At 32.9% G+C, this 144,179-nt stretch overlaps 3 protein-coding genes across 3 annotated transcripts; 1 reads left to right on the plus strand and 2 right to left on the minus strand.

Moving 5' to 3' along the window:
* Positions 1-7,602: 7,602 nt before the first annotated feature.
* On the minus strand, positions 7,603-12,427 carry LOC125818001 (uncharacterized). Its single transcript, XM_049497502.1, is given in 7 exon segments — positions 7,603-8,139; positions 8,251-8,469; positions 9,380-9,568; positions 10,549-10,686; positions 10,688-10,828; positions 11,488-11,638; positions 12,076-12,427. Coding segments are annotated over 7 exon segments (1,719 nt in total). The 5' UTR covers positions 12,423-12,427; the 3' UTR covers positions 7,603-7,605.
* A 27,475-nt stretch (positions 12,428-39,902) lies between these two features.
* LOC125818388 (F-box/LRR-repeat protein At3g58900-like) lies at positions 39,903-106,445 on the plus strand. Its single transcript, XM_049497911.1, has 3 exons — positions 39,903-40,043; positions 99,735-100,526; positions 106,140-106,445. Exons 1-3 carry the CDS (start codon positions 39,903-39,905, stop codon positions 106,443-106,445), a joined length of 1,239 nt encoding a protein of 412 aa, XP_049353868.1.
* Positions 106,446-124,575: 18,130 nt separating this feature from the next.
* Positions 124,576-129,650, minus strand: LOC125817997 (sulfite reductase 1 [ferredoxin], chloroplastic). Its single transcript, XM_049497497.1, has 8 exons — positions 129,363-129,650; positions 127,887-128,666; positions 127,507-127,803; positions 127,148-127,345; positions 125,681-125,815; positions 125,487-125,603; positions 125,232-125,390; positions 124,576-125,084 (listed from the first exon to the last, which is right to left on the minus strand). The coding sequence occupies exons 1-8, from the start codon at positions 129,540-129,542 to the stop codon at positions 124,875-124,877; spliced, it is 2,076 nt and encodes a 691-aa protein (XP_049353454.1). The 5' UTR covers positions 129,543-129,650; the 3' UTR covers positions 124,576-124,874.
* Positions 129,651-144,179: the final 14,529 nt, after the last annotated feature.

A 144,179-nucleotide genomic window follows, 5' to 3' on the forward strand; every position in this document is an offset into this window, starting at 1 on the left:
TCTTTTTGTAAAAAATGTATTTTGATGTGATTCTTGTTTGTTTGCAACCTTAATAGATGTAGTTACATCTTTCATGAAGGTTATAAAGTCTAATTTTACCGTTTTCCTGTTCAAATCTAACTTGCGACTTGGGGTACCAGGCTGGACAGATTCACTGTTTTGGGAGCATAGTTGTATTTGTACATGCTAGACTTACTTGCAATGATGATCCTGTTTTACGTCAACATTACTGAGCTAATAGAAGTTAAATAAGTTATGTAATTATATTTTTAAGGTTATATATACTCGTGTACAAGCTGAGAACCTTGATACGTTGGTCGGGCTACGGTTTGAATTCTTGATGTTTTGTCGGACTGTTTCTATGCTAAAGCCCGAGGTTTGTGTATAAACTTGTACTTTTACTTTTGTTATTTTCTTGTATATTTGAAGGGTTATCTTGATACCATGGTTACTTTTGTCACTTGGCATTGTCATGTTGGTATCCTTTAAGGCATTAAAGATGCTTGTATAACTCGCCCATTTGTACGGATTGTTTGATCACCTAGCACTCTTGTTGAGACCTTGTCCTTCTTGTGGCTGTGACTTTGTCACGCTTGGCATGCCTCTTGATTCGGATCACTTGTCATCTTGACTATGGATTTTTAGTCCGTCTTATGAATGGAAGTTGTCCATTTCAAGTACGAACTAGAAAGCCATTTTTAATATGGTTCTTGGTTCTCTTGATTATTGGGCTTTGGCCCTTCTTGATACAGGGCGTCGACCCTTCTTGATACTTGCTTGTGCTTGGTGTGACGACATGATGTGTATATTGGGCGAACCTTGCTATTGAATCTCTTGGAAATTGGTGCTATAAGCATTCTTGACACTTGGATCTTTAAGTGTGGAACTTGATGCCCTTAATGTGCACTCTAGTTACTTGATAGGTTCTACGCCGTGTAGGTAGTAGTATGGGATGCTATCTATACATGGTGCGAGTAACCTTTGAAGGTGCTAAAGTGAGTTCTCTAAGTCTATATGACTAAAGTGTGAAGTCCCTTAAATGCATGAATGTGTCCTAAATGACTTTAAAGAAGAATGTTGACTTATTGTCTAAATGATTTGTTGAATGAGTAGCTTATATTAATGAAGTGAGTTACTTGGTATGTTACCTTGAAGCATGATGGTTCTTGTCTATAATAGCCTTGAGAAACACTTAGGTGTGTATGAAGAGGTTGTATGGGCGGCCATTTCATGTCTCATTCAAGTGTGTCTTAGGGTAACTTTAGATAAGGGTCCTTGGATGATGAAATGAGTTACGTGGTGAAAATGTTAAGTATGTCTATAATGTGGTTAATGTCTTATATGTTGGTTATGTTCTATAATATGTCTAATATGTATTGGTTCATGAAGTTTTACTAAAATGGCATAAGGCATGACTTTCAACCAAATGTCCTTTTTAGCATGTTTTTGCATGGTTTCCATACCTAGTACTTAATTGTGCTAACCCTTTTCTTTCCCTTTTGACTAAAGTGTAGGGATTTGGAGATGATGACATGTCATGGCTATTTGATAGGTTTCTAAGTGTTGAAGATGAAGACTTGGTGAGTCCTCATATATTCGAGGACAATACCTAATATGTTCTTTATGTCTTTTTAGTATTGTTTAAGTTGTGTATGGGATTAGTCCCGAATTTTGTACTCTAAAGTATTAGATGATTTTGAGACATCATGTATAAAGTCTAGAAAGTCTTCCGCTTTCTATTTTTTTTTATGAAATGTTTTCTTGGTAAAGAAATTTTTTAATTCCTTATGGTTTTAGTGTCTATGCGATGAATGAATGCTAAGAGGCTTGTATTAGACCTCATCGAGGTCGAGTACACCGGTTACGACTAGGGGGTGCTCCCGGGTCGTGACAAGCTCTTAGTGGAAGACTTACTCATGATAAAAATGCTTTAAAAAGTAAACTGAAATCTCAATAGATAACTTAGAATGTATAAAGAAACATTCACTAGCCAAAATGGCACTCAAGTCTCAAACATCAAAACAAGAATGGAAAAAGTCAAGAACTAACATCAACTAACTGTCTATGAAGTCTCTAACAACTGAGATGGACGCCGGGACAAGACCCACGACATCCTACTAAACTAAAATGACAAAGTAATGAAAAGGGGATCCTCCGAAAGCAAGGAGGCTCACCAACAACTCTGATGCTCAACTGGATCAACGATGCGCTGGGTGCTGATCTTAAATGATGCAGGCCAGCTGGCATCAGTACATTGAATGTACGAGCATGCGAGGAGAATTCTAAAATAAGACATAAAGCTTGAAAACGAAACTGAAAGAACAAACCTAGTCTCAACTCAACTCGACTGAACTGAACTCATTTCAATATAAAGCAGTATAAACCAATGCATTATAAAGAAAAGCTTTAAAACATGGATATCAACTCTATGTATTTAGAAATACAATAATAACTCTGTATGTATGCAAAGATACAATATAAACTCTGTAACTATATAAAAATACAAGTAACTATGTGTATATAATAATACAAAATACTTATGTGGGAGTTTCTCTAACCGACAATCATCACTTAAGAGCTATTGTGATGATACAACGTTTTGCCTCACGCTGCCAAGGTCGTCCTATACCTTGCTGAGGGTATAGAACCTGACTAAGTGGATCCACTAGTCTATGCTAAAAGGAACTAAGGAATCATCTAAAAAGTATGACCATTTTCTACCCATGGTGGCTATATGGTTTATGGGGGTTGGGAGTTTTCTAAACTCTCCCCTATATCGGTGCTCAATACTACTCCCAAAATATACTATCTCATATGTTTAAATATATAACTCTGTGGTTTGAGATAATTAATCAAAAACTAGCCCGAAGGCTCTCTTGGAAATTAGTGTTTCCTCTCTTGCTTAATTGTGAAAACATTTACTCTTTTACTGAAAACTAGCTCAAAGACTTTTTTGAAAATCTCAGTTTTCTTTCTTGTTTAAATGTTAAAACATTTTACTCTTTAATGAAAACTAGATCATAGGCTGTTTTGGAAATCTCAGTTTCCTTTAGGATTGGGCACAAACACCGAGAAACTGAAATATCGAGCTGAATTATTTCAGTTTCGGTATTTTGGTTTTCGGTTTGATATTTGATATATGTTTTCGTATTTTTTGGTATTTCAGTTCGGTTTTCGATATGTAATTTTATATTATTCGGTATTTCGGTTTATCGAAATATATTATATTATATTTGTAATATTATAATATTATATTAATTATTAATATTAAATACTCCCTCCGTCCCATTTTATGTGGCACTATTTCCTTTTTGGTCAGTCCCAAAAAGAATGTCTCATTTCCTTATATGGTAAGTATTTAAAGGTACAATTCCTCTTTTACCCTTGTTGGTCCCACTTAATCTTAAAATAATACTCCAATACATTTATGAGGAGAGAGAAAAGTGAGTCTACTTTTTAAAGGGCAATTTGGAAAACATTTCAAAGTCTTCATTTATTTCTTAAACTCTGTGCCCGGTCAAATGTTGCCACATAAAATGTGACGGAGGGAGTAATAAATTGGCAAAATTAGGTCAAACTTTTCACTTTTCAGCTTTTACTTTTCAAACTTTTCACTTTTCTTAGCAGCCACACATCCGTCGCTTCCCACGTTAGTTTTAACTTTTCAACTTCCAACTTTCCAGTTCGGCAGTTCCACTTCCCACGTCTTCCGGCTATTGGCCGATCTGCAACAAGTCAACGATCGGCCGACCAGCACGCAACACTGCAGCAGGCCAGCACACAGCACTGTAGCAGGCCAGCACGCAGCACTGCAGCATGCCAGCACGCAAGCAGCACGCAGGCAACACGCAGCACTGCAGCAGGCCAGCACGCAAGCAACACGTAGCAGGCCAGCACACATCACACAGGCAGCACGCAGTAGCAACCAGAATCACGCAACAGCCAACCGGCGACCACCAACAACCGATCGGTGACCCATAACGAAAAACCGAACTAACAAAAACCGAACCGAAATAACATAAATCGAATCAAAATAAAAAAAAATGAACTAGAATAATTCGATTCAGTGTTCGATACATGTGATACAAGAACCAAAAACAGAAAATAATCAGAAAAAAAAAAACAAAACTGAACCGAATTACCGAATGCCCAGCCCTAGTTTCCTTTCTTGTTTAATGTGAAAACATTTTAGTCTTTGGGAATACATAGTCCTGACATACTCTTTTGAAGAAATGAACTTCAATCTTTACTCTTTACTCAACTCAAAACCCAGGTCTTAAAACAAAGTTAAAATATTTATAAAAAACTTTTGAAAGACTCTATGAACTTCTCTTGACTTGACTCTTAACTTTCCTTGAATTTGAATTTATGGATTCAAGGATTGTGATTTGTCATAGGAAAAGATTTCATGATGTTTAGGAGTGTTTTAGATAGTTAAACATGAGAAATGATCAAGAAATCACTGTCTGGAAGCAAGTCCGTGATGCGGAGATGCATTTAAATATTTGGTCGCGAAATAAATTTTGAGGCAGAAAGGTCCGTGACCGCTCCGCGATGCGGAGAGAAAATTCCTATCTTTTCTTCGATTTCTAACCCCAATTTGCCTAAACTCGGTTCTTTTTCTCAAATACTCTTTAGATTCAGATACCCAGTATGTATGCACAAGAATCTAACTCAACCCACTCAAGGAAACAACATTATAACCTCGAGAAACTCCTCAATCTCAACCCAAATTCAAGAACACACATTAAGAACATTCAAACTTCTAATCTTTTTAAGACGACTTCACGCTGAAATAAACATGTTTGGCACGTGGTTGAACGAACCCAACGTTATGAAAGTCTCACATACCTCGTAGGATCAAATCCTTGACAAAATCTGCAATCAATTCCTCACGAAGACGACGAATCTTGACTTTCCTCTTCTCTTCTCTTTAAAACCCTAGCGTGAATTTTCAATTGTGCAAACTGAACCAATTCAGTTTTGACCCTAATTAATTCACTAAAAACGAATCAAATCAAGTGGGTATGGAAAAGACCATAATACCCTTCTAAAATCCGGTTTTGACTTTACTTAGCTAGACAGCCCGACTTCCAATGGGAATATCTCCCTCATACAAACTCAGTGGCGTTGGAAAGATAATTCAAAGGATCTTTCCTATGGTATCTTGTAGCATATCTAAATCATCCCAAGCTAGGATTTATGGTCGTTTGAAGTTGATCCAAAACTCATACTTAGCTTAACTTTGTCAAACTTTCCAAATTTGATTATTTCCAAAAACGATTTTCTTCTAATTCTAGTTCTTTCTAGTTCTTTCAAATAACGGGGTGTTACAAATTATTATTTTTTATTGTTATGTGCATGATATGTGCAAGTAATATTGTACACAATTTTACTAAGCAACCTATAATATAATAGTATAATGCTTATTATCGAAATCATTCTCTATTTTGAATTATGAGATATTAATTATAAATTTTATTCTACTAAATTAGTTAAGAGTAAGATTAAAAAAATTGTATTGTTATGTGCAAGTATTGTACACAATTTTATTAAGTAGCTAGCCTATAATATAATAGTATACCATCATTTCACACTCATGATACGACAACTCGATGAAACCACTAATCTCATCAATCGTTGGCACCAATTTGAAATCAACAAATTTGAAGACCATCCTCACAGGGTCCCAAAATTCCAGCAAGGCCCTAATCAAGCGACGGTCAGGTATGACACAAATGAGCTAGGTAAGACCGTCCAACAAATGACGAATCTCTCTTTCATGGTCTTTCTTGATATCATTCCACCAATCTCTTAGTTTGTAGTTTACCTCTACGACCATCTGCGGGTTAACGGACTTGAAGAGGTTCTATGCGAGAAGGCACATGGTTCCACGGTAGTAAAACTATCCGCATTTGTCATGCATATGTCGACTCTCTTTAATAGGGTGTTTGAAGAGAATTAGAGTATTTGTGAGAGGTGCAAAGGCACAACATCACAATAAACAACAAAGGAAAAAAAAGGAAGAGGGTCCCAATTGGAGGAAGTATGAGCAGAATGATAGTGGTTTCAACTTAGAATGTGGTTTTATAATTGCTTCTTCATATTCAAAAGCATTTATCAAGAAAAGGATTGTTTCTTCATTATATTTATGTTAGATTTATTATATAGGATAGGCTGAATAAATAATTAATTTTAAATATTAATAATCAAATATTTATCGAAATTGGTATGTATGTGCATGATATGTGCAAATTTTGTACACAAATTTTGGTAAGCAATCTACAATGTAATAATACAATGTTTTTTTTTTAAAAAAAAAAAGGTATTTTAAAATATATTATTAATTTTCTTTTGTTTAATTACCAGTCTTGAACTCTTGACCTAGTAGGTAGGAGAAAACTCTTCAACCAGTCAACCACTATAACCAAGAAGGCCGGTGTAATAGTACAATGTCTCATTATCGAAATCATTTTTTATTTTGAATTATGAGATATTAATTATATATTTTATTCTATAAGATAAGTTAGGAGTAAGATATTTTTAACGTATCCATGAGTCATTTCTTATGACTTCCGTCTCTGAATCTGAATCATTTTATATTTTGATCTTTTTGCGATGCATTCCTCTACCATTTCTTTTTGCTCCTCTATCAGTACCACTCTCACTTGGAGCAATTCAAGCATGTTCCCATTCAGTCATATCTGAAAGGGGAACAAGAAATCAAAAATATGATTAATATCATTTAATGTGACAATGTATGTCATAAATTTCTGGTATATAGCAAAAGAGTTTATTAAAAAAAAATTACACCTAAGAGAATTATTTCAAGATCAATCTTTTGAAACTATAATATATGTACACATATATATCTAAACATATGATTATTAATAAGAAAAAAAACCTATAAAAAAAGACATGTACTACACATGTTACACCCAAAAGAACTCTTCGCTTATTTCCACGTGTTCTCTATTCTGAAATAGAAAACATACCCTTAGGTAATGCTACGTGTCGGATATGTTTATCCAATACTGAATCAACGACGAATTTATGTATTCTTCCTTGCACTCACTTATACCATAGTGAGTGCATTTCAATTTAGAATGTGGTTTTATAATTGTTTCTTCATTATATTTGAATTCAAAAGCATTTATCAAGATTAGAATTGTTTCTTTCATTATATTTATGTTAGCTTTATTATATAGATAGGCTGAATAAATAATTAATTTTAGATATTAATAATCAAATATTTATCAAATTTGTTATGTATGTGCATGATATGTTGTACACAATTTTATCAAGAAATCTACGATGCAAAGAGAGCTCAATCTTCGTAATTCAACAAATATTTATGTTATTTTGTTTTTTCCTTAGATGATTAGAATTCTTGAATTATAAGAGCGTAACACGAGATATGTGTCAAACACACATGATGAGTCAAATCACCTATTGTTCACCGAGTTTTGAATTGTGCAGCAAAATTAGCAATGCAAATACTCTTATTATTACCAAAATTGTTTGCTCTACAAAAGGCTTGCACCAGTCAATACTAAGCAAATACTCACTTGAAGCAGAGACAAATAACATGACAAATACTTAGCTTTAAGGGCTGTGCAAAGGGTAAATTGCTTTACTATTTTGCCTTACCAATAATGGTGATGAATTCCCAACATCTCTAAATGGTGGCCTTTTTGGTACTCTTGATTCTTTGCTGCAAGAATAATGTTCTTTTCTTCTCTCGACAGGAGAAACTTCTCGTTTACAACTCATGTCATTGGCTCCACGATTTTCTTTCAGACGATGCATAAACATGCGTTTTTCCTTCTCTAGTTGTTTCCCTAGAGATACAGGAGGCAAATCTTTCGTTGAAATCACTTCAACACCTCTTTGTTTTTGCAACTTCTGATTGGCATTTTCTTCTTTCAACCGACAAACCAATACGCGTTTTTCCTTCTCAATTTGCTTGGCTAATGACAGCAGAGGTGAATTCGGGGTAGATGTTACCTCCCTCTGATCATGTGCTGTTGATTTCTTTGTTCTTGATTTTTCTAGCTCGTCTTTCGCTGCAGTTAACTCATACTGCATATCCTTTGCCTTGGTTTCAAATGCTTGTGCTTTGTCTTTCCATTCTTCCACCTACAAAAGCCAAGTAAATGAGATACTTTTCAAGAAATAATATAGTGAACTGTTTCAAATCAAGACTTTTTTCTTCAACATGTCATTGGAAATAAAGAACCAGATTCTTACGGAGGACTGTAAAGATTGGATTTCATGAGCAAAGTCTAGGGCTCGGTTTTCCCAAAAATCGCGAGAAGCCTGAAGTTCTTCCATCTCCCCTCTGACTTGCTGCAGCATTTCCTGCATTTGTGACCATTGCTCAGTTTCAGCTCTTACTTGTTCTACGATCCTTCGCACTATAACCTTGCAACGCCCTGAGCATTTGTTCTCCTCGAGTGGCATCATGTCCTGTTTGTATGAAACATGGGTGAAAAAACTGCTTCTTCAGTTCAAAACTAGCAATAAAACTCTATAACAAAATGAAGACAAGTATACCATATTGAAAATGCATGATTCTTGAGATGTTATGCAAAATACTCTCTTTTAGGATTGATTTCACATATGATCATCGAACTACAGGTCTATTGCAACAAAGCCATAAAACTAAGTTCAATAACTACGATAGAACACATCGTCTATCTCTATACTCAATAAAATGAAAGTCACTAGAAATATCAATCCAACCCTGACATTACAAGCAAGTTGCCGCGTAAGATAAAAATTGCCAAACTACAATTAGCAACATAACATTTACAGGTTCCTCTCTATTTTCTAATATAGGATTGATTGCTCAGATGGTCACTCAACTAATAGTTATTATCTCAAAAAGTCGCCTCTCTTCTTGATTTAAATTTTCTTCAACAAAGAAAAAGTGACTAGCTGAGATAATAACTATTACCAGTTGAGTAGCTACTACTCGTATTTTGATGATTTGTGGTGCTTGTTTGGTAATTTTATCTTTATGTTAAACAAATTTTGAAATAACTCTAGGGTCTTAATTAGTAGTATCAAAATCTTACTACAAGACACCACAAGAAATACTCTCTCCTTCCAGGCACCTCTTTAATATCAACTTTTCATGTAGCATGTTCAAGACCACAAGATTAAAGGGTATTTAGATACATTCAACACAAAGGATTCTTTACTTTCTTAAACTTCGTGTCAAGTCAAAACATGACAAACAATTTGAAATAGATGTAGTAAACACAATAAGTTCATTATTGTAAGTGTAGTACATGATTTTAAATTAATATAGAGGTACAGACAGAGAAGTACAATTATTATATGTATAAAAACATTTTATCTGTTCTGACTTTACCTGAGATGGTTGTTGTCTTGTAGAGAAAGATGATGTAGGGTCTGTAATAGAGTCAATTCTCTTGGAAGTTGAAGCTGAACTGGCAACTGAACTGTTTGCTGTGCTTGAAAGTATTGCCCCATATTCTTCCTCCATTCTATCTAACATACCCTTTGATAGTCCTTCCATTTTTTCCCTCAACAACTCCACCTGCAAAACATTTTTTACAAATTTTGTAAGCAGAGCCTTGACGTAACTGGTAAAATTATTGTCATGTGATCATGAGGTCGAGAGTCCAAGCTATAGAAACAGGCTCTTGCAAAAATGCATGATAAAACTACATACGATAGAATCTTGTGGTTGGACTCTTCTCTCGACCCTCGCATAACGAAAACTTAATGCATCAAACTGCCTTTTTTTCATTTTTCAAAATCAAAACTACAAGTAGTCAAGATTACTTGAATTTTGTGAATATAAATTGAAAATATGTATAAAGTACTAAAGTTGAATTATTTTTAAAAACACCACCACCCCTGTTGTCTTTTTTCAAATTTTTTATTACAGTATGTTTTTTAAATAGTCCACGTGGAGTTACCAGATACCTTATTCCAAGGTTAAATTTTCAAATGATAGCAGGTTCTCAAATAGTTCATTCTCAATCATAATTAACTAATGCACACCAATTATCTTATTCTTTTCTCAACAAAAAGTCTATACAGTATTAAATAAGCCTATAGTAATTACTTAGTTGATAAACATGCATAAATGGCTTACTTTATATAGCCTCTATCAAGATTACAACTTCTTTTTTTCGAATCGTGGAAGTAGATACTAGTGCTTACATTAGGTATGCCGTATGCCTACATCACACCCCTTGAGTGCAACCCTTCCCCGAACTCTGTGAATGCGAGATGTTTTGTGCACCATACTGTCCTTTTTCTGACAACTATATATAATAACATATCTAGTGAAATTCTATAAGTGAGGTCTGAGTAGGGTGAATGTATGCAACCTACCCCTAACTTATAAGGATACAGAGATTGTTTTCGATAGACTATCAGCTCAAGTAAGGAATACCAATAGCAAAATAAGCAATATGAAAATCGAAGGAAAGGAAACAACAGGTAATAGTAATATGTTTGGCAACTATATAAAAGATCAATAGAGAAAGTGAAAAAGGCAAAACTTACATCAGTAGAAGTATTATTCTTGGTTTCTTTGTCAATTTCATTTGTTGATTGAGCTAGCTGTTGTAATTCCTTGAGAGCTTTTTCATCTGTTAAACCTCCAAGCTTCTCTAGCCTTTTCTGTAAATGACATGCTTTTTTTATCAAAGTTACTACAATGTCTCACTTCGACATCTTTATTTTTACAACTTTTCTTTAACTCTTCAAGTTTTTCTGCTAAATCTTCAATCTCTTCTTCCAATACTGCATTCACATTCTTCCCTTCAAAAATCTTCTTTTTCCCCTGCAAAATCAAGTAACAAAAAGTTTTAACATTGAACTTTCACCAAAGTAAGAAAAAATTACAAAAAAAAATAAAAAATCAAGGACTTCTAAATTTCACTTTTAATATTCTAAGGCACCTCCATTTTTAATAATTCTACTATTTTTCAAGTTAAAAAATAGAGTAAAAAAACAAAGAACATTAAGAAAAAAAATACTATTTTCATATGTATAAAAAAGAAAATTTGAACAGTGGTGGCATTTATTGGACAGTGGGATTGCATGAAAAAACTGAAAACCTGTTTTTCTGTTCTTTCTACATTTGATAATTAAGTTTAATACATTAATAGTATAAACAGAATTATTACAAATAATTATAGATAAATATTCATAATAAGTGAATTCAGTTTGGTATTTTCAATAACAAGGTATAATCTCACAAAACTTATTCGTACCTCGTACAAATAGAGAGGATAAATCCCCGGCTTAAAATAAAGCATCTCCAAACATTTTGAAAATATAGAAATGAGAGCAGTAACAATAACTGAAGAGCAATACACAACATACAGAGGAAAGAACAGTAATGACAGTAAAATATTGTGATAATCGAAGCACAAAAAACACAGATGATAATCGAAATCGAAGAACAAGAAACTACGAGAAGAGTGTTGATATACTCACAGCAATGAGAGTGTGAACAGCTGATCTAAGAGTCTTCTCCATCTGAAGTCTATTCCTTTCCAATTTCTTCAAAGCAAATTGTCTTTCCATCCTTAAGAAATTACACTCTGCCCTTAACATCTCTGCTTGAAACCTCCATTTCTCCTCCTCCCTGCCACCACAAAATATAAACAACAATATTTCTATATCAAGAATCAATTTTTCACATTTAAAAGGATACTTTCCTTCATAAAAAAGAAAAAAACAAATTTGCATTTATTCAAGAAAGATTTGTCAGCCCCACTTTTTAGAAAACTGTAAAAATCCCAACTTTATGTTAAAATATCAAACTTGGTTCATAAAAATTGTAATATAATTTCCATGAGAATAAAGGGTTTTCTTGAAAAACAAATTTAACATTAATTCAAGCAAAAATAATCAGTCCTACTTTTTAGGAAACTGTAAAAATCATAACTTTAAGCTACATTATTTCTTCTTCTTAAAATTGGGGACAGAGGAAATTACAAAGTGGAAAATCAAACCCTTACCAATACAGGTGGTCGATCAACTGAGCTACTAAGATTTATTAAAAAAACTGATTTAACAAACCTGTCTACGGCATCACCACCGCCATTGACAGCACCTTCTTGTTCTTGTTCTTCGACTCTTTCTCTCCTCTGAGCCGTAGAAGAAGACGAAGAAGAAGTTGACGTATTGAGAAGAACAATGGGATTAATAGAGGAAGAACTTCCATGAAAGTATCTTTCTTGATCAAATAAACTTTCTAATCTCCCTTTGTAATAGTCACATTTCTTCTCCATTGGGTAAAGTTGTTTCTTTTTCGTATTTCTGGGGGTTTTCCGGCGAGTTCTCCGGGGAAAATGAAGGATTTTTGGGCTCGGTGGTGGTGGTGGTGTTGGGTGCCATTTGGGTTTTCTTGTTATTGTTGATGACATTTTCTCTATTTTGATTTTGATTGTGTGTGATTTTCTCTATCTCTATCTTTTTGCAGTATTTGTTTTGGTGCAACAAATTTGAATTTAACGGGTAGACTATAATCACTAGAGCGCCTACAAGAAGTGAATATATTTAAAATTTATATATAGAGTGTGAGTGGTGTTGGAAAATGACATTATTACCCTTATGTTTCATGAACTCATACTTATCCGTATTTTTATACTTACCTTTGTTGACTTTAAAACAAATTAAGGATATAATTTAAATCATTTTTTATTATTATTATGATGAAATCATAAATATAACTTTACAAGTAATACAATTTATTTCTAGAAAATTTCAAACTTCATTAACGGAAAGGGTAAATATAAAAAAATTCAAATATTCATCTTGAACTTTGAATAATGAAAAAAATCTTAATAATTCAGTTAATATGAAATACAGGAAGTACTTAATATGGATCTAATTTACTAAGTAAATTATTTTTATTAAATATATTTTTGAAAGTTTAAATTTGAATATTATTAATATTTTATGCAGTTATTTAATAATAAGAATAATAATGAAAGAAAATAATAAATTTCTCTTAATTTATTAAAATAGATAAGTAAAAATGACAAATTTGTTAATATTAGTATGACAATCAAGTAAGAAGGAACAGAGGAAGTAATTTATTTCATACTAGGATAAATAAATTATTTTTATATTATCAATTTAATTTTACCCATTATAGCAGGTAGCTTGGCTTATGTGTGATTCTTGTAGTTATTATTCACTTATTTCATTTTACGTGAAAGTGAACAGTTTTTTCTTTAACTGTATTTTTTTTTCTAATATTACTTAAATATTTTTAATTATTATGTATATTGTCTTATAGTTTTTGCATAGTATTTAAATAAATAACTTTTTTGTTCTAAAATCTTTGAAGAATTTATATCTTAATTTACAATCAAAATCAAATGTTTTAATCCTCGTACTTCAAACTTTTTTTTTCATAAATTGAAATATAGTGAGCAAATGATATTGAAGTACAAAAGTAGTTGTCATTAACAACGTATAAACATAACGAATAATTTTAAGTTACTAATTTCATTTATTACAAAGGATAATATGTAATTTTATTTTAGTTTATCCAACAATATAAAATCAATTTACATAGTGATTTTGCAAAGAATCTAACACATTTATATTGTTTACCTTCAAATTATCAAAGGCGTGCAACCTTGTGAAGGTGAGAACAAAAAGAAATACTATAAGATAAAATAATTTTGAAATGGAAGTGAGGATTTTAGTTTAAATTCCAATTGGTACCTCTACATGTTTTTTGGGAAATTCAAGAATCTTGAAATTTAGTGAGTTAATGTACTTTTACTTTAAGTTACCCTTCACAGACTGTTCTTTCGCTATATGACCAAACCAGATGCCACTGATCTTGTGTCTCAATTGGTCCCCTTAACCAACCTATGAGGTTCTATTCATCACTTATAATGAATTCTTTGGATTAATGAAACCTAAATCTATAATGATTAGCAAATGACAAACATATATGAAGTTGCCAACATGCCATATACATAAACTTCCAATTTATCCCGTTGTTTTCATATTACTTGACATTTGTTGACTTGACAAATATTTTATTACTTTAAAACTCTAACTTTGATTGTTAGTACTTTATGGTGTAATCTAATATTATGGGTAATATGAGAGAAAAAACCAAGAATCTCTGTGAAAATTCTATAACTGACATAAATAGGACTAGTAATTATAAGTTGTGACATTATTCTTTATCTTTCAAGTTATAACAATAAAAAAATTGCATGTTTTAACATTTTAGTAAAATAAAAAAAAGATTTAAAATAATAGTAAAAATTAATTAGTGTGAAAAACAAATAAGGTAAAAACGAATATATTAGTAGTAAATAATTTGAATTCATTAATGATAATTAATATGTGGCATTAAAATAGGAGATTCATAAAAAAGAAGAAGGAATATTTGTTTTTCTTGTTTAACTCAAAGCAGTTAAAATTCGTTCAAAACATATTTCTTTTCTTTTCTTTTCGAACGTTTCTCTCTCTTCTCAATTTTTTCTCTAGTTAGTCGTCACTCTCATCTAATTCATATTCGTTTTTATTCAATAATCATCATTTTCTTGTAATGGACGGCTTCTTATCAGTATTAATAAAGCATGGTGGTAGATGAGATCCTTCAGGTTAGTATTCTTTGCGATATTTTATTTGTATTGGTATACTAACCAAACGTAAAAAATAAAATAAAATTAAGAACAATTATACTGGAATATATTCAGATTTTTTTCTGTGTATAATAATAAAGTATGGCGTTTTTGGAATGAACATTTATTTTTTGAAATTACATCAAATTTGTTTGAAAATGGTATAGATTTTGGTATGAACATTTTTATTTTATTTTGTATGTTTTTGGTTTAAAAAAATTGCATAAAATTTATTTGAAAATGGTATGCTAGTTATACCATGTTGGTACGATTTTGACATTATATTGGAATGAATTTTGTGTACTCATTATCTAATAAATGACAATTAATAGTTAAAATTAGTATTAATTGGATATTATATTGACATGATTCTTAAGTGAAAAAGTGACAACTTATGTGATGAAATATTTATAATTTTAGCATGAAATGTGTATGAAAATTGTGCATAAAATTTTTATACTGATTTCATATTTTTTGTTGTGTATAATAATTTTAATTATGACGTTTTTTTTAATGTATAATGTTTTATTTTGGTATGAACATTGAATTTGTTCATTATTTGTCTGATCCATTTTTTATTTGATGTGTGACAGTAAAAAGGGAACATGAATCAAGGTAAAATTCCTAAAAATGGGTAAGAGATAATTATGATTGATTCTTTATTTATATCATCTAATAATAAAAATATAATCATAAAATTTTAATTATTTAATAAAGTGGAATTAAATTAATTTATAAATAAAAAGTGATATGTTATAATCCGTAATTAAAATGTTATAAGGAATAATATTTTAAAAGTAGATTTAAAATCTATAATATTGCCCTTTAAATATATATGTGGGGTGATTTTTCCTAACTGAAATACTTTGATGGAAAAAATGGATAATATGATAACATTATATATATATCTTTAATTTGAAATAATAAAATTTAAATTTCTTCTTTAAATTCTTAAATTTTATATCTGATCAAATTAAAACACATTATGATAAAAATATACTTAGTATAATGTATATTGTCTAGCACAAACTGATAATGAAAATTGTTGGTGTATTTGAAATGACAATATATTTATTATTATTACTATGTTGAGTTGTTGACTTGTAGTATTTATTATGTTGGTTTTAAATATGTCAAAAATATTAAAAAATAAATTGAATATGATTAAAACTTTTAGTTAAAATTAAGTGTTTTGATCCTCAATTTTTTTTGTTTCCTTTGTGTTGATGGTTAAATGAATTGGCCTCTTGCCTAACCATATGATTATTTATTTCAACCAGAATTAAACTGTTCAATAACTGATTTAATTTATGGAAGGTTCTTTTTTGTGAAAAAACAAATCAAAGTTGCAATTGGCAGATCTTCACCGCAGTTGACATATAAAAAAAGAGTTTCTTTTTCAATAATAAAATAATAATAATAATAATAATAATAATAATAATAATAATAATAATAATAATAATAAAGAAAATAATAATAAAAAGACATTGATGCCTCACGAAGGAAATTAAATACAAGTAGTTAATTTATTTTTATTTTTTTAAAAAAGGAGCCAAAGTCCAAGAAAAAGCAGAACAAAATCACACGTTTCAAGATGTTGTGTCCTCTGCTTCTCAGCGTGACTCTAATTATTTATTACTCTATACTTTCATTTTTGCTTTATTTTACATTTTTCAAACAAAGTCTAATACGTATATTGAGATTTGATTAAATTCAAATTCGTATATGGTTAAAATTTATTCAACATATAGTTTTTCAAATGCTTAACCTGAAACATCTAATTCCGAACAACCCATGATAATTTAGGTGGATCTTTCATTTTACTTTATTTTATATTTCTCAAACAATATCTAAGATTTGACTAAATTTGAATTAGTGCATTATTGTATTGTTAAAACCTATTTCTAGATGCACTTTCAACCGAATTTTTTTCATTTTCTATTGCTCGAACATAAAACATTTGATTAAAGTTGGAGAGATTTCAATCATTCCACAACAATTTATGTTGATCTTTTCATTTTGCTTATATTAATATATGAGACTACAATATTTGATACGTGCATTGAAATTTGATTAAATTTGAATTCATGCATTATTAAAATTGATTTCTGGAGGCACTTTCAACATAATTTTTTTCATTTCTAAATATTCGAACCTAAAATATTTAATTAAAGCTGAAGAGATTCCGATTATTCCACGATTATCCAGGTTGATCTTTAAGAAGCAAATTGAAATTTTGAAATGGAGTAATATGAGACTACGACCTTTAAGAAATTTTAAAAATAAATTAATTAATTTGGTCCGTGCCGTTTAAGCTGTGTATATATGTTATGGTAGTCAATGGGTAAATTAAATGCGCTAGGTTATTGTGTCTCCATTTGTTTTCCTTTAAAAAATTTATAATTCTCTAATTATTTTTGGAATAATGCATAAATATGACAATATAATATATATTTTTTTCAAATATAACTTATATCCTTGGATATAGTATTTATATTGCATAAATGTGAACACGTGTTATTAATTGGTTTCACGTAATAATTACTTATAATTATTTTAAAGGACAGATAATGCAAATAATATTTTTGATGTATTACACTACATCAAAAATGATTTTTAATGACAATAGTTTAAGTGTCATTAAATATATTTTTAGTGACAATTATCACTTTATGTAAATGTCTCTAATTAAAGTCTATAACGACATTAGATTCAATAATAATTATGTGATATCAGTAAGAGTTTTAGCATTCTTAGCATTGAGATAATATCTTTTTGCTATATAATCTGTGAACCATTACTTTTAAAATTACTTATATGTCTATAATAATTATATTTTGAAATATTACATATACACATACATATGTTAATAAAAATATATGTATTGACTGATATTAGGAATTCAAAATTAATATAGTCAAAATATTAGGTTGAATTGTTTGACATAAAAAGGAGATTGAACAAAAAATAAATATAGTATTTTTTTTTTGTCACTTTGTCATTTATTGCGTATTTGTTAAGAAATGCAAGTGCATGAAAACAGCACAAAAAAAGGCTCAACCATTTAATTCTTTATTACTTTACACTATGCATGCATGCATTTATATGTGCTGTGATTCTCTTGTTTTTCACATTTATTTTGGTAAAACCCAACATTTTCTAGAAAATTGAAATAAAAAATTCTTTGTAGGGACTATATGTTTAATATATTGGTTTCTTTATATTGTCACCAAAGACTAATATTTTTTTATTATCGAGGATATGACTATAGATATGAGAATATGAAGGTTGAGAATTTTTACTTTTTTAGAGTAGAGTGGGGTTCTAATATGTAACACTTATTTATCCTTTTATCAGTACTATTGTTATGTCAATATTATTTTATTTTGTAATTTTATTAATTGTTAATTATTAACGTTGTTTGTTTACTTTGGGTATCTTTATATTTTACTAGTAGCACTTTTTAAAAAATATTTTTATCATGACTTTTTTGTTTGTATTTACTTGAAAAAATTATTTTTAAAATTATTTTTTAAGTAGAAGATTTATTGAAAATAACTTTTTTATCTCACAAAAAGTACACCTCCATCCTTCCGAAACCTCAATTATATGATTATATTGTTATATTTCTTACTTTTGTTGCTTTTGCATTAAATTAAACATAAGGAAGCATGATGAGCAACTTGTAGATCTTGATAAACAGTAATTAATTTGACTATTTTCAAATATGTAAACTTTTTTTTTTTAAAATTTAAATTTTTTATTCCACAGATATTCTACAAGCTATAAACTATTAATGTCACGTGGATAAAATAAAATATTGAATGAACTAAAAAAAATATCATGTAATATTTTGTTGATTGAAATTTAATAGGGTGATTATTGGAGTGATATAGTCAAAATTGAGCGACTTTTTTTATTATAAATAAACGACTTTAATAAATAATTCTCAACAATTGAGTGACCACGTGAGCAATGAACTCAAGCTTTTTATAAGTAAATAAAATAATAATAAGTAAATTTATAGTCCCCTTTAAAATAGCGTTACCGTCTATTTTCATCTTTCAAATTTGAAATTAAATTTCTTAATGTACAACATGACAGTATAATTTTCCTACTGTATTTTTTGTCAAATCCAAATGGAAAACATTGAGTGCAATCCAATGTTGGAATCTTACGTACAAGTTTAATATATAGTTTATACATAAATTAGCACATTAAAAATGTACCTTACAATATGAAATTAAATTAATTAGTACCCTGTATTCGAGAATTTGAATTTAAATACTGTTAATTAATCCAAGTTAATTTTAAGTTATTGACTTATTCACGATTTTACCGTTATGAGGATTTTTACATTATAATTATAACAATTAGGAAAAATCTACATTTGATTTGGTGATGAACCACAAGTTCCAATAATTACGTAATCTAAACAATGTTAATTTAATTACTCTCAAATTGACCGTTTGAAGTACTTAATTAATTTTCTAATCTTCTGAATTTTTAATCTTTAAAACTTTAATAGTTGAATATTCATAAACAAACTATTAAAAGTCAATGTTGATGTTAAAAGAGAGTACAAATACAAATGATTAGCTAGAAATAAAGAACTTGTTTTGTCCTATACACTGGACATTATAATTCGTTTGTATTTTGAAATTCCAAAAATAATTCTCAAAAGTTCAAAATCTTCACCTAATACTGGAAGTTTTCTATTTAAACTCTAGTACACATTTTAATTTGCTACTTTTCATATTACAAATTTTATAAATGATCAAAGTCAGCTATAATTAAATGGCACTTCTTTGTTTTTTTTAATTAATAAATATTTTTTCCAAATTATAAAAAAGCAGAGACAATTTTTTAAAGGAAAACTTATCAAATTAGTCAAAATTCCTAACATAATTAGTAAAAACATATACGCTTTAACTAATTATTAAAAATGACATTATGTCATTATTTTAGCAAATATAATGTATTCTAATATAATTAATTTACTATTCTTTTATTTCTCAAATCATGCCCACATTTACCTAGTTTGACTTCACTACCCGGTTAAAAGTTAAAAAAAAACATTTTTTCTCTCTTGGTTTTTACCCCAGATCTCTCTTCTCTATCTCTCTATTGTTTCCACCATTGTCATCTCCTATACTTTGTTTAAGATATTTCTTCGAAATTAATCTACTTTTTAAAGAAATTTCACAAGTCATTGGTGATATTCGTGAAAGATTTTAGCCCACTGATACATGTAAATACATTGCCATCAAATATCTTTTGAGATTTCGCTTTATTATTTTTATTTTTTATTTTTCGCGATAGTTAGTTTTTTGTGATTTTTTTCATCATATTGGAGATATAGTAGTAATCTACATTAACATTCATAAATCATATAATTTTTTATTTTATATATGTTCATATATCATAATTTCGAAATTTGGCTTTTAGGATTTTAGGTTTGGTTGAAATTGGAACTAACCAAAATAAGAATTTCTCTTAATTAAACCCAGATCCAACTAAATTCCACCCGACTCACTTAAAATTCTATTGACCCATATCTTAAATAATCAAACTTCAATCAACAACTTGCTCCAGTTATTTTTAATCCCAATAAAAAAAGAGGTACATTAGACCATAAACAACATGAAACTTCCGAAAATTCCCTGGAAACATTCCAAGAAGGAAGAAGTGAAATACAAGATCAAGTGCCACTATAATCATATACCAATATACACCATATTTTGAAACACTATGAAAAGTCCAGCAAATCTCCAATCTCTGGGAAACATAAACTCAAAGCGGTAAAATTTCTCAAAATCCGAAACCCTAGAGTTCAAAAATTATTTCACTTCTTTCTTTTTTGCGATTCATATAAAGGGTATTTTTGAGCCCAAAGGTGGATGGAGGGTATTTTTGTTCCATTCCCTATACTTGAAGGGTATTTTAGGCCCTTCTCCGTATTTACTTTGATATAATTTTTAAATATTTCTTATACTTTTTCATAGTTTTTATCTCTTAATATATTATTTCAAGTTTGAAACTTAGAATTCTGAATGGTTCAATAAAGATTATAGTCCACAGATGTTGGTAATTGTAATAAAACTTAAATCAAAATCAAATTAATACTAATGCAAAAAGAAAATCAATCCAACACTAAGAATGACAATAATATTGAATATTTATTCTTGGGTTTTACATTGGTTTAGACAATTCAAATACATAATCTTATTTTAATTTCCTTTAATATTTAGTCATGTAATAATACTTATTAAACTTATTTTAGCATGATTTAGTACTTTTAAATTACGATCATTTTCATTATGACTTGTTTATTTGCAATATTTGTTTTACGTGATTTCATTATTATTATTATTATTTTATTGGATATTTTAGTGTCATTACTCATATCATATTTTGTGTTATTTTCTTAAGAAATACCTTAGATAGTTGTACTTTGGTAGGACTAAAGAAATATTGAAGTACAAGTAAATTATATGTTTGTATGAATACTTTACCGGAAAAAATCCGAAAAAGCCCAAAAATCTGAAAAACCCGAAAAAACTCGAGGTTTATTGGTTTGGTTTGATTTATAGATTTAAAAATCCGACACAAATGGTTTGATTTGATATTTGAAAAACCCGAACCAACCCGGTCATGTACACCCCTAATCAGAAGTATAGCCTCAAGATGATACAATTAAGTCATGATTTCATGGTAACCATTATTCATCTATCTCATTTACAACAAGTGTGATCAATAATGCAACATTCATATACATACATGTATCATAATGAAGCAAGAACAAATATACATCACACAATTATAGAATCACAACCATCACCTATCACGAAACAAGCTTGAAACCCTAAGAATCTTGATCGTTCCCTTTATGAATTCGTTCCGCTTGTTCTTGATCTACAAACAATCAATACAATACGGAAATCAATAAACAATCACTAATTACCCGAATTGCTAACAATTCTATGAACCCTAAATCATACCATGATCCCAAGCACCCAAAATAGGGATGTTTCCACTATAGAATCTAGATCAAAACCCTCCCCATTGATAATTACCCATTCTATTGCGTTCTACGAATCGAAAAACAGTTTCGGAGAGTGAAAAACTTACCTTTAGCCTCAAGAATGGTGGAAAATTGTCAAAAGTCTCCCGGGGTTCGTTCCTTAGCTCTAAAATAGAAAGTGCAGAATAAAGTCGCTTAGGAGTTTATTTACGACTTTAAGTAGTGTCTGGCCCGCCACAACGACCCTCACCCTGCTTTAGCGGCACCGCCAGAGCGACCAAAACCACCGCCAAAGCGGCTTGCACGAAACAATGAGCTATTTTAATAATTCCAAAACCCCATTCTCAACACCCCTTTAATCAACGATGCTCAGAAAATACCGTTCACGCTAAGATCAATTTCGGAAGTTTTACTCGCCCGAATTCAATTCCGTAAAGTCATATAGATTCCTTAACGACTTATTTAACTACTCATGTAATCAAAATCATAAATAATTCACCCGATTGTTACCAGATTTCCCTACACCTTAATGACTCTGATTTCATCCAAATCTGGACTAAGTTGGGAAATCTCAAGTTACTACAAAAAAGTTTTCCGATCCAAAATTTTCCCCGTTGGATTTTCTATAAAGACGGAATCCGTCGTTACAATAGATACCAATTTACCCATCACTCGTCCCCGAGTGACAACCTTAGGAAAAATTGGCTAAAGAAGGAATGAAGTAGTACCTGAATCGACGAACAATTAGGGATACTTGTCTCGCATGTCCCTCTCTGTCTCTCAAGTAGCTTCCTCAACTGGACGATGCTTCCATTGAACTTTCACGGACTTAATAATCATTTTGGTCCTCAGCTTATGCACATCACGATCAAGAATCGCAATCAGTTCCTCCTCATATTGGAGGTCTTTGTCTAACACAATTGAGTTCCATTTAATAATGTAATCCCGTCACCATGATATATCTTCAACATGGACACATGAAATACTGGATGAACACCCGATAGATTAGGAGGTAAAACCAATCTATACGCTACCGATCCCACACACTCGAAAACCTCAAAGGGACCAATGTATCGTGGACTTAGCTTACCTTTCTTGCCAAATCTCATCACCCCTTTCATGGGTGATACCTTAAGAAGAACATTCTCACCGGTTTGAAACGCCATGTCTATAACACCCTGTAACTAGAAAGAAGTTAAAAAGTGGAAATAGTCATTTTTTGGAAAGAATATAAAAATCTGGAAAATTTGTTAAGTATGTTAAGTTGGATTTTTGATCAACTTCAAATGACCATAACTCATAGCTCAGGATGAGTTAGGTGTGTTTCTAGATATAAAAGGAAATATCTTGGAATAATCTTTGCAACGTCGCCAAGTTTGCTCTATTCCGAGTTCGTATGAGTGAGATATGCCCATTGGAAGTTGGGTTGTTCAAATAAGGAAAGTCTAATCCAGATTTTGGAAGGGTATTTTAGTCTTTTCCTTTCCCAATTATTTTAATTTGTTTTTAGGAGTTTAATTTAGGTCTAAACGGAACTTGGTCAGTTTACGTTTTTCCAAAAAGAGTTAGGATTTTGAGAGAAGAGAAAAGAAGAGGAGAAAAAAGGAGAAGAAGTAAGATTTGTCAAGATCGTTCAAGTTTGATCGTGGATTTCGTCAAGGGGTGATCCCTACGAGATATGTGAGTTCACATAGCATTGGGTTCGTTCACCCACGCGCCAAACATGTTTATTTCAGTATGATTTTTGTCCTAAAAGATTGAGACTTTGATGTTCTTGAGTTGTATTCTTGAATTGCTTCCGTTCTTGAATTTGGGATGAGATTGAGGAGTTCTTGAGAGTTCAAGGTCGATTTTAGAGTTGTTTTGAGTTAGGTTCTTAGGTACATTTGCTGGGTATCAGAATCTAAATAGAATTTGAGAAAAAGAACCGAGTTTAGGCAATTGGGGTCAGAAAACGAAGAAGGAAAAAGTCGGTAGAATTTGGGTACTAGGTCCGCGGCGCGAACCTATTCCTCAGATTTAGAAAATCCTCCCTCGCATTGCGGAGCGGTCACGGACCATTCTGCCTCAAAATTATTTTAGCGACCAAAAATTTAAATACATCTCCGTGTCATGGACCAGTTTTTCAGATAGTGATTTCTTAATCTTTTCTCGTGTTTAACTATCTAAAAACACTCCTAAACATCATGAGATCTTTCCTATCACAAATCTCAATCCTTGAATCCATAATTCAATTCAAGGATCAGTTAAAGAGTCAAGTTAATAGAAGTTAAGAGTCAAGTCAAGAGAAGTTCATAGAGTCTTCCAAGAGTCTTTTACAAATGTTTTAACTTTGTTTTAAGACTTGAGTTTTGAGTTGAGTAAAGAGTAAAATTTGAAGTTCATTTCCTCAAAAGAGTATATCGGGACAATGTATTCCCAAAGAGTAAATTTTTTTCACATTTAAAGAAGAAAGGAAACCTTGATTTCCAAATGAGCCTTTGAGCTAGTTTTTCAGTAAAGAGCCTTTGAGATAGTTTTTCAATTAAAGAGTAAATGCTTTCACAATTAAGCAAGAGAGAAAACTTTGATTTCCAAGAAGAGCCTTTGAGCTAAGTTTTTGAGAAATTATCTCAAATCATAGAAAGAAGTATATTTTTTTAAAACATAAGAGCTAGTATCATATTTTTGGAGTAGTATTGAGCACCGATATGGGGGAGAGTTCAGACAACTCACAGCCCCCATAAACCATGTAGCCACCATGGGTAGAAAAGGGTCATACTTTTTAGATGATTCCTTAGTACTTTTTAGCATAAACTAATGGATCCACTTAGTAGTTCAGGTTCTATACCCCCGACAAGGTATAAGACGGCTCTGGCAACGTGAGGCAAAACGTTGTATCATCACGATAGCTCTTAAGTGATGATTGTCGGTTAGAGAAACTCTCACATCAGTATTTTGAATTTTTATATACATCAGAACTATTTGTATTTTCATATACAAATAGAGTTCATATTGTATCTTTGCATATATACATAGTTATTACTGTATTTCTAAATACATAGAGTTGAAAACCATGTTTTAAAGCTTTTCTTTATACTGCATTTATTTACACTGCTTTATATTGAAATTAGTTCAGTTGAGTTGAGTTGAGTTGAGCCAGGTAAGTTCTTCAGTTCCTTTCAAGCTTATGTCTTGTTTTAGAACTCCCCTCGCATACTCGTACATTTAATGTATTGATGCTATTTGACCTGCATCTTCTTATGATGCAGACACAAGTAACCAGGATCAGTATCCAGCGCATCATTGATTTTAGTGAGCTCCAGAGTTTGTTGGTGAGCCTTCTTGCTTTCAGAGAATCTCTTTTATTGCTTTCAGTATTTTAGTTAATTAGGATGTCGTGGGTCTTCTCCTGACATCCATATTAGTTGTTTAGAGGCTTCATAAATAGTCAGATGTTAGTTCTTTAGTATTTTCATTGTCATTATCTTATGTTGAGACTTAAGTTTGCCGTAATGTCTAGTTGAATGTTCCTTTATAACATTCCAGTTTATTTCATAGATGTATCTTTGTTGAGTTAAGTCTTCTGCTGAGTAAGTAAGCCAGACCAAGGTTTCGCTTGGGGCCAGCAATGGTTCTTGAGTGCCAGTCTCACCCAGGGTGTAGCCTTGGGGTGTGACAATGTCTCTCACCTTATGATCCGCATACTTCTTCTGTCAACTCTGGGATGCTAGAAGCTTAGCTTGAATACTCCTCACCTTATCTTGAACATCCTTCACTAAATCAATCCCCAATGGTTTCACATCTCCAGCCTTAAACCATCCTATGGGTAATCTACATCCCCTCCTATAGGGTGTCTCAAATGGTGTCATATCTATGCTGGAGTGATAACTATTATTATAGGAGAACTCACACAAAGGTAGGAACTTATCATAATGCCCTCCAAAGTCAATCACACATGCCCTCAACATGTCTTCTAACACTTGAATAACCCTCTCCAACTGTCTGTCTGTCTGTGGATGGAAAGTTGTACTATAAGTGAGTTGTGTGCTCAATTCATCATGTAATTTCCTTCAAAACTTGGATATGAATTGGGTGCCACGGTCTGAGATGATAGAGAGGGGCACCCCATGCAACCTCACTATCTCTTTCACATAAACTTTAGCCAATTGTTCGGCATTATAATCTATTCTTACCAGAATAAAATGGGCTGACTTAGTCAATATATCCACCACTACCTAAATAGAATCAAACTTTCCCAAAGTCTTTGGAAGACCAACCACAAAATCCATGGCTATCATTTCCCAGTTCCATTCCGGAATTGGCATTCTTTGAAGAAAATTTGCAGGCCTTTGATGTTTCATATTTCACTTGTTGGCAATTTTGACACTTAGCCACAAACTTCGCTATATCCTTCTTCATGCCCGATCACCAATAAATTCACTTCAAATTTAGGTACATCTTGGTCACACCCGGATGAATAGAATATCGCGAACCATGAGACTCCATCAACAACTTCTGAATCAAATCATCAACTCGAGGAACACAAATTCTTCCTTTAAAACTGAGCACGCCTTCCACATCAAGAGTGGTCTTTTGTGCTTTACCAATCGCAGTCTTCTTTCTAAGCTCCTCCAAATTTTCATCTTGAAATTGCTTGGCCTTGATCTCCTCAATGAATGTGACCCTTACCACAATACTAGCTAACACCCCACCTCTTTCTGAGATGCCCAACTGCATGAACTTAGACTCTAAGGTCTGAATTTCCTTAGCCAAAGGTCGCTTGGATACACTCAAGCAAGATAAACTATCCATACTCACCGCTTTTCGACTCAAAGTGTCTGCCACCACATTATCCTTGCCCGGATGGTATTGAATGGTCACATCACAATCCTTGAGTAACTCTATCCTTCTTCTCTGTCTCAAATTCAGATCCCTTTGAGTAAACACATGCTGCAAACTACGATGATAAGTAAATACCTCACACTTAACACCATACAGATAATGTTGCCACATCTTAAGAGCAAACACTACTGCTGCCAACTCCAAATCATGTGTTGGATAATTCCTCTCACGCACCTTCAATTGACGCGAGGCATAAGCTATAACATTCTTATCTTACATCAACACAACACCCAAACCAGAATGTGAAGCATCATAATAAACAATAAAATATTTACCTCCAACCGGTAATACTAGGATAGACGTGGTGGTCAAGAGAGTCTTGAGCTTTTGAAAACTCTCCTCACATTTTTCAGTCTATTCAAATGGTATATCCTTTTTGGTCAAATTAGTCAAGTGAGTGGCAATAGAAGCAAAATTTTTCACAAATCGACGATAATAGCTAGCGAGCCCCACAAAACTCCTAACTTCAGTCACATAACTTGGTCAAATCCAATTCTTAAACGCCTCAATCTTTTGAGGATCTACCATTACCCCTTCATTTGAAACTATATGTCCCAAAAATGCCACAGAAGTCAACCAAAATTTACACTTAGAAAATTTCACATATAACTTTTGCTTCCCAAGAACACCCAAAACAATACGAAGATGGTCGGCATACTCTTCTTCACTTTTCGAATAGACCAAAATATCATCAATAAAGACTATGACGAAAGAATCAAGAAATGTCTTGAACACCACATTCATTAAACTCATAAAAGATGCAGGCGCATTAGTTAAACCAAAAGACATAACGAAAAACTCATAGTGTCCATAGCGGGTTCTAAACGCCGTCTTGGGCACATCCTTAGGCCTAATTTTCAATTGATGGTAGCCAGACCTTAGATCAACCTTAGAACAAACTAATGCACCTTGCAATTGGTCAAAAAGATCATCTATTCGAGGCAAATGGTACTTGTTTCGAATAGTGACCCTATTCAATTGTCGGTAATCTATACACATTCTCATACTACCATTTTTTTCTTAACAAACAAAACTGGGGCACCTCATGGGGAAGCACTAGGACGAATAAATCCCTTATCAAGAAGCTCTTGGATTTGAGCCTTAAGCTCTCTCAATTCTGCTGGAGCCATGCGATATAGAAGGATAGAAATGGGGCGCATACCAGGCTCTAAATCAATGCAGAAATCTATATCTCTATCTAGAGGCATACCAGGCAAGTCATTATGAAACACTTCTCTAAATTTTGACACCACATGAATAGACTCAATAGATGGAGTCTCAACCTCAACATCCCTAACATGAGCCAAATAAGCTAAACAACCCTGCTTTACCAATTTTCTAGCTCGAATGGAGGATATGATCTTAGCTTGCTTAGGTTTGTACACCCCTTCCCACTCTAATTTTTCCCTTCCCAGAATTTCTAGAGTTATAGACTTAGTATTACAATTAAGCACAACATAATAGGGGGACAACCAAGTCATGCCTAATATTATATCAAAATCAGTCATATCCAAAATCACCAAATCAACCCAAGTCTGAAAACCTATAAACAAAATAGGACAAGCACGATAGACATAAGTGACTATGATTGACTCTCCTACTGGGGTAGAAACATGGATATGGGGCATCAAGTATATCACAAATCATATCAAACTTAAGCATGACTTGGTTGTACCTGTGATCAGCGTGTCAGATGCCTCTGTCTCATTCTTGCTTGGAAAAGCATAACACTGAGCCCTATCATCTTGATGAGCCATTTCTCTGTCTGGTTGCACGTTACCTCTGCATGTATTACCATTTCCTCTACCTCAACAGCTTTGTTGATTACCTCATCGCCCACCTTGTGGACGTCCTCTACCATTATTACCATTCCCCGCGGGTACCACTGCTCTAGACTGCTATTGCGCGGAATCTAACACACGTGGGTAGGGATAATATCTTTTTATATGCCCAGGTTTACCACAGTTGTAGCATGTATGATCAAAAGATAGCCTGCTGCCCGCTTAAGGTGCTACTCCCTGGCTATCTTGAATTAAATTATGAGGTGGAGTTCTCGAGTAATTACCTGTAGAAGTGGGCATAGCGGACTGAATTGGCTTGGCTACAAGCGTTGGCCTCCTTGAACCTCTGGAATAAGAACCTTGAAAGTTGCCAGAATTCTTGGCCCTTTTTGCCAATGCCTTAGCCTGACCGTTTCGCCTCACCCCCTCCACTTTCTTAACATAGTATGTTACCTCATTGAAGCTCCTCCCTGCAGAAGTCATATGAACAAATAATACTTGTAACTCAAAATTTAGTCCCCTAATAAATAACCAGATTGTCTTTTCCTCAGTAGTCACCAATTGAGTAGCATATTTAGACAAAACATGGAACTTGTCCTTATAAGCAGCCACAGTCATACCACTTTGCTTCAAAGTCATTCATTCATCCTTCTTGCGACCCCTCAAAGTCCTACGCACATATTTCTCCAAAAACAGAACATGATATTGAGTCCAAGTAGAAGATCTGCATTCCATAGAAGCTCTCCACCACCACTTAGCCTCACTTGAAGTTGAAAGGACACAAACTCAATCCCATGCTAATGGACAATTCCCAACTTATGAAGTCTCTCATAGCAATCTAAGATGAATTCATAAGCATCCTCATTCTCAGAACTAAGAAACACATGAGGCTTTAGTTTCAAGAACTTAGTCAATATTTCATGCTCATTACCAGTCATAACAGAACCCAACAAAGGACGAAAGAAAGCATCGTTACCTCTCATTCCACTCATCTTCGATGCAGTGCTAGCAACAAGGGGATTAACGGGAGCTTAGGTTGCTTGAACAGAAGAAAGCACTCCAGGACTAACCAACCCTTTCAAGAATGACATGATCTGTCGAGCTAACACTAGGTCTATGGGAGGAACATCAGTTGTCTCAGCCTGCACCTCTTCCTCTTGTCCCACATCCTCAACATTCTCCTCTATCTCTTCATGATGCACAAGAGGGTTCTCATTCATAGGAGCATTCTCAACAGGAGCTCTATTCCCACCAGGTGCTACTCTTCCACGACCTCTACCTCTAGCTCTTCCTCTACCCCTGCCTCGACCGCAACCTCTCACTGCAGATTCCTCAGCTAGAGCACTGACGGGAGCTACGAGCCTAACGCCGTTGAATCTAATGTTAACCATCTGCGGACATAAGAGTGAAGGAGGTTAGATACCAATTTGAATCAAGTCATAGCACGAAAGGAGATAAAGAGAAAACATAGAGATTTCCTAAAGTCCTATAGCCTCTCGAAGAAAAGTAAAGACGTCCTCGTACCGTTCCACAAGACTATACTAGACTCATTTTGGTACATCGAGATCAACGAACCTAGGCTCTGATACCAACTTTGTCACGATCCAGACCATCGTGATAGGCACCCACACTAACCCTCCAGTGGGAGAACCACTACTACAACCCAAACCTAGCAACTAAACCAAAACTAAGCATTTAAGAATACAAAACAAGTTAAATACGAAAGAACAAAATAGGGAGTTCCCATAAACTCCAACCAAAAGTCTATCATCTAAACAAATGTGGAAGTAACACCTAGAGCCTGAAAGTCAATGAACCAAAATATCTAAAGTTCAAAAAGTCTAAACAAGTTGGGATACAACCCCAAACTAATGCACTAATAACTAACTAGAAAGTCTAAGTACGAAATGGTGGACATAGACAAAAGAGAACTCATGGCAGTCCGGAAGAATTGGCTCACCCTTGAATTCAAATAATCAATGATCTTCTAAGCGAGGTCTGTCAATAGCCGCCGGAAGATGCCTTGTACTCAACATAAATAAGAGCAAGTGCAGTATCAATACACAACCACAATGTACTGGTAGGATCACACAACTATCCCACTAAGTGTAACATAAGTAAGTCAATACAACATTATAATCACATGCATATATCGAACATATACAATATAATCAACATTTACGAACAACGAACAACTTCACATTTCTCAAAATACACAATTATGACAAGTCATTGGTCCTCTCATAGAATCCAAACCCAAACAGTTAGCATACCGAAACATGGTACCTGATCCAATGATTATGGCAGAACGTGGCAATCGATCCCATAATTATGCTGGAACTGTCACGCCCCAGCCTACACCCTGGGTGGGACTGGCACTCGACGACCATTTCTGGCCCCAAGCGAAACCTTGGCCTGGCTTACTTAACTCAGCGGAAGACTTAACTCAATGAAACAGTCTCAAATAATAACTTAAGAATAATAAGTTGGCCAAAATGACACTTAAGTCTTAAACAACATCTAAAAGATAAAGAAAGACATCTGAACTAATAACTATCTGACTGTCTATGAAGCCTCTAAAATACTGAGATGGATGTTAGGACAAACCCCACAACATCCTAATAAATAAAAGACTGGAAGCGAATAAAAAAGTCTTTTGGAATGCAAGGAGGCTCACCACTGACTCTGAGATGCTCAACTGGATCAACGAGGTGCTGGATGATGATCCTAGTTACCCTGTGTTTGTATCATAATAAGATGCAGGCCAACTGGTATCAGTACATTGAATGTACGAGTATGCGAGTTGGAATGCTAAACCACACATAGGCTAGAAGAAATCTGAAAGAAACTGAATAACTTACCTGGCTCACTCAACTCAACTTGACTGACTCATTTCAATATAAAGCAATTTAAAGCAAGTGCAATATAAAGAAAAGCCGTTTAAAATATGCTATAAACTCTGTGTGTATGCAAAGATACAATAAATCTGAGATGTATGTAGAAATACAAATGAATTGATGTATATAGAAATACAATAACTGTTGTGGGAGTTTCTCTAACCGACAACCATCACATAAGAGCTATAGTGATGATACAATGATCAACTTCACGCTACCAGAACATTCTATACCCGGCCAAAGGTACAGAATCTGAACTGCCTAATGGATCCACTAGTCTAATTTGAAAAGGATTCATTTAAAAAGTATGAACCTCTTCTACCCATGATGGCTACATGGTTCTATGGGGGCTGTGGGTTCTTTGAACGCTCCCCAATTCGGTGCTCAATACTACTGCTAAAAATGTACTGGCTCTTATGTTTTTAAAACATATTTCCTCCGTGATTTGAGATTAGTGCTCAAAAACTTAGCTCAAAGGCTATCTTGGAAATCAAAGTTTCCCTTCTTGTTTCATTTAGAAAGCGATTTCTCTTTTCTGAAAACTACCTCGAAGACTCTTTGGAAATCTCAATTTCTAATCTTGTTTAAATGTGAAAACATTTCTTTTAAACTGCTTTGAGAATACATAGTCCCCATATACCTCTTTGAAGAAAAGAACTTCAAACCATAGCTTTACTTTTGCTTAAGTTCAAAACTTAAGTCTTAAAAATGACGTTAAAACATTATTAAAGACCCTTAAGAACTTTGAGAAACTTTGCTTTGATTTACTTCTTAACTTCTAGACTTGACTCTTAACTTCTTTGACTTTGAACTTAACTTTCCTTGAATTGAATTATGGATTCAAGGTTCATGATCTCATGTTTATGGATGATTTCATGATGTTTACTTTAGAGTGTTGGAATCGACTAGGAAACATAGGTACATCACTTAGGAACACGTACGAGAAAGTGGGGAACGAATGAGGAGAACTGGCGTCCCTGGCGCTCTGAGAGGCGTGGGGTGCCAAGCCCCAAACCTCAGAGAGCTGGGTGGGGCGCTTTGGCTGGGGCGACGCGCCAGAGGCCAAACCTCAGAGAACATTTTGGGGCGCGCTGAGAGGCGCGACGCCCCAACCCCTGTACCCAGGTGTTCTCGACTTTTCTCCTCCGTTTTTCATCTCTAAACCCTCCAAACTTCCATGATACTTTCCCCAAACCCCTAGGATCAATTGTACCCTCAATATACAACCAATCTAACTCGCAAAACAACCCGGAAACATGAATCAATTCAACACTAGGCATTCAACAATCAACTACCTTTTTGCTAAGTAGTGTCCATGCTTTCCTCAAACTCCAAATACCTAAAACTTAAGGGTTTTCATCGAGACAAAACATGCATTTGAGGACACTAATTCTATCAAAACATAGCCCTAAATGAGTCCAATTTGTGGGCTCATCAGTCATCACATTCATTTTTGGGTCATGACATGTCGTCGGGACGCAAACCCCAAGAAAAAAAGTCATAAGCTGTAAATAGATAGAGCTGAGGCACTAGCCTCCACGAACAATGTGAAGGCTTACCTCAGTAACCGAATCCACGCAAATGAACTCGTCAGCCATTAGTCTCACCCTCTACAATGATATCTGCATAGACATGCATGTAAGGAGTGAGCTATTTATAAATATAACCTAGTAAGATCCTCGACTTGCTACTTTAATACCCCTGGAATAAGTGTTAGAAAATATATCTTCACAACAAACACATAATGATATGCACAAGAATTAGTTCTGTAATACAATGATCAGTAAGTGCAAACAAATGTGCAAAAAGGACACTAAATGTCTCAAACTCAATCCACACTCAAAGCTTTTCATACACAGCAGTAAAGGAGATTAGCCTAGCACCCTGACAAGTCCACGGTAGCATATATAATTCCCCAAATTATATTGTGGCAGCATGTACAAGAACCCTAATATATTACGGCAGCATAAGTATGCCCCCAACATATTACGACAGCTATGTATGCCCCTAATTTAGCCTAGCACCGTGACAAGTCTACGGTAGCATATATAATTCCCCAAAGTATATTGCGGCAGCATGTACAAGAATCCTAACATATTACGGCAGCATAAGTATGCCCCCAACAGATTACGGCAGCTAAGTATGCCCCTAATAACTATATCACGAAAATGAAGATAGGATATCCAACGTCACACCACATATCACTTATAAAATATTTAGTGTACTTTAAAAAAAATAGCATTTCTGCTGCCAATCAAAGACCACAATATTCTGCCAAGCACATACTTGTCCCAACATATGGACCAGACAAATAAAATATATTTTAAAAGTAGGTTAGAAAAGTAAGCATTGAAGCTTAAAGTCTCACTTACCTCATAAATTACAAGTTCTACAATCTTACACACGTAGAACACCAACCAAAACAACCCCCACTTGCCTCAATCTATGCAAAATATTGATTAACAATATCAATAATGCTAGTCGGGTCGAGTCTAAATATCTCAAACTTATAAGCTTAGGGCTAAACCTTAATATCTTACACTTCAAGCCATGACTTAAAAGTAAAATATCTCAGTCAAACTGTCTAAATTTAATTAATGAATCATCTATCCAAAAGTACACACTTCATTCCCAAAATGATGGTCAATCTGTTAATTAATACTTCGGATGAAATCTGGAAAAAAAATTTGGTACCAACTAATTTATCGTAACATTGGATTTGAGTGTAATCCAATGTTGGAATATTACGTACAACTACAAGAGCAATATATAGTTTACATAAATTAGCACATTAAAAATGTACGTAACAATATGAAATTCAAATTAATTAGTATCCTGTATTCGAGAATTTGAATTGAAATACGGTTAATTAATCCAAGTTAATTTTTAATACGATGATTAGTTTAACTTATTGGCTTATTCACGATTTTACTGTTATGAGGATGTTTACAATATTATAACAATTAGGAAAAATATACATTTGATTGAGTGACGAGAGGGAGTTGCTCGGATGGTAAGCACCCCTCACTTCCAACCCGAAGATTGCGAGTTCGAGTCACCAAGGGAGCAAAAAGGGTGGGAGGGATAAAAAAAAAATAAAAATACATTTGATTGAGTGAAGAACCACAAGTTCCAATAATGACGTAATCTAAACAATGTTACCTTAATTTAATTACTCCCAAATTGACCGTTTGAAGTACTTAATTAATTTTCTAATCTTCTGAATTTTTAATCTTTAATAGTTGAATCAGTGGCGTACGCAAAACTTTTTATAAGGGGTGTCACCTTTTAAGATGAAAAACAATAAATAAAATAATGTGATGTCATGTTTTTTTGAAAAAAAAAAGAACAAAATATGAATAAAATACAATTCGCGTTCACTACTATACCTTTTCTAAAAAAGAAATATTTTTTAAAATTATATTAAAAAATTCATGAGTTTTTTTTTTAAAATGTATTCAAAATACTTTTTAAAATTAATAATATTAAATGTTTCATGAATTGTTCTTAATTAATTTCATTGGTGAGAAAGAAGATGAAAAGAAAAAAAAACATAAAAATAAGCCTATAAAAAGGGTGAATGGAGAACTTTCAAATCTATATATCTATATAATGCTGAATATAGAGAAGGTGATGTGACACCTCTCTATGACCAGCTTCCTATTTATCATTTATCTCCTTTTTTTGTATCTTATTTTTGTTTTTTATTTATTTTATTTATACTTTAAGAAGAACTGAAAAACTGAAAGTATTAACCATATACATTAAGATCTATATGCAGTCAATTACGAAATGGAAGATAAAAGGCCAAAAAACTTAAACTACTAATAATATACATTAAGATCTATACACATTCAATTACTAAATAGAAGATGAAAAGGCGAAACTGCTTATTTTAGCACAGAACATAAAAGGGTTAGGGAATATGCAACAAAGTGCTCCTTCGATTTGCTTCTTTTCCTTCTGAGATGTACATATTTCTTTAGAAGAGAAAGATATACAATCTCAAAATCCTCCGAAATGACATGTTTCATGGGCTTAATTATCAATGCTATAACTACTTGAATGAGCTTTTCCTCATTTCTTGGTATGATTTCAATAGTAGTTTCTCCACTAAGGAGATACATACTAAGATTTTTTTTTTCATTTTGTTAGAGAAATTTATATGAAAAGTAATGAAAGTGTCAAAAGGCAAGAATAATTATTTGTAGAAAGTATCAATCTATTTGTGGAACTTATATCAAATTAGGAGGAGATAATATTTCATATTGAAGGGAAGAATTTAAGGGAGGGGAAAAGGAAAAACAATGAGAGCAGAAAAGAAAAGAAAATGAAAGAAACAAGGAAAAAGTTTGACAGAATAGCAAATCTGGCGTTTATGGAATCGAAATTAGTCGCGACGTTATTAATTTCTTTTAATTTCTTTGTTCTGCTAATTTCTTTAGTCCTTTATTTTTCTCTTTTATTTTCCTTCTATATTTTTAATTAAAGTTGATGTTCTGAATTATAAGATATGATATTAAAATTATGCAAAAAGGAGTAATGTATATTATATATATATATATATATATATATATATATATATATACACTAGTAAAATTATTCGTGCTCGCGCGGAAATTTAATATCACAAAATTTATAAAATAATACTTAAAACCTATTAGTCATTAAAACCAAAACACTATGTTATCTTACATACAATATTATGTAGTAACAAACATTAATAATGTAAAGGAAAATGAAAATTATTACATCTTATCATTTATCATTAATAACATAAGCATAAATTAATGACTGTAAAAATACATACCAAGATCTTTAACATAAGCAATTGTGTCAGTGAGCCACTCAACAGGAGCAAAATAAACAAATATTTAATTGTGAAGAAGAAGAAGAGATTAAGAATTTTCATTGTTTTAAAATAAGAGGAAATCCCTCTATTTATAGACAACAAAGGGTAATGTGAACAAATGTTTATTGTGCCTTATCGAAAATGTTACAACTATTTGAAAAAGTTTCAACCCTTCGGAAAGGTCACAACCTTTCATAAACGTCATAACTTTTCATAAAAGTCACAATTTTCATTAAAGTCACACTTTTTCATAAAAATCACAATTTTTCATAAAAGTCGCAATTCTTCATTAAAGTTGCAATTTTTCATAAAAGTCAGAAATTTTCATAAATGTCACAACTTTTCATGAAAGGGGAAGGATAATTTTGGAAATAAATAAATTAAAAGAGAATTTTGGTTTGTGATAGCGCCACGTAGGCGGGCCTAAGGTTCTCTTTTATATATATATGATATATAATTGTAATCAATATTTCTAGGTGAAAAAAATAAAAGAAAAGGTTTTAAATTTAGGTGAAAGATGTTACATAATTTATTTATAATTGACATGTCTCTATAATCAAGAATGGCATTTATTTCTTTTTTCAATTTTAAAAAAAATATTTTTCTAATTATTTTAATTTATGTATAACAATTGTAAAATTATTTCTTAATTATTTATCTCTTTTTCAGTTTAGTCAGATAATTATTGTCATTAATTTAGTGGTTTAATGATAATTATTATGCAATAAATAATATTATTATTGAACAATTTCTATCAATATATAAAGCAAGCATAAATTAGGCGACGTGACAATTCTCTTTGAACATTTTTTTCCTTTCTTTTTGCTTATTTTTTATCCATTTTTTAATTTATTGTTTGCAATTTAGAAAAGCAACGAAAAATCTATATCTATCTATATATATATATATATATATATATATATATATATATAAAGCTAGATAAAAAGGAAGTGATGTGGCACCTCTCATTGGCCAAGAATCATATTTATCTTTTTTGTGGTTTTTTCTATTTTTTAAAATTATTTTATTTTATAAAATCGTCTCTTTAATTCATACCTCTTCAATTACATAATTATACAATTCTATAACTCTTTAAAATCACACTTATAAAAACCTATTTATCAAATTCCCAATAACAATACAAATTCCCAACTTTCCTCCAATTATTTATCAAAATCTTGACACTTATCTTTACACAAACATTTAACAAATTCAAAAAATTAATTCATTATTTAAACAATTAAATGGAAAGCACAACCAACAAATGAAAAAAGTGGTATAAATACCACAAACAAAATTAAAAACATCAAGATACACCATTTATCTTCATAGTCACCATCTGCTCATAGTGGTTAATTGAGGTTAGTTTTTCAAATGTTCAATATTATTATATTTAAATTATATTTTATTGCAACACTTTATTCTTAGTTTGACTTTGACAAATATTTATACAGAAATACTACAATTGATAAGAAAATTATGGATCATCCCCAACAAATTAGTTCGGAGAATTGTCAAGGTAAAATATTAATGTAAATATTCATAATTATATTAAGTTGTACTTCTATACAATTAACAAAACATTTATTTTTGCATGCAGATGCAGCTGAAAAATCAAGCAAAACGTTAAAGTGATGTATGAAAATATTATGCAATAGCGAATTGCATATGACGTTTTTCATGTATTGATTTCAATGTAATAGGGAGATGAAATAGTTTTTTATTAGAGAATATATTCTCTAAAAATTAATCTAATAACAAATAATAGGATGTTGTTGATGTATTTCTTTATATTTTTTACTGTTATTTTACATTGAAAATCATTTAAAAAACATTCACAAAAGTATCCATAATAGATATTACAATATAAAAGTTCAATCTCCTTGGTATCTTAATAAAAAGCAAGGAGGACCATCAAAACATACTAACAATTCCCCCATTTAGTGCAATGAAAATAAAATAATTTTTAATCAAGCATGTATCATTTCAAACGAAGAGATAATGATATAGTTGGATAATATAATGATATGATTAATCCACAAAGAAAAATTATTCTAACACATATTTTTAACCCTCGACCGAAGCGCGACCATGTTCTCTAGTGTATAAAAAAATGACAATATCTAGATTTAAATACACAACCTTGCCCTTAGAATTAAGGCACCTAAACCAACTAAGCTGAATGTCCATTTGTGTTAAAAAGTGTCATTGTATATAATATATTCACTCTTCTTCTTTTGCTTTTACTTATATAGGTATATTTAATAAAAAAAATCGATGCAGCAGTGTCATGTAATACCCTTAACCTACGTATATCTGCAACTGAGTTGAATATTCATAAACAAGCTGCTAAAAGCCAATGTTGATGTTAAAAGAAAGTACAAAATACAAATGATTAGCTAAAAATAAAGGACTTGTTTTGTCCTATACACTGGACATTATAATTTGTTTGTGTTATAAAATTCCAAAATTAATTCTCAAAAGTTCATAATCTTCACCTAATACTGGAAGTTTTCTATTTAAACTCTAGTACACATTTTAATATGCTACTTTTCATATTACATTACAAATTTTATAAATGACCAAAGTCAGCTATAGTTAAAGGGCACTTCTTTGTTTTTTTTTTTTAAAAATAAATAAATAAATATTTTTTATTTCCAATTTTAAAATAACTGAGACAATTTTATTTTTTTAATTGAAGAGGCCCATGAGGCATGAATTAATAAAAGGAAAAATGACCTAACTACACATCATTTATTATCATATTTTCTTATTTTCTCTATCATTTCAAAAAAATATCAAAAATCACTTTTTTTGTTCCCATCATTCCTTTTTTCAGATACATTAATTTGAAATCTCCTACCCATGATTTTCCTTTCTTTTTTTCACTCCACAAATCTCTCTACAGTTACTTTCATTAATCTATTTCTAAATTTCAAATCTTTTCTCTTTCCAATTAATGATTTCAAGTTATTCAAAAGGTAGATTTCTTTCAATCACTTCAATTTTCAATTCCTTTTATTTTTTTTTAAAAAATTCATCTTAAAAAATTACTAAATCTTTTACTCCCAGTCTCTTTATGTAAGAGAGGTGGAAAAACCTTGCTAATGCACAAAGTTCATCTTGGAGTGCATTTGGAATGGTTCCAGGAATTTCTAATGGTGGTCTTGATACATTTCATTCCGTTGGTTTGATCTTTCAATTTTTTGGGCTTACCTAGTTAGTCCGAGAAGGATACATCTGACGTATAAAACAACTGTGGAAAAAATGCTTAAAAAGGGAGAAATGTCGAGATAGTGGTGGCTATGGTAAGGGCTTTGGATCAAGATCCATAGGTGACGTCATTTGTTGACAATGGAAAGAAAGATACGAGAATTGATCCAGAGCAAAGGAGGATTTCTTCGTCAGCTTTTTTTTCTTTGCTTTCCGCTGATTAGATTGTTGATTATTTTTTTTAATTATTTGGTTGTTCATCTTTTCTGATACATATGGGTTCACATTTTTAATATATCTAGTTGATTTTGTTTCTTAAACTAATGTATAATGTCTCCATTTCAACATTATGATACATTACAATTTTATCATGCACAATGTATTGTGTTCAAATATTAATTTTGATACATAACCTTAATTAGTATTGATACTTGATACATAAATTCTACCAAATGTATCATTTATCATGTATCAACCTTTTCATCTACAAATTTCTGATACATATGAATTCATCTCCCTCTTTTAGTATTGGGCTTACCCAATTTGATTATGAGGATGTAAACTTTTATGAAAATCAATCGAAACAACTCATTAATCATGACGAATTTGAGAGCAGAGAAGTTGAAGAAGGATGCATGCTCGAGTTGTAAATCTACTATTCAAAAACGCCCAAAAAGAAAGAAAAAAGTTGGATCTGCCATTGCACGACCATCACTACCAAAGATACAGATTTTCAATGTATCTAGTTTATTTTGATTCTTAAATTAATCTTTTTTAGTGTTATCACTGATCCGACACATCACTGCTACAATAGCCTTTGTTTTATGCAATGTATCATGTTCATATTTAAAGTATTGATACACAACTCTAATGTTGTTGAATCTTCGATTAGTGTTTATCATGTTCAATATAAATGTACTTGATACGTAAACTGTAATGACCCGGAAAATCATTTTTGGGAAATCCTGAACTATTCGTTTAACTTTAGTTAATTAGTTGATGGGTAATTATAGATAATTGACTTAATTGATAGTTAGTGGGCTAAAGTGATAATTTATTTAAGACCTTATACTATTTGACCCATATGTAAAACATAATTAATAAAAATTAAGGTTCCTAGGTTGAGTCATAAACTCAAAAACGACCGCGACACTATTAGCAGAGAAAGTTGACGGCAGCTTCAGGTGAATGTTTCTCAATTTCGTTTCAGTAACTTTAATTATATGTAGAAGTTTGAATTAATGAATCATTAGATGTGGTGGGTAGTGTCCTTGTTATCATTATTATATTATAATTGAAATTGACAGAGAATTAAAAAGTGAGAAAGTTGTCATTGTAGACATGAAAAATATTCTTTTTTTAGAAAGGGAGGAAGGTCATGAAATTGTAATGATGGGGAGTGATTATGTATATATATAAATTGAGGCTAACATCAAAAGCAATTATGTAAAAATAAAAATATATAAATAATTAGAAGGTATGTTAGATGACAGTTTTGGATTTGTTTAAGAGCTAGAAACTATAGGATTTTGTGGTGGTTACTTTAATATTTAATTGTATTATAAAGATTTCTGTATACTAAGGGAGTAGATATTTTATAATTTTAAGACAGATTCGTTCATTTTACTTGTGATCTTTTTCTAATAAATTATAGTACACTGCTTATTTAATGGGTTAAAGCTAGGATCTGGAAATCTCCATGCTTAATGTCCGTATGTTTTCAAGGCAATGGTCCAACAATTTTTCTCCTATAATTTTTTTACGTGTTATAAATTTGGGGTCTACGATATGAGTAATATAGTTTTAATAAAATTTCAGTTATGTCCTTGTGGGCATAGATTCAACTTTGAAGTGAATTTTGGGATCATAGTAATGGGTGTTGTTAGTTTCGAAATCTTATAGTGATTATTAATGTGAATAGATTGCTTTGAGTTGGAAGTACAACGAAAGGGAAGACTCAGGTCTCAGAGTGATTGTTCGACTATTTGAGGCAAGTGGATTTCTAAACACTTGTTAAGTGTATGGAATTCATGTATTTCCTTGTAATATGTGATTAGGGTAATGAGGCTTGGTGATGGATTGACTTGTCCACATTGATTAATTCTAATGATGAGAAAGGGATAATAAACGGCAATGTGATCAATTTTTTGTGTGATGTGTTGAGAATTGTTTGCAAGGCTTGTTGAATCACTGTTGATGTTGTATCCTGATTGTGTTGTTGTGAATTGTGCAATGTTATGAAAATGGTCATATCTTCATTATTTGTGTGAATATGTCAATTGCATTGTTCTAAGACATGGTTGTGACAAGTGTTATGTGCATTGAGAAAGAATAAGAAAATAAAGAAGATGTACCATTTTGAGGGACGTATCGCGCGCTGCGATGGATACTATATTTCGAGGGACGTGTCGTGCGCCGCGACAGATACTATATTTCGAGAGACGTATCACGCACCGTGATGGTTACTATTATCGAGGGTCGTATCACGCGCCGCGATGGATGCATGGACAGTTATGTCCCCCATGGGTCCCGGACTGAGAGACAGCGGGTGTGTATCATTAGGTCAGACATGCATCACTATACTTGACATTGCATTTCATTGCATTGCACTTCTTTATTATTGGTGAACTTGATCTTGTGTGTTGTTGATTTTGTGAGTGCATTTCTATGAAACTTGTGACTGATGAATATTGGGCTTATTGTTGAAGATATGCAATTGTTAGAGTGTTGTTGTTGAGGATATGAAACTATTGTTGTTGTTGAGGATATGAAATTGTTAGAGTGTTGTGTTGAGCTATGTGCTTTGTAAACTGTGAACTGTTATGTTGGGTTGGTACTAAGCAGGTTGTAGTTGTGGAGGTGGTAATTGATAAATATTGAGCTTGTTGTTGAGAATATATGATTGTTAGAATGTTGTTGTTGAGATATGTGCTTGTAAATTGTGAACTGTTAGATTGGGCTGGTTTTATACAGATTGTAGTTGTGAAAGTTCGGTTGGGGTGTAAAGAGTACTTGTATTCTATCCCCTTAGCTTGTGTTTAGAAGTTTACTTGCTGAGTACCGTGTGGTTTGGTACTCACCCCTTGCTTCTACAAATTTTTGTAGGTTACGAGCCTGGATTTTTGTAGTACTTGTCATTCTCTTCTTTTCCAAGGCTTCTGGGAGATTTATGAGGTAGTTGTTTGTCTTCTCAGCGATCTTTCTTACTCCTGTTTATGATCTTGTTCTACTCTAGAAACAATGTCATATGAGACTTGTATTTTTCTTTTGAGTCAATTGTAATACTTTAGAGGCTTGTACACATGACAACCAGATTTTGGGGGTATATTTGAGTTTATTATAAAAAAATCCGCATTTTATTGTAATGGTTGAGTTTTAGGCTGACTTGTCTTGGTGGGTTAAGACAAGTGCCATCACGTCCATTTTTGGGTCGTGACATAAACTTTGTGTTATGTATAACACACCAAAAAATATGTTATTTGAAACAATTACATGTATAATGTTTTTAATATTTATATATATATATAGTATTTCTCAAACAAAATAAGATACATAAATAATAATGTATCATGCACTAACTTTTTAGGCATGATATGAAAATTCGAATTCATACTAAATGTATCTGATACATAACAATTACCAAACAATAATGTATCGATCTCAAACCTAAAATCTTATGGGCAACACTTTCTTATTTAATGTATCTAGTAGACATACAACACTTATCAATTTAAATTGAAAGGACCTTCATGATGTATCTTCTCAAAAATTTTGATAATTTTGAATCTAAATTGAAAGGACCTTCAATGAACTAGGACAATAATTTTGAAACTAAAATTTTCAACAATTTTGAATCAAAATTGAAAGGATCTTTAATGAACTGGAGAAGAATTTTGAATCTCAAATTTTTTGACAATCTTGAATCAAAATTGAAAGGATCTTCGATAAACTTGAAGATTCACAAAAGAAATCATTTGTCCAACAAAAAATCCATCACTTTTGTATCCTTCACAACTCACCTCGCTTACCCAAAATTTTGACAACACTTTTTGAATCAAATAGGAAAGGTTTCTTCGCTGAATAGGAAGGGCCAAAGCAATTTGAAAATTTGAATTTCTTCGTTCTGTTAGGATTTATATCTGTATGATTGAAAGTAAGAAGAAACGTAAGAAGATCAAGATATTCATTATGTATCGTATGAAATTTTTGGCTAGTGGATGAAACAGAGAGAACGATGAACAAGAAGAAGAAATTTAATTTTTAATTTTTTTGGTTTATTACACTATATGATTAAATTAATGACAATAATTTGGAATGGAATAGCGCAATTTATGGGATCTTCATTTGATTTTCAGTTTTTCCCCTTAATTAGTGCAACAAATGGATACTATGAGATCCTAATTTGATTTTTCAGCTTTTCCCCCCCTTAATAAGTGTCACAACCTGAGCCTACACCTTAGACGTCGCTGGCACTCGAGAACCATTGTTGGTCCCCAAGAGAACCCTCATCCTGGCTGACTACAAGCGGAAGACTAACTTAAGCATACATAAGCTTAAAAACTGAATAAAATTCATTGAAACTCAAATTATGAACTCAGAATATAATCATATATTCAATTATCCAAAACTAGGCAACTCAAGTCTTTAAAATATTAACAAGATAAATGAAACAGCCTTCTGAAACTCTACTGTCTACAAAGATGGAAGTCGGAACAAGACCCACGACATCCTGACAAAATTGAAAAGTAAATGAAATCTTCCCGATGCAAGGAGGCTCACCATAGCTGACTAGAACTCCATGTGGTATCAACGAAGCTCCTGTTGATGATCCTGAATACATGTATCTGCATCATGAAACGATGCAGGCCAAATGGTTCAGTGCGTGGCATGTACGAGAATGTAAGGGGAATTCTAAAGCATAAACATAGGCTTGAACTTGATAAAAAGGAAACATACTTACCTTTTCTCAACTCACTCAACTAACTCAACTCAAAGATAAAATATTCAACTTAGTGAAATAAGGCTCAACTCAATAATATGCTATTCAACTCAGAGGTACTCAACTCATGATACTCAAGGATAAAACAACAGTAAAAGATGCAATATATATGGAAAGCTTTTAAAACAGTAATAACAACTCAATATATTGAAGAATACAATAATAACTCGGTTTGTATATATAAAAATACGATATAACTCTGTGAGAGTTTCTCTAACCGACAACCATCACTATGAGCTATGTGATGATAAGTCTCGCCCACGCTGCAAGAGCTATCCTATATTTTACCGGGGTATAGAACCTCTCAACTAAGTGGATCCACTAGTCTATGCTATAAGGCATTAAGGAATCATCTAAAAAGTATGATCCTTTCTACTCACGTTGGCTACATGATTTATGTAACACCCCGAAAAAATGGTAGGTTGAACTAGAGCCTAAACATGAGGGTTAACGTAAAGGGTTAAGGGGTTTAGTGGTTAAACATCAAGGTACGTGCTAGACCACGTAGTTTATAAGACCTTTTAAGGTTTGGTAGAGGATTGAAAGGTCAAGTGTCAAGCTAAAAATGGGTAAGCCTAAGCTAAAGGCTAAGGCTGCCCCAAGCTTGGCCAAATACTGCCCAAGGACCACGACCACCTTCACGACCAGTGGTCTTGACCACGGTCCGTGAAGGGGCTCATGAAGGTCCCTTAGGCATGTGGGAAGCAAGGCCTTAAGGCCTAGCCACTTCCTAGGAACCACGACCTTCACTACGACTCGTGGTCCTGACCACGAATCGTGGGAGGTCTCGTGGTCTTGCCTTGGCATTGTGGAGGCCAAGTCCCCAACCTTGGCTACTGCCTAGGGACCACGACCATCACCACGACTCGTGGTCTTGACCACGGATCGTGGGAGGTCTCGTGGTCTTGCCTTAGGCTCTTGAAGGCTTGGTACAATGAGGGAGATACTGGTCAAGGGACCACGGGCACTACCACGAGCCGTGGTGCCCTTGACGGGCCGTCTAGGTGGCCGTAGTCCCTGGACAGGGCTGCCTAGTCGAGGGTCATTTGGTAATTTCTTATTTAATTAGTTAATTAATAGGGTCATTTTTAATTGTTTTATATCACATATATAAATGGTTTTAAGTCTTTAAACACCTATTTACTCCATTATTTCCAAATACCCAAATCAAAACCCCAAAGTTCTTCCCCTTCCAAATATTTCTCTCTAGAAACCTCCATGGAAGAACAAGATCAAGGTAAAGTCTAGGGGTCAAGGATCAGCCTTTATTATTCAAATTTCATGTGGAAATCTTCAAAAGGTATGGTAGTCTTCATTCTTGCTTAAGTTTCATTCAAAGAGCCCTTTCAAAAGATGATTTCAAGTTTCCAAAATCCCCCAAATAGCTAGGGTTTCAACTCAACCCCATGGATTCCTTTCAAAGTTGCTTTTAAAGGTTGAATCAAGTTTGTTTATGAAAGTATTACAGATTTTATATGATTTCAACTTGAATTCCTCAAGAATCCATGAGTTCTCCAATCCTAGATATGGTTCTTCTTTACATTATGAATGTTGTTGCAAGTTGGTCCAAATTGATTGGGTGTAAGTATATTATGATGTGATTGCATGATTGTAGTATGATTCTACATGTATACTTGATTAACCTAAGATTCTAGGGTGAAATTGATGTGGCCTAGGGTTATGTCATGAAAGAGGCAAATTGAGGGTTTAGATGTGACCTTCTAAAATTGATGAACTTCTTGATAAATTGCCTTAGATTAGATCACCTAGACATGAATTTCTTATAAGTAAAGCTTGTAAATATGAACTAACTTGATTAGGGCTTACATGATGAATCATGGCTAACGTAGTATTGAGATTTAGTTTACTTGATGCTATATGACTATAATTGAGTAAGAATGAAGCATGTGGTTAGTTTACCTTGAGAGTTAGGTTTACATGATGACCATGTGAGGTATTGCTTGAGAGTAATGCTTGTATTATGAAGATGAATCTTAAGGGCTTTAATAGTAAAAGCTAATATGAATAAGTTAAGGATGTTAAAGCTTAAAGAAGGAAGCTATTATGTATGTTGAATTGTATATGACATTATTGTGAAAGGACTTCATCAACATGATCTATAATATGAGTATATGAGTGTATACATGGAATGAATATTGTAATTGAGTTATGACTATATCTATGTCTCATGTGGTGAATGCTAGAGGTGTTGACTTAACATGATCCTTGAATGCAAGATATGAAGAGTATGTATGATTATGATATTATGTGCATGCTTAATGACTATGATGTGACTATGGTGTTGCTTGTGGTTCATGGCCCTTGAAGGGCGAAGTTATGAGGGTTTGTACATCTTTATGAGAATTGTGTATAAGCTTATGATTCACTTAGAAAGTGAAGATCTTATGATTATTGTGTAATTGTGGTATTGTTGAAAGGTAATTCTCCCCTATACCCTTACACTCTATTATGCATGAACTATTATGACTATGATGATCTTGTTGTGTTAAATGAAAGGCTATTCTCATGAACACACTATGAATATGATGTGGAAGGTTTACTCACATATTAATGATTCGGTTGAAAGGACATTCTCACCTAATGAATCTATGAGCTATTATGATATTATGTTGGTTTGAGTGCCTAGTGCATTCTCTCATGAACATGAACTTAAGTAAAGACTTTATGAATTTAAAGGGAATTATGCTTAGCACCGAGTGGATATGAGTATGAGATGAGTTCCTTCACACTAGTAGTTGGGTTCCCAATACGGTTATCTCATGAGATGGAAACCTCCACGTTAGTAGTTAAGGTTTCTAGAAGCAATCTACATATCCCATAACCATGTGCCCACATAGGTCTTTAGCTAGTGGATCCACCTAAAAGCTAAAATGAACGTTCTACCTTAGGCAAGTAGGACACCTCTTTTCGGTGTGGGGGTAGAACACCGGATTTCATGTAGCTCATATGGTCTATGTCGGTTAAGGCTATTTCCATATATGATAAGAATATGAATTATGATAAGAACATAAGTTATGTATTATAGTTCCTCAAAAGGTTCTACTTAGTATGAGTGGGGGTATGGGACTTCATTCATGCATTGCACAAGTAGACTTTGAGAGTGGGCATGGTATGTCTCTCTTATGATATGATGATTATGAGTTAATGTAGCTTTATATGAATTATGAACATGAACTATACTTATGACTTCTTAATGAGTTTTACTTAGTGTGAGTGAGGGTATGAGACTTCACTTATACATTGCACAAGTAGACTTATTGTGACATCTTGCAAGTTGGTGACTAGGAAGAAGCTTAAAACTTGGAAATAGTCTTTTTGGAAAGAATTAAAAATCTGGAAAAAATTTGGTTAAGTATGGGAAAAAGTGAGTTTTTGGCCAAATTTAAACAGATATAACTCATAGATCAGGATGATTTAGGTGTAGTTCCAGTTATGTTTGCAAAGTTCGTGGAATGATCTTTCCAGCGCCACCGAGTTTGCTCGATTCCGAGTTCGTATAAGGGAGTTATGCCCTTTGGAAGTTGGGCAGTTGGCAGGGAAATCCGTCCGGAAATTTGTTAGGGTATTTTGGTCTTTTCCCTAGCCTTTTCTTTTGGATATATACTAGTGTGTTAGACTGATTTTGATCAGTTTATTTCTCATTTTAAAGAGTGAGAGTAAGGGTTTGAGAGTGAAGAGGAGAAGAAGAGGAGAAAGAGAAGATCAAGCAAGGATTCGTCAAAGATCGTCGTGGATATAGTCGGGGGTGATCCCTACTAGGTATGTGAGTCCATAGTGTTGGGTTGGTTCTTTCCCCCACACACCAAGCTCGTCTAATTTCGAGAAAAGATTGATTATGTTTGTTGAAGTTGTTGGTTGTGATTGTGTTGAAGTCTTGTTCATTTGGGACATGTTTCCGGTGGTGTTTGTGAGTTGAACTCTATCGTATGTTGAGGGTTTTGATGATTCTAAGTGTTTGGGGGAAGAATCTTAGTTGTGGAGAGGCTTTAGAGTTGGAGAAACTAATGAGAAAAGTCGGTTTTCGGGGAAAAAGGGTGAGGCGTCGCGCCTGTCAGCGCGCCCCAAGAGGGGCTCTGAACTTTCCCCCTTAGGGCGGTACGCCTATCAGTGCGCCAGCAGGTCCCCTCTAAAGTTTTTGGTCTGGCGCTCCGCGCCTCTCAGAGCGCCAAGTTTTCCCATTCCTTCCCTACTTTTCCATACATGTTCCTTGGTAATGTACCAATGTTTTATAGTTGTTTTTGACACTCCAAGGTATATCTAAACATCAAGAACTCATTCATATCATGTGATCAAACACCTTGAATCCATAAATCCAATTCAAGGAGAGTTAGTTTCCAAGTCAAGTGAAGTTAAAAAGTTAAGCTTGGAAGTTAAGAAGCAAGTCAAGCAAGTCTTTAAAGTTTTTCAAGAGTCTTAACTGAATGTTTTAACTTCATTTTAAGGCTCAAGTTCCAAGTCAAGTAAAATGGTATAGAGTTTCAAGTCAACAAAATAGTCTCAAGTTCACGTAAGTCAAAAGTATAAGTTGAGTTCATTTCTCAAAAGTTATTAGGGAACTATGTATTCCCAAAGAAGTTTCTAAATGTTTTTACATTTGAGTAAGAAAGGAACTATGATTCCAAACGAGCCTTTGGGCTAGTTTTCAAGAAAAAGGAACATCGTTTCCAAGTGAGCCTTTGGGCTAAGTTTTGAGTAATTATCTCAACTAAAGAAAGATGTGTTTAAAACACTTATGAGCTAAAGTATTTTTGGGAGTAGTCTTGAGCACCGAATTGGGGACACGAGTTCATATTAACTCAACTCTCCATAAGAACCATGTAGCCAACATGGGATTTAACGGGTCATACTTTTTAGATGATCACGTAAAGATTAAGCTAGTGGATCCACTTAGTAAAGTTAACTTCCTATATCACGGCAAGGTATAGGATGGTCCTTGGGCAACGTGTGGTAAAACGTTGTATCACCACTTAGTTTCATAGTTGTGGTTGTCGGTTAGAGAAACTCCCACAGTAGAAAGTGCATGGTTCCTCGAGGAGTTCTGCTTAGTGTGGATGGGGGTATGGGACTTCATTCATGCATTGCACAAGTAGGCTTTGAGAGGAAGCATGGTATTTTATGATATTATAAATATGATTTTTACGTCATGTTTTAATAGTTTTACAAGCTTTATATGTTGCATGTGTCTTATTGCTTTATATATTGAGTTCAGTTATTCATGAGTTGAACAGAGCCAAGGTAAGAGTTCCTTTGTACTCCTTTCAAGGTTAAGTTGTGGTTTAGCTTTCCAACTCGCATACTCGTACATTCAATGTACTGATGCCAGTTGGCCTGCATCTTATGATGATGCAGACACAGGTACCCAGGGCCAACATCCGGTACGCCGTTGATCCAGCTGAGTACTCCAGAGTCAGTGGTGAGCCTCTTTGCAATCCGGAGGACTCGGTTATTTTGGTCTCATAGTTTTGTTTTATTAGGATGTTGTGGGGTCTGTCCCAACATCTATTTTAGTATTTTAGAGGCTTCATAGACAGTCAGTCAGTTAGTAGTGAGTCTATCATCTATATATATATGTAAATATTCTATTTTGAGACTCGAGTTGCTTTTTTAGCCAGATTTTATTTCAGTCAGGTTATTTTAAAACCTTGCATTGCATTGAGTTTTTCGTTGAGTTAAGAAAGCCAGGCCAAGGGTTTGCTTGGGGGCCAGCAATGGTCTTCGAGTGCCGGCCACGTCCAGGGTGTAGGCTCGGGGCGTGACACTTATAAGGGGTTATGGTGTAGTTTCCTTATGTTATGAAGATATATGAATTTATGTATGCATGATATGGATTGTTACTATGAGTGTTGGCTATGGATAAGGTTAAGGTATGTTATGCATGATTATGATGGCCTAGAAATGAGACTTAGTGTAGATAGATTATCCTATCTATGCATTGCACAAGTGTAGCTTAGGGTTGCTTATGTGATAGTTCTATTATGATGATATGATCTTGGTATGTAATTAAGAATGTGAACTATGTCTTGTGAAGATTGGAGTATGCATTATGTTGTGTTAGAGACTATGCTTGTGATTATGATGATATCTTTTTATGTTATGATGATTTATGCATGGTTTGTCTTATGAGCTACATTCTCCAACTATTTCAAAAATGATGTTCGAAAGTGGCATATAGAGGTTTCAAATAAAATGTCCCTTTTATGCATATTTTAAGGATTTTCTATGCATGGCTTCCATACTCAGTACATTTTGTGTTAACTTAACCCATATTTCTACATTTGCTATTAGTGTAGGGTTTGGTGATATCAGATTCTGCCCTAATGGCTAGGACTATAGTAGATCAAGAAGAAGAAGATTGGTAAGTCCTCATAGTATTCGAGGGCTTGACCATATGTCATTTATGTATTTCTTTTATGTTTTAGACTTATGTAAGGGCTATGTCCCTAAAATTGTATTCAAGAGTTTTAATCCAAGTATTATAGATGGTTTGAAACATAGTGTCATAGACTCTCTCTTATTACATGAAAGACTTCGATTGTAAAGAAAAATCTTAAATTTTCTGCATTTTTTCCTATGTTCCTATGTCATGATATGCTATGGGTTTGTATGAGACCCCTTCGGGGTCAAGTACGCCGTGTTACGTCTAGGAAGTACCCCTTGGTTGTGATAGTTTATAGAGGTTGTGAGTTATCTAAACTCTCCCCCATATCGGTGCTCAATACTACTAAAAAAATATACTAGCTCATATGTATAAAAACATAACTCTTTCTTGTTGGTCTTGAGGTTATTACTCAAAAATATTTCTCTTAAAAGAGATGGTACTCAAACTACTCAAAATTCTTTTGGAAAGATCAGTTTCCTCACATCTTAAATGTGAAAACATTTCCTATTTAGAAAACTTAGTTCCCATATATCATTTTAAAGAAAATGAACTTAACTCTGTTCTTGCTCAAAAACATTTCAAAATCATATTATAATATGATCATTGATGACTCGGGAAGTCAACTGCATAAATATTGATGGTATATCTAGATATCATACTGCTCATACATTGATTGCATACTCGATTGTCATACTAATCATGTTTTAGAAAACTCTTTTCTCAAAAATTTATCTTTAGTTTCTCAAAACTCAGTTTAAGAACTCAAGTGTTGGCTTTAAAAACCTTTTTAAAATTTATAACTCAAATCATAGGGTTCATGTGGAATTATTAACATGAGCAACTCAACTCTGGGATCTTAATAACCATAAAGAAACTCAGAACTCAGAACTCAAGACTCAATGATACTACTCATCTCTAGACTGCCCGACTCGTAGGGTTCGTGCGGAATTATGGGCATGAACAATTCAACTCAAGGGCTTCATGGGTAACATGTAGTATTCCCATAAGTAGGAATATAATATCAAAAGATTAGGAACTCAATACTCATGACTTAGAACTTGAAGATACTACTCCTCTCAAAGATACTCAACTTATTCATGTGGAATTTATGGGCATGAACGATTCAACTCGAGGGTCTCCATAGCAACATGGAATGAGTATACGAATCTTCTCATTCTCATACTTACTTCCTCAAAACTTAGCTCAAATCGACAGTTCATCTCAAAAGATTCACAATTGAACTCAAAGACTTTCTTGAACTCTACTCTTAACTCTTTCTTGAATTTGAATTATGAATTCAAGAGTTATGATTCATGATATGGAGGATCTCAATAACAATATAGCAATTCAATAATCAGGAATAGAACTTTTTAAAGAAACATGAACTCAATAACTCAAAATCAACCTATCTCAAGAATACTCAAATCTAGGGAAAGTATCATAGATTACTCTTTTACTGATCTGAAAGTTGATGTAGGGCGTGAGGACGAACTAGTTTAACACTATGATAGTCTTACATACCTGAAAGAACAAGGTTCTTGAAGAATCTTGAAGAAGAACTTTATTAAAAGCCTTGAAACCCTAGCTTGAAGGTAAAAGATCAAGAAAACCTTTCTTGAGATTCTTGAATTAGTTTCTTGAAATCTCTATGGCCAAAAATTATGATTTTCATTAGTGATTCATAATTGTATGAAGGATTTTGAGTTGAAAAAAATGGAATTCTTGGAGAAAGACTTACCTTGAAGAAGAATCCTGAAAAGGATTCAAAGAATCTTGAATGGAGTCTTTTACTTTGATTTTTCCTTAGGGTTTTGCCCTAGGATTTGAGAGAGAAGAGAATGATGGATTAAAAGAGGAAAATCTGATTGTTTTGAGCCTTTTATTTGTCAAGAAATTCGTTTAGGATTTTCTTGGAGGTAAAAAACAAAAACAACCCTTTTTAATGTTTACCCGTCGGCTAAATTCGTAACAGCGTTGTATTGGTTACTAAAATAGTCATAACTTGTTACTCAGAAATTGGATTGACGCTAAATTGGTGGCGTTCGAAAGTAGATTCAAATATCTTTAATTTAATAGGTTATGGCTCATGTAATCTTTGTATTCTAAGAGATATGATCATTTGAATTTGACCCAAGTAGAATCTTACATCAAAACTTAATCAATAAGGAATCTTCAAGAACTCATCAAGAAATTAAATTGCTCAATATTTATGGATAGATTCGCAAAAGAAACTCATGATTGGCATGTGGGTGAATGAACCCAACACTATGGAAGCTTAAATACCTCAAAGAACTAGGTTCTAGGAGAAATCTTGAATTTCTTGAACAAACGCTTCAAACTTTGAACTTTTTCTCCTCTTGAATCTTCTCTCTAAAATACTAAACACTTTTGGAGATGAATGAAACTAATTATAATCAGTTTAGACTCCTAAAACCTTATTAAAAACGCTTAAATCCGATTGGATAAGGAAAAGACCAAAATACCCCTCATATTTTCGTGTAACTTTCGTTAACTGGACATCTTAACTTCAAAAGGGCATATCTCACTCATCCGAATTCGAAACTTAGGAAACTTGGTGGCATTGGAAAGATAATTCAAAGAAATTTCATTATCTATCTTGTAGCCCACCTAACTCATCCTGTACTGAGAGTTATGGTCGTTTGAAGTTGACCCAAAACTCATAACTTAAGCATAACTTGCAAAATTTCAGATTTTGCTATTTCCAATTTTAGTTCTTTTTGGAACTCAAGGTGCTACATCTAGTGACCTGACCTTAATACTCAAAATATTTTAAATTCCTTGGTAAAATCTCTCTCACTACAAAGAACGGTTCGAGTCTTAGCTCGAAAATTTTTCTGGGGTGGTGTTACAGTATCTCCCCTTTCGGATTATTCGTCCTCGAATAATGGCTAGACTGGGTATGGAATGGGGTTACTTTTACTAATGTATGAGTCTAATGGTATGCTCTTACTGTATTCAAGCTTAACCCAAATCCTTAAGTTCGGGTTCTATACCTCTCTATAGGGAATGTCATCCCAAGACTATTAATCCTTACCACCACATTTAAGCTTAGTACTCTAACAACTCCATGGACTCCTACTAACCAACTCCTTCGGAACCAACTAAGGGCTCTCATTTAACTATTCTTGAGAGTAAAACTCCATCCTTCTCTTCCTCCTCATTTATAACCTTAGATGGAATTATCACAACATCACTACTACGATAAGAACATCAACCTCCTCTTTCTAACATCACTCCAATACAAAAAGGACCTCTACAAAGATACCCCCCAAACTCTTTAGAACTCATTACTATCTTATTCTCAAACTCTTGACTTGATTTCTCATCTTGTCATCTCCCCCTTAGGTCTAAAGCTGACACTTGAAAGCTATGGACCTATTCCATCATCTCTAACTGGTCTACATTCGCTTTACTCTAATACTCAGAAACGACTTATCTCATGGCTACTGAACTCTCCATAAGCAGGTACTAAGACCTCTTTCTAAGGTGTTTCTCTTAACCTCTTCTGATTACATACCCTTTCGGTACACCTCGTAATGCTCTTGTTACTCTTGTGACTTAGCCACACTTCACTGCCCTTATTTAAAGGTGAGGATCTCTCACTGGTACTACTCATATTTATTACAGCTAACATCCTAATTCCTCACCTACTCTATGTCAAGTCTACCAGATCAAATCTCAAGACTAATATCATCACCCTCATGTTTCCATTCTTTGGATGATGACACTCATCTCAAATTCAAGCTTAATGTTCATTGCTAAACCCGAATATCAATACGATTGCTCGCCTACTATGCTATACCCCATTACTTGATCAGTTCTATAACCTTTTGAACATCATGACCCTCTCAAACAAATCATAAGCCTAGCTTAGATCTATCAATTTATGAATAGTTCTTCTCTTCTATTCAACATTTACACTTGGTCATTTTCTATACAATGGCACTTCATCACCAACTCCTTTCTAGCTACAACACACTACCTCCTATGATGGAATCTTCACAGCTCATCATTTCTTAGTCTACCCATAAGGGAAAACTCTTCATTAGTAACTTATTATGTGCATGACTATAGTAACATAGCTTGTCAAAACACCATTTCCCATACTTAGATTACTAAGCCTCTACATACTTTCCTCTAACTCTGGGCTCTTTCACTACTACTACTTGTGATCTCGTAAGTCATGCTACCTTTTGGGGTGAAAATACTACCCAAGATCTAAACATACTTCCTCATAAGGATCTCAGATGAAACAGGGCTTAAAGAAGAGAGTACAACTCATTTTTATCTCAAATGCACGATTCATATAATATGAGTGCATTCTTTCTGAAACTCAACACTTAACTCACTCATGGGCTTTTCTCAAGCCCCTCTAGGATCTCATGACTTCCTCAAGACTCTTGCTAAGAACAAATCATTGACAAAGAAATGACTCTGATTTTCAACCACCTCTAGTATGATAGGTAGTCAAAGGGATAGGAGAACACACAAGTTAGAATAAGTCTTTATGACATAGCTCTATTGTACGATTAAGAGTATGAAAGAATGGAGACTTTTCCTAAATGTTTGTAGTCACTTATTTATAGAAGAGGGGGGTTCACAACCACAAATAATATCCTACTTGACATGACTTCATAGACACCCTAGGACACTTGAACTTTGTTCAATGATACCAAGTTTTTCACAACCCGAGCCTACACCCTGGGCGTGGCCAGCACTCAAGAACCATTGTCGGTCCCCAAGAGAACCCTCATCCAGGATGACTACAAGTGGAAGACTAACTTAAGCATACAAAAGCATAAAAACTGAATAAAATTCATTAAAACTCAAATTATGAACTCATAATATAATTGTATATTCAACTAGCCAAAACTAGACAACTCAAGTTTTTAAAATATTAACAATATAAATCAAACAAACTTCTGGCACTCTACTGTCTATCTATGAAGCCTCTAACTGAAAAAGACGAAAGTCGGGACAAGACTCACAACATCCTGACAAAACTAAAACGTTAATGAAATCATCCCGATGCAAGGAAGCTCACCATAGCTAACCAGAACTCCATGTGGTATCAACGAAGCTCATGTTGATGACCCTGAATACCTGTATCTACATCATGAAATGATGCAGGCCAAATGGCTCAGTACGTGGAATGTACGAAAATATAAGGGGAATTCAAAAGCATAAACATAGGCTTGAACTTGATAAAAAGGAAACATACTTACCTCTTCTCAACTCACTCAACTAACTCAACTCAGGAATAAGATACTCAACTCAAAGATAAAATATTCAACTTAGTGAAATAAGGCTCAACTCAATAATATGATATTCAACTCAAAGGTACTCACCTCATGATACTCAAGGATAAGGCAACAGTAAAAGATGTAATATATATGGAAAGCTTTAAAATAGTAGATAGCAACTCAATGTATTAAAGAATACAATAATAACTCAGTTTGTATATATAAAAATACGATATAACTCTGTGGGAGTTTCTCTAACCGACAACCATCACTATGAGCTATGTGATGATACAACGTCTCGCCCACACTGCCAGAATTGTCCTATACTTTGTCGGGGTATAGAAACTCTCAACTAAGTGGATCCACTAGTCTATGCTAAAAAGCATTAACGAATCATCTAAAAAGTATGATCCTTTCTACCCACGTTGGCTACATGGTTTATAGGGGTTGTGAGTTCTCTGAACTCTTGTAACATCTGACAATTTGAAATAACTTTGAAGAAGCTTGAAATTGGAAATAGTCATTTTTGGAAAAATGTGAAAACAATTTTAAAAATCTGGAAATTTGGCCAAGTATGGAAAATAATGAGTTTTTGGCCAACTTTGAACAGTTATAACTCCTAGATCAGGATGATCTAAGTGTTGTTCCAGTTATGTTTGCAAAGTTCGTGGAATGATCTTTCCAACGTCATCGAGTTTACTCGTTTTCGAGTTTGTATGAGCGAGTTATGGCCTTTGAAAGTTGGGCAGTTGTCAGGAAATCCGTCTGGGAAATTTGTAAGGGTATTTTGGTCTTTTCCCTAGCCTTGTATTTGGATATATATTAAGTTGTAAGACTGATTTGTGATGAGTTTTTCTCATTTTTAAAGAGTGAAAGTAAGGGTTGAGAGTGAAGAAGAGAAGAAGAGGAGAGAAAGGAGAAGAAGAAGCAAGTTTCGTCGAAGATCGTCGTGGATATCGTCGGGGGTGATCCCTCTTAGGTATGTCAGTCTTTAGTGTTGGGTTGATCCTTTGCCCCACACACCAAACTCTTTTTTTTTATTAGTGAGAAAAGATTGGTTGTGTTGTTGAAGTTGTTGGTTGGAATTATTGAAGTTGTAGTTGTGTTGTGTTGTAGTTCATGTTGGTTTGGTGCATGTTTCCGGGGGTGTTTTTGAGTTGAAACTAGTGTATGTAAAGGGTTTTGATGATCCTAAGTGCTTGGGATTTGAAGCTTTGAATATTGGAAGGTTTAGAGTTGGAGAAAAGGAGGAGAAAAGTCAAGTTTTCGAGGAAAAGGGCTGGGGCGTCTCGCCAGCCAGCGCGCCCCAAGAGGGACTCTGAGGTCCAGCCCCTGGGGCGCCACCCCTACTAGAGCCCCAACCAGACCTCTCTGAAGTTTGAGGTCTGGCGCTCCGCGCCTCTCAGAGCGCCAAGAGTGCCAAGTCTTCCCATTCTTCCCCCACTTTCTCATACATGTTCCTAGGTGTTGTACCTATGTTCCCTAATTGTTTCCAACACTCCAAGGTATGTTTAAACGTGAAGAACTCGTCCATAACACGTGAGCAAATACCTTGAATCCATGATTCCAATTCAAGGAGAATAAGTTTCCAAATCAAGGAAAGTTAAGAGTTGAGTCTAGAAGTTCAAGAAGGAAGTCAAAGCAAGTCTTTAAAGCTTTCCAAGAGTCTTTGTTGAATGTTTTAACTTCATATTAAGGCTCAAGTTTCAAGTTAAGTCAAGTTTCAAGTTAAGTTAAGAGTTTCAAGTTGAGTTCATTTCTCAAAAGTTATTAGGGAACTATGTATTCCCAAAGAAGTTTCCAAATGTTTTTACATTTGAGTAAGAAAGGAACTATGATTCCAAAAGAGCCTTTGGGGCAAGTTTTCAAGAAAAGGAACATTGTTCCCAAGTGATCCTTCGGGCACAGTTTTGAGTAATTATCTCAAATAAAGAAAGCTATGTTTAAAACACTTATGAGCTAAGTATTTTTGGGAGTAGTCTTGAGCACCGAATTGGAGACACGAGTTCCTATAAACTCAACTCTCCATAAGAGCCATGTAGCCAACATGGGATTTAACGGGTCATACTTATTAGATGAATCCGTAAAGTTAAGCTAGTGGATCCACTTGGTAAAGTTAGCTTCCTATATCGATGGCAAGGTATAGGATAATCCTCGGGCAACGTGAGGTAAAACGTTGTATCATTAGCTTCTTATATTGATGGCAAGGTATAGGATGGTCCTCGGGCAACGTGAGGTAAACGTTATATCATTAGCTTCCAGATTTTATTTCAGTCAGGTTGTTTTAAAACTTTGCATTGCATTGAGTTATGATGTTGAATTAAGTTTCCGCTGAGTTAAGAAAGTCAAGCCAAGGGTTCGCTTGGGGCCCAGCAATGGTCTTCGAGTGCCAGCCATGTCCAGGGTGTAGGCTCGGGCATGACAACTCTCCCCCATATCGGTGCTCAATACTACTCAAAAAATATACTAGCTCATATGTATAAAAACATAACTTTTTCTCTGTGGTTTTGAGGTTATTACTCAAAAATATTTCTCTTAAAAGAGATGGTACTCAAACTACTCAAAATCTTTTGGAAATCTAAGTTTCCTCCCATCTTAAATGTGAAAACATTTACTATTTAGAATACTTAGTTCTCATATATATCATTTTAAAGAAAATGAACTCAACTCTGTTCTTGCTAAAAAACATTTCAAAATCATATTATAATATGATCATTGATGACTCGGGAAGTCATACTGCATAAATATTGATGGTATATCTAGATATCATACTGCTCATACATTGATGGCATACTCGATTGTCATACTAATCATGTCTTAGAAAACTTTTTTCTCAAAACTCATCTTTACTTTCTCAAAATTCAGTTTAAGAACTCAAGTGTTGGTTTTAAAAAGCTTTTTAAAATTTATAACTCAAATCATAGGGTTCATGTGGAATTATTAACATGAACGACTCAACTCTGGGATCTTAATAACCATAAAGAACCTCAGTACTCAGAACTCAAGACTCAATGATACTACTCATCTCTAGACTGCTCGACTCATAGGGTTCATGCAGAATTATGGGCATGAACAACTCAACTCAAGGGCTTCATGGGTAACATGTAGTATTCCCATAAGTAGGAATATAATTCAAAAGATTAGGAACTCAATACTCAAGACTTAGAACTTGAAGATACTACTCCTCTCAAAGATACTCAACTTATGGATTTCATGTGGAATTTATGGGCATGAACGATTCAACTCGAGGGTCTCCATAGCAACATGGAATGAGTATACGAATCTTCTCATTCTCATACTTACTTCCTCAAAACTTAGCTCAAATCGACAGTTCATCTCAAAAGATTCACAATTGAACTCAAAGACTTTCTTGAACTCTACTCTTAACTCTTTCTTGAATTTGAATTATGAATTCAAGAGTTATGATTCATGATATGGAGGATCTCAATAACAATATAGCAATTCAATAATCAGGAATAGAACTTTTTAAAGAAACATGAACTCAATAACTCAAAATCAACCTATCTCAAGAATACTCAAATCTAGGGAAAGTATCATAGATTACTCTTTTACTGATCTGAAAGTTGATGTAGGGCGTGAGGACGAACTAGTTTAACACTATGATAGTCTTACATACCTGAAAGAACAAGGTTCTTGAAGAATCTTGAAGAAGAACTTTATTAAAAGCCTTGAAACCCTAGCTTGAAGGTAAAAGATCAAGAAAACCTTTCTTGAGATTCTTGAATTAGTTTCTTGAAATCTCTATGGCCAAAAATTATGATTTTCATTAGTGATTCATAATTGTATGAAGGATTTTGAGTTGAAAAAAATGGAATTCTTGGAGAAAGACTTACCTTGAAGAAGAATCCTGAAAAGGATTCAAAGAATCTTGAATGGAGTCTTTTACTTTGATTTTTCCTTAGGGTTTTGCCCTAGGATTTGAGAGAGAAGAGAATGATGGATTAAAAGAGAAAAATCTGATTGTTTTGAGCCTTTTATTTGTCAAGAAATTCGTTTAGGATTTTCTTGGAGGTAAAAAACAAAAACAACCCTTTTTAATGTTTTCCCGTCAGCTAAATTCGTAACAGCATTGTATATGTTACTAAAATAGTCATAACTTGTTACTCAGAAATTGGATTGATGCGAAATTGGTGGCGTTGGAAAGTAGATTCAAATACTTTTAATTTAATAGGTTATGGATCACGTAAATCTTTATATTCTAAGAGATATGATTGTTTGAAGTTGACCCAAGTAGAATCTTACATCAAAACTTAATCGATAAAGAAACTTCAAGAACACTTATCAAGAACTCATTAAGAAATTAAATTGCTCAATATTTATGGATAGATTCGCAAAAGAAACTCATGATTGACGTGTGGGTGAACGAACCCAACACTATGGAAGCTTACATAGCTCAAAGAACTAGGTTCTTGGCGAAATCTTGAATTTATTGAACGAACGCTTGAAACTTTGAACTTTTTCTCCTCTTGAATCTTCTCTCTAATACACTAAACGCTTTTGGGGATGAATGAAACTAATTATACTCAGTTTAGACTCCTAAAACCCTATTTAAAATGCTTAAATCCGATTGGGTAAGGAAAAGATCAAAATACCCCTCATATTTTCGGGTAACTTTCCTTAACTGGACAGCTTAACTTCAAAAGGGCATATCTCACTCATTCGAACTCAAAACTTAGCAAACTCAATGGAGTTCGAAAGATAATTCAAAGAACTTTCATTAGCTATCTTGTATCCCACCTAAGTTGGCTTGTACTGAGAGTTATGGTCATTTGAAGTTGATCCAAAACTCACAACTTAAGCATAACTTGCAAAATTTCAGATTTTGTTATTTCCAATTTAGTTCTTTTTGGAACTCAAGGCGCTACATCTAGTGACCTGACATTAATACCTAAGAAATTTTAAATTCCTTGGTAAAATCTCACTCACTACGAAGAACGGTTCGAGTCTTAGTTCGAAATTTTTTCTGGGGTGTTACAATAAGTGCAACATATTGATACATAATGTATCAACAATAATGTATTCGGATCCTTAATTATGTATCCGAAATGCCTAAAACACATGAGATTTGTGTAATTGGAAAAAGAAAATGGATAGAAGATAATTTAGGTTTTACACTATGAAATTTATGTAAGTTATACAAAATAAAATGGAGTATTTACAAAAAGTTCAGGCCTAAAGTGGCCCATACCCGGAAAATGAAACAAAATAGAAAAAGCAAATAAAGACCCAAAGTACACAAAACAAAAAGGGAAAGAAAATTCATTAGAAATTGATTGGTCTCGAAGATGTCGCCCCAACGTCTCCTTCTCTTCAAATCGCCATTGATGAGCTCAATCAGATTGAGCTTAAGGAAGACAACCTTCTTTAACAAAAGAGATTAGAAATGAGGTGTAACGAGCTTGGATAGATTACATCCAGGACGCTCAAAGTTGTCAAAAGTGTCATGTAATCTTGTCCGATGAAAACTTCTTCAACTCAATGTAGCTCAAATCAGCTCTTTTGTGTTAAAGGTGAACTCTATAATCTCAGTCTTATAGGAAAATAAAATGATTAACTGCATAGCAGCAAATGAAAGCCCAGGTCTTAGTGTTTCAATTGTGTTTTCTCAGAACATAGAAAGCAGAGGCCTAGCAGCGATCTCAACTCAATCTATATCTTCTATTCAATCGAGTCTCAGGTATGCATCCACTTCTGTGAGTTTTTTTGTTTCTGTCTATAAAGTCGATTTGTTGTTTATGTTGTTCCAGTTATAGATCTTCTTGTTTGAGTTATAGTTGCTGATGTTTTTATTAGAAAGATTCAATGTATAGTTGCTGGTCATTTGCATCAGCACTTTTTTGTATATAGCTGCTTGAGTTATCGCTGCTGATCATTTTTGTTGGACGGATTCAGTTTTATAGTTGCTGGTCATTTGCATCTGCTCTTTTTTTTTTGTAATATCTGCTTGAGTTATAACTGCTGATCGTTTTTTTTTTGCAAAGATTCAGTTTTATAGTTGCTGGTCATTTGCATCAGCTCTTTTTTGTAATAGCTGCTTGAGTTATAGATGCTGATCATTTTTTTAGAAAGATTCAGTTTTATAGTTGGTGGTCATTTGCGTCATCTTTTTTTTTAAATAGTTGGTGGTCATTTGCATCAGTTCATTCACTTGGAAAGAGGCACTAACAACTCAATCAGGTAAAACAATATTCAAAGATAATATAAAGACAAGTGGCGTTCAAGTTGAGAAATCCATTATGAATTATATGTGAACTATTCTACATCTTTTAAGACTAAAAGAACCTGAGAGAAAAGTGAATACAGTATGTTAGAGCTTGAAAAGTGAAAAAGTTATATATTCATTTGGTTTTGAAACTGATACAAGATGTCAAACGAAATAGAATTGATGCAAATGACCTCATGTGGTGCTGCACATTGAAGGTTCAAAAAGTGATAGTTTTGTTTGGGTCTTAAACCTTGATAACTTGATATCTTTCGAGAAGATAAATTCTAACAGATGCTTAACCGTTCATCTGTTTTTTTCTAACTGGTTCTCTAATTTTTGTCTACTGGTATCTATGTTATTCCTCCTCTTTAATGAGTTACTTTTTTCTTCTTTAAATTTGATTTGTTGATTGTTTTCTTCTTATATCATAGTATATAGTGTGTGCCTAAAGAATCGGTCATATTTTCTTGATGAAATTTACTCGAGCTCATGAAAGATAAAAGAAGTAATAGAACTGATGCAAATTACCTCTTATATATGTTGTAAATAGTAGGAAGAAACAGTGATAGTGTCATTTAGAATTCAAGACTTTGTAAACGTGAGATTTTTCAAGAAGATACGTTCTAATAATTGAGCCATATATTCTTCCACTCTCGTGAGACTGAATCACTATTTTGTTTGTTCGAAACTGATCAGGACAACCTCCTCTTTCAAGAGATGATTTTTTCCTATTCTGTTTATTTGATTTGTTCGAGTTACACTATTTGTTTGAACAATACTTCTTCTCTCAGATTATCTGATCAATTTTTTTAGAAGTGTATGGAAGTTTTTAGTGTGATAAGATCCCAAAACTGTAGGGGATCAGTCCCAAGAGAGGTGTTTGTTACTAAAAAAACAGAATTATGATTTACCCTTGAACAGAGGCAGTCACACCTCATGAATAATTAAGACAGTGATCTAACAGAATATAGAGGTAGTTGTATTCAACTCAAGAAATCTATTTTGAATTACAAGTGAACTATTGTTTACCTTTTAAGGTTGATATAGCCAGCGAGAAAATGGTTGTAGTTATTAAAACTAATCCAAATGCAGAGTCACGTGCGACTAATTCCTTAAAGTTACAAAATCACATGTTGTGCACATCTTATATTTTTTCTTATTATATATATTTTCTTAATTCTTTTTATGTATTCTCTAAGGTTATGGCACCTAGCAAGCAATGGATGAACTTTCTCTTGGTAATCGGGTCAACCAAGCCTATTTAGATGGGGTGAAACTGTTTTTGGATTATTCTTTTCGGGGATCCGGATAAGAAGATAAAATATGATGTCCATGTTACAAATGTTGTAATACAACATTAGGAACTTGTGAGACAATTGATACACATTTGAAAGTATATGGAATAATTCAAAATTATAATTTTTGGTATCACCATGGAGAACAATTAGGTGAGCCGGTGTCAAACTTTGCAGATGAAATACAAGAATTGTTGAAAGACTTGTATCCTTATGTTGATGGAGGAGATACCCAAACTGGTTACGGTGATGTAGTTTAGGAAGAACCAAATGATGAAGCTAAAAGATTTTACAGCCTATTTGTGGATAGTCGTTTAAGCATTTACTGCATGGCTGAACTCTTATATTACCGTCATGCTTACAAGAATAAGATGATTGATCGTGTTTAAAGGAATTTCTTCACTTTTGGGGTTCTTTGTTGGGTGATTTTTTTTCTCTTAGTCGATGGTAGTTTGATCACCTATGTATAGGTGATGCTCAATATAACTAGTAATGATCATTAATGGAATTAACAGTTTATAAACTCTGGCCCTCAGTTACTTGACAAACGCTTTATCGCTTGAGGTTTTTGTGTTATGATTCATTATACAGATTGGAAATTTTTTTGTTTTGTTGTATTGATAATGGAAAATGATGTAGATATTGGACATCTCCACGGTGTTCATATATAGATGACACATTCAATAATGCTATGTCGCTTATGAATCTTTATACAAATGTTGGGATAGAGCTGATTTCATTGATAAAACAGGAAAAAATTCTAGCAAACTGAATTATGTTATAGATATTGTCGAGAAATGTGTAACAATAACAACTATAACAGTAGTAATAGCTACCACATCTGAAATGCTTCAGTTGTTCCAAGTTATTTTACTGTTTGTGTTGTTTCTTCTCCAGTTAGAAATTGAAAAACTGATACGCATTCAGTTTTAGCCTTTAGGTGAATTATAACAGTTAGATTGGAGCTAATTCTGATGTGCAGGCTAGTATTTTCCTTGTTTAACTATGTTTTGACTACCTAAACTAGTTTCTTGATTTGTAATTTTAGCTTACTAGACAATAGGGCTATTAGCTCTTGATAGCCAATGTAGATATTTTAACAGTTATGTTATTAGACTCATCTTGTCCATGTAGAGTTTCTACAAAAGCACCAAGTTTTAAAACTAAATTCCTTAATAGTCAAGAACAAAACATGTATCATTAGAATTGTTTAAAAGATTATTGCCTTCTTTATCTCTGTTTTTTCATTTTCTACACGTACAATTGCAGGCATACAGTTTGAGATTATTTGGCTCCTACAAGGATTAATGATAAAAAGAAAACAGTGATAACTTGTTTGTTTCCCCTGCTACAATAATAACCTGCTCGTGTCTTCCTGAAACAGTGATATCATACTTGTTTAGTTCCTCCGCAACAACTTGTTTCCCCTAAAACAGAATATAAATCTTTTGGTGGAGAGTTTCTCCATTTGTACTAGCTTATGTCACTAAATTTGTGCTTCTGATATAGATTTGGATTCCTTGTGAATGCATCTCAAAGTTTTCTTAATCAATTTTTCTTATGCTATTGCAACTTGTTGATATTTTTGGATAGCCCTTGGTGTACTTTAGAGTTCTTTTTTGAAGATTCAAGCTACAACTCAAGATGCCAGTTTAGAAGACGCACACAACCATTATTATTTTGCTAGGAAAGTTGTGCGAAACATTTGATCATAGTCTTGCTCGGGATATTGTTAATTTGCTAAGTTTTATTTTGTTAATCAAATATTGAAACTTACACCATGGGATGTTTACCTATTTTTATATTAATATCAGCCTTTTTTATGGAGATTTAACATAGCAATCTTATATTTATTAGTAGAACATATAATGCATTTGTGAAATGAAGATTCAGAATCATTGGTGGTCAATTAAAGACCAAAAACTTTGCTCGTCTCTGAAAGTTCATCTAAGGAGAGATAGTTTCTTGTCTCTAAAAGTTTAATCTAGGATGAGACAACTTCTTGTCCCTAAAGGTTCAACTAGGGCGAGGTGTTGATTGTCGCGAAAAACAGTCTAGGACAACGTGGTTGCACGTCAAGAAAAAGTAATCTAGGACGAGGTAGTTCCTCGTCCCTAAAGAGTAATCTAGGACGAGTTCGTTGCTAGTCACTAAGGGATTTAATGACCAAAATGACTAGTTTTCAAAGACGAAAATTATCTATTTGGCATGAGATATCTAGTCTCTAAAAATGTTTTGGCGACCTGCCTTGATTCCGTCCTTAAAAACATTTAGTGACTAGTTAAAGCGACCCGTCCCAATTGACCTTTAGCGAAGATGCATTATAGGACAGGTGGAGACCAGCCTTTTCCCATATCAAAAGACTATTTGGGACTAGAATTGGACTTTCTGGGACCATATATCCCTTCCTTAGAGGTTGTTTTTCTTGTAGTGTGGATCAATGAGGCGCTGGATGCTGATCATGGTTATCTATATCTGCATCATAAAAATGATGCAGGACAAATGACATCAATACATTGAATGTACGAGGATGCGAGGGAAAAACTAAACACGACATAAGCTTGAAATGAATTATGAATGAGCACTTACCTCACCTTTACTCAACTCATGGATACTCAACTCAAATGCAGATTTAAACAACCATAAATATGCAGTTTATATAAAGCATTTAAACAGTAAATAGTAACTCAAATTTAATCACATAGTAAAGTAATATAATTCTGTAGGAGTTTCTCTAATCGACAACTATCACTATGAGCTAAGTGATGACACAATGTCTCGCCCACACTGCCAGGACTATCCTATAAATTGTCGGGATATAGAATGGTTCAACTAAGTGGATCCACTAGTCTTTGCTAAAAAGCATTAAGGAATCATTTAAAAAGTATTACCCTCTCTACCAACGTTGCCTACATGGTTTATGGAGACACTGAGTTGTTATGAACTCGCCCCACATTGGTTTTCAATACTACTCCCAAAATACTCAGCTCATATGCTTAAAAACAAAAACTCTTTCTGTGGTTTCAGATAATTACTCAAAAACTAGCTCAAAGTCTCGCTTGAAAATTGGTATTTCCTCTCTTGTTTAAATGTGAAAACATTTACTCTTTGGGAATACTTAGTTCCCATATACTCTTCTGAAGAAATGAACTTCATTTGTTTCTCTTACTTAACTTAAAACTCAAAACTTAAAACAAGTTTAAAGCATTTGCCAAAGACTTCTAAAAGGACTCTAAGAACTCTCTAGACTTGGCTCTTAACTTTCCTTGAATTTGAATTTATGGATTCAAAGATTGTGATTTGTGATAGGAAATATCTCGTTATGTTTAGGAGTGTATTTAGATAGTTAAACATGAGAAACATTCAAGAAATCATTTTCTGGAAGCAAGTCCGTGATGCGGAAATGCATTTTCATATTTGGTCGCGAAATAAGGTTTGAGACAGTGGAGTCCGCGTCCTTTCCACGGCACGAAGGGAAAATTTGTTCACTGGGGGAGCAAGTCCGCGAAGCGGACTTGCGTGCCAATTTCTACTCGACTTTTTCCTTCTTCATTTTCTAACCCCAATTCGCCTAAATTTGATTCTTTTTCTCAGTTCCACTTTAGATTCAAATACCCAATACATGAACACAAGAATCTAATCAAACACAACTCTAAAATCGAGACGATTCCATAAAGAACTCAACAATCCCATCAAATCTCAAGAACTAAAGCCAATTTCAACAACATAATTCAAGAACATCATTCTTTCAACTTTCTAGAAATGAATTTCGTTGAAACAACCATGATTGGTGCATGGGTGAACAAACCTAGCGCTATGAAAGTCTCACATACCTCTTTAGGGATCAACCTTTGGCAAAATGACTTCGATCCGCAAGAAATCTCCAAGAATACTTGACTTTTCTCCTCTTGAGTTCTCTCTCTACAACTCTAGCGTGAAATTTGAGTGCGTAAACTGAACTAACTCAGTTTAGACCCCAAATAATTTACTAAAAACGGAATTGATTAATTGGGTAGTGAAAAGACCATAATACCCTTTCAAAATCCGGTGTTGACTTTCCTTATCTAGATAGCCCGACTTCAAATGGGCATATCTCCAACATACAAACTCAAAAATGAGCAAACCCGACGGTGGTGGAAAGATAATTCAAAGAACTTTCATATGGTATCTTGTAGCTCACCTAAATCATGATGTGCTAAGAGTTATGGTCGTTTGAAGTTGACCCAAAACTCATACTTAGCTTAACTTGTCAAACTTTCCAAATTTGATTATTTCCAAAAAAAAATGGTTTTCTTTCAACTTCTAATTCTTTCAAAAATCGAGGTCTTATATCGGGATTCATTTAGGACTCGATAAAAAAAATCAAATATGCTACCCTACTAAATTTGACATTCAAACTCAATGGAATCGTTGGATTCTGAAATAGATTATTTTGACAAAATACCTTCATGGACCTCTCTTTAAGCCTTAAGCTCAACTTCTCACCTAGACACCCAATTCTCAACCTAAGACCTCAAAAACCTTACCAACCACTTGACTTGCTCAAACTTAACGTTCGGAACTAACGAAATTCCAGTCCAATGCTCAGAACTAAAAATGTTGACCAAAGTCAACCATGTCAAGAATTCTCAACTCAAGAAAGGTCAAATTATTAAAACCAAACTCGATCGTATTGGGGACTACACCAACCATCCTCGAAACACAAACTAAGCATGAAAATGCTACAGCAAAGGAAATAATGGTCATTTCACAATTAAAAACAAAATTACGAAAAATGGGACATTACAAGTTGATCTCCTATATATTTTGGATCCAATATAGTCTGCATTTGCAGAACACCCAACACAGGAATAATTGTGATTGTTATAAAATATGCCAAGTCCAAGGTCCCCTTTCAAAGTAACATAGAATTTTGCATCAAAGCTTCCCAATGTTTGATCTACGCTCAGAAATGAACTGGCTAAAACCACTTACCGCAAAAACAATATCCAGATGAGTCACATTAAGGTAGTTTAATTTTCCAACAAACCTTTTATATTTCTCAGGATCATTAAAAGGAACACCATCATCTTTCGTAAGATGCACGCTGGGAACCATTGGAGTACTGCAAGGTTTGGCCGCCAACTTTCAGATGTCTACAAGTAGGTCAAGAATAGAGATAGAAAAATTCCCCTCTTGCTTCCATTAACTTCTACTCCTAAAATATATCTTAGCTGACCTAAGTCTTTTCGTATAAAATTTAGCATACAGGAAAGACATCGTATAATCATGTAACACCTAATATTTGGAAAAGAAGGAAAAAAATTTTTGGGGTTGCATGTTATGTCTACGGTTTCCATCTAAGGACTATAGAAACTTCTATGGGCTGTAGATGGCCATCGTACGAAGGGGAAAATAAATTTTTGAAATCAATTCTCAGTACCCATTTTATGGTTCACCAGGACGGTCCTTTGTTACTTGTACGAGTAGTAGATAGGTCTCATATGTGAGTCCCTGACTTAGTTAAATTTTAAGGGTCAAATCGAGGTTCTACGGGTTGTTTCTATGGACCTTAGGAAGACCTATGAGACATAAAAATGTTCCGTTAAAAGAGATAGTGAAATATTGGTCCCAGCAATTGGTCTACGATTGACCTATATGGACCGTTGAAAGTCCTACGGTCCGTAGCTCTAAACAGTAGGCCAAAGTCTGGCAGTTATTCAAAGGATTTTTTCTCTAATTGTTTTAAATCAAAACTACTCCATTTTTTCCTTCTACCCTAATCCTTATAGAAATGTTTTAAGTCCCAAATCTCCAATTTAAACTCAATATCTCAAATTCCTTAAAGCTCACTGAAAATCCTCCTCTCAAATTCTCTTAAGACTAAGGAAGAATAAGAGCTAGGATTCCATCCAAGTTTTCGATCTTCCATTCTTCTTGGGCTTTTGGCATTAAGGTATGTGAGTATTCACCCCTCACCTTGGTCCGGCAAATAGAGAATTTCACCCCTCACATTAGTCCGGCTACAAGTGTATATATTACTAACCCTTACCTCATATTAGACATCACATCAATGTATGACTTAGTTTTCACCGTCGCACCAATTGACATTAGACTATTAGATAGTATCACACTAAATCTATGTTGATAATTATTTTCTTATTAACTACCTCCTTGGTCCGGCAAGTAGCAACATGAGAGTTCTAACGTTGCGCACCGTTAAAAAGACTTCTTGACAAAAGAATTATAAATGCATGCTTCAACACTATTCAACAATTACTAAGTTATTATTCATACTTTGTTAATCGTTTATGGTTCCCACAACCCTAGTTATGAAATTTAGCTACTCATTATCTTAAAAACACGATCAAATTTATTAAAATAAATATGCTTGTGTTAATCATAAAAAGTTAAGAACAATAGCTAAACTATCTTTTATTAATCACGAATACAAATAAATAATAAAGGAGAAGAAAGAATAAACCACAATTCTCCGGCCTCCACGGCGGCTCTTCCAAAGCTCCTAAGCTAGAAGAAAATTTATATTGTGTCTTGTTTCTTGGTTCTTGGGTCTCCTTAAATATTTATTTCTATGGATTATTTATAGATATAGAAAATTTTAAATAAAATAATTCAGTCCAAATTAAATTTGGAATCCAAGCTGTCCGCGTGAATTGTGCCGCCTCAATATTTGAGGGGCCTTCATTGGCTGCCAGGTGGCAATAATTGATTTGAGAATTGCTCAGCCACCATTTGCCATATATGAATATATTATTTTATTCCATTTAATCTATTAAGTTACTTGATAGATTTCCTTCTTCAACTTTCCATCTTTAATTCGTTTTACCTTCAAATTTCTTTATTTTTCCACCAACTTAATCCTACAAATAAAATATACCATTTAACATAATTCACAAAATTCATGATCAAAAAGTACAAATATAAATAATAAATGTGTGGCATATAATGATTTGTATTTTGGCCTCACATCAACACCCCACACTTAAACTTTTGTTCGTCCTCGAGCAAACATTAAAACTCATCCCAAAAAAATCTTACTAGCTATGTTATCACTTTGGTTAATACAAACAATTAGGCCATATACCAATTTCAAAACATCAAGTAGTCTTCTCAATCATTATGCAAGACATCCAAATAAACAACAAACTTCTAACCTCCTAACCTCAAGGAATGACTTTGAACTCATCAAATTTAAGTTTTCTCACCTACTCTAATTAAATAAAGTTAATAAAATCACATATCTATCATAAAACAAGTGTCCTCACAAGAAGGAATAGTCCACACATTCAAATCAAAAGATTGAATATAAATTAAGGACTTAGCATCAAAGAACGCTCTCACACTCACAATGAAAATTCGCATGCATGCACAAAGAACCATATGATTGCCCATTACGTACATCTCCACTAATTAAGCATGCTTGAATAGAATCAAATAGGACTTTAACGGGTTGTAATGTAGGCTAGAGGACGTGTAGGAAAACTATATAATAGTGACTTACACTTCCTTAAGCACTTTCAATTTTAGATTTCATCACCCATTATTTTCTTCTCTTTATTTTCAGCGCTCTCTTCAACAATTATTTCACAAGTAATTCTCATAATCTCAAGAATGTTTCAATCATCTTTTTAAAAAGTTTTCCTTCATAATAGCCACCCTCAACTTATGTATTTTACATGCGTTAAGGTGCACAATGTCCTTGAAAGGACCAGGGCCATCATCAAGGTAACTTTTTTTTTCATGTCACATTCTATTGTTTTTTTTATGTCACATTTTTTCAAAAAAGGCTTTTAAGAACTTTGTACCTCTCATTGATTACCTTTTTAATCAATCATCCTTTTTTCTCAGAATTGATAATTAGAATAAGTCTATGCTATAATGTTCAAGGAAGCAAGGTGCAAAAAACTAGGGTTCAACAAAATAGTCAAGGGCAAAATATGGCTACCAACAAAAGGCTAAAGGCTCAAAAGGGCCTAACTAGTGATAAAATATCTGAAAAAGCTAAAATTTACCAGACAAATCAAAGAAAACATATTATCATCTCCTAAACAAAGCAACACTTTTTATTTCACTTCAATAACATGCAGGACAAGTTCTAGACTAAGATACAAAACATGGAATAAACAAAATCTCACCAATGGCACAAGTATCAAATCAAGATGGATCAATTCCACTTCTAAGACAGACAGGATCATAACAAACTACAAAATAAAATAAGCTATATAAAAAGTCAAAACCATGAACCTAAATGTAAAAAAGTTTGCAATTTCACTAGCAATCAAGCATTCAAAAAAAAAGGACTAAGTCAAAATATATACTAAAGACAATTTTTTTTAAAAAAATACTAAAGACAATTTCTAAGCCACATTCCCCGGCAGCGGCGCCATTCTTGATAACGTCCAAATATACTTCTTGAAAAGAAATTTAAACGATCGTATGCATTATATTTACCCAACTATGAGTCGGGGTCGATCCCACAGAGAATATGGAAGATTATTGTCAATAACAAATATTTAACTCGATAGTCGTTATATAAAAATGGGGGAATTTAATTTGAAATAAAATAAAAATAATAAAAAATAGCTTTGAACTAAGTATTTATTTATATTCAGATTATTAGAAATAACTAGGAATGTGTTCCCCACAAGCTCATAACGCGGTAATCCTAATAATAGTAGTCCTATCCTAGTGTATCACATGCAAAATAGTAAGTTATGTATCTCTAAATCCTTGGTCCGGCAAATAGAGAATTTCAACCCGCACGGTCCGGCTACGTGTGTATAATTTACTAACCCTTACATTTACCTCATAGTAGACATCACATCAATGTTTGACTTAGTTTTCACCCTCGCACCAATTGACATTAAACTATTAGATAGAATCACACTAAATCTATGTTGATAATTCTTTTTTTATTAACTACCTCCTTAGTCCGTCAAGTAGCAACAAGGCAAGTTCTAACGTTGCGCATTGTTAAAAAGACTTCTAGACGAAAGAATTATCAATGCATGCTCCAACACTATTCAAGAATTACTTAGTTATTATTCATATTTTGTTAATCGCTTATGGTTCCCACAACCCTGGTTATGAAATTTAGCTACTCATTATCTCAAAAACACAATCAAAATTTATTAAAATAAATATGTTTGTGTTAATAATAAAAAGTTAAGAACAACAACTAAACTATCTTTTATTAATCACGAATACAAATAAATAATAAAGGAGAAGAAGGAATAAACAATAATTTTACGGCCTCCAAGGCGGCTCTTCCAAAGTTCCTAAGGTAGAAATTTTTTTTATATTGTGTCCTATTTCTTGGTTCTTGACTCTCCTTAAATATTTAGTTTTATAAACTATTTATAAATATATAAAACCCTAAATAAAATAATTGAGTCCAAATTAAATTAAGAATTCAAAACCAAAAGGAATTGAATTTCTTTTTTTGGTGAAGCTGTCTGCGTGAATTGTGCCGCCTTAATATTTGAGGGGCCTTCATTGGCTGCCACGTGGCAGTAAATTGATTTGAGAATTGCTCAGCCGCCATTTGCCATTGCTTGATTTCCTTTTTCAACATTTCATCTTTAATTCGTTTTAGCTCCAAATTTCTTTATTTTTCCACTAATTTAATCCTACAAATAAAATATATCATTTAACACAATTCATAAAATTCATGCTCATAAGGATAAATATAAATAATAAATGTGAGGCATATAATGATTAAAACTATATATTTTGACCTCACATCAACATCCCACATTTAAACTTTTGTTCGTCCTCGAGCAAACATTAAAACTCATCCCAAGAAAATCATACTAGCTATGTCATCACTTTGATTAATCCAAACAATTAGGCCATATACCAATTTTAAAACATCAAGTAGACTTCTCAATCATTATGCAAGACATCCAAATAAACAACAAACTTCTAACCTCCTAATCTCAAGGAATGACTTTGAACTCATCAAATTTAAGTTTGCTCACCTACTCTAATCAAATAAAGTAAATAAAATCACCTATCTATCATGAAACAAGTGCCCTCACAAGAAGAAATAGTCCACACACTCAAATCAAAAGATTGAATATAAATTAAGGACTTAGCATCAAAGAACGCTCTCACACTCACAATGAAAATTCACATGTATTCACAAAGAACCATATGTTTGTCCACTATGTACATCTCCACTAATTAAGCATGCTTGAATAGAATTGAATAGGACTTTAACGGGTTGTAATGTAGGCTAGGGGACGGGTAGGAAAACTATATAATGGTGATTTACAATTCCTTAAGCACTTTGCAATTTTAGACTTCATCACCCATTATTTTCTTTTCTTTATTTTCAGCCCTCTCTTCAACAATTATTTCACAAGTAATTCTCATAATCTCAAGAATGTTTCAATCATTTTTTAAAAAAAGTTTTCCTTCATAATAGTCACCCTCAACTTATGTATTTTACAGGAGTTAAGGTGCACAGTGTCCTTGGAAGGACCAGGGTCATCATCAATGTAACTTTTTTTGTTTTCATGTCACATTCTTTTGCTCTTTTTTTTTTCATGTCACATTTTTTCAAAGAGGGATTTTAAGAACTTTGTAGCTATCATTGATTATCTTTTTAATCAATCATCCCTTTTTCTCAGAATTGATAATTAGAATAAGTCTATGATATAATGCTCAAGGAAGCAAGGTGCAAAAATTAGGAATTCAACAAAATAGTCAAGGGCAAAATATGGCTACCAACAAAGGACTATAGGCTCAAAAGGGGTAACTAGTGATAAAATATCTGCAAAGGCTAAAATTTACGAGACAAATCAAAGAAAGATAATTATCATTTCCTAAACAAAGCAACACTTTTTATTTCGCTTCAATAACATGCATGACAAGTTCTAGACTAAGATACAAAACATGGAATAAACAAAATCTCACCACACAAGGCACAAGTATCAAATCAAGATGGATCAATTCCACTTCTAAGAGAGACAGGATCATAACAAACAACAAAATAAAATAAGCTATATACAAAGTCATAACCATGAACCTTGATGTCAAAAAAATTGCAATTTCACTAGCAATCAAGCATTCACAAGAAAGTACTATTCAAAATTAGGCCCAAATTGTAAATATCACATAACTCAAATGGGTCTTTTCTTTTCTCTCCAAAAAAAATAAAAATAAAAATAAGATTTAAAAATAAAATTTATTCCTAAAAAGAATAAAAGACACTCTGTTCAAACGGACTATCCTCAGGAAAAAAATCGAAAACAAAATTCAAGGAACCCATCCTAAAAAATAGACTCAATAAAATAGTAAGAACTAGAAATTTATTCCTCCATCCCACACTTAAAAAGATGCTATGTCCCCAAAGCATTAAATAAAAGTTAAAACAAGGGTTAGGAAAACTCCATAAGGCCTTTAGGTCTAGCTAGTAACATGTTCTCTTAATTTTCATCAAGGGTCGTCACCCCACACTTAAGGTCAAACATGCTCCTTTGCTTCAATTTTTTTTTTTGGATACTCAGACTTCCCCTAATCTGCAAAAACAAGAAAAGAGAAAAAAGTGATACTAATAAAATAAAAATAAAATAAAATAAGAAGTTACACTACTAATTGGGTTGCCTCCCAATAAACGCTTAATTTAACGTCGTGGCACGACACCATTAATTTTACTATTTTTCCTTCCTCTTTGAAGATATGCATTGCACCCCTAATTTTACATCAATTTTTCTATTACGCTCAAGGGGTGGTAGTACAAAAATAAATGTCCCAAGCAATAGATATCACATTATGTACTTTTTGGATCCTAAGTGAAGAATGTAATTCTTCGATGTTGGAACAATAATTCAAGAATATAGACACAATTTTCCTCCTCCATACACTCTTTTATAGGCTCAGATGACTCAATGCGAATTTCTCATCATCTAAACATAATGTGAAAAAATGATTGGAATGAGGTTCAATGCTCCCTAACTTATGAACTATTTTATTATTTACACCCTCATATTTACACATACTAGAGTTTTCAAAAACAAAATTTTCTACTTCATTACATAACTCTAGTGCACTCTTCTCAATAGTGACAACATCAATAAAAATATGATCAAACAATTGGCCCTCAACTTTTAGCTCTTCAAGTTGACTTATAAGTATTTTTTCTTCCTCACACATATTATTACTAAATTGTTGGGTTTCATATGATTCAATCTTTGCACTCAAGTCACAATCTAAATAATAGAGATCAAAACCAAAGATATCTTCAAGCATGCACTTACATATTGATTTATAGCAAGGTATTAATAAATCTTCCATTGTCTCCATACAACTTATCTTGTTGAGAAAAAAATAACCTATAAGAATCCATAATATCATAAGTACAAGAATTGCAAGAACACTTAACACTACATACTTTTTCAGATGACATTTCAAGAAGAGTAAAAGAAATATGATAAAAACAACACAAATTTAAAACTAATCCTAAGAAACAAAAAAAGGACTACAAGTCAAAATAAATACTAAAGACAGTTTCTAAGCCACATTCCCCGGTAGCGGCGCCATTCTTGATAACGTCCAAATAAACTTCTTGAAAATAAATATAAACGATCGTATGCAATATATTTACCCAACTATGAGTCGGGGTCGATCCCACAGAGAATATGAAAGAATATTGTCAATAGAAAATGTTTAACTCGATAGTCGTTATATAAAAATGGGGGAATTTAATTTGAAATAAAATAAAAATAATAAAAATTAGTTTTGAACTAAGTATTTATTTATATTTAGATTATTAGAAATAACTAGGAATGTGTTCTCTATAAGCTCATAACGCGGTAATCCTAATAATAGTAGTCCTATCCTAGTGTATCACATGCAAAGTGGTAAGTTATGTATCTCTAAATCCTTGGTCTGGTAAATAGAGAATTTCACCCCTCACCTTGGTCCGACTATGTGTGTATAATTTACTAACCCTTACCTTTACCTCATATTAGACATTACATCAATGTATGGCTTAGTTTTCACCCTCGCACCAATTGACATTAGACTATTAGATAGTATCACACTAAATCTATGTTGATAATTCTTTTCTTATTAACTACCTCCTTGGTCCGGCAAATAGCAACAAGGCGAGTTCTAACGTTGCGCACCATTAAAAAGACTTCTAGACGAAAGAATTATCAATGCATGCTCCAATACTATTCAAGAATTACTTAGTTATTATTCATACTTTGTTAATCGATTATGGTTTCCACAACCCTAGTTATGAAATTTAGCTACTCATTATCTCAAAAACACAATCAAACTTTATTAAAATAAATATGCTTGTGTTAATCATAAAAAGTTAAGAACAATAGCTAAACTATCTTTTATTAATCACGAATACAAATAAATAATAAAGAAGAGGAAAGAATAAACCATAATTCTCCAGCCTGCACGGCGGCTCTTTCAAAGTTCCTAAGGTAGAAGAAAATTTATATTGTGTCTTGTTTCTTGGTTCTTGGCTCTCCTTAAATATTTATTTTTATGGTCTATTTATAAATATAGAAAACCCTAAATAAAGTAATTTAGTCCAAATTAAATTGGAAATCCAAAACCAAAATTTTGAATTCTTTTTTATTTCGTGAAGCTGTCCGCGTGTATTGTGCCGCCTCAATATTTGAGGGGACTTCATTGGCTGCCACGTGGCAGTAATTGATTTGAGAATTGCTTAGCCGCCATTTGACATATATGAATATATTATTTTATTATATTTAATCGATTAAGCTGCCTGCTTGATTTCCTTCTTCAACTTTCATCTCCAATTCGTTTTAGCTCCAAACTTCTTCATTTTCTCACCAATTTAATCCTACAAACAAAATATACCATTTAACACAATTCATAAAATTCATGCTCAAAAGAGACAAATATAAATAATAAATGTGAGGCATATAGTGATTAAAAATATGTATTTTGGCCTCACATCAATACTGAGTTAACTGAATAAGACATGTACTATGCGGAAGCTTAAACAATGGATAACTGAAAGTGGGGAAAAGCCTAACTACTCTGAATATATAAAACATAGTAAGCATATAGTGATATATGAAAGATAAATTTAATAACTCAAGATGAATCTATTACCATGTTTGAAAAGCCTCTAACTGAGTTGAGTTGCTAGGACATGCCCCCGGCTAACTCGAACAAAACTGAAAACTGAAAGTAAAGACAAAATTGAAAGCATGTATATTGTCCTCGGAATATGAGGACTCACCACTGAAGCATCTGAATGCGAACTGAGAATCGATCCAAGCGTGATCTAGATGTTGAGTACCTCAACCTACATCATGAAAGGATGTAGCGCAGAGTATGTGTTAGTACTTGGAATGTACTAAGCATGCATGATATAGATACTAAGATGAACAAATATATATAAGCTAAACAAAGCATAACTGAGCAATGATGTAATCTGAGCAGAGATATAGATACTGAAATACAATTGAAAAGCTAAACTGAATGCAATGACCAAGTACTAATCATGAAAATAACATGTTGAACTGTATACTGATATAACTGTTGAAAACCTAGTCAAATGCACTAATAGTCTGACTATGGGAGTTACTATTAACAGACATAAACCACGTGAGCTAAACATGTAGTCCGATGTATACTCCCCACCGAGAGGACCCAATATACCTTGCAAGGGATATAAAGGAATGACTAGCGTTATCACTAAATCTGATAGCCCAAAAGAGGGGACATGTAATCCTATGGGGGCACGTAGTTCTGGGACTACGAAGGTACGCTGAAACCTAGTCCAACTCGATGCTAAGTCTACTCCCAACTGAATATGTATGACATATATGTAATTGAAATATTGAATGGCTAAAAATACTAACATGTAATCTGAGAATGCAACATTTATATACTAATAATGTGACATTCAAAATCTGGAGCATGATTATCTGTTTAGCTGATCTAGCAAGTATAATTCATGAACTAAGATAATTTATACAAACTAGGATTCTAAGTTTCATACAAGGAATTAAGCAGTGTTTCCAAGAAAACCTAATAATTAGACTATGGATTATATAGCAGCTGAAATCACAATAAATTCCTTAGATATTACAAACCCTAGGTCTAAACAAGATATGGAGAATCAAAGAAAATAGACTGAATTCTAGGGACCTAATGGATGAAAGGAACTCACTAGTGAAATCCCACATACTCGTGACATAATCTTCAAAGAAATCCTTTAGATGTCGGGGCTGATCCTTGAAGAACATTGCTACTTGTTCTTGGGAGGTTTGGTCGACCTTTTCCTCTTCTTTTTGCTCCATGTTTGGATGATTTTTGGAGAATGAGGGCTCTGGGTAAGTCTAACTAAGTTATTAGGTTTAAACTGAGTAAAAAAACGTAGTTTAGGATAAAAACGACGTAGTTTTAGGTCCCAACACATAGGAAAAAGAACTAAATTACCCTAACTTAAAAGCTGACAAAGGCCATCCACGGAGGGACCTACGGATCGATGTTTGGACTACCAATGGTCGACTCCGTTCGTGGTTCGTGGTCTGCCTGACAGGCCTTCACTATAATGAGCATAAATTTTTACTTCGAGATGAGATTTTAGCAAACTCGGTGGCATTGGAAAAAGGATTCAATTATCTTTAATTTGATAGGTCATGAACTACCTAATTCATTTTGTGCTAAAAGATACGATTGTTTTAAGTTGACCCAACAACCATTTCCCTCCAATTGGCTTATGACCCTTACCTACGGTCCGTAGGTCCAACCACGGATCCAATTGGTCAACCATGGGTGGGATAAGAGATCATCAACATTTGGGCCTTAACGATGGAACCCCACCTACGGTCTGTGGTTCTACCTATGGTCCATGGGTGGTTCCGTTGGTACTGGCACTTGTTTTTTTTCATGAAAATTAGGATTTTCTCCATTTTGAGATTCGAGGTTTACAATATTCCCCCCTTGAGAACATTTGTCCTCAAATGAAGTTTAAACAAGCTGAGTATGGAAGGGATGAGCTGCAGTCCCAACCACTAAGTACTAGAAACTAATATCTAACTGAACTGAGTTCCAAGAACATGCAAATATGCTGAAATGCAAGAATAAGTGAGGGAACAAGATGCTGAGACTGAATTACACAAGAGTAAACTGAGAGACTAGAGAGGAACTATTACCTCAAGCTGAAACAGAATCAGAAGGAAAGAGGTGAGGATACTTGGCCATCATGGTTGCTTCTGCTTCCCAATTATCTCCCTCAACAGACTGACTCATCCACAAAATATTTAGTGAAGCAACTTCGTTATTTCTCAACCTACGAACCTGACGGTCAAGAATTTCAACAGGCACTTCTTCATAAGTAAGAATATCCCTCACAGCTACACTATAATATTCGGTTGGGGACCTGCATCTACACCCATATAGTGCCTCATATGGTGCCATATGAATACTAGAATGAAAGTAGTTATTATAGGCAAACTCTATGAGAGGTAGGTGATTATCATAACTGCCCTTGAAATCAATCACACAAGCTCTCAACATGTCCTCTAAGATCTGAATGGTACATTCTGCCAGACCATCCGTATATGGATGAAATGTTGTATTGAGATTTACCCAAGTACCAAGACCTTTCTAAAAGGATTTCTAAAAATGAGAGGTAAAATGAGGACCTCTATCTAGATGATAGAAAAGGTAACCCCATGCAACTTGACTATCTCATTGATGTAAAACAATGTAAAATTAAATGCAATCTCTTTATTGTTGTTTTATGTGTTGTTATTGTAAATGAAAAAAAAACTTGAGAAAAATAGATAGTAATATTTGTTTTGAGTCATTTTATTGGATAAATGATTAGCTTACAAGAATCAAGAAAGTTCTCCTCACTTTGAGCTGGCTCCTCAGTTTGAGCTGGTTTTTGGGACACGAAGATTGAAGGCAGTTTGTTGATAAGATGTTAGATTGGGACGAAAGCTTTGGTGTTTTTATAAGACGTACTTGGACAATTTTCTTCACTTTGAAGATGACTTTTAGAATATGAGTTTAGATCGAAAGGACTTTCGAACAAAGTACATGAAATGATTTTTAATAAAAGGACCGCTACGAACTTTTTAAAATTTCTCCAGGATTTTTTATATAAGGCGATGCTTAGCGTATATAATATTTTTTTGAATTCTACTTTGACTTTCCCTTTTGTGAATTGATAATTAATTATTTTTTTATAATAGCACTGCAGGTGTTTTTTTTTTTTTTTTGGTGGTTTCTCTTCATTTATATTTTATCATTTTTTATGAATTTACACTTGGAAACTTATTAGGTATTTTATGTGGTTTAAACATTTGAATAAATTTTTGGAGAAACAATCAACTTGCAAATTATTTTTTTATAGTTTTTTAACTTAATTTTTTCTGTCTTACAAGTTATTATTACTGTGTTTTCTTAAGAAACTATTACTACTATAATATATAATATGTCAAAGAGTTAGGGAATGTATCATAATCCTTTTGGTATTTATCATATTCATTTCTTAAGATTGCCTCCAATAAATATTTTAAATGTTTTATGACCAAGAAAGAAAAATGAAATGGTGATAATGCATATTAAACTATCGATTTCTTATCTTGAAAGAGTAATTTATTATTTATGTGTTCTAATGCAAGCTTTATTATATTTATTAACTTGAAATAACATTAGCAAATATATATTACTTGTCGTTTTTCATGTGATTCTACAGGTATTATTCTATATATATATATATATATATATATATATATATTAAAATGGTAATAATCACCTAACTATACAGTATACATCATTGTTTACCCTATTTTCTATTATTCCCTACCATTTCAAAAATTACAAAAAAGATCTCTTTTCCATAATTTCTATTACTTTTCCGGATACATCACTATAAGCTATCACCCCAGGATTTTTTTTTCTTTTTTCACGCCTAAAATCACTCTATGGTATTACCAATAATCTCCATCACTCTATTTTGAATTTCAAATCTTTTCTAATTTTTTATTTATCAATTGCAAGTTATTGAAGAGGAGTTAGTTTTTCGTCTTCATCCATTTTTTCTTTCCGCTTCATCAGGTATTAAATTTTTAAAATTTTTTAGCTTTTTCATCTACATATTTAGTCGAAGAAGGATGCATCTTCAACTTCAAAATTGATTGTGGAAAAAACGCTCAAAAAAAAGGGAAAAAGATCAAGTTGTTGGTGGCTCATGTAAGGGTTTTGGGTCGAGATCCATGGGTGACGCCATTGTTGAAAGTGAAAAAAAAGCTACGGAAGTTGATACAGAGCAAAAGACAATGTAAAAGGATTTCTTCATCATTTTTTTTCTTTTAGCAGATCAGATTGTTGACTTTTTCCGATTTGTTTATTGTTCATCTTTTTTTGATACATTAGATTGTTTACTTTTTTTTGACTTTTCGTTGCTCATCTTTTTCTGATACATATGGTTCAGTTTTTTAATGTATCTAGTTGTTTTTCTTTCTTAAATTAATGTATGTATAATGCATTCATTTCAACATTATGATACATTACAATTTTATCAAGAAATGTTGGTGGCTCTGTAAGGGCTTTAGGTCGAGATTCATGTGTGACGTCATTGTTGAAAGTGAAAAAAAGCTACAAGCGTTGATACAGAGCAAATGAGAAAGTGTGGAAGGAATTCTTCATCATTTTTTTTTGCTTTTAGCAGATCAAATTGTTGATTTTTTGTTGCTTTCCGCAGATCGTTTGATGTATCTACTTGATTTTGATTCTTATATTGATGTATAATTCATTTCACATTTATGATACATTACAATTTTATTATGTACAAATATATCGTTCCCAAATATTAGTTTTGATACATAACCCTAATTTATTGAAACACAAATTGGTATGTATCATGATCATAGTTATGTATTGGATACAAAACTATTACAAATTTCATTATCTTTTACTCCCTCCGTCCCATTTTATGTGACACAATTTCCTTTTTGGTCAGTCCCAAAAAGAATGTCACATTTCCTTATATCGTAAGTATTTAAAGGTACAATTCCTCTTTTACCCTTGTTGGTCCCACTTAATCTTAAAATAATACTCCAATACATTTATGAGGAGAGAGAAAAGTGAGTTTACTTTTTAAAGGGCAATTTGGTAAACATTTCAAAGTCTTCATTTATTTCTTAAACCCTGTGTCCGGTCAAATGTTGCCACATAAAATGGGACGGAGGGAGTACTACTGATACATACACACAGCCTTATTCAACTAGTAGAAGGTTATGTATCTGTAGACACTATTAAATATTATTGTTGATACATAAACACTAATATTTTATAACAAAATATGTTTGTATCATATTCATAGTTATGTATATGACACATAACTTTGTTATGTATAAAACGTAGTTATGTATCATATGTTGCGACGTATCACATGTTGTTAAGTATCTACAACACTGTTTTATAAATAAATCAGTGTATATCATATTCATAATTTTTTTAAATGATATATAACTGTATTAAATTGTCGACTTTTTTTAATCTATCATGATTTGGATGAGTTTTGAGAGAAGAAAATTTAAAATTTGAATTGTTTGGAGTTGATATTTGGGAGAGATTGACATCAATTAGATTTGCATGATTTGGGGAACTGACATTTAATTTTATATTTAATTTTCTTTTTAATCTCAACAAACTAGTTGTATAATGTATCAAATGTGATGTATCGAGATGACATCAATTTTAGGAGACTTTTGTAAATTGGATAAGATAGAGATAAAAATGTAATTTACTCCTTACACTATGAGATTCCTAAAAAAAAATATACTAAAATATACTTCTAAAATGAAGGCTACAAATTATTTTTATTTTTAGATATGCATACATTTTCTTTAAATTTATTAAGATAATATGAAAAAATCAATATAATAAATGACAAACTCTTATTAACGGTTGTGTTTAATAATTGTCTATTGGAAAGACATTTATAAATTAATTTCTCTGTTAACTTTTACTTGTCACTTTTATCTAAAATAAATTTTCATTTTTACTTGTGACTTTTGACATTTCAAAAAAAGACAATTATATTTTTTTATGTTTACCCTCAGCATTAAATAATCTTTCTTCAAATCATTTTTCAAAACTTAATACTAAACATCATTTAATAAAGATAGTTTGGTAAAATACCTATATCAATAAGTATTTTCTTAATAGATGTGTCAAGTCAAAATATGACAAGTAAAAGTGAACGGAGAGGGTATTTTCTTAACTCTCTCTGTTTAATTTAAAATTCCAACCGCTTTTCACTTTCTTAATCTTATTATATTAACTATTTTTATTCTTTATTGGCACTCCATTTTTTATGAATTTAATATAGAGTAATTGCGATATTGTTGTCACATTATAATGATCATTTACGTGGATTTTTGTTATATACTTCGGTATTTATGTCTTTAAAATTAAAGAAATAATTACTCACAAAAAGTGAAATCGGTAAAAAAAAAAAGAAGTAAAAATAGAGAATCAAAATCAGATTTGGTGAAGAATAAAAGTAGAAAAATAAATATGAGAAAGGTCAACAAACTAGGGTGTCTAGGGTGTGCATTCGGTTTTTTCGGTTTGGTTTTGCACTATTCAATTTGAATTTTTCAGTTTTTGGTTTTGTAAAAGTATAATCCAATCCGATCCAAAATAAATTTGGTTTGATTTGGTTTTCCTCTATTCGGTTTGGCTTTTTCGATTTGTTTATTCGGTTATGTCAATAATTAATAACATAACCAAAGTAATAATATTTAATCTCTTAGCTTAAATATACTTTCTAATATAAATCATAACTAAAACTTAAAACACAATACTTATAATTATACCTATTATAGATGTTCAAATATAAAATATAAACGTAATCATGATGAAAGACAATAACCAAAAAGGGACAAAAGTGGTTAACTCCAACTTAATTCTAAACCTAAACATATATATATATATATATAATTCGTTTTTTTTTTTTTTTTTAAATCCGAAACCAAACAAAGTAATTTTTTAATCTAAAACCAATCCGAAAAACAAAAAAATCAATCCAAATAAAAATTCGATTTGATTTGGTTTGGATATTCGGTTTAATCCGAATAGTGCACACCCCTACAACAAACTGAGAGTTCAATTAAGAGATGAGATACCAAGAAGATATGATCAAACGAAGTTTTTGACAAGACCAACAACCAGTAAACAAATATAAAAAAGAGAACAAAGTGTCAGGACTCGAGCCTACACCCCGGACGTGGCCGACACTAGAAAATCATTTTTGGTCCCCAAGCAAATCCTCATCCTGGCTGACTATAAGCGGAAGACTAATTCAAGCATACATAAGCATCAAACTAACTCAAGCATACATAAGCTCTTAATGCTCTTGTTACTCTTATGACTTTGCCACACTTCATTGCCCTTATCTAAAAGTTAGGAGCTCTCACTTGTACCACTCATATTCATTGCAGCTAATATCTCAATTCCTCACCTACTCTATGTTGAGTCTATCAGATCGGATCTCAAAATTAACATCGTCACCCTCATGTTGTCATTCTTTTTTACTACGATTCTCATCTTAAATTCAAGCCTAGTGTTTATTACAAAACACATATATCAATATAATTGCTCGCATGCTATACTAACTCATTACTAATAGATAAAATTAAGAAACACTCGCCTCCAAAACCTCATGACAACTAAGTCAATCTTTATCTCTCAGTCTACCTATTTACGGATTACTGTCACAATCATTTTCAAAATTTTAGTACAACTTAATTACCTACTCACTACACATCATTGGTTAACTAGTTCTATAGCCTTTGAAAATCACGGGATCTCCCGAAAATCATAAGTCTGGCTTAGATCTATCACCTCATGAATACTCATTTTCTTTCATTCAACACCTACACTTGGCCGTTGCTAACACAATGAAACATCATCATAAACTCCTTTCTAGTTAAAGTATACTCTAACTCATCCTAACTCGTAACTATTCATTTATCATCTATCATGAAATGTACACAAACTCATCACTTCTCAGTCTACCCATAAGGAAAACCTCTTCATTAATGACTTACTGGTTGTATGACTACAATAACATAACTTTCCTCATTACTATTTCCCTTTATTAGATAACTGAATCTTTGCATGCATTCTTCTAACTTTGGGCACCTTTTCTACAACTGCTTATAATCTCATACTCATACTATATTTTTGGGTGGAAATACTACACAAGCTCTAAAACACACTTTCTCATGAGGGTCTCAATTGAAACAAGGTTTAGAGAAGAGAGTACATCTCACTTTTATCTTGAACGCACGATTTATATGAAAAGGAGTGCATCTTTTCGAAACTCAACACTTAAACTCACTCACGGGCTTCTCTCAAGCCCTTTTGCAGTCTCAAAATTTTCTCAAGATTTTTGTCAAGAGTAATTCATCGATAAAGATCTGGCTTTGCTTTTTCAACTATCTTGAGTATGAAGGGTAGTCAAATGGATATGAGAAATGCACGAGTTAGAATAAATTCCTTATGACACAAATCTACTGCATGATTTAGAGTATGAAAGAAGGAAAACTTTTCGTAAATTTCTATAGTCCCTCATTTATAGAAGTGGTCCCCTCACAACAAAAAATAAGATCCTATTGACACAACTTCATAGAAATCTTAGGACACTTGAACTCAGTGCTCTGATACCAAGTTTATAACTCGAGCTTACACCCTAGACGTGGCCGACACTCAAGAACCATTGTTGGTTCCCAAGCGAACCCTCATCCTGACTAACTACAAGCGGAAGACTAACTCAAGCATACATAAGCATCAAATTGAAATAAACGTTTAAAAATGGTTTACTAAATCTCAAAACTACGTTGAATATACTGAGTATTAAACATACATTTTATAGAAAACCTCTGAAACTGAAAGACTTTCCAAAACTGTCTATGAAGCCTCTACTATACAAAGATGAGTTTCGGGACAAGACACACGACTCCTCAAAGGAACTACTACTAACAACTCATGAAAATAGTGTCCTTTAGAAGCAAGGAGGTCTTACACAAAAGTTGACGAGCAGATGAAGTGATCTCAAGGGACTCTTGTTGAGGATCTTAAGAACATGTATATGCATCATTAAAAGATGCAGGTCGAATGACATCAGTACATTGAATGACAAGTATGTAATATAGCTAAATAACAAATAATTGAAAGAAAGGATTGTAATAGATAACAATGTACCCAAGCTGAATGTAAAGAAATAAAGGATTTAAATCATTTAAAACTTTACAAAATATTTTCTCATCTCCGAATAAGTGATATATAAAAATACACTTTTAACTCTATTGGGAGATTCACTAACCGACAACCATCACTATGAGCTACGTGATGATACATCGTCTCGCCCACGCTGCCAGAATTGTCTTATACCTTTTCGGAGTATAGAAGACCTCAACTAAGTGGATCTACTAAGCTCTGCCCGAAGGCACTTGTATGATTATGTACCCATGTTGGCATACATGGTTTATGAGGAATGTGAATTGTCTGATCTCATCCCCATATCGGTGCTTAATATTACTCTCAATAATATATGATCATGCTTAATGTTTAAAAAAACATATTCTTCCTATGTTTTGAGATAATTGCTCAAACTATCATCTTAAAAGAGGTAATTGCTATTGAAATATCCTTGAACTCATAACTCATTTAGAAATTAAAGTTTCTATTTTATCAATGTAAAAAATAATACATTTAGGAATACTTAGTTCCCTTATACTCTTACTCAATTCATATTTGAAAACTCTTTCTCAAAAATATATCAAAATCATATTGTGATATGATCATTGATGACTCTAGAAGTCATAGTACATAAACATTGATGGCATGACTAGATACCATACTGCTTAAACATTGATGGCATACTCGATTGTCATACTAATCATGTTTTAGAAACTCTTTCTCAAAAATATATCAAAATCATATTGTGATATGATCATTGATGACTCGAGAAGTCATACTACATAAATATTGATGTCATAACTAGATACCATATTGATTAAACATTGATGGCATATTCGATTGTCATACTAATCATGTTTTAGAGACTCTTTCTCAAAAGTATATCAAAATTATATTGTGATATGGTTATTGATGACTCGAAAAGTCATTCTGCATAAACATTTATGGCATAACAAGATACCATACTGCTTAAACATTGATGGCATACTCGATGTCATACTAATCATTTTTTAGAAACTCTTTCTCAAAACTCATCTTTACTTTCTCAAAAACTCAGTTTAAAACAAAAATGTTGGCTTTAAAAGATTCTCAAAATTTATAACTCAAAATAGGGTTCATGCTGAAATATAGACATGAACAACTCAACTCAAGAATCTTAATGCATAACATATAATAATCCAATAATTAGGAATAGAATTTCAAAAAAGAATCTGGAACTCAAGAACTCAAAATCAACTCATCTTAAGAATACTTCAAATCTAGGGATAGAATCCTAGATTTTTTTTTACTGATTTGAAAGTAGATGTATGACGTGAGGACGAACTAGTCCAACACTATGATAGCCTTGGAAGAACAAGGTTCTTGAAGAATCTTGAAAAAGAACTTGGTTAGATGCCTTGAAACCCTAGCTTGAAGGAGATCAATCAAGAAAACCTTTCTTGAGATTCTTGAATTACTTTCTTGAAATCTCTATGGCCAAGAATTATGATTTTCATTAGTCATTCATAACTGGATGGAGGAATTTGAGTTGGAAAGAATGAAATTCTTGGAGAAAGACTTACCTTGAAGAAGAATCTTGAAAAAGATTGAAAGAATCTTGAATGGAGTCTTCTACTTTGATTTTTCCTTAAGGTTTGAGAGAGAAGAGAATGATGGATTAAGAGATGAAAATCTGATTATTTTGGGTCTTTAATTAGTCAAGAAATTCGTTTAGGGTTTTCTTATAGGTAAAAAGATAAAAACGACCATTTTTAATGTTTACATGTCGGCTAATTTGTCACAGCACTGTATCAAGTTACTAAAATGGTTATAACTTTTTACTCAAACCATGGATTGTTGCAAAATGTGTGGCGTTGGAAAGAAGATTCAAATACCTTTAATTTTATAGATTATGAGCCACATAACTCTTTATATTATAAGAGATATGGTCGTTTGAACTTGACCCAAGTAAAATCTTACATCAAAACTTAATCAATAAGGAAACTTTCAACTCTACTTTGTGCTAGGAGTTTCTTGTGACCTTAATTGATATCCAAAATCATTCACACACTAAAGAATTTACTTTTATACATATGTACAATTTAATAATCACGCAATATGATCCTACAAGTAAATAAAGAATGGTTTGAGTCTTAACTTAGAAATTTTCGGGGTGTTACACAAAGTTCTTCATCCCTTATCAAAATCAACAAAATTACTTTCTAGATACATGTATCTGACGGTTTTAAAATTGAGATACATATTTTATTTATTTGAATTATGATTGTAACTGATTTTCTTAATTAAAGGAGTAAGTAAGGATTTTCAGAATATACGAACAATAAATTTTGAAAATTTAAATTAATCAAATCTCTTAAATATAAGGCAGAAATCAAGGAGTGTATCTATGTTCAATTAATTTCATTTTGTTACTCTTTGGAACAATAAATTCATTAATAATATAAACAAAAGACAAAAACATGTATATATCGGTTATGCAATTTGATTAATTTCATTTTATTACACTTAAAATAATAAATTCAATAATTTGATGTATCTATTATCAATTATTGATGTATCTATTATCAATTATTGATATATCTATTATCAATTATTGATGCATCTATTATCAATTGTTGATGTATCCCACAAAATAAACACTTTGATACAGGAGTGTACAATTGCACATATACATTTATACGTATCATGAAAACAGGCTAAGTTCTTAGATACATGATAGAAGGCCAGATACATATGATAAGATTCAGACACATGACAAAATAAGTTGTGCCAAATACTTGCATAAATCTCCAATATATTTATTAGATACATACACACTTATTCAGATACATATAATCGTATCTCAATGATGTATTCAATAATGTGACAAACACTTGCGTATATCTTCACTTATTGAAACTTTCCGATTACGTTCGTGGTTGGTTCGGGCATCTCAATGAGCGCGGTATTTGCTTCACTTTTTGATTTATCGATGTTGCTCGTTGTGCTTAGATTCGACGGACCTTTGCCAGATCCACAAACAATTCCATTTTTTCGTCCCTCTAACTAATAAAGATTTAAAGAAGAAGGCCCTCAAGTCGTCGGCGAGGAAATTTGAGTCAGCTAAAATTACAATTGAGATGGTTAATATAGAGTTAACCTCAAAATCAAGTTCTACTGTCTTTTTCATTGATATGCTCCTCTATCCTCCAGTCTTGCATATGGTCTTGTTGGTCTCTTTATTGGTATGGCCATTGGAATTGTTGTTAACGCTAGGAGAGAAAGTTAGGGAGAGAGAAGAGAGAGGTTAATTTGGAGTATAGGGGAGATGGCTCATGATAAAATAAAATAAAAAGATACTTGATTATTATTGGACCTTTAATTGTGGTGTTTAAATGTAAAGATAATTAATCAATACTAGTATAAAGTAGATGTAAGATTAGTATATATGATAGCGATGTATATTTTATTTTTATTTTTAACCCTTCCTAGGAGCTCCCACCCCTTCGGGTTGGAAGTGAAGGGTGCTTACCATCCGAGCAACTCCCTTTCGTCTTTTAAATTATTTTTTCCTTGCTTACAAATAATTCTTAAATATTAGGAGTTTTTGTGTGAAGAGTTTCCTATTTATTCTTTGAGATTACTAACCTACCTACTTGTTCTTATTTTTTACTATTAAATTATTATTATTATTATTATTATTTCTGGTTTTAATCTAGGTCATGTACTTGCTTTTTTCTATTAAATTATTTTTTCCCTTTCTTTTAACTTAGGACATTGTTTCTGAATATTTACATCGTGTCTTAATATAGTTCAAATAATGAAAAGTTTTAAAAACAAAATTTTAGTTAATCTGAAAATACTAAATGTTAGGATGTGTTACCATATATACAAATAAGTATAGAAATAGTTATAATTTTAGTTAATTTCAAAATTCTATAATATTACAATAATAATTAAAAGACGGTTATTTAAAAAAATATTAAATAATAATTTTTTTATTTTGGGTAAAAATCATTACACTCTCTCTCTCTCTCTCTCTATATGTATATATATATATATATATATAAATATATATATATATTACTTTTACTTTTACTACTGCCTCTGTTTTTTAAAAAATGACTTGATTTCCTTTTTAATCTATTTCAAAAAGAACGATCTCTTTTTTTTTTTGGTAACATTTTGATTTCAACTTTTCACATGACATGTTTAAGGCCACAAAATTAAAATGCAATTTAGTACATTTTTGACATAACTTTAATTTATGACCACAAGATTTAAAAGTCTTATTTATTTTCTAAAACTCTGTGTCAAGTCAAACTAGGTCACTCTTTTTGAAACGGAAAGAGTAATTCTACTTATTTTTCTATTATATAGAAATGTGATGAGAATTGTCTTTTTAAGTCAAGTCAAAATTATCTAGAAACCTCCTTTCTTCTCCAAAACAGAACTAGAAACATCCTTATACTCCAAACCCAAAACAAAAAACCCTTCAATTCTCCTTCAGCTTTCAAGAAAACTTATGAACGTGGTTATGCAAGGCTGCCATGACTCCAACTCCGCCATTTGGACTCATAAGGACGATTCAAGGTAAGTAATCTAATCCATTAGTTATGGTCTGTTACATGCTATTTTTAACACATTAAGTCTATGTCTAGAAATATCAGCTCTCTCATCTCTTTCCCTCTTTTAGTTCTCCTAACACACACTCTGAATGAGTATTGCTGCAGTTGTGCGAAAAGTAAAGATCAAATTTAGTAGTTAGAAATAATGAATCTTTCCCTCCCTGTATGCATAAACTCTCCATTTCACCTTCATTTCTGGATTTCTCCTTCTTATATCAATAACAATAATTTTCCGATTTTCTCACTGTTTGCTTAAACTATGTTTAGAAAATTGTTGCGGAAACTATATCTTTTAGTTCAAATGCTCTTTTTGCCAAGTAAGTTCATTTCATCTTCTACAGTTTTGCTACAAGGACATATTAGTTGTCATGATTATTGGTAAGTACTATTTGGACACAAAATTAAGCCAAAGTCGATCCAAACAGGCTCTAAAACTTCTTTCTTTTGCCCCTCCATAAATAGCAAGCTTGCAATTTAAGTCTCCACTTTCATGGTTAAAGTGAAGACTTTTTTATTTGAGTTAAGCATTTGACAGATTTTACTAAATGAATTTTAGAAACTAATACTCTTCTTATAATAAGTGTATCTAACCAAAGACAAGGTAACTGTCAACAAGTAGAAGCGGGGTTGTGGAAATTTGAATACGGAGAAGAAAAACTTCTTAGAACAATATATAAGGGCTCTTCTAGGCTACAACAATTATATTTATAGAAAGAAAAATTCATAGATTGTCCCCTACTTTTCATAATATGTGATATTTTAGATGGATATCAATTTCAATTTTTTTGGTATAATGTGCTTCATTAGTTCTTTTCAATTTCTCATTGTGGCTTTTCTTTAGCGTAATATACATGCTTAACCTGCCTTGAGTAGAAGAAAGAGTTGTACTATAAAGTTCAGTGGTTTCATTAAATATCATTGATGAAACATAGGAGGTCATTTCAATTGTTATAGTAGGAATGTTAATCTTCGTGATGAAATTAAATAAACTACAACTGAAAGTTCTCAAGAGAAGTGAGTACAATAAAAAACTTTCTTTTTCATTGTTTCGGCCACTTACATTTACTATTGATGTTGGATAGCTTTTATTATTTACAATTTGTAGTATCAAGTTCAGAGCACCTTACTTGAAGTAGGATTATAGTGTGAGTTTGGAGTACCTTTTTTATTGTATTTTGAATTTTTTTATCTTTTCAAGTACACAGAAAAAGTGTATATTGACAATGACACCTCCTTTTGTGTGATGTTTTCTTAAAATTGATAAAGTATTGTGTATTATAATCGCAAAACTAAAACCCATATTGTTCAACTGCCACAATTGTTTCATTTGGCCAAGTTTGAGATGTACTGATTTTATAACAACAAATTTGTGATCTGCATACTGCAAGTCCAACAAACTGTTGGAGTTGAACTGTGATGTTAATTAAAGATGTGTATAATGTAGTAAAACACTATCTGAATCTTGAGGTATTAAACATGTTAGGTAGAATGTTGAATTTAGAGAGTTACCTATGTAGAAAGAGTCATTATCTTTTAAATAAAGATTTTAGCTAAAATTCCTCCAAACTTTGTGTAGAAGCTTTAGTAGTGGTAATTCACGTGTGATTAGTCACCAAGACGGATTGTTGGAGTAAAATCTGGCTCATAAGAGAATATGTTTCCTCAGTTTGTAGTTACTACTTGAATATGTAAGTTAGTGTCTCAGTTGTGTAAGCTATTTTGTAGGTCCAGAGTTGTATATGCTGTGTGAGAACTCTTAAGTTTCTGCAATATGCAAATCTTATTTGTCTTTTGTATAGAGTACATTTGTTGAAAGAATTTGTGCAAATGATGTAGATAGGACATCTTTTGATACTTTCTATTTTAGCTTGATATATTTATTTTATTTATCTTTGTGTTGTAAAAAATTGTATTGTTGCACCTGTGAGAGCTCATAAGGATATCTTCATTCTGCTTTCTTTAATTATACTGAAAGCAGTTATAGAAAGCTGAGTTTGGGATATATGTAAATAAAATAAAGCGGAGTATTTTTTATTTTTAAAAAAGTTATATATGGGTTGATATTTTAAGAGTTGCATATTAGACATTTGAATATCGACCTTTTTGTGGAGCTGGTGATAAGAGTAAGGAGCTTGAGGAGGAAAATGTATCGTCGTTAGTTTTAGTTTTAGTTTTTATTTTTTGCTTCTCTAGGTCTGCACTTCTTTTCTTGCGTGCCAATTCAAATGTTTTCTTTTTCTTGTAGAAAGTTATCTTACAGCTATGATGTGGTTATATTCTTTTCCAATAATAACTAATGGCTTATCTTCCTTTTTTTATATTTTTTTTTTGGGTGATTGCCCTGTTTGTCTGCTTTAGGTGTCAATTCTTGCCTTTGTTCTGCTGCTCCTCCGGTGAGTTGCAACTTTAATTTTTTTACCTCTTTTCTTGATCTATTCAGTACTTTTGCATATGAGTGTCACCATAACAATATATATAAATCATCTATTTACTTCATGTTATGGCTTTTGTATATTGTCATGATTTTTTTAATTAGTATTTACACATGTACACACCAGGTGTTTGAAGAATGTGACTGCTTTTTAGCGTTGTTAATAGTTGTATGATAATTGCTTACAGATGCAAAAGTGGGATTCTCAAAAAGGAGATAGTATGATCTATATCCTTTGTGATGCAATGAGCTGCCGCCTTTCACTGTGCCGATCCTAGCAAAGTTAGCAGATTCAGTCTTCATATATCTATTATACGACATGAGGATTTATTGGTGAGTTCCAATCGTTCTTTTTCTTGGTGTATTTATCTAATTTCAGTTTGTACGAAGCTTTAGGACAGAAAAAGATAGTAGAGTATTTTTTCCTATATTGCAGCCTGCAGTTTTTAAGACTCTTAAATTTCTTAATAGGTAGAATTAAGTGCAGAAAAGAGAACATATATTGTTATAATTTGTATTTGTGGCATGATGTGATATATCCAATAGTCTTACTTTGTCTAAAACTATCCTCTTCTCCTAGCAATTTCGCAATCCCAAAATCACTTAAATGGACAACCGTGTTTTCATCTAGCAAAATGTTGCTAGGCTTCAAATCACAATGCACTACTGGCTGTGAATAATCGTTATGGAGATAGTCTAAAGGCTACATCGATCATTATGTCCAACTTTTGCAACATGTCTATGAATATGCATAAGTCATAAGAGTGTAACCATTTGTTAAGGCAGTCATTTGGCAAGTACTCCAAAATAAGGCCTTGAAAATATCTCATAGAGATTCTATAAATGCTCAAATTAGTTAGACATAGTCATAGAAATCAAGCTCATGCGACACTGACATTAGTGAAGAATGTCCGGCCTCCATTTTATGGGACTAAATTGGGTATATTGTTGTTGTATGTATAGTCATAGTACTTAAGTAGAACGAGCTACATTAGACTTGAAACAACCTAAGTATCTAATAATTTTAGTTTCATACTTCATTTGTTGTGCTAAGAATTAGTGTCCAGGAAAGCTACTGCTTCGTCACTTTAAGAGGTGAACCGTTGCGAAGTGGTATAACAATGTTGCAAAGTGTTGAAGCGAAGCACCTTAGAGAAGCAAGTGCTTCAATGGCGAAGTGAGGTTAAGTGTGAAGTAATATGAAGCATCTCTCCTTTATAATATATATCATAAACATTTTAAAAGGTTTATTTTAAGAAGTTCAACATCAAAATTTTACATTTCAGACGGCTAGGGTTTCACGTCCTCTCTGATGATTGAATTTCAGGTAAGCATCTTTTCTAGCTTTTTCTCCTTTCTTCTTCTACTTATCCATCGTCCTTTGGTGTTTCTTTTCTTTCATCATCTACTTTCTTCATCCTAATTTCAAATGTAATAGGTGATTTTGATCAAAGACAATCCAAAAGAAATTGATCGCAACACTAGATGCATCTGTTAGTGTCTGATTTATAAATATAGTATATATAAATGTAGTTAGTACTCTCATATATGCAAATAGTATGACATTCACAAAACATGTAGAGAAACACATTTAGCAGCTATACTATGTTCGATATAATGGTATTTATATGTAATTTAATCATTTATATTAATCGATTTTAGATTAAGAATAAGACTACACATTGGGCCCGTGCATGAATTTTCGCTTATTTTACAAAAGTCATTCCAAGTACATGCATTACTTCTATTGATCCACCATGTTCACCCACTAACTTCTCAAAGTTGCAAAGATATTTTTAGATTATGACATTTCCCCTAAAATGTTCATTAGGAATCTGTAAAGCTTGCTTAATATTGAATAATAGAAGATATGGCTTTTTCTATCTTGTCTTGATATAGAAGTTTACTGTAAGCAGTGATGTGACAATATTGACAAATTTCCATGTGAATGAACAAATAAAGAAAAGATCATTAAAGTACTATCTATGTAGAAGATCTCATTTAGAAGTATGTGTCGGAATGCTTTCCGGTATCCTTGACATAGACAAACAAATCATGTTGTTCTCATTTCCCTTATTCAATTGTGTCTCTTCATCAGTTTTGCAGGTTAGAGTATCTTCTTCTTCATTTTCAGCCACTACACCAAAACAGAGTGTCTATAACATTTCACGTTTTTTTATTTACATGACGCTTGATATTAGATATATTACTGAAATGCTTCATAAATTGCAGATATGCATATTTCATATCTGGTGTCTTCCAGTCTTAAGTTGTCCAATAATCATTTGTTTATGTAGGAGTACAATGTATAATTATTAAATATACGTACTTTCTAAGGACACGCTATTTGCCCATGATAGAACAAAGTATATTTTGTTGCCGTGCAGTTGTAACTTATAACCATCTAATCATGTGATTGATTCAGAAGTTTTGACTGATAGACTATGGTGCTTAGATTCTCTTAAAATGTTGTCGGATTCGGATCCTTTAAAAGTAGTGTATTTTTGTAGGTATAACTTTTGAAGTACTACTGATGAAGTAATTCAGGCTAATAGTTTTGTTGTTTCAGGTTTGGATGATGGATGATAGACATAAGTGATAAATCTATTCATTTTTCTAGGGGCAAAATGTAGATAACACATTGTTTGTGCACCTTTTTTTTGTGTGAATTTCAAAGTTAATTTTCACTTAGATGTATACAAATGATGGTGATGGGGCTACTGGTTCTTACCTATGAAGTATGCTCATGAAGCTATGGCTGCAATAAATTTTATGGGAAGGGTTGGGCACGTGTAATTTTGAAGATTGTTGTCTTATGTTAAAAAGAATGCCTACGCTTTTATGTTGTCTCTGTGATTTTAGACATTTATTATAGCTAACAAACAAGGAACTAAGGGGTCGTTTGGTACAAATATTGATAATGCAGGGATTAGTAACGCAAGGATTAGTAACGCAGAGATTAGTAGTGCATGAATTTTTTTTGTCAAGTGTTTGGTTCACTACTTTTTACTTAATTCAAACAACTTTTTACTTAATTCTGTGTTTGATTTAAAACTCTACAAAAAATTTCTTTCCTGTTAATACCTTTGTGCTATTATGAGTGTTTATTTCATGTAATTGGGTCAAAGTAGATAACCGTCGAATCGAACAATTTTTTTAGTAGGAATTTCTATTCCATTTAATTAGTTAAATCAAATATATATATATATATATATATATATATATATATATATATATATATATATATATATATATATATATATAATTGTTATTAATTTTAAGGTGTGATGTATCACTAAGAAGATCATTGATGGCACGGTGTATTTCTAATTTTTTGTTGGTCAAGTATATCTTAAACTTAACATAGATTTAAGACTGCTTAAATTGTTCAATATCAAAAGCTTATTTAAAAATAAAAAAAAACAAATAATTCAAGTGGGTAATCGACAAACTATCTTGAATAAAAAAAATTCAAGAAAAAATGGAGAAAAAAATATTAGTGAACTCACTAAATTACACTAAAGGGATTTGGAGAATTAAAAAAGAACATTTATAACCATTTTAATATAAATAAAAAAGGAAATTAAATTACAAAAGAAATAAGGGGTTAGTTTAGTCATTTAGGGGTCTTATCCAAGGTTTAACAAACCTTGAATTAGTTATCCCTCCATTTTCTAGGGATGAGATAAGACAACATATGATGGATAAGCAATTCATGAATTAAATTAAATGAAGTAACCAAACAATGTATTAGATGGACTAAATTTTAATTCATGAATTATTCTATTTAATATCGCTTACCAAACGGGTCCTAAAAGTCAAGTCCTGACCGAATGAGAACACCATTACTGGTGCAAAATATTAGTATTACTTGGCCTAAAATGTTGGGCCCGTGCTTAGCACAGGTAACACTCATCCAGTCTCTTTCTACTATATAGAAGCATGATGAATTAGGACGACCAACGCTCTTTTGTAATTTTACACAATATCCAATTTCTAGAATCATCCGTGTTCACTTGGCCAAGAAGATATTAGAGACTTCCCAACACAGACACATATGTCTAGAAACATCCATACGTCTCTTTCACAATTTTTTAGCTTTCAAGAATGGTCTCTTAGGGTGTGTTTGGTATGAAGGAAAATGTTTTCCAATTTTCTCATGTTTGATTGGGTTAAATGTTTTGAAAAATGTTTTCCAAATCAATTCATTTTCCTCAAATTTAAGGAAAATGACTTCCCTTCAAAACTTAAGGAAAACATTTTTCAAAACTCTCTTCCAACTTCCAATTAAAAAAAAAATTGTTGAAAAAATCAATTTATTTGGTCCCTACCCTCAAACCAGCCCCCCAAAAAAAATAAAATTTAAAGTTTGTTTTTAAATTCAATATTTTTACCCCACCCTCACCCCTACCCCCACCCCCTACCACCACCCCTCCCAAAAAAATATTAAAAGTTGTTTTTAAAAGATATTTCTAATTTCAATTTTTTTATTTTTTTACACCCCCCACCTCCTACCCTCGCCCCCCCCCCCCCCAGCCCCCTATCCCACCCTCTTCAAAAGGAAAAAAATTTAAGTTTGTTTTTAAAAAACATTATTTCATTTTTTCACCCTTACCCTCGACCCCCCCTACCCTAGCCCCCACCCACCCCCTACCACGCCCCCACTCCCCAAAAAAAAATTTAAGTTTGTTTTTAAAAAATATTTTCGACTTCAAGATTTCATTTTTTTCACCCCTACCCTCGAACCCCCCCCCCCCCCCCCCCGCCCTACCAACCCCCCCACCCCCCAAAAAAAATTTTAAGTTTGTTTTTAAAAAATATTTTTAACTTCAAAATTTCAATTTTTCACCCCTACCCTCGGCCCCCCGCCACCCCCCATCCCCACCCACCCCCTACCAGCCCCCAACCCCAAAAAAAATTAAGTTTGTTTTTAAAAAATATTTTCAATTTCAACAATTATTTTCTACTCTAGTAAAAATAAAAGAAATTTTTCAAAAACATTTTTCATTCATAAATCAAACACTAAAAATCTTTTTCGGAAAATATTTTCTACTCACCAACCAAACATGAGAAAATAAGTCAAAAATCAACTTGTTTTCCAAGAAAACATTTTCTAGAAAAACATTTTCGATGAAAAACATTTTCCTTCATACCAAACACACCCTTAGTCTTCATCAAGAACTTTCTGATTCTTTTCATCTTCACAGTGGGTTACATTTCAATCTGTTCATCATTTAATTTTTTCAAATTCTTTATTTGTTTTTCCTTCGTCTACTTTACATAAGTCTTGGATTTCGCTAAGAAGAGTATAGATGAAAGTTTCAGTGAGCTGCATGTCAAATTGCTTCTTCATCTATATTCTTCTAGAGTTTCAATTACAGATAAGTTCTTCATCATTTTTTAAACAACTTAAAATTTAAAGAACATACAAAAAAATTGTTTGACCGTTAAAATTTTATTAATGTCACATAAATTAAAATAAAAAATAAAAATATATGTTAGGCCTGTGCTAGCACGGGCTACTGTAACTAGTATTTATATAAAAGGCAAAAACTATATATAATATTTGCCCTAGTCTGTCGTCCTCACGGTAAGAGCGATTTCTCAATTTGGAACAGCGCAGCAGCATCTTTCTTCTTCTTCCTCTAGTAATCGTGAATCCTACTCTCAATTTTTGATCTTATAAAAAAAATAGTGTGTTTTTGTGGTACTCTGTCTCTGTTTTATCCTTTGTTTTTGCATCTAAACTGCAATGAAGGTCCCCTTTTTATTTGTTGTTAGCTTTCGGCAATGATTGTATCTTCCTGGTTGGAACAAAAATTAAAAATAATACAAACATTATCTTATGTAGAACCCATGGAGAAAAGACTGCGACTTTCCAACAAATTTGCTTTAAAAAAGGTGTTTTTCTCAACCCCATATCTCTTTTCTTCAGTCTCTTGTCATTCTTGTGGTTTGATCAATTTTTTTGTTTCTAGTGTCAAAAGGAAGTCTGCATTGCACAAGAAGATCGTATCAGTCAGTTACCTGATGAAATTCTGGTATATATATTGTCTTTCTTTACTGTTAAGGAAGCTGCAGATACAAGTCTCCTCTCAAGGCGTTGGCTAAACTTATGGACATATATTGATCACCTTGATTTTGATGCTACAAAATACTTGGATCAAGTGTTCGTGCAACCCAAGCTACAAAAAGGGCATATGGACAAGTATCTGACATGGGTCAACTCTGCTTTGCAAAAGTTTAAAGGCCAGAGACTTGACCAATTTCGTGTTTACTTTGATTTAAACAAATTTGCTCAGCACGACATTGACAAATGGCTTGAACTTGCCTTTTCTAAGAAAGTTCAAAGACTAGAGTTAGACTTATTAAGGTGTGGATCATTCACTCGTAATTTTGATTCCTGTTATACTTTTCCGAAGCGGCTCCTTGGTCTTGGAGATTCTTCTTCATGCTCTAATAACCTCCAAATACTCTCACTTATCAACCAGAATTTCAAGTCTCTAAAAGTGCTTATATTGAAATCTGTAAATGTGACGGGCCAAGTTCTTGAGTTCTTTCTACGCAATTGTCCATTTCTTGAAAGAATGCAAGTTCATGGATCAGGAACATTGAAAAATTTGGAAGTTGTTGGTCCGTCCCTCAAGTTGAGACACTTGGAGATATATAGCTGCTTCAATGTAAAATCACTTAAAATTTGTGATACAAATCTTATATCATTAAGGACTTCAGCAGGAAAAGTATTACTGCTTAAGAAAGTCCCGATGCTGGTTGATGTAGAGATTTTGGGTATGCCATACACCCATTTATTGTAAAAAGAGATGATTTATTGTCTCTGTCTCACATTCACAAAAAAAACATCTGGAGCACAAATCGAGGCCCTTCTTCATACGGTTATCCTGTGTGAGAACAACCTGTTTTGCTAAGAGCCAAGTTAAACATGCCACCTTGAAGGGCACCTTAACTTTCCAGATCATTTTCCATGGCCAGTAGCTTGATTGAGTGTGTGTCCTCTGTGAGTTTCTGTAAGCTGTTCCAACTGAGAATCTCTCCTGTGTATCTGGAGCCCATAACAGTTTGTCTTCACTATTACTGAGTTCCTTGTATCGTTCCAGGATATTTAGAAATTCAACCATTCTATTCACCTCCCATTCATTTAAAGGTCTTCTGAACCTTAAATTCCAACCCTGAGCATCTTTTATAAACCTACTTTCTTGTCATAATTATACTGGTTGGTTTCAAATGAGAACAACCAACTAAGAAAATTGAGAAGTAATTTGCTGCCTAGCTAGGTAGATGGGTGAAGGAGGAATGCACTGGGGTAGAGGTTTCAGAGATGAGGGATTACAAAATGTTGTTAGAACCGAGGGGAACTTCCAAATTCTATAGTAGGATTCGAAGGTGGCATCCCGAATCCCAATCAAATGACTCCAGGCTCAAAGAGTCAGAATCGAGCCTGGATGGTATTGTAGAGGAGGCTTAGGGCTTCACATGGTATCTGATGTTTTCTCTCTCTTGAATATTTATTTTTTCAAAAATCAAGTAACGATTATACAAGGGAAAAGAGAAAAAATACCCGAACTTGTATCGGATTTCTTGTTACACTTATTCTTTGAAGTTGTTCTATGAATTATTTTGTAGTAGAATAATACCATAGGAAGTGTTGATGTGGCTTTTACTTTGCACCTCCATATAGTGCATGAAAAGACAAATACAAGCTAAATGATAGAGGCTCTAGAGTCCAAAAGATATAATTTTTCTTCTACTTTTTAGGCCCTTTTCTAAATCTTGAGCGGTGATCCACCACTTGTCCCACCAGGCCACCATCCATGCCCCCCACCCCCGTGTCTGAGCCAGGATTTTTTTTTTTGTAGCTGAGTAGATACACAAATTATGTTTTTCCTACTCATGAGTGGGTGCACGCACTTGGCTAAAGTTGTGTGCATAATATTTTCAATAAAAATCAAGCAATAAAAGTAAAAAATTTTATCTAGGGTGTGTTTTATATGGAGAAAAATGTTTATCTATTTTCATGATTGGTTGGTCAATATATTTTGTGAAATATTTTTTCTAGGAAAACAAGCTCCTTAAAAATGAGGAAATTTACTTTCCTAATGGAAGTAGAAAACATAAGTTCCAAAGCAATTAAATCATATTAGCATTTATAACTATAAAAAACAATCATATAAATCACTATAGACATAGTGAAGTCAATAAAAATAATTTTAGTTACTAGTTAAATTAAATAAAAAACAATACATATCACAATAAAAGTAATAAAATAATAATTAAAATAAAAGAATTACCGCGAAACATTATAAAAAAAACTATTGATAATCTCAACCACAAAAGAACTTGAAAGGAAAAACACGAGTACGGAGCCAGAAGGGCAAAAAAATTGACCAAAAATTTCAAAAGGGTTTGAAATCAAAAGGGTAACATTTAAACGGTAGGGGAGATGCTGTTTAAATTAGGGTAGCAAGGCGCAAGAAAACAGAGCCACCATCATTGTTTATTTTTTCCATGTCAGTACTTACGGTGGTACTTTTTGCACTACAAAATAGTATAGGGGTCGTAGGGACATCACAAAGAATAAGTGTGTAACTGGAAAACTGAGGTAAGTCCATAGGGTTTTTATGCCTTTTCCCACTGTGTTATTTAAAAAAGCACCAAGAGGGCTCCAACCTTTACAAGTAGAAGATTCTGTTGTTCTGTCAACCTCCCAGTCATGCAATCTCCTTCTTAATCTAATATTAAAAGATAGCCTTTCTCTGTATTCTTCAATCACATCTTTTATATGGATAGCTATGAGATGTAATTCTGAATAAGTTATTAAAGCTTCTTGATCCGGCGTACATGAAACTTTATCTTCTTCTTGCAACTAAAAGCTTTCACAAGATTAAAAGAATCAATTCCATAAGTTCTAATGTACTTTCAAACTGTGACATCATCAGATGTATTGATTAGTTTTGCTTTTGAACATCTCATATCGTTGCCATGCTCTATGTTTAACATCTTAATCCATAAATTGTTTTGCTCTACTGTGTTTTATCTCCACAAACTAATTCGACAGTAGACACTTTTTTTAATACCCAAAGTTTTTATCTATGAACTACTCTTCTTAGAGAATATAGCTCTATTTTTATGCTCTTTGAATCAACTTGCCACATCTTTCTCCTTGCATTATCGAACCGTCTTTGCACCTTAAAAAATGATAGAAACAGTTTCTTGCGGGTTGCCAATCTTCTCAACCTTATGTATCACTCTCTGCCATATTATTGCACTTCTATATCTGGCATTTAGAGACTTGCTCATGTATGTCTCAGCCTGGATTCTCAATTTAAACGCAGTCAAGTGCTGTCTCAAAGTGTAATAGTAGAGATCTGTGATGCATGATCGTACGCTCCTCAAGTCCAAATAGAAATAGGGTATAGTCTGCATATCGTGTACATGAAAAATTTCCATATTTTCATTTGTACAACTTTCCCCAACTTTTGACTCCTTTTATCCATACTATATTCATGGCATAATGCAGCATCTTACTGAATGTTTCCATTGCTTAGGAAGAGAATGGGATAACGGGGTTCTCCTATTTAACTGCATATCCTAATTATATTTTTCCATTTGTTTGCAAACCGTGTTGATTCAAAAGCTTCAGTAATATTGCCAGTTTACATGATTGTTCCACCGGGTCAAATCTTTGCTTGATCCTGTGTTGTCCCTAGTCTGAGGTGATAACTTGAGAATGAATCATTCATCGGTGCTCTCATAGTAAAGAAGGCTTCACTCAAGGAGTGACAGATTTGGACGGAGTCTTGGCATTGATGCTAAGGAGACGAGATCCATCGATCTGAATAAGTCTAGTACACCTTTCTCAAGTCCAGCTAACAAATAATTCTTGCTACTTTAATTCTATTTAAGGCTCCAAGAATTCATTTTCTAATAACACTGGATCTATAGTTTGTCCTTCCCTTTACAAATACATGCATTTTTTGACCTTGATATCTACTTGCCAATACTTGTTTCATCCTTGTTGTTAGGACCCCGGTAGTAATCTCATCCTTTTACCTTGTTCTTAAGAACCAATGCTGTGAATATTGCAGTCCAGCCTCTTGTAAAAATTTCTGTCTCATGAAAGAAGTGCAATGCACTGATAATGTCCCTTTCCAAAAAGTTCCTAGATTTCTGGTAAGAAGACATTATCTGCCCATCTGGCCCTAAAGTTGTTATCACCACTAGACCATCTCCATTACTTCTCCGAGAAAATTTCTTAGTAGCCAACACTCTTCCCGTGATAATAGCTCAAGGTCATTGTAACTGGAAGGCGCCATCATTGCTCGGTTTTACTAAATAACTTCTCATAGCATTACACTCATCTGATGACCTTTGGATTTGGTAGTTCGTCCATCTCTTACAAGTTAGTTTATATGGCTGTACTTTTTATTTGTATTGATCAATTTACTGTAAAACACTTAGTATTTTGTAGGGGTGTCAAAAATGAGCCCACCTATAGGTAACCCGCCCAACCCGCCCATAATTTTAAGGGTTGGGCTTAAGATAATTTGAATTAGGTTTAATCTCAACCCCCCATTTTAAGAGAATCCTCAATTGAGCCCAATTTAATTTTCAATTTCAACCCATTTTAAGACTCTTTATTTGTATTGATGTAATGTATGTTCTTATATTGAAGGTATGAATTACTTTTGTTTTATATTTTTTAGGATTTATCTATCCATTTGTAACTTTTTTGGTAATTTTCTTAAGTTGAAATCTAAAATGTGGTTATAAAACTTAAATAAACAATATATTAAAACTATTGAGATTAAGCGGGTAAAGACCCAACCATTTTTAAGCTCATTTGAGCCCAAAGTAAACTTGGGCGGGTCAAGACTCAACCTAATTTCTATTTCAACCCATTTTAATATCTCCAATTTCAACCAACCCGCCCATTTGACACCTCTAGTATGTTGTCTCATTCATTTAACCAGAAACACCTCAATTGTTGTTTCCAGGATGTTTTTTAGCATTGGTTATTTGTTCCAGTTCTACTAAGTGGTTCCTTTAGGCTTTTCGTTTTTCTATATCCGTTCACCTTTTTCTGATCATACTTACCAATCCAGCAATCTGATTATGTATAATTTTTCGACATGCATTGTTGTTTGAACTCAAAGTCTGCCTTTTAAGTTCAGTTTCCTTTCTATTAACCATAATCAGATTGCCAACACTATCATAAGATTGCTATTGCTGTTCCGCTAAATCAATGGATCCCTCTATAGCTTTTTTCATTTTCTCGAATTTGCATTAAGATTCGCCTATTCCCAAGTCTGCACTCTGCTGGAATGGGTGTATGATTGGTTATCATCATATGCTTTGAAAACTTGAATATCACATTCCAAAGAAATTGTATACACAAATTTCTGTGTATTCCACCTCATAAGTTTACTGTACATGCTATTGTATTTATACAAAACTAGGTCTAAATTCTGTACCAAAATAAATGAATTAAACAATGATTATTTGTACACTTGGCACCTAATTATTGGACTAGTTTGTAACAAACACTAACAGCCATTTTGCTCTTCACGTGCCTTCCTTGTGCCTAGGTTGAGAATCTTCTAGACCTTGTACAACTGGTTAGGTTGAGAATCTTCTAGACCTTCTGATTAGGTTTCCTAGAACTTTTGTTCTTTTTGGCACAAATCTTTTGGTTCTTGAAAAGAAATGTAGGAGAAGGTTCATTTCGGTTAGCAAGTCCGGCATGCAGCTCGAATATGTTTATATGATAAGTCACTTATGTATTCTTTTGTTTCCTAATTTCTCCAAGTTAAGATTTTTCTCACAGAGAGTCTAGAACATGGATAATGAGTAGTGGTGATTGAATATTGTTGAATTAGTCAACTTGACTAGGAGGCATCTTACATGATAATGGGAAGTTTTCATTCAGTCGATCAAGGAAGCCATATATCCCGAATCTTAAAATTTAGATCCACAACCGATTCCGAGCAACTTAGTCTAAAATAAGTCGACCCAAACATGTTGAAAGAAGTTGCAATTCTCTCAGAAAATTGAGCACTCCACGTCTGTAATATTCTTGTCCATATTCCCCACTTTCCTTCCTCCGTGTGGTAAATACTTTAGGGAATTTGTAGAAGAACAAAGTAGTAGGAGAAGTCAAATGACATGAGCGATTGATACAATCATGGTTCATCAGTGATTGGTACATAGTTTTATGTTATACTGATTCCCCAAAGTTTAATTCTTTTCATTTAACTTGTGTCCCAAGAAAAAGGCCTGTTCAAAATTTTCTTTTATTAGCTTTACTGACTTATCTTATCATTATTTTATTTTTTTATTTTAATTTGTGTTGTATATATTTACGGCAGGTGATGTCAATCCCCTTCGAGGCAAAGAAAGAGTGTAAGAAAGCAGCCATAAAATGCCCACTCCATCACCTCAAAGTGGTCAAATTTTCGGGGTTTTATACAGGCTTATTTCAACTTGAACTCGTTAGGTACTTTTTGGAAAATGGTGTTGCTCTTGAGAAAATCATTATTGATCCAGGTACTCCATTTTTTTATCGTATCCCTCCGTGCCCTAGCGAAATCAAACACACGCAAGCTTCGAGAAATCTTGCTAAGCTCCAGCTTGAATGTGAAGTGCCTCCGGCTATTAAGTTGGTCATACTTTAATGAAAATAATAATGTTATTAGGGTTAAATTTGTGATACATATCGGAGGTGAATTTTTATTTCTTAGTAGATGTTCCTCATGCTTTGTTTCATTATTGAGTGATTTTCACTTTTTGTGAGGTTTATATTGCTATATGAAATATGGGGGATTTTCAAAATGAAAATGTCGCAGTTATTCCGCCAATCACATCTTTTCCATTCTATTTTTCTTGCGAGTAAAATTTGATGTGGAAATTTCAAAACCATATGTTAAAAATGACTTCAAAAAGGCTAAAGATGTGATGTGTACATTAGTTGCGTTGCCAACTCTTCGAAAGTTATTTACTTTGATCCTCAAGTAGAATAGTTTGCAAATTTTAGAAATTTTTTGTGAAGAGAGTAAATAAGAAAATGGTGTCAACCATTTTACAGCTTAGGAAATTTAACAGTTTTCGTTATTAATTTTAAGATTTGTATCTTGATAGGGGAAGGGTTCAGGTGAGTTTTGTGTAAGGAATTTTATTTTACCTATCATATTTAATTTTGTTTAATGGAGCAACTGTTTTGGTGGAATCTGGAGTCAAAATGGTCAATTTTTTTCCCAAAAAATGCAAAAAGGGCTAACTTAATTTTTGAATTAACCGAAAACAAACATATCGCTAGATGCCTTTTGAGTTAACCGACGGTAAATGCCGTCTATTTTATTTTCATAACTCGCTCACTTGTGAGCTTTTTTGTGTATATTATATTTTTTTCTCTCGCTCTTGGCTGAACGATTGTTTTTTCTTTCAAGTTTCTTGCTGGGATTTTTTATTTTATCTTTTTTGAAAACTAGTAAAAATTTTCGCGCTTCGCGCGGGAATTTAATATCACATAATTTAGAAAATAATACTTAAATCCTATCAATCATTAAAAGTAAAACATTATATTGTCTTACATACAAGATTACATAGTAACAAACATTAACAAGGTAAAGGAAAATTAAAATTATTACATCTTATCATTTATTCTTAATAACATAGGCATAAATAAATCACTGTAAAAATACATGCCAGAATCTGTAACATAAGCGATGGTGTCAGTGAGTCATTCAACAGGAGCAAAGTACATAAATATTTAATTGTGAAGAAGAAGAAGAGGAGGAGGTTCAAAATTTTCGTTGTTTTAAAATGAGAGGAAATTCCTCTATTTATAGACAACAAAGGATAATGTGAACAAATATTTATTGTGCCTTATTCGAAACGGTTACAAATATTTGGAAAAGTTGCAACCCTTCGGAAATGTCACAATTTTTCATTAAAGTTGGAACTCTTCATAAAAGTCGCAATTTTTCATAAAAGTCAAAACTTTTCATAAATGTCAAAAATTTTCATGAAAGGGTAAGGCTAGTAAATTAAAAATGAATTATGGTTTGTGGCGCCACGTAGGCGAGCCTAAGATTCTCTTTTATATATATACTAGATAATTTGCCTGCGTGAAGAATAATTGCATTGAACTTACAAATAATCTTTTACTAATATCCATACATTAAAATAATGAAAAAATAGGTTCTTAAATAAATATTAGCATTATTTCAACATGAATCTGATTGTTTGTCATTATCACATAAGTCAAGAAACTCTAATGAACAAATTATTCAGAAATAATATATCATTGGTTTTTTATCAACATTAAAAGGAAAATAAAGAAGAAAATAAAAATAAATACGAAGGCGTTTCGTAAGAAAAAGAACACATTTAAATTGCATAGTTTATACAATTGTGATATATGTCCCATGAAAATATAAAAAAAATTGTTTTAAAAAAATTACGCTTGAACATGAAAGCAATTATAACTTTTTGAACTTGCATAATGAATTTCTTCAATTGATACGTGAGAAACTTCTTATCTATGTAAAAATAGAGAATATGTAAGCTTATATATAGTACTTTTAAGCAATATAATTTTATATAGAATATCAAAACATGAATTTTTGAAACTGAGTGTATATGTTCATTATAACTGGAGATAATAACTTTGCAGAAATATAAACAACAAAGTTTAAAACATGTAATAAAAAACAATAATTAATATCATAAGCATAAATTAATGACTTTAAAAGAACATACCAGGATCTGTAACAATAGAATGAAACAGAAAGGAAAAATCGAGTACACTGAATGCACAATGTCCCTTAAAAAATTATTCCCCTCTAGTACCCTAGATTTACAGAAATAGATCCTCTCAGGATGTAACGATTTTATTCACCAGCGTATTGATACAAAAACAGTGGTGTCAGTTAGCCACTCAACAAGAGCAAAGTACACAAGTCTTTTACTGTGCAGAAGAAGAAGAAGTAGAGAATTTTCGTTGTTTAAAATGAGAGGAAATCCCTTTATTTATAGACAACAAAGGGTAGTATGAACAAATGCTTATTGTGCCTTATCAGAAAGGTCACAACTTTTTGGAAAAGTCACAATCCTTAGGAAAGGTCACAACCTTTCATAAACGTCACAACCTTTCATAAAAGTTGCAACTCTTCATAAAAGTCACAACTCTCCATGAAATGGGCAACTCTTCATAAAAGTCACAGTTTTTCATTAAAGTCACAACTTTTCATAAAAGTCACAACTTTTCATTAAAGGGGAAAGCTAGTTTTGAAAATAAAATAAATTTAAAGAGAATCCTGGCTTCTGGTGACGCCACGTAGGCAAACCTAGAGTTCTCCTTTATATATATATATATATATATATATATATATATGATATGATGTTCTCATTAGATTTCCAGCGATTTATAGTTAGTTTTTTTTTTTGAAAAACAAATGACATCCACTTGATCCAAACCAAAATTATTTTTTTAAAAGTGAAGCATCAAGAGTTTGAGGCTATATATGAATAGAGTACAATAACATATATACTTAGTATAATTTTTACAAATGGATTTGATGAGCATGATGTACATGCATTCTTATTCCTATTGACCTTCGATTGAAGTAAAGCATATCAAAAATCAAATGTATAAAACAAATATACTAGTGAAGAAACTTATATATGATTTATGTATGTGAGGAAATAAATAAATGAAAGATCCTCTCCTAAACACATAACTTCAAGACAAACAATATTGGTATAAACATCGAGTGGATAAATTTTAGAAGGGCCAAACTTATGGGTGGTCACTTAAAGTTGGCATCAATTTTTACTTAGATTTCTTAACTAAGCTTTGTTCGTTTTAAACATCTCATGTAGATGTCTGTTGTGTCATTTTGTAAGGGAAAACTACACAAATTGAACCCATTGGGCAAAGTATTTACATAAATTGGACTCAACCCAATATATTTACTCTAAGTGGACACAACCCAAACTATTTACCTGACTGCCCCCTTGTTATATTCATTGAACCACTACTGATACCATCGAAATATATATATACTTTGATGATATCTATATACTCTGATTGTATCAAGCATTAATTGAACATTCTTTTCACTGAAATACTGTCTCTTCCTCCTTGATGTTATTAGGGTATATATATACTCTAATGGTATAGATGAGTAACTGAGTAGTGTTTTCACAGAAGCATTGCTTCTTCCTCTTTGATCCCATCAGAGTATATTTTGATGAAATCAAATAGTAAACACAACTTAGTAGTTAGAAACAAAAGGGGTATGAAATTAAAGAAATAGCCACTTGTAAATAATTTTCCTTTTTGGGATAAAAGGGTTCTTTGTAATAAGGCTGCAAAACGGTTTCCTTCAGTGCACCCAAATAGATTGAAAAGTCTCTGGGAACGTGAGTTCCATATTTACAATTTATCCCTTATGTTCTAAATACGATAGATCGTTTATATTGAATAATGTGTTTATATATAAAACTTACATTTGCATTAAAAAATAATGATGAAAAGAATGAAGATCAAATATATATCTTCTTAATTAAGTATATATAAAAGAGCCTTAGGCCCGCCTACGTGGCGCCACCACAAATCAGGATTCCTTTTTATTTTATTTATTTCCAAAACTAGCCTCTCCCTCCTCTCAGAAACTTTCACAACCGTCACCACCATCTTACAAATTAAGCCTCCCTCAAATATTCCATATGTATTAATATTAGCCCCTTTGAACTTACTTAAGAAACTGATCGTCAGATTGGAATACTAGACCAAACTTAAGTTTAACCATTTAGTAACAAAATGAAATATTGGGCCAAACTATGTGAGTTAGCTGACTTAGATGCATATATAACAGTTATACCTTGAGAATTTTCTTTTTAATTTTGGAATTGTGACTGCTTCTCCGTTAATCCTATCTATACTTGCATTGTTGCATGCATTAGTCTACCGTTTCTCGATAATTTTACTTTATACCTTTGCTGATTTGAGTTAATCATTTTTTTTGTAGGGGTGGTACAATGTAGATTGAAGGTCAATGTCATTTATTAGAGCTTTGAATTGATATCTGAAGTACACATTGTTGGATTTTAAAAAGGTGTGAATGAAATATGAAGAGTTGTGACTTTCATGAAAAGTTGCAAATTTTATGAAGAGTTGCGACTTTTATGAAAAATTGTGAATTTTATAAAAGTTTGTGACTTTTCCGATAAGGCACAATAAGCATTTGTTCACACTATCCTTTGTTGTCAATAAATAGAGGAATTTCCTCTCATTTTAAAACAACGAAGATTCCGAATTTCTTTTTCTTCTACACAATTAAATATTTGTGTACTTTTCTCTTATTGAGTGGCTCACTAACACCATTGTTTTTGGATCAATAAATTGGTGAATAGAATCGTTCTATCCCAAGATGATCTATTCCTTTAAACCTCAGGTATTAGAGGGGAATAATTACCCTAAGAGGACACTATGCATTCAGTGGTGTCGCGCCCCATTTTTAGCAAAACAGGTTTTGGTGCACGACCTAACAACTCTTTTGGGTTTTGTTTTGAATGAATGGCTGAGATTTGACTGAATTGGCATCTTGAAATGAGAATGAGTCAAAATTGAAATCAGTAATGGCTATAATTGAAATGAGAATTTGAATTGGAGTGAGTAGAATTGAAATGAATAAACTAGAATTGAAAGGAAATAGAACAGAATAGATTGAAATTTAAATGATTTGGAGCAAAATTAGGGTCTGTTTGCAAACCACCTGGTAATTGGACTTGGTGTAATTACTAGGGTAGTAATTACCAGCCTAGTAATTACACAGTCCAGCAATTACACTATCTTGTTTGGTTGTCACAGTGTAACTACACTGTAATTACACATGTCCTATTTGGATGCCACAGTGTAATTACACATGTTCTGTTTGGATGCACAATTGCAATCATAATATTATATTAAATTTTAAAAAATAAAAATTAATTATTTAAAATTTACACTAAAATTTAAGAAACTATATAAATGATATTAAATATTTAAGATATATATTATTTTTTGAAAATATATTAATTAATTAACATATGTTCTTAACTAATATTATGAAAAAATAATTGATTTATATTTTTTCAAATTAATATATTTCAATTGAATTTATCATAAAAACTAAAAGTATGAAGTTTCTACGAACATCGTGAAATGCAAGTTTGATAAAAAGATTAATATATAAATAAAATGTCATAAATTATTAAAATGTTTGACAAAAAGATAATCTATCAAGTCTAACTAAAACATGACTTGCAATTTGAATTCAATATTACTAAAACAAATAAAACTGAAAATATAACATAAGTTATAAATTCAAAACAAAAAATCTAACATAATACTCTTATCGCAAATTTCAACATAGCATACATAAATATGATTAATTTTTATTTTTTAAAAAAAAGAATTAGATTTGAAAGTAAATCCTTGAGTTCTTGATGAAATTTGTTTGAATTCTTGTGGGTTGTGTTGTTGGAGTTTTCTTGAGATTGATTCATGTTGTTAGTTGTGTTTTTCGAGTAGAATATGATGTATATTGAGGGTACAGATGATTCTAAGTGTTTGGAGAAAGAACCATTGAAATTTAGAGAGTTTAGAGTTGAAAAACGAGCAAGAAAAGTCTCCAAACACCTAGGATAGGGGTGAGGCGTCGCGCCAGCCAGCGCTCCCCAGGGCAATCTCTGAACTTTTCCCTTTGGCACCCCGCGCCTCTCAGATCGCCAGGGACACAGCCTTTCCCATTTCTTTCCGACCTTTTAGTACTTGTTCCTTAGCAATGTACTTATGTTTTCTAGTTGATTCCAACACTCTAAGGTACATCTAAACATCATGAAATCATCCATAAATATGAGATCATGAACCTTGAATCCATAATCCAATTCAAGGAAAGTTAAGATCAAATTCAAGAGAAGTAAGAGTCAAGTCGAGAGAAGTTCTTAGAGTTTATTTCCAAGATAGCCTTTAAGCTAAGTTTTTGAGCACTAATCTCAAATCACAGAAAGAAGTATGTTTTAAACATAAGAGCTAATATCATATTTTTGGGAGTATGTATTGAGCACCGATATGGGGGAGAGTTTAGACAACTCACAGCTCTCATAAACCATGTAGCCATCATGGGTAGAAAAGGGTCATACTTTTTAGATGATTCATTTAGTGCTTTTTAGCATAGACTAGTAGATCCACTTAGTAGTTCAGGTTCTATACCCTCGGCAAGGTATATGATGGCTCTGGCAGCGTGAGGCAAAACGTTGTATCATCACAGTAGCTCTTACGTGAAGGTTGTTAGTTAGAGAAACTCCCACAGAAGTAATTGTATTCTCAAATACACCGTTTATTTGTATTTTTACATACATCTCATAGTTATATGTATCTTTGCATACACACAGAGTTGACATCATGTTTTAAACAACTTTTTTTTATATTGCACTTGTTTTAAACTGCTTTATATTGAAATGAGTTCAGTTATGTTAAGTTGAGTTGAGCCAAGTAAGTTCTTCAGATTCCTTTCAAGCCTATGTTGTGTTTAGAATTCCAACTCGCATACTCGTACATTCAATGTACTGATGCCAGTTGGCCTGCATCTTATTATGATGCAGACACAGGTAACTAGGATCGACATCCAGCACATCGTTGATCCAGTGAGCACTCCAGAGTCAGTTGGTGAGCCTTCTTGCATTCTGGAGGACTCCTTTTTATTGCTTTCAGTTATTTTATTAGTTCATTAGGATGTCGTGGGTTTTGTCCCGACATCCATCTCAGTTGTTCTAGAGGCTTCATAGACAGTCAGATATTAGTTCTTTAGTCTTTTCTTTGTCATTATCTTATGTTAAGACTTGAGTTTGCCTTAATGGCCAAGTTGAATGTTCCATTATAACATTCCAGTTTATTACATAAACTTGTCTTTGTTGAATTAAGTCTTCCGTTGAGTAGGTAAGTCAGGCCAAGGATTCGCTTGAGGCCAACAATGGTTCTCGAGTGCCAGTCCCGCCTAGGGTGTAGGCTCGGGCCGTGACAATTGGGTCATGGGTGGATGATTTTAAAATATATGTAGCTCACAAAAAATTTAACTCTCATAGGCCAATCTTTAGGAATATGCATCAACCAAGGGTATCTAATCGCGTCAAGATTATGAATATTTCTATTAATTTCTGATATCATGCTGAAATTAGAGATTTTTCCTCCTTTCATCCTAGATTGACAAATTTTAGCCCAAGTAATCTAGTGCTTGTTTCTGCCCCCTTCCTTGAAGGTCTACAGAAATTTAACAAACACTTTGTGTAGATCATGAATCACACATTTGGTGGAATCATTGCAGATAGTTAATAGGGAAATTTTTCAAAATGTCAATATTTTAGCATTTAATGGAACCTCTTATCAATTTTTCAATATTTATTAAAAATGTCAATATTTTAGTTTTTTATTCTTCTGATTTATGTAAAAAAAAATTGTTTGTTTGATTTGAAAGAATACAATTATTTAATAACAGAAAGGAGAAAATCATGGATATAATATTTTTTTTAAAAGAAACATATCACTTAAAATTCTCATCAGTTACAATTTCAAAAGTAATTGATTGTATTCATTCCAATATGTATGAATTATGATATGTGTATTTGTATTCATTGTGGCTTTCATGTTTGGATTTGTATAATGACATTTGTATTTCTTTATTAGTTTGTATTCATTCCAATAGGTATACCAAATTTATTTGTAGTTATTAAGAAACATATTTGTATCCATATACTTATGTATACTTGTGTTCATTCAGAAAAGATACAACATTGATTTGTATATTTTTCAAAAATGTATATTCTTTCTTAAAATTCCAACAAAATTTGTATTTCAGTCATCAAAACATACAAATTTACAATCAAAGTAACAATCAAAATTTGTATTTTAAAAAAAAAGTATTTCTTATCTGTTATCTATTCCAAAAATATATTGTATTCAAAGTTTAATTTATAGAACATCTACTTTTTTTTTTTTTTTAACCGTGGTTTTCGGGTGTCGCTTTGCGAACCCGACTAGCTGTATCCACCGGGTCCCGCTGTTTCAAGGCGGGTGCACCACGGTTAGTTCCACGGGGCCCTGGAGACGCGGCCGGTTTGTAATGCCTCTAGTGGCCCTGCTGGGGCTCGAACTGGCGACCTAAAGGACTTTGTCCTCAGGCCTTTACCAGCTGAGCTACCCCTCAGGGTTTAGAACATCTACTAAATTAGATTCCAAATTATTTTGTATTCCAAGCATCCAACATACAAAAAAAGTCAAAACAATTCAATGTTTGTATCCCAAACGAATTACAGATTAAAAAATGTATTTTTTAACTTTGAAATATGGCTGATGATTATGTACTTGCATTTCATTTGGGTCCTTCTGCATGTGAGAAAGATGCAAAAATACATCAATTCCTTGAAAAGATAACTAGAATTGTTGATGCCGTCCAACAAAGTGTCTTAGATGAGATATTGATCCGAAACTCTCAAATTGAATACCTCAGTGACTATCTAACCTTTAAATCCAATATTCAGATAGTAACTTATGAAGATCTTCATATCCAACATACAAAATACGATCCAGATCCAAATTCGAATCACTTTTTCAATAGTCATTTTCGAATCACTTCTAAACAAATTAAAGAATCAGCAGTTAATGAATGCCCTGATCATTTTTGATTTCATCGACAATCTCGAAGTTCAACGAAATCAATCCAATTCACTTTGAAATCTCAATTGATTATTTCAAAATTTCTTCCATAGTGGAAACAATCGCAAATCAGTCAAATTCACTTTGACAATGGTTGAAAATCTTTTGAATGATTTCTGAGATTTATTAGAAAAAATGGAGGAATTTAATTTAGAAAAGGCAAGATTTAAGTTACTTGAAGATATGGAATAATGGAAGAAATTGTGAGAGAGAGAAAAAGAGAAAGGATAGAATTTGAGTGAAAAATTTAGAGAGAGAAAAGTGGGTAGTGGGGTCTTTGTTTTTAACTATCACACGTAATGAATTAAAAAAATGGGGCAAATTTGAGAAATAAAAGGAAGGTAAATGAAGTATATATTAGGATACACTTTCTTTGCTAAAATATTGACATTTTGACATTTTTAATAATTATTTTAAAATGTAGATATTTTTAATAATCATGTTAGAGATTTTGACTAGTTAACTAATTTGTCCTAGTTAATATATAGGGATACTCTGTAGAACATTGTTGATGAGAACAACTTTTCCTTCTAAAGATAATAATTTTCTTTCTAAGCTTGTAATTTATTATGCACGTTTTTCATCTAGGAAAACCTAGAAATTCTTATACCAGTTGAATATCTCTTTAAGAAGTCATATTACGCAACAACAAAAAAGGCAACTTTGTCTTTGTTAATCTTGTACCCTGATTGTCTTTCATAGACCTATAAAATTTTCATCAAAGATTTTATAGAGAATCTGTCAGCATTATAAAAAATCGTAGTGTCATCAGCATAGACCAAGTGAGTAATATTTTCACTCCACTTAGGTAGACAAAAACTCCTATAATATGGACAAGAGTATATGTTATTCAGAGCCCTTGAAAAAAACTTATCATCAGGAATAATGAAGAGGATAAGGGATCCCCTTACTTGACCTCTTTAGTAGAGTAAAGAAAGCAGAAATTCGACATTAATCAACATAGAGTACCAATTATTAGCAACTAGTCTCCAAATGTTTTAAGAAAAATATATTATTAAAGTCCATTTTGTTAAGAATTTTCATCAAAAATCTTCAGTTGATCACTCTATCATATTTTCCTCTCATAGCTAGTTTATAGATTATATTAGCAATCTTACTCCTCTTTCTAATGTATCTATTATAATTTTCTATGCATGTACGATATTCTCTATAATGTTCCTATCTTTGACAAATTCAAATTGATTAGCAGAGATATGATTTGATATCAATACCTCTAGCCTATCATGGATAAATCCTGAAATGACCATATTTTGAAAATTATTAAGACTGATTGACCTTAAATCTAAAAAAGAAGTCATATTATCTCTTTGAGGGATTAAGATCAGATTTGTATGAACAATTTACTCAAATTTTTATTTAATTTTTTACCATTGAAATAATGGTTGGACACGTGATTTCATCTCAATAATTAACTAAAATTTTAATTTATTTTCTTATCAAAATTTAAAAACTCACTCATCTTCCATAACATTACCCACCCATGACCCAATTATAACTCAAACCCTATTTCTTAGTGACCTAAATAATTATACCAATACCGCCAATGTTAGACCCTAGAAGTCTACTCTATCTTCTTTTTCTACTATTATCTTATTTTTTAAACACTATTCTTAATTACTGAAGAAATTACATTAATTAAATAAATTTATAATTAATTAATTAAATGACAGTTTCAAATCCATGCAAACTCTCAAATTCGACAACTTTCACATGTTCTCCGGTGCCGGAGGAAATTTAAGGTCGAACTCAATACAATCATCATTATCTATAAAATCGATCACTGAGGAAAAATCTGATTCGTCGGTGCTTGAAACAGCAACACTATTTCCGTCGATGCACATTGTCATCTCCTTACGATAATTTGTTTCGCGATGATTCATTTCATATCATTGAAAACAATCCAAAAAACAAAACTGATTCAACGGTAGAACACCTCCAGCAATCGGAGAAAGATGAAATTAAGAACTTTGTAATAAAAAATTACCTACATCGTTGGTAAGCATACCAATGGAGGAGGATGAGTTGTTGATGCTTTCGAGGCTTAGATCAAAAGGCGACGGTTCTTCAACCGCCAACACCGCATTTGATGACTCAACAGTACTATTCTGACTTAGAGGCTAATTCACCGGCGGCACCGAAATCAAAAAATTCATCTTCACTTTCTCCACCAACCTATTTACCTACTCCAATTAAGTTTTGGGGAGAAAAACAAAGACAAATTTATTGATTTCGTTATTGTCGGTGAATTGACCTCCAAGTTAGAAAGAATGGCATTATTGAATCATTGAATGTGGTGCTCACAGTTGAATCCTTGTCGCCCTTTGATCTACGCATCAACAGCTCATCCTCCTCCGTTGATATGCTTACCAATTGTGTAGGTAACTTTTTGTTTCAAAGTCCTCAATTTCATCTTAATTTCTCCGATTATTGAGGTGTTCTTCCATTAAATTGGTTGTGTTTTTTAGAAATTCTTTTCAACGATATAAAATTAATCATCAAGAAATAAATTATCATAAGGAGATAACGGTGTTCATCAACGAAGATGGTTGTGTTGTTCCCGGCATCGAAGTGTCAGATTCTTCCTCAGTGATCGATTTTATGGGTAATGATAAGCGCATTGAGTTCGACCTTAATTTTTCACTGGCAACGGAGAACATGTGAAAATTGTCAAATAAGAGAGTTTGCAGGGGTTTAGAACTATCCTTTAATTAATTAGTTGTAATCTTGTTTAATTAATGTAATGTCTCTTCTAATTTTCAGTAATTAGGAATACAGTTAAAAGGAAAATAAGATAACAATAGGAAAATCTAGGGAAAACTACACAAATTAGACCCATTAAGTAAAGTATTTACCCAAATTAGACTCGACCCAAATTATTTATCCTGATTGGATTCACAGCCCAAACTATTTACGCAACTGCCCCCTTGTTCTATTCACTATACCACTACTTTTTCATCCTTGATACCACCGGTGTATATATATACTCTGATGGTATCAATTAGTAATTGAGCAGACTTTTTACTGAAACATTGTCTCTTCCTCCTTGATGTCATCAGAGTAAATAGATATATACTCTAATGGTATCAAAGAATAACTGAGTAATGTTTTCACCAAAGCATTGTCTCTTACTCTTTGATACCATCACAGTATTTATATACATTGATGGTATCAAGTAATAAACATGAATTAGTAGTTAAGAATGGGGGTATGAAAGTAAATGGGTAGCCACCTGTAGATAGTTTCTCTTTTGGGATACAAGTGTTCTTTTCCCAAAAATCTAAGTAGAAGAAAAAGATAGAGCGCACTCCTGAGTCCGACGACAGAGGTATTGGATTTTGGATCACCAATAAGGTTTGGGTCATAATTGGGTCATGGGTGGATGACTTTAAAATATATGTAGCTCTCAAAGAATTTAACTCTCATTGGCCAATCTTTAGGAATATACCTCAACCAAGGGTATTTAATCACGTCGAGATTATGAATATTTCTATTGATTTCTGATATCATTCTGAAATTAGAGATTTCTCCTCCATATTTTACTTTGTTTCTCCCTTTACTAATTTTTCAGATTATAAAATCGGGGATAATATTTAACAAAGATCTCAATTTAGATGTACAATTTACATTTCATCATTTAAAAATAGTGTCCTTTACTTGCAAAAAAGGCCCCTACACACCAGTTACACTAGCAAACATTTCCCATAAAAACTTTGCTTTAGGACAAGATATAAAGAAATGGTCCTGTAATTCATTTACATTAAGGTCCCTTGTTCTATTCACTATACCATAACTTTTTCATCCTTGATACCACCGGAGTATATATAAACTCCGATGGTATCTATATACTCTAATGGTATCAAATAGTAATTGAGCAGACTTTTACAGTAAATAGATATAAACTCTAATGGTATCAAAGAGTAACTGAGTAATGTTTTCACCAAAGCATTGCCTCTTCCTCTTTGATACCATCACAATATATATATACATTGATGGTATCAAGCAATAAACACGAATTAGTAGTTAAGAATGGAGGTATGAAAGCAAATGGGTAGCCATCTGTAGATAGTTTCTCTTTTTGGGATACAAGTGTTTTTTTCCTAAAACTCTAAGTAGAAGAAGAAGATAGAGCGGACTCCTAAGTTCGACGACGGTGGTATTGGATTTTGGGTCACCAATAAGGTTTGGGTCATGGGTGGATGATTTTATGAAAATGGGTTTTTCTTAATTTTTGGTAAAAAATATTAATAAAATGTCTGGTAAATTATAGAGATGAAGTCACGTGTCCAGGCATTAGTTTTAAGGAAATACGCATGCCAAAATATTGACGGTAAGGATATATACAATCTTAAAGTATAACGAAGGATATCTGCATAACATGTTGTAGCGAGAGCTCTTATTCTAACATAACTAGTACTATCAACTCCAATTATAGAAGCAAGAATGTCATCACCAATCACCACCAAATACTGCATTAAGAACTTCTATTGCATCAACGGTGAAAATGGAGATGTTTGCTTCCTTAACTCAATTAGTAGGATTCCTGTTGCTCATTCTTTCCCCCACATTATGGATGGCAACGGGACCGGAACCGGGACTATCGGACCGGGACGGACCGGAACCGGTAATTTCGGAAAAAAATCAGTGTATCCGTCCCGGACCGGTAACGGACCGGTACCGGACCGGACCAGACCGGACGGGAAACCGGGTCCCAACTATTATAATTTTAAAAAAATTATTAAAATTAAAAAATTAGGAACATTACACAAAAAAAATTATACTTTTAAAGTTTTAAATACAAACTTTCAAACTTTAAAAGTATAAAAGTTTAAATTTCACAATTTAAAACTTTGAAAATTTAAATTCAAACTTTAAAACTATAAAACTATAAAAGTTTGAAAATTTAAATTCAAACTTTAAAACTATAAAAGTTTAAATTTCACCCTTTAAAATTTTGAAAATTTAAATTCAAAGTTCAAACTTTAAAACTATAAAAAGTTTAAATTTCACACTTTAAAAGTTTGAAAATTTAAATTTAAATTTCAAACTTTAAAACTATAAAACTATAAAAGTTTAAATTTCACACTTTAAATTTTAAAAGTTTGAAAATTTAAATTCAAACTTTAAAACTATAAAAGTTTAAATTTCACACTTTAAATTTTAAAAGTTTGAAAATTTAAATTCAAACTTTAAAACTATAAAAGTTTAAATTTCACACTTTAAAAGTTTGAAAATTTAAAACTTTAAAACTATAAAAGTTTAAATTTCACACTTTAAAAGTTAAATTTGAACTTTTGAAGACAATAAAAAAAAAAATTAAGGCGAATAGCCTATACTTTTATTAATACTAATTAAATAGTACAAGTTGAGTTACAAAATATTAGTAGAGTATTAAAAAATTTAATCTACACAACCACCTTCTAGGAAGGGTTCTGTTTGAATTAGACCTCGAATTATTATATTTATACTAATAGACATTTAAATTTAATAGTTCATGCTACCAAGGAAATCTTTTTTTAAATCATTTAACATTTCTCTAGTAACATGCTCTGGAATTGGTTGATTAGTTAGTTCTTCCATTGCATCAATGTCGTCATCACTAAAATCTTGCATTATTTCATCAACGTCATTTTCAAATTTGGTCGGTAAAGGTGGACGACCATAACTCCTTCTCTCGCCATTAATCCAATCTCTAAATAATACGGATATCTCCAAGCTATCTGCTGCTAATGAATATCTATGCTCTCCAATTTGAAATCTTGTTGCACTAAAAGCGCCTTCCGAAGCTACTGAAGATGCTTGAATAGCTAACATATCTCGAGCAACCGGTTGAAGTTTTGGAAATCCTTGGCCGCGATTTCTCCACCATTCTAGAAGATCAATAGTAGTAGGTGCTGTATTTTGATTAATATATGCATCAAAATCATTTCTATCATTATGAGAAAGTTCAATAATACAATCTATCATATCATCAATATCATCTTCATTATTATATCTACTCCTAGAACTTTGAGGCTCTTCGTTATGTACTACATTCCTTCTATTAGAATTATACAAGTCGTACAATTTTCTAGCTTCAATTTTTATACTATCTTTAACATCTTGACAACTAGGTGTTTCATCATCTTCACTATCAATACCCAAATTAAAATATATTTTATCAACTATTCGTGATGCACCTTCATCTTTGTAATGTGGGTTTAACAAACAAGCAGTTACATAAATTTGAGGAATAGGAATAAAATATTTTTTAAATTTTTCAATCATTTTCTTAACTGATTCTTCAAATCTTGGTTAATTTTTGAATTTATAAAATTTACTAGAAATAACACAAATATTAGGTAAAACAGAGCAAATAGTTGTATAATAAAGTGCAGATATTTTTTTTGTAGTTAAATAAAAAACTTTTAAGAATTCTATAAGTTCTTTTATGTCATTCCAATCATTATCATCAAGTCTATATGTCATATTTGAATTATGAGCATTCCAAACCATTTGTAAAGGTTTCATATATTCATAAGCAACTTCAAGCATTTCAAATAAAGAATTTCATCTAGTACACACTGATTTTGGAATTTTTCTAGGTGGAAGATTAAATTCACGACAACGATTTTCAAAATCTCTACGTCTAGACTTAACTTGACATTTAAAAATAAAATGGCATGCAGTTTCAACTTTTGTGCAACCATCATCATACATTGTTATATCATCTCTAACAATCAAATTATATAAGTGTGCAGCACACCTAATATGAAAACCATCAATATAAATAGGGCAAAGAGACGATTTTAGTATTTCAACAGCAGTTCTATTATTAGAAGCATTATCTAATGTGACACTACTTATTTTATCACAAAATTCCATAGTTTTGCAAAATATCTATAATTGTTTGAGCTATATAACTACCGGTTTTATGCATTTCACAACATTTATAACCTAAAATTATTTTTTGCAAAGTCCAATTTTCATCAATCCAATGCGCAGTAATAGTGAAATAATCATTACCATTTACACTACGGCCCATATCAGAAGTAATAGCTATTTTACAATGGTTATAATAAAATAAACAACGAAGATATTGAAAATGTTGAGCTTGATAATCAAAGATAGCCTTTTTAATTGTATTTCTAGTAAAACCTTTAAAATGTGGATTATACACAATTTGAATATAATGAATAAAATCGAGATTTTCAGTAAAACTAAATGGCAAACTCATAACAACAATCATTTTAGCTAATTCTTCAAGATCTTTTTCTCTACTATATGACCGTTGTATACTAGAACCAGAAACATTAGAAGGATTTAATTGTGTTTGGACCATATTAGAGCCCTCTACTCCTACATTTTCAGAAAGGGTGGTACCATTTTTTTAGCTTCGGCTACAGCTTTAGCATGCAAAAATTCATTTTTACAACATGACATTAAATGATTACTCAAATGTCCCGTCCCACCCTGTTTTCCTATAGTTTTATGATTCATTCTATGTTTACATTTATTACAAATAGCTTGTGTTTTATCTTCATTCTGAGTCATAAATTGCCACACAACTGATTTTTTAGCGCGTTCTACCTTAGTCTTAGGATGCACGGGGGGAAGGGGAGCAGGACAACGAAAGGGAGTGGGAGCCGGGGAAGAGGGATTGGGAGTGGGACTAGTAGCCGACGGTGGCTCAGTTTCATCATCATCATATTCATCAACATTATTATCAAAACTATCAACATCATCATGTTCATCATCTTCAGGTAATTCCTCTTCAAAATTACCAAATCTTCTTTGTAAATGTTCATGATAAGGATCTAATCCACTATTACTATCAATATTAAAAACAATTTCATCAACATGCGTATAATCATCCGTATTTATTCTTAATTGAGAAGTTTTTTTAGTTTTAGATTGAGAAGTACTACCGATTTTTTTATTTTTCTTGGATTTTGAGGTAGATAAATTAGTGAATGAATTAACTATGGTTGTTTTACCCTTTTCAATAATGTTTTTTTCCGAAATCCATATTCAAATATAAAAAGTGAGTAAATTATATATAATACGAAAATGATTAGCAAAGTTTTAAACAAATAAATAACTAAATAAGTAGAGACTAGAGATTAATTACTCACAAAATAAATAATTAAATGCAAACAAATAAATAACTAAATGAAAAGTGAGTTGGAACGAATGTACCAAACGTCTACTTAAAAAAGTAGACGTGTATGACCGGAAGCCGAAAATTGAAAGTTGAATTTTGAAGCTCCAATTTCCAAAGACCAAATTCGTAATTTTAACGAGAATAAGAGAATTTAGAGAGTAGAGAGTAGAGAGATTAGAAGATATTTTTGTGAGTGAAAAGAATGAAAGATTAGGGGTATTTATAGTTTTAAAAAAAGGATGAAAATGTAGTTTTAAGAAGGTTGGGGTATTAAAAAAAGTTTGGGGGGTAGGGAGGTGTAAAGGGGAGTTATGGGGGTGAAAGAGCCGTTGGTGGGGCCCAAAACCCGTTGCCCAACGGCTCTCAACGGCTATAATTTGAAATTTCAGATTAAAAAAAAAAAAAAAAAAAAACTGAACGAACCGGACCGAAACTAGAACGGAACCGGGACTAACCGAACCAGGACGGACCGGTAAATCCCGATTTCCGTCCCGTTACCCCTCCTGGACTGGCACAATACCGGATCGAACCGGTACTATCCGGAACCGAGACGGAACCGGTACCGGTACCTCCCAGTTCCGTTGCCAGCCTTACCCCACATTGCTGATGTAAATTGATCATAGTAGAAAATTTGGTGGAAGCATATACCATTTGGAAATTGATTAGTCCAGACAGATTTCCAGTCTTGACAAAGCAAAGTACAACCATCAAGGCATTTGGTACGATAACTATGACATACTGCTCTGTTGAGATTATTGCTCCGGCAACATCACCTCACCACAACATGTGGAGAGATTCTTTAATCCACACACCAGGGCCGGGAAAAAGTAACAGCTCCAACACAAATAAAGAAAAACGTCGTAATGTAAAAACGAACTGGGACATGTACTATAAAAAGGCACCCTTTCAAAAATTAATTTGAAAGAAAATAAGATACAGGCCATTATCAGATTTTGTTTACTCATGAAAAGAAACTGGAAAATGAACAACGAAAAATAGAAAGGAAAGAAAATGCAGTGTACTCAGTACTGTCAGGTCTACAAGTGAAGTACTACAAAAGCTTGCAGAACATTATATCAAAATTCTCCACTTGTTTCAGCCAAGCAACAACAAGATCAAGACGTAGTCACCAGTTAAATCTCCTTGCATTATCTTTGCTATTTTGCAAAACAAAAGATGACTTGGTCAGTCCATGCTTTTCCCATTTTGTTGGGAAGCAACATAATTGCGAATTACATCAATCGCCAATTGATGGGCATTCTTATTTTGTATTCTTGCAAGTGCATCCATGGCTTGATACGTCTCTTTATCAGCAAATAGCTTTAAGTTATAACGAGATGATGACTCAGGGATGCCATCCCATTTCTCAACCAAGTCCCCTAGTTTCTCAAATCCCTATATGAAAATTACAAAAGAAATCTTATATGATTCAGGTTCCTCATTCGCAGAATTCCAGAATGAAACAGAAATGGTGTTGTCAGTTTCAATCTGATTTGCTTTTGACAAATATAATGTTTAACTACCAGAAGAACTGTTCCTTACCAAGCGGTTTGAGAACTCCCCAAATGATTCTTTTGAGTGTCGCTTTCTTTTCCAATAGAAAAATAAAGGCTCCAGAACTTTTTCAAGATCTTGAACCTTAACCTTATCCATGAAAGTTCTTGCCAATACAGTTTGATTGGGAGTTCCACCGAGCCAGATCTAAGAAAAACAACACAATTAGTTTCACTAGATCCCACATTATATAAATATGGAACACTACAGAAACAAGTCAATAGACCTCCAAAATTCAACTACCTGATAGCTGTTTGGACCATCTCCAACCAATCCAAGTTCAGCCATGTATGGTCGAGCACATCCATTGGGACAACCTGTTACCCTTATGACAACAGATTCATAGAACCTCAGACCAACCTGGAACCACGAAGGTCAATTCATTCAATGTGCACCACAAACCGACAGTACAACAGAAAATTTTAAATACTTCATACCTTATCAAACATAGCTCTAACGCGCTTGAGGATGTCAGGTATTCCACGCTCAGCTTCAGTTATTGCTAGAGGACAAAGTGGAAAAGCTGGGCACGCCATTGCTGTTAGATTGAGAGGATCCACAAACCTAGGTTGCTTTTCAATGAAAAATGACCATGATTACCAAAGTGGAATACCATAATGAAATGCTAAACACAAACTATAGGACAGATTATATCGGACAATCAGGAGAAGTTAGCAACTTCCTATTCTCTACATTTTACGCAAGGACTATCAAGAAAACTAAAGGAAATTCACATCAGCTTCATGGTTCACCTAGGCCACCCTATAAAACATAAATACCACTTCATTCACGTTAAGAAACAAGCAGCCCAAATTTTCGAAACTCGCAAATATATATATAAAGAAGTGACAAACCTGCAAGTACAAAGTTGGCAAATTTTCTGCAGGATGTGTACCTCAAAAAAGTTATCAGTCTACCGTCAAGGTTATAACGTTCAATTGACCGTCATCCTCCAGACCGACCATGTTTTTGGAGACGGAGGGAGCAGTAAAAAGTAAAATAAACCAAATGGGGGAGGAACTATCAAACAACTCAGACGATTTTTAGGAACACCATATACATTAAGCAGTGGCGGAGGCAGAAATTTTATTAAGGGTGTCCAAGAATAATGGTGTCTAGCTATCAAAATAAAACAAAAAAAGGCCGAGGCAGAAATTTTATTAAGGGTGTCCAAGAATAATGGTGTCTGGCTATCAAAATAAAACAAAAAAAATAATGTGCTATCAGAGGTTCGAACCCAGAACTCCTTCATTCAAATGGACACCCATTACCACTACCTAAAGGCATAGTTTTTGTCGAAGGTGCACAACTTAAAATATATATCCTTTAAATGTAGAATTTGACATATATACAACGTAATTTTTCGACGAAGGGTGTTTAGTTGGACACCCTTGGGTGGCTATAGCTACGCCACTACGTTAACATGTGTTGTGAAGTGTGTGACCATCATTTAAAAGCTCAAGTTGTTAGATAGAGGCACACTTCTAAGTTAATTATGTCTTCAACACGCTCCCTCGTGTGTGGCTTGATTCTTATTAATGAGCCAAGCACATGGAAAAAAAAAATGATGATGGGTGGCAGTGAGACTCAAAGCAGGACGCCAGGACCTGCACCTGCACCAGCTTTGATACCATGTTGAAGTGTGTAACGATTTCATCTTAAGTTGTTAGAGAGCACATTTTTAGTTACATAATTATGTCAACAACATGTTTATACTTTTTCAGACTGATTACATTCCAAAAGCATTTCTTTAGTTAAATGTACATTTTTTGTGTATTATGGCATTCCATATTCATGAACAGCTCCAAAGACACTGCTCTGCATAACCTTTTTCTACTTATTGAGAAAGCTCAATCACTTATTCATGGAAAGCATATAAGGATCAATTGAATACTTAGCCTTACCAGCAAACCACCCTGTGCAAGGACTGTGGTGATGGAGCGCTTCCAAGATTGCCGAATATTGCTCAAGATAATATTTTGGTTGGGTGTGAGACGCACATTCAGATTATACTTCTCAATAACTTCCCTGAGTGCCTTCTTCATCTCTCCTTTTACACGACCATTGTCAACATGTAGACCACAAAATAAACTACCGTCTCCCTGACAAAATTATTTGAAGACATGGAAAAATCTGAGAAAGTTAGTTTAATGGGAATGAAAAGATTAATAAAGCATATCACTGTTAAGAATCACAATTGGCGCTACAACAGAACTCATTGTCAGAGATGAACATTTGATGAATTCCTTCAACAGACACTAACCTGTTCATGCCATCCCAAGTAACTTTTAAATTCCCATTGAGGCAATTCACGGCAGGGTTCAAACTTCTTTCCGTAATACTGTTCAGTGACAGATCGGAACTTCTCAATCCCCCATGAACTGAGTAAATATTTCAATCTGCTATACCTGCGATCATCTCTTCTCCCATTCTCTCTCTGAGTAACAACAATAGCTTTAACTGCATAAAGTATATCCGCTTTAGGAACATAACCTAATGGCTCAGCCAGACGAGGAAAAGTGGTTTCCATCCTATGAGTTCGTCCCATACCACCACCTACCTGCAAATGAAGTCGAGGATTATACTAGTCCTTATAGAAAGCAAAAGAAGTAAGAGACGAGAATCTATATATTTCCTTCTTACATATATATTGAATCCTTGAGGCTCTCCATCCTCATCAGATACAACAACAACACCTATGTCATTCGTGAAAATGTCCACTGAGTTATCACTTGGCACAGTAACTGCAATTTTGAACTTTCTTGGCAAGAACTGAGTTCCATAAATGGGTTCAGGTGAGTCAGGGAAGTTCGTTCCATGGGAGTTATCATTTCGAGCTTTCACAACTTCAGGAGGTTCTACTGTCATAAATTTCTCCCCATCCACCCAAACGTCATAGTAAAATCCAGACTGAGGAGTTAAAAGTGCTGCAATGTTATCAGCGGTTTGTTTAGCAAACACATAATCTTTTTTTGCAAACGGGGCAGCTGGAGCAAGAACGTTCCTATTGAGGTCACCACATGCACCAAGAGTTGAACCCATGTTGTGGATGATTGTACTCATTACTGTCTTTAGGTCTTTTTTCAAGACCCCATGCAGCTGAAAGGTCTGTCTTGTTGTCAAACGGAGTGTCCCAATCCCAAATTGGTCAGCAAGATCATCCATGACTAAGTAAAGTTTGTTTGGTACTTCACCACCAGGGTTCTTTGTCCTAAGCATAAATGAGTATGATCTTGATCCACGCTCGTCTCTGTTGTATTGCATATAGCTTCCATGGAACTTGATCAATTGTGTTGCAGCCTCATTGATGTTTGGGGCATCATTAAGAATCTCCTCATTTAGAGGATATCTTATGAAGTTACTCTGTTCTTTGAAGATTTCAACCTTACTACGCTTGGGCTCCACCGCAGCTGGCTTCGCTGGCTGCAAAAGATCAACAGATACATCACACTTAACAAAGCTCTATCACCCACACAGTATAATGGAAAATGACAGAATTCCTCCTAACTGAGGCCTAACAGAAACATAAATCGCAGTAGTAACACATCTCAAAATGACTACCAAGCATCACTTGAAACAACACAAAGCATAGAACCCATACAGAAAATTCAATACTTTCACCAGCCATAAGAAGAATCATTCTAGACTCGGGGAATTTCATCCCTTACATCATAAAAGCTCCCAATTCTACTATGGCAACCCTACCCCCTACCCCCAAGAAAAATGAATAACGCATTCAGGAAAAAAAAATCAAATAAATCCATGCAGAACAAAAAGTTAGCAAAAGGCGGCTAATTGACAGGGACAAAAGGCAAATTTACATTGGATAAGCAAAACAAAGGAAACAATTTTTAAAAAATGAATTGTATACACATAAGATAATTGAAATAAAATCACCAAAAGAAAAACCCACATCTGCAGTTCAATCAATGCTCAATCGAGCCACAACAACAACAACAAAAATGCATTTCTATAAAAAAAATTAAACAAAGAGAATGGAAAAGGCGGCGGAGACTAAGAAAAACATTTTTCATATCAAATCGGAGGAATTAAACAATGCGCAATATCGAGCCGGAACAGAAAGATTTCAAAAAAAAAAAAAAGTTGTATCATTTATACCGTAGATACAGCACGGACAATAGAAGTAGAATTGGAATGAGAAAATGAGCGATGGATACGTCTGCTAAGCAAAATCGAATTAGAGGTGCTTTTCAATCCATTGAACCTCTGAATTTGTAGCTTCGGGTTGGGGTCATCGACGGCGGCGATATTGATCGCTGCTCCAAACGACGTCGTCATCCGTAGCCAAAATGGGATAAAGAAAGGTAAGCTAGGGTTTTTAAGAAATGAAGAATTTTGTGAAAATGGCGGAGTGAGTACACAGATACTTGAGCAAAAATATTTGGGTGGTGAAGATGAAAGCCAAAGGATTGATGGCCCTTTTTTAGTGCTGAGTCACGTGCTTGGCACGGGGCAGTATCTTTAGTTTCTTCACGCGCCCTTATTTGGATCTGTTTCTACACGAGCTAAAAGAGTTTCCTTTAGAAAGCCTCTAAAAGCCACTACCTAATAATAAAATTTAAAGTTAATATTGGACAAATAATATATTTGTTAAATAGGGATGAATGTGAAATGATATCTTGTTGTCAATCTCATGTAATGAACTTGTTTTAACTGTTTGGGGTCTTACAAGTGTTATTGTATTCATTGTGTGTTGTAATTGTGTGATGTTGATGATTTTCGATTGGCTCAGAGGTAATATGTCTGGTACGGGATATATTTATTGGTAGGTTGGGTATCACTCCTGATACAGGTTTTATATTGATTGGCCGAGTACCACACCTGGTAACATGTTGATTGTTTTTTTGTGTGTTGATTCCATGAGGTGAATTGAATTTATTTAATTGTGATTATGTTGACCATGTTTCATGTGGCTATTAAGGCAGTACTTTTACTAACTTGGGTTATACATGTGTTGTCCTATTTTGTTAAATTATAATTTCATGTTCATGTTTCATATATTTAGAATTAGTTGATGATTCTATCAGTATACTACATTTTGTGTATTGATATTACATTTGCTTTTTTTCTTTTTTTATTGAATATAGGGCATATTTCTGCAATTGCAGCTGCTTCACGACTCAATTGTGATTCTCATGTTTCCTGAATTTAAGAATGAGTTGCCTTTTCTAGACTGTTATGGATTCATCTTTCCTATCTAGTCCATTTTTGGATTTAGATTTCTTTTGTTTTAGAGTCGCATCCCTATATTCTAGACTATATTAGATGTTTTGGTACACAACTTTCAGATTAAGGGGAGTATTCTGCAAATACTTCATGTTAATGATTTCAGCTATGAACCTTGACATTAATTGATGAACTCTTACTTTTAGATGTTTAGTTGGTTATGTATAGGCTTGGTGATTGGTTCCCCACCGAAAACTTAGTGTAGGTGTCTGACAATTTAGATCGTGACAACTATTTAGTTATTCCACAAAATTGAATTTTAGATATAGTTACATTTATTATTCTTTCTTGTTTCTAAACAACTTGTAGACTCTCATACTTGTATACTTTAAATCTCTGAGATTTTTTTTGTACTTGTGTAACCAATTTCATGAATTTTTTTGTTCTTTTTCGTGTTTGTTATGATTTTGAGATAAAACTTGATTACTAGTAATATTTAATTGAATTTTTGCTTATTTCTGCTTTTTGCTACTCTTAAATGATTATGATGAATGAAATTTGTATACAGAGAGTAATGAAGTCCTTACGACGTAATAAAATTTCAAATCGTGACAACTTTAAATAATAGTCATTCATGTTATCTAATCTCAAGAGTTCATTTAGATATTTATTTTATCCTCTAAAATAATTATATTTATCTTTCTTCCACCCCCAACCCCCACCCCCTTAATATCATCATATTTTTCATGTTTTAAATTGTTGTGAACTTATACATGAAATAAATAATATACTTCTAAGTTGAGAAAGAGTGAGAAGTAATAATCAAACAAATTAAATGACGTTTAATTATGAAACAAATGAGCAGAATAAAATTAAATTTTTATTGCTCGTATTTGTAATTTTATCACATTTAAAAATCAGAATTCAATTTAATTACGTCATTGAGCACGAAAGAGTGAAGTAACTTTATAAATATATATCATACGGAGGCAATAAAAAATAAAAATAGATTTTATAAGAAAAACTTTAAAACTAATCTATTTATTTTGTTATTATAATTTAAAATTATATCTTGTTAATGACTATCGAAATATAAAAATATATATACACGATGAAGAATAAGAGAAAAATGACACCTAAACAATAGATTACAATACTTACCAATAAAGGAAAATAGTTCATAATTTACTGTCAATGTGTGCGCTTCTCATAATTAATATTGAATTAGAAGATACTTTTGTCATTTAATGATTTTCCACTTTACACATGCATCCTTTATTGTAAAATAAACTTTACTTTTATTTGTTTATTTTAACAAATCAAGACAAATTTATTATTTTCATTCCATACTATTTTTTTTGTAATTAAATAATTATATTAAGTAATAGTAGCCACATTTTAAAAAAAGTAATTAAGTTAATTAAATAAAATAAACTCTTGATAAAATATATTTATGTTATAAAAATAATAGTATAATCCTTTTTCGTGTAAATAACATTTAGAAAGTAAAATAAAAATCAATTAATAGAAAATGGCTCGATCAAATCAAGACGCTCATGCCGCAAACGACAAAGAGATGAATTCTCAAACTAAAGAAGTGCTGGCTATCATTGCTTATTTTTAAAGAGATGGATTCTCAAACTCAAGAAGCTAATGCTGAGCCGGTAGAGATTGGAGTCAAGCCTATAAGGATGAATCAAGTAACTTAGTTTGTGGTGCAGCAACCTATGATCTCAATCAATTAATCACATGTTTTTTTAATGCGAAAATAGTGTGATATAAAAAATAACTAAGTCAAATAACTTTAATAAATAATTTTAGCATAATTGTTTTAAAGTGATGTATCACATGAAACACTATAAAAAGAATTATATTTTCAACACATAAAAGTTTTAAATTTTCTTTTAACTCATGCTAATTGGTGTGACTTGAAAATAAGGGGAAAAATGAACTTTAAATTTTAGGTGATAATTTGGACAAAAAATTTATGAAATTGTTTCAGATAAAAAAATTCTACATTTTAAATATTCAACATAATATCATTGATCGATGCACAGACTATTATATATATATATATATAATAATAATAAAAAGAAAAGAGGAATATGTTATACATGTGATAATTGATATTACAACTAATAAAAAAAGGTGAAGGTGATTAATACGTAATATTAACAAATTTATATTAGATTTTTAATAAGATAAAATATTGTAATAGATAATTTTTAAAGATAGATATAAATTATAAAAGAAAAAATTAAACTTGTTTTTACCAATAAAGGTTGTGGTGGAGTAGTAAATACTCTTTCAATCTTGATTAAGCGGTCTCGGGTTTAAGTTCCCTTTGGTATGAAGTCGCCTTTGTTAGGAAATGTTTTGCTTGAATTCAAATTTAGTTGGACCTCAATACGGGTACCGGATATCGGTTGGAAAACCAAAAGAAAAAATAAATTGTTTTTCAATTTTTCCATTGGTGAATTTAACATTAGAGAGTGGTAGCGCGTGAACCATGCGAGTGGGCTAATATGTAGTCAAAGACAAATAAGTGAAATTGCCCTTTTGTTCTCTTTTTTAATTATAGTAATTATAATTTAAACAATAAATTAATATATTTTGGCAAACAAAGTGGACTCTTGTGGGGACTGATAGGTACACTGAATCTGGACAATATTAAATTAGGGAATCTAGCAAGTGATTATTTCATCAAATACGTAGATGCTAAAATGAAGTTTTTCACATTTAAATAAAACTAATTTAGGGCCGCCACCACTCTTTTTTTCCTTTTTTTTTCTCTTGAACAGAACGATGCATTAAGTTATCGTTATAGTAAAATTGGAAAAAGAATTGAATTATAAAAATGCATAGTAAAAACAGTTTTATCCTACAATTATGCAAGAGATCATTTCTATAGATCGTAACATGTTAAATCTATGATCTTCTACTCATATAGCAACAAACTCGTATTCCCTTTCTTTCTTTTGATTATTATACTCACACAAAGTTTTATTGAGTTGTTGTTCACATACTCAATTTGTCACGACCTAGACCGTCGTGATTGACACTCACACTAACCCTCCGGTGTTAGAAACATTTATATTAATTAGCTAACCAACTAAACCAAAATACTAAGGCATTTAAGGTTACGAAAGCAAGTTTAAATGACTAAATACTGAAGTTCCCATAAACTTTCAAAAGATCTAACAACGAATTGCGGAAATTAATGTCTAGAACCTAAAAGTCAATGTACCAAAACTCTAACAATGAACCAAAAGTCTAAACAAGAAGGGTTACAACCCCAAACTAAAGTACTAACAACTAACTAGAAAATCTAAGTCCGAAATGTGGACATAGACAGAAGGAGAACTCATGGCAGTCCGGAAGAACTGATTCACCCTTGAATTCGAACGACGATCACTAATTTTCTAAGCGAGGTCTGTCAATAGCCGCTTGAAGATGCCTGTACTCAACAAAGAAAGAGCAAGTGCAGTATCAGTACACAACCACAGAGTACTGGTAGGATCACTCGGCTATCCCACTAAGTGCAACATACATAAGTCAAGACAACAATACAATAACATGCATACATCGAACATATACAATATCACCAACATTTACGAACAACGAACAGTTTCACAATTCTCAAATATCACAGTTATATCAAGTCATTGGTCCTCTCAAGGAACCCAAACTCAAACTGTTAGTATATCGGAACGTGGTACCCGATCCAATGATTATGTCGGAACATGGCAATCGACTCCATAATTATGCTGAAACGTGGCAATCGATCCAAGTTAGTGTGTCGAAACACAACACCCGATCCATTGTAACACCTCGAAAAAACTAGTAGGTGAAACTAGAGCCTTACAAGTGTGTTTGTTGAGTTTGATATGGAATTTTAGGTTGTGAAATGAGTTCCCGAGCTTAAGTTGAGGGTTTTAGGGGTTAAACGTCAAGGTATGACTCCCCAAGGATCAACCAAGGGTCCTTGATGAGGACCCTAAAGTCCAACCCCAAGGGTGCCGCAAAGAGCCCAAACTGCCAAATTTTTCATGACCTACAAATGGGACCTACTGGGAGTAGGTCTATCCACGCCCCGTGGAACCAATCCGTAGGTCAAGGCCCCAAGATGTCAAGTTGCTGAACCAAACCACGGACCTTCAGGACGGGGCATGAGCCCACCCACGGTCCGTGGGTCAAGGGGCGTGGATCACACCTAGAAATCTGCCTAGGCTCGGCATTAAGAGGCAAGGTGGTAAATTCCTAGGATGGTTAGTTAAGTTAGGGGTCGGTTTATTTTGATTAATTAGAGTTATTTAAGGCTTTTTAAACTATTAACTACCCTTTACAACTCATTATTCCCAAAACCCAAAATAGAAACTACCCCCTCTCCAAAATAATTCTCTCTCTAGAAACCTCCATTGGAGAAGAAGAAGTCAAGGTTTAGAGCTCAAGAGTTCATCTTTCCCACTCATATTCGTGGAGTTTCTTCAATCAAGGTATGGTAGTTTTCATCGATGGATAGCTTTCACCCATAGAGTCCCTTCAAAACATGATTTCAAAGCTTTCAAATGCCCCCAAAAGTTAGGGTTTCAATCTAAGTCATGGGTTCGATTTCAAAACGTTTTCAAAGGTTGATTTATGACGAATTATGATTGAATTGAGAAATTAATGTTGATTTATGATGAAATTCCCCCATGAACCCATGATTCCCCCAAAATACTAAATTGTGAATTTATGATTTGGGTTGATTTATTATGGAAGCATGTTAATTGATTATGTCTATATTAATTGAATTATTGAATCATGATATTCCCCTTATCTAATGTAGTGTTCTAGATGTTTGGGTTGAGATTGATTCATAGCCTTGGAGGGCAAATTTATGAAGGTTGATATATAATCATGATGCTATGTATATGCTTTGTGATTTCAATTAAAGTAATGTGATCATGTCTAGAATGCAATTGTGTTATTATTGAAAGACTATTCTCAATTATACACTTATAAATTATGATGATATATGAGAAAGGTTTCTTTAATGTAATGTTACATCTTGAATTGGTAGGCTTAGGACATCATCTTCTTGTGTAAATGAAAGTGATCTTGATTGATGAACCTTGAATTGGTAGGCTTAGGGCATTCTCTTCTTGTGTAACGAAGGTATCTTGACTAAATAAACATTGAATCGGTAGACCTAATGGTGGTAGCCCTTTCATACATGATTAATGAAGTATTATAAGACTTTGTCTTGAACCGGTAGACCTAATGGTGGTAGCCCTTCATGATGAGTCTAGGAACTAATGTAATGATGAACCTTGAATCGGTAGACCTAATGGTGGTGTCTCTTTCATGTGCTAATGATGAACCTTGAATCGGTAAACCTAATGGTGGTGGTCCTTTCTTGAGGATTCAATGAGCTATCCTAATAATGTACCTTGGATCGGTAGACCTAATGGTGGTGGCCCTTTCATGTGTAATAATGTACTTTAGGTCGATAGACCTAATGATGGTAGCCCTCTCAAGTATAATAATGTTAATGAAAATGAACTACTCTATGAGAATGTAAGCTTAGCACTGAGTGAATATGGTAAGACGAAAGCTCTCCCCACATTAGGTCGGGTTTCAATGAACATCTTTCTTATCCCATAACTATGTGCCCACATAGGTTATTAGCTAGTGAATCCACCTAAGCTAAAATGTTACTGGTCCTACCTTATGCAAGTAGACCAACCATTTACGGTGTGGGATAGACACCGAATTTCAATGGTTTGCTCACATGATCTATGTCAGTTAATGCTTATTCCCATCATGTGAGATACGTGCTATGGTTACTCAAGAGGTTCTATGAAGTGTGGGTGGTAGTATGGGATGTCATCCATGTATTGCACAAGTAGGCTTTGAGAGGGCTATGGTGTGTTCTCTAATGTCTTAATATCTAATGAAAAAACTGTGTTGATAATGAAGCTAATAAGAATGTTGACTTAAAGGCTTAATGTAATGATAAATGCTTAACTTGGAATGTTATTATAAGTTACTTTCTTTGTCATGACTTGTTAATTATGAATGTTCTTTATCCATGATTGTTGACTAAAGGTGAGAATGAAGAATGGTAAGTACATCTATGGTGGCCTCAAAGTGGTACTTAGCATGAATGGTAGTATGAGATGACATTCCTACATTGCACAAGTATGACTTAGGGTTGTCTTAGATAATGGTTCTAATGTGCTGTAATGACTTGTATGTTGAATGTGCTTATGTCATATGCGTTTGTACTAAAAGTTCATGATGGTTTTCAAACTTGGCATATGCACAGTTTTCAACCAAAATGTCCTTGTAAGCATGATTTTTGCATGGCTATCATACTTGGTACATTTTTGTGCTAACCCATATTTCTTTTACGTTTTTCTACAAAGTGTAGGTTCCGGCGTTTGAGGTGATTTTTTCTAGTTCAAGCTTGGATAGACTATTCTCCAAAGCTTGTGGTATGTCCTCATGGATCTGAGGACAAATGTTAAGTTTTCGTTTCATTCATTTTATTGTATTAGACTTTCAAATTTCCTATTGTAAGGGCTGTGACCCTATTTTGAGACTTCGATTGTAGTAGATGGTCATGTGAGACTATGTCTAGATTTCGTTGTTTTAAATAAAGTTTTCGATTGTATGGATTAAAAGAGGTTTAAATTACATACCATTTTTCATAGGTCTTATGTTATGAATGTTATGAGGCTTGTATGAGGCTCTCCGGAGTCTTGTACGATGTGACACGTCCGGGGTGTAGGCTCAAGTCGTGACATCCATTCAACAAGCCACAATCACAATCACAAGTATATTCTCATAATCATACAATCAAGTCATGATTCATGACATTCATCATTCATATATCCTCATTTACAATTTATGTGATCACTAATGCAACATTCGCATACATGCATGTAGGGGTGTTCACGGGTTGGTTTGGATCGATTATTGGTCAAAACCAAAACCAAACCAACTTAATTGGTTTTAAAATTATCAAAACCAAACCAAACCAAATATAATATACATTTATCGGTTTGGTGATTATCGGTTTCGGTTTGGTTTGGTTCGGTTATTCGGTTATTAACCATACACAAAAATAAAAGAAACAATTCATTTAAAATGTGAAAAAGTGACAACAATCCATTCAAAACGAAAAATAGTTAGAATGACTTAAATTACTGAACTTTCGATCACTAAATTTACTATCAGTAAAGCTTTAAAATTCACTATATTGGCCTAGAAGGAAGAGACAATAACATTTTCAGTCCCACAAAGAATTGTTATAGGCACTCATATACATGAAATCAATAAGATAAATGTTTCATCTTGGGCATTTTTTCTTTCAATAAGTAAATTATAAAGAAATTTTAATGAAAATATGTATAAGATTTTTAAAATTGTTTATAAAATCAATATATTAAGTATGTATATTAATAAAATATATGTATATAATTCAACGGTTCGGTTTGGTTATTTCTTCGGGTTTTTTCGAATAAAACCATAATCAAACCAAATACTATCGGTTTTCAAAAATCTAAAACCAAACCAAACCCAAACCCAAATAAAATCGGTTTTATTTTATCGGTTTGGTTTGGTTTTTCGATTTGGATCGGTTTTTATCCAAACCGTGAACACCCCTACTGATACATGTATCATAATGAAGCAAGAACAAACATATACAACACAATCATAGAATCACAACCATCACCTACCTCGAAACAAGCTTGAAACCCTAAGAAACTTGATTAGACTCTTTCCGAATTCGTTCTACTTGTTCTTGGTCTACAAACAATCAATATAATACGGGAATCAATAAACAATCACTAATTACCTGGATTACTAACAATTCTAACAACCCTAGATCATACTCATGATCCCACGACCCAAATTAGAGCTTTTCCCACCATAATTCTCATATCAAAACTCTCCTCCATCGATATTTACCCATTAGATTACGTTCTACATATCGAAAACGGATTCGGGGAGTTAAAACCTTATCTTTAGCCTTAAAAATGGTGGAAAGTTGTCAAGAATCGACTGGGGTTCGTCTCCTTACTCTCAAAGTCGAAAAGTACATAATAAAGACGTTTTGGGGTTTAATTCTGACTTAAGTCGCGTCGGACCCACCACAACGGTCCTCACCCTGGTGGTAGAAATCCCGCCCCGACGACTTGCACGGAACCAATGAGCTATTTTAATAATTCCAAGACCCCCATTTCACAACACACCTTCAACCAACGACACTCAAAAAATACCCGTTCACGCTAAGTTCAATTCCGGGAGTTCTACTCGCCCGAATTCAATTCTGTAAAGTCGTACGGGTTCCTTAACGTCTTAGTTATCCACTCATGTAATCAAAATCATAGTTAGATCACACAATTGCTACCAGATTTCCCTAGACCTCACAGACTCCGATTTCGTCCAAATCTGGACCAGGTTGGGAAATCTCAAGATACTACGAAAAGTTTTCCAGCCCAAAAAATTTTCTCGTTGGCTTTTCTATAACAACGGGAACAGGTCGTTACACAGTTTATGATAATTAGTATAATTTTTTATTTTGTCTTTCAAAATCACTTTAATTTTCACGATCATTTTAGAAAGTAAATTTCTAGTACCTATTGTTTAATGATGTGATAGCTACAAATCTTTAGGGAAAATATTTTAAAATTAATTAGGATCAATCCACCCCTAAATTTGAATCAATTCTTTGACTCAACCAACTTAATTGTTGATTATATAACATGCTATATTAGCTATCAAATTTTACTAAAAAGTTAAAATTATTTATGTGGTTGAAATACTAGCTTCTTACGTTCCTGCAATTGAATTAGAAATCATTTGCAATTACCTAATTAAACCTTATTTTTTAAAAATAAAATGAAACAAAATTTTCACTTTTGTACAAGAATTTCATGAAAAAGTAGTTTTCTAACACGTTTTCTAAAAATCTTTTCTATCAGATTGTATTTTTTTCCCCAATCAAAAGTCCATTTCTTGTTGTATGAGAAATAAAGGGATTATAGAATAAAGTTCAAAAAGTTTATTTCAAAGAATATTAAATAGTTTTTGTACGTCCTCCATAATCTTGTTTCAAAGCATATTAAAAAGTTTTCTTTAACGAATAATATTGAATGGTCTACAAAAAGAGACCAAATTATTTTCTTAATTTTAAAAAAAAAAACAGAATAATAATAAAGTATTAAGTAAGTACTACTACATATTTTTGACTTTGACGACATCACTTAGATCAGCAAACATAAACAAGATCGAATATTAATTTAATCATAATTAAGGAGTGGGGACCAAAGCTTTCGTTTTGGGGTCCTTTTATATAAGAAACAAAAATAATTGATGGTCTTTTCGTGTGATTGAAGAACCAAATTTAAAAAAACACGATCTTTTAGTTGACAACAACCTATCTTGTGTTTATTCAAGATCAGAGTTTTTGAAAAAATGAAAGAGATAAGTGTCAAATGCACATCTAAATTATTATATTTGTTTAGATTTGTACCGTAAACTATTGAGAGTGTTCATATCTAAACTATCACCTATTAGTTTGAGAAACACATATCTCTCTTTTGTTACACTCTCTTAATGGTGTGTGTACTACAATACTACTCTCTCTCTTTTATTTAAAAAAATTGTCACATCACACTCTACATGGACAACATTCAATCTTGACAAAAATTAAATAAATTATTGATATTAGTTAAAATTAAAGAATTATTATCCCAAAAAAATAATATTTTCTTTTTTAAAAAAAGAAATTCTTACCCCACTCAATCATTTCCTCTTCACCATAACCCCCCATCCCCCACCCCTCTTTTTTTTAGTTTTCCCCTTCTTTTTTTAGTTTTTTTTTTATAAAAAATTTATAAAAGTATTTATTTTTTTCCCTTCATCCCCCCCCCCCCCACCCCCACTTCAAATAATAATTTAGATACTATTTTATTTTCTTAAAAATAATAATTTTTTCCCACTCCACCTATCCCTCCATTTTCAATTTTTTTTCTCGCTTTGTGTTAGATTTATACATACCTTTTTAGGAAAGTATTTTTCATTTGCCGCAAGATTTTTTTAAAATAAAATTTTTATTTATGTTATATCCGGCAAGTAGAAAAAAAATCCTTAAAATATTTGTACATATCTAATACAAAACGAGAAAAATGTAAAAGTAAATAAATAATTAGTAGCGAAGGATTAGATAAGGTGGGTAGTTCTTTTTAAAAAAATAATAATAATATCTTTTTTTTTTTGGGAATGAGTGGGTGGTTTGGGGGGAGGGGGGAGGGGGGAAGGGGGATGGGGTGCAGTATGATTTTTAAAAAAATATTTATATAAGAAATTTAAAAAAAATAAAGAACAGGGGGTTATTCTGGGGGTGGGTGGTGGAATGGGAAAATAATTTTATTTTTTTAAAAAATAATTTTTTGGGGGATAGTAATACTTTAATCTTTTATTTTTAATTAATACTAATAGTTTATTATTTAATTTTTGTCAAGGTAGAATATTTTATTTATGTGGAATGCCATGTGTCAAAGATTTTTCAAATAATAGAGATTGTATTACACATACCACTGAGATGTGTTTTTCAAACTAAAAAGTGATTATTTAGGTATGAAACTCACACTCCCAATAGTTTAGGTATGAAACTAAAAAAAAGAAATAGTTTAGGTGTGTTTTTTATACTTATCTCATAATGGAAAAAGTAATTTTTAAATAAATATATTTTCCTGACAAATACTTTTGAAAAGAATATAGGGAAAAACGTAGATTTTTCTCTAATTGTCAGTAGCCTGGTTAAATTATTGGGAAAAATAACACTTATACCCCCAAAAGTAAAATATTTACCCTTAAGTGTCCCATTACTTTCATACCCCTTTTTTATTTTAAAATGACATATATCAAAAAAAAATTGCACGTTGATGTCATACTAACGTCAGCGCCCACACTTTTTTTCCTCTCTGATACCATCACAGTATATGAATACGCTCTGATTGTATCAAAAAGTAACTGATGTACCCCAAAAATTTATAAGCTAAGACCTAAATTATTCTTTATTTACATGTAAGGTCGTATTGGGTGATTCTTAAATTGCTCATATGCGTAAAAGTCAATTCTTTAGTGCGGAATGGATTTGGATATGAATTTAAGGTCACTAGAACCCCTCTAGCACAAAGTTGAGTTGAAAGCTTCCATACAAATTAAGTTATGATGTATGATTCTACTTGGGTCAACTTCAAACAATCATATCTCTTAGAATATAAATAGTTACGTGGTCCAAATTCTATCAAATTAAAGGTATTTGAATAAAAGGATCATTTTTGTCTTTCTACCTCTAAGAAAACCCTAAATGAATTTCTGGACTAATTAAAGTCTCAAACCAATCATATTTTCATCTCTTAATCCAACATTATCTTCTTCCTCAAACCCTAAGGCAAAACCCTAAGGAAAAATCAAAGTAAAAGACTTCAATTCAAGATTCCTTTAATCTTTTTCAAGATTCTTCTTCAAGGTAAGTCCTTCTCCAATTATTTCATTCTTTCCAACTCAAATTCCTCCATACATTTATGAATCACAAATGAAAATCATAATTCTTGGCCATAGAGATTTCAAGAAACTAATTCAAGAATTTCAAGAAAGGTTTTCTTGATTGTTTTCCTTCAAGCTAGGGTTTCAAAGCTTCTAATCAAGTTCTTCTTCAAGATCTTACAGGTATGTAAGACTGTCATAGTGTTGGACTAGTTCGTCCTCATGCCCTACATCTACTTTCAAATCTGTAAAAGAGTAATTTAGGGTTCTATCCCTAGATTTGAGTTTTTCTTAAGATGAGTTGATTTTGAGATTTTGAGTTCCTGATTCTTTTTGAAATTATATTCCCAAATATTGAATTGCTATATATTATGCATTAAGATTATTGAGTTGATTCGTTCATGTCTCCATTTCAGCATGAACCCTATGAATTAAGTATTCTTGAGATGAGTAGTATCGTTGAGTTCTGAGTTCTCGAGTCCTGACTATTGAGTTTTCTAAATTGTTATTGAGATCCTTGAGTTCATTCGTTCATGTCTATATTTCAGCATGAACCCTATTTTGAGTTATAAATTTTGAGAATCTTTTAAAGCCAACATTTTTATTTTAAACTGAGTTTTTGAGAAAGTAAAGAGAAGTTTGAGAAAGAGTTTTAATCAAGATTTGAGCAAGAGTATAAGGGAACTAAGTATTTTCCAAATGATTCATTTTTACATGAGGAAAGATTTTGAGAAAAGTAACAAAAATTGAGTACAAAGCAGTTATCTCTTAAAGAGGCCCTTTTGATTAATTATCTCAACCCAGAGAAAATATTTTTACATTGAGATAAGAGAAACCTTGTTTTCTAAATGCGCAATGAGTACATAAATATTTCAGAGTAGTTACCTTTTTTAAGAAGATAGTTTGAACAATTATCTCAAACTAGAGAAAGAATATGTTTTATACATTTGAGCATGACTATATAAATTATTGGAAGTAGTATTGAACACCGATATGAGGATGAGTTCAAATAACTCAAAATCCTCATAAACCATGTCTTGCCAACATGGGTACATGATCATGCTTTTAGGATGAATCATTATTGCTTAGTGGATCCACTTAGTTGAGGTGTCTTATATTTCGGCACGATATAGGACAGTTCTGGCAGCGTAGGCGAGATGTTGTATCATCACGGAGCTCATAGTGATGTTTGTCGGTTAGAAAATCTCCCAAATAGAGTTAAAAGTATATTTTTATTATATCACTTAATATGTTGAGTTCAGAGATGAGTAAGTATTTTGTAAAGTTTTAATGATTTCACTCATTTGTTTCTTTACATTCAGTTGAGTATATATCTATATTTATTGCAGTCCTTTCATTCAGTTATTTGCTATTCAGCTATATTACATAATCGTACATTCAATGTACTGATGTCATTTGATCTGCATCATTAAATGATGCAGATACAAGTTCTTAGAATCCTCAACAAGAGTTCGTTTAGATCACTTCATCTGCTCGTCAGCTTTCGACTAAGGTCTCCTTGTTTTCGGAGGACTCCAGTTTTATGAGTTGTTAGTATTAATACCATTTTGAATAGTCATGGGTCTTGTCCCGATACTCATTTATATATAGTAGAGGCTTCATAGATAGACAGTTTTGAATAGTTATTTTTATTTAAAACTTATGTTTCATACTCAGTATATTCAGAGAGTTTTGAGATTTATTATACTGTTGATTTAGCATTTTTTTAAGTTTGATGTTTGTGTATGCATATGAATGAATTTTTTAAGGATAATGGAGCCTATATGAGTTAATACAGAGAAGGAAAATGTGGCCACAACTTAAAGGAGTATGTGCTGGATGAACAAAGGAAAAAAATCGGCCTAACGACCTTTGGCGCACTGCTGGCGCAGGGTGCCAGGCCCTAAACTTCAGACGGTAGGCATGGGCGCACTGCTAGCGCAGGGCCTGAACTGCTAAGTGCTAGCCGTGACATCTTCATGGCGCGCCGCCCCATGCCCTCCCTGGTATCCCCGACGAATTCAAGTTAAATTAGGATCCCAAATTAGTTTAGAATCGAGAAATTGTTCCTAAACTCTATTTATCTTTCAAGCCCAAAATCAATATATGATAAGCTTTTATGCAATTTCCTTTGAAACCATAACTTTACTAAATTATTAGGTTCATGTAATACTAACATGAATAACATTATAAGATTCACAT

This window comes from Solanum verrucosum, unplaced genomic scaffold (assembly GCF_900185275.1).
Source record: "Solanum verrucosum unplaced genomic scaffold, falcon-dt-bn FXZP01000253.1, whole genome shotgun sequence".
Taxonomy (NCBI): domain Eukaryota; kingdom Viridiplantae; phylum Streptophyta; class Magnoliopsida; order Solanales; family Solanaceae; genus Solanum; species Solanum verrucosum.

Coding starts and splice junctions, on each gene's coding strand:
- LOC125818388 (XM_049497911.1), top strand. CDS start 39,903: ATGACGAATTTGAGAGCAGAGAAGTTGAAGAAGGATGCATGCTCGAGT. Junction 40,044..99,734: donor CAAAGATACAGATTTTCAAT/GTATCTAGTTTA, acceptor TTTTGTTTCTAG/TGTCAAAAGGAAGTCTGCAT. Junction 100,527..106,139: donor TTAAGAAAGTCCCGATGCTG/GTTGATGTAGAG, acceptor TATTTACGGCAG/GTGATGTCAATCCCCTTCGA.
- LOC125817997 (XM_049497497.1), bottom strand. CDS start 129,542: ATGACGACGTCGTTTGGAGCAGCGATCAATATCGCCGCCGTCGATGAC. Junction 128,667..129,362: donor TTGTCCGTGCTGTATCTACG/GTATAAATGATA, acceptor GATCTTTTGCAG/CCAGCGAAGCCAGCTGCGGT. Junction 125,391..125,486: donor ATGGTCCAAACAGCTATCAG/GTAGTTGAATTT, acceptor TGTTTTTCTTAG/ATCTGGCTCGGTGGAACTCC.